This window comes from Trichogramma pretiosum, unplaced genomic scaffold, assembly GCF_000599845.2.
Source record: "Trichogramma pretiosum strain Unisexual culture from Peru unplaced genomic scaffold, Tpre_2.0 scaffold25, whole genome shotgun sequence".
Lineage (NCBI taxonomy): Eukaryota > Metazoa > Arthropoda > Insecta > Hymenoptera > Trichogrammatidae > Trichogramma > Trichogramma pretiosum.
Window position 1 is genome coordinate 1,191,200 of NW_019641621.1, and position 118,432 is coordinate 1,309,631.

The 118,432-nt window shown below is 39.9% G+C and overlaps 24 protein-coding genes across 34 annotated transcripts; 17 read left to right on the forward strand and 7 right to left on the reverse strand.

Moving 5' to 3' along the window:
* The first annotated feature begins 9,279 nt into the window (after nucleotides 1-9,279).
* Nucleotides 9,280-13,062, forward strand: LOC106654063. The gene is made up of 7 exons (XM_023458885.1): nucleotides 9,280-9,603; nucleotides 9,673-11,075; nucleotides 11,600-11,862; nucleotides 12,041-12,217; nucleotides 12,279-12,592; nucleotides 12,678-12,855; nucleotides 12,926-13,062. The coding sequence occupies exons 1-7, from the start codon at nucleotides 9,280-9,282 to the stop codon at nucleotides 13,060-13,062; spliced, it is 2,796 nt and encodes a 931-aa protein (XP_023314653.1).
* A 1,771-nt stretch (nucleotides 13,063-14,833) lies between these two features.
* LOC106654240 (protein DGCR14 homolog) lies at nucleotides 14,834-17,021 on the forward strand. The gene is made up of 2 exons (XM_014374018.2): nucleotides 14,834-16,333; nucleotides 16,407-17,021. Exons 1-2 carry the CDS (start codon nucleotides 15,153-15,155, stop codon nucleotides 16,678-16,680), a joined length of 1,455 nt encoding a protein of 484 aa, XP_014229504.1. The 5' UTR covers nucleotides 14,834-15,152; the 3' UTR covers nucleotides 16,681-17,021.
* Nucleotides 17,022-17,162: 141 nt separating this feature from the next.
* Nucleotides 17,163-20,341, forward strand: LOC106654239 (nucleolar and coiled-body phosphoprotein 1-like). Of its 2 annotated transcripts, none has more exons than XM_014374017.2 (4): nucleotides 17,163-17,783; nucleotides 17,858-18,243; nucleotides 18,419-18,820; nucleotides 19,371-20,341. In XM_014374017.2, the coding sequence occupies exons 1-4, from the start codon at nucleotides 17,359-17,361 to the stop codon at nucleotides 19,895-19,897; spliced, it is 1,740 nt and encodes a 579-aa protein (XP_014229503.1). In that variant the 5' UTR covers nucleotides 17,163-17,358; the 3' UTR covers nucleotides 19,898-20,341. The 2 variants fall into 2 exon arrangements, with proteins under 2 accessions (XP_014229503.1, XP_023314589.1); XM_023458821.1 differs by having other exon boundaries at nucleotides 18,460-18,820; nucleotides 19,371-19,804.
* Nucleotides 20,342-21,179: 838 nt separating this feature from the next.
* LOC106654134 (keratin-associated protein 5-1-like) lies at nucleotides 21,180-22,934 on the forward strand. Its single transcript, XM_014373856.2, has 2 exons — nucleotides 21,180-21,366; nucleotides 21,450-22,934. The coding sequence occupies exons 1-2, from the start codon at nucleotides 21,262-21,264 to the stop codon at nucleotides 22,803-22,805; spliced, it is 1,461 nt and encodes a 486-aa protein (XP_014229342.1). The 5' UTR covers nucleotides 21,180-21,261; the 3' UTR covers nucleotides 22,806-22,934.
* A 987-nt stretch (nucleotides 22,935-23,921) lies between these two features.
* LOC106654139 (transcription initiation factor IIA subunit 1-like) lies at nucleotides 23,922-25,185 on the forward strand. Its single transcript, XM_014373863.2, has 2 exons — nucleotides 23,922-24,264; nucleotides 24,351-25,185. The coding sequence occupies exons 1-2, from the start codon at nucleotides 23,956-23,958 to the stop codon at nucleotides 25,113-25,115; spliced, it is 1,074 nt and encodes a 357-aa protein (XP_014229349.2). The 5' UTR covers nucleotides 23,922-23,955; the 3' UTR covers nucleotides 25,116-25,185.
* Nucleotides 25,186-29,871: 4,686 nt separating this feature from the next.
* Nucleotides 29,872-31,201, forward strand: LOC106654089. The gene is made up of 2 exons (XM_014373787.1): nucleotides 29,872-30,250; nucleotides 30,531-31,201. The coding sequence occupies exons 1-2, from the start codon at nucleotides 29,987-29,989 to the stop codon at nucleotides 30,846-30,848; spliced, it is 582 nt and encodes a 193-aa protein (XP_014229273.1). The 5' UTR covers nucleotides 29,872-29,986; the 3' UTR covers nucleotides 30,849-31,201.
* Nucleotides 31,202-31,316: 115 nt separating this feature from the next.
* On the reverse strand, nucleotides 31,317-32,271 carry LOC106654090 (BRCA2 and CDKN1A-interacting protein-like). Its single transcript, XM_014373788.2, has 2 exons — nucleotides 32,056-32,271; nucleotides 31,317-31,903 (listed from the first exon to the last, which is right to left on the reverse strand). The coding sequence occupies exons 1-2, from the start codon at nucleotides 32,125-32,127 to the stop codon at nucleotides 31,526-31,528; spliced, it is 450 nt and encodes a 149-aa protein (XP_014229274.1). The 5' UTR covers nucleotides 32,128-32,271; the 3' UTR covers nucleotides 31,317-31,525.
* A 570-nt stretch (nucleotides 32,272-32,841) lies between these two features.
* On the forward strand, nucleotides 32,842-34,396 carry LOC106654091. Its single transcript, XM_014373789.2, has 2 exons — nucleotides 32,842-33,610; nucleotides 33,886-34,396. Exons 1-2 carry the CDS (start codon nucleotides 33,563-33,565, stop codon nucleotides 34,219-34,221), a joined length of 384 nt encoding a protein of 127 aa, XP_014229275.1. The 5' UTR covers nucleotides 32,842-33,562; the 3' UTR covers nucleotides 34,222-34,396.
* A 3,333-nt stretch (nucleotides 34,397-37,729) lies between these two features.
* LOC106654246 (ataxin-2 homolog) lies at nucleotides 37,730-47,900 on the forward strand. Of its 4 annotated transcripts, none has more exons than XM_014374028.2 (11): nucleotides 37,730-37,750; nucleotides 40,852-41,137; nucleotides 41,265-41,397; nucleotides 41,473-41,796; nucleotides 41,887-42,123; nucleotides 42,212-42,563; nucleotides 42,988-43,529; nucleotides 44,528-44,983; nucleotides 45,063-45,246; nucleotides 45,353-45,715; nucleotides 45,798-47,900. In XM_014374028.2, exons 2-11 carry the CDS (start codon nucleotides 41,100-41,102, stop codon nucleotides 45,986-45,988), a joined length of 2,820 nt encoding a protein of 939 aa, XP_014229514.1. In that variant the 5' UTR covers nucleotides 37,730-37,750; nucleotides 40,852-41,099; the 3' UTR covers nucleotides 45,989-47,900. The 4 variants fall into 4 exon arrangements, with proteins under 4 accessions (XP_014229514.1, XP_014229510.1, XP_014229511.1 ...); XM_014374024.2 differs by lacking the exon at nucleotides 37,730-37,750 and adding an exon at nucleotides 37,953-38,170; XM_014374025.2 differs by lacking the exon at nucleotides 37,730-37,750 and adding an exon at nucleotides 38,992-39,238.
* Nucleotides 47,901-48,455: 555 nt separating this feature from the next.
* Nucleotides 48,456-50,745, forward strand: LOC106654064 (probable ATP-dependent RNA helicase DDX55 homolog). The gene is made up of 6 exons (XM_014373751.2): nucleotides 48,456-48,654; nucleotides 48,746-48,853; nucleotides 48,919-49,191; nucleotides 49,273-49,631; nucleotides 49,705-49,902; nucleotides 49,982-50,745. The coding sequence occupies exons 1-6, from the start codon at nucleotides 48,562-48,564 to the stop codon at nucleotides 50,721-50,723; spliced, it is 1,773 nt and encodes a 590-aa protein (XP_014229237.1). The 5' UTR covers nucleotides 48,456-48,561; the 3' UTR covers nucleotides 50,724-50,745.
* An 894-nt stretch (nucleotides 50,746-51,639) lies between these two features.
* LOC106654229 (testin-like) lies at nucleotides 51,640-55,189 on the forward strand. Its single transcript, XM_014374000.2, has 5 exons — nucleotides 51,640-51,977; nucleotides 52,663-52,867; nucleotides 52,954-53,249; nucleotides 53,324-54,655; nucleotides 54,744-55,189. The coding sequence occupies exons 1-5, from the start codon at nucleotides 51,909-51,911 to the stop codon at nucleotides 55,110-55,112; spliced, it is 2,271 nt and encodes a 756-aa protein (XP_014229486.1). The 5' UTR covers nucleotides 51,640-51,908; the 3' UTR covers nucleotides 55,113-55,189.
* LOC106654231 (dentin sialophosphoprotein-like) lies at nucleotides 55,180-58,103 on the reverse strand. Its single transcript, XM_014374003.2, has 4 exons — nucleotides 57,995-58,103; nucleotides 56,129-57,647; nucleotides 55,789-56,059; nucleotides 55,180-55,706 (listed from the first exon to the last, which is right to left on the reverse strand). The coding sequence occupies exons 2-4, from the start codon at nucleotides 57,626-57,628 to the stop codon at nucleotides 55,651-55,653; spliced, it is 1,827 nt and encodes a 608-aa protein (XP_014229489.1). The 5' UTR covers nucleotides 57,629-57,647; nucleotides 57,995-58,103; the 3' UTR covers nucleotides 55,180-55,650.
* A 213-nt stretch (nucleotides 58,104-58,316) lies between these two features.
* Nucleotides 58,317-59,702, forward strand: LOC106654230 (coiled-coil domain-containing protein 94). Its single transcript, XM_014374001.2, has 2 exons — nucleotides 58,317-58,623; nucleotides 58,739-59,702. Exons 1-2 carry the CDS (start codon nucleotides 58,600-58,602, stop codon nucleotides 59,615-59,617), a joined length of 903 nt encoding a protein of 300 aa, XP_014229487.1. The 5' UTR covers nucleotides 58,317-58,599; the 3' UTR covers nucleotides 59,618-59,702.
* A 631-nt stretch (nucleotides 59,703-60,333) lies between these two features.
* On the reverse strand, nucleotides 60,334-63,487 carry LOC106654065 (paramyosin-like). The gene is made up of 6 exons (XM_023458886.1): nucleotides 63,451-63,487; nucleotides 62,663-63,353; nucleotides 61,925-62,604; nucleotides 61,691-61,839; nucleotides 61,503-61,624; nucleotides 60,334-60,955 (listed from the first exon to the last, which is right to left on the reverse strand). The coding sequence occupies exons 1-6, from the start codon at nucleotides 63,485-63,487 to the stop codon at nucleotides 60,334-60,336; spliced, it is 2,301 nt and encodes a 766-aa protein (XP_023314654.1).
* A 1,169-nt stretch (nucleotides 63,488-64,656) lies between these two features.
* LOC106654066 (spondin-1-like) lies at nucleotides 64,657-69,158 on the forward strand. The gene is made up of 14 exons (XM_014373754.2): nucleotides 64,657-64,819; nucleotides 64,904-65,156; nucleotides 65,238-65,412; nucleotides 65,495-65,659; nucleotides 65,790-65,913; nucleotides 65,989-66,119; nucleotides 66,525-66,717; nucleotides 67,445-67,601; nucleotides 67,676-67,883; nucleotides 67,965-68,060; nucleotides 68,137-68,323; nucleotides 68,396-68,575; nucleotides 68,751-68,842; nucleotides 68,917-69,158. Exons 1-14 carry the CDS (start codon nucleotides 64,714-64,716, stop codon nucleotides 68,998-69,000), a joined length of 2,151 nt encoding a protein of 716 aa, XP_014229240.2. The 5' UTR covers nucleotides 64,657-64,713; the 3' UTR covers nucleotides 69,001-69,158.
* Nucleotides 69,159-69,737: 579 nt separating this feature from the next.
* Nucleotides 69,738-79,721, forward strand: LOC106654218 (spondin-1-like). Of its 6 annotated transcripts, none has more exons than XM_014373987.2 (16): nucleotides 69,740-70,226; nucleotides 71,352-71,554; nucleotides 72,325-72,550; nucleotides 72,617-72,965; nucleotides 73,037-73,160; nucleotides 73,257-73,387; nucleotides 73,477-73,711; nucleotides 74,459-74,630; nucleotides 74,695-75,112; nucleotides 75,721-75,928; nucleotides 76,106-76,285; nucleotides 77,448-77,585; nucleotides 77,957-78,120; nucleotides 78,384-78,465; nucleotides 78,535-78,606; nucleotides 78,673-79,721. In XM_014373987.2, exons 1-16 carry the CDS (start codon nucleotides 70,093-70,095, stop codon nucleotides 78,843-78,845), a joined length of 3,009 nt encoding a protein of 1,002 aa, XP_014229473.1. In that variant the 5' UTR covers nucleotides 69,740-70,092; the 3' UTR covers nucleotides 78,846-79,721. The 6 variants fall into 6 exon arrangements, with proteins under 6 accessions (XP_023314573.1, XP_014229473.1, XP_014229474.1 ...); XM_014373988.2 differs by having other exon boundaries at nucleotides 73,477-73,666; XM_023458803.1 differs by having other exon boundaries at nucleotides 70,086-70,174; nucleotides 78,673-79,720.
* A 28-nt stretch (nucleotides 79,722-79,749) lies between these two features.
* Nucleotides 79,750-80,615, reverse strand: LOC106654219. Its single transcript, XM_014373989.2, has 2 exons — nucleotides 80,022-80,615; nucleotides 79,750-79,948 (listed from the first exon to the last, which is right to left on the reverse strand). Exons 1-2 carry the CDS (start codon nucleotides 80,595-80,597, stop codon nucleotides 79,769-79,771), a joined length of 756 nt encoding a protein of 251 aa, XP_014229475.1. The 5' UTR covers nucleotides 80,598-80,615; the 3' UTR covers nucleotides 79,750-79,768.
* Nucleotides 80,616-80,846: 231 nt separating this feature from the next.
* On the forward strand, nucleotides 80,847-83,253 carry LOC106654220 (translation factor GUF1 homolog, mitochondrial). The gene is made up of 7 exons (XM_014373991.2): nucleotides 80,847-80,935; nucleotides 81,021-81,833; nucleotides 81,912-82,151; nucleotides 82,208-82,473; nucleotides 82,536-82,750; nucleotides 82,832-83,044; nucleotides 83,113-83,253. The coding sequence occupies exons 1-7, from the start codon at nucleotides 80,859-80,861 to the stop codon at nucleotides 83,236-83,238; spliced, it is 1,950 nt and encodes a 649-aa protein (XP_014229477.1). The 5' UTR covers nucleotides 80,847-80,858; the 3' UTR covers nucleotides 83,239-83,253.
* A 2,918-nt stretch (nucleotides 83,254-86,171) lies between these two features.
* LOC106654251 lies at nucleotides 86,172-92,834 on the reverse strand. Of its 2 annotated transcripts, XM_014374034.2 has the most exons (10): nucleotides 91,812-92,833; nucleotides 91,399-91,459; nucleotides 91,045-91,316; nucleotides 90,777-90,978; nucleotides 90,038-90,200; nucleotides 89,737-89,814; nucleotides 89,494-89,651; nucleotides 89,296-89,418; nucleotides 87,629-87,773; nucleotides 86,172-87,506 (listed from the first exon to the last, which is right to left on the reverse strand). In XM_014374034.2, exons 1-10 carry the CDS (start codon nucleotides 91,919-91,921, stop codon nucleotides 87,145-87,147), a joined length of 1,674 nt encoding a protein of 557 aa, XP_014229520.1. In that variant the 5' UTR covers nucleotides 91,922-92,833; the 3' UTR covers nucleotides 86,172-87,144. The 2 variants fall into 2 exon arrangements, with proteins under 2 accessions (XP_014229520.1, XP_014229523.1); XM_014374037.2 differs by lacking the exon at nucleotides 89,737-89,814 and having other exon boundaries at nucleotides 91,812-92,834.
* A 675-nt stretch (nucleotides 92,835-93,509) lies between these two features.
* On the reverse strand, nucleotides 93,510-95,902 carry LOC106654067 (required for meiotic nuclear division protein 1 homolog). The gene is made up of 5 exons (XM_023458887.1): nucleotides 94,760-95,902; nucleotides 94,568-94,688; nucleotides 94,223-94,442; nucleotides 93,790-94,144; nucleotides 93,510-93,707 (listed from the first exon to the last, which is right to left on the reverse strand). The coding sequence occupies exons 1-5, from the start codon at nucleotides 95,051-95,053 to the stop codon at nucleotides 93,510-93,512; spliced, it is 1,188 nt and encodes a 395-aa protein (XP_023314655.1). The 5' UTR covers nucleotides 95,054-95,902.
* A 205-nt stretch (nucleotides 95,903-96,107) lies between these two features.
* LOC106654247 (low-density lipoprotein receptor-related protein 6) lies at nucleotides 96,108-104,061 on the forward strand. Its single transcript, XM_014374029.2, has 8 exons — nucleotides 96,108-97,126; nucleotides 97,569-97,771; nucleotides 97,860-99,703; nucleotides 99,789-100,609; nucleotides 100,686-101,349; nucleotides 101,428-101,876; nucleotides 101,954-102,481; nucleotides 102,546-104,061. The coding sequence occupies exons 1-8, from the start codon at nucleotides 97,042-97,044 to the stop codon at nucleotides 102,929-102,931; spliced, it is 4,980 nt and encodes a 1,659-aa protein (XP_014229515.1). The 5' UTR covers nucleotides 96,108-97,041; the 3' UTR covers nucleotides 102,932-104,061.
* A 689-nt stretch (nucleotides 104,062-104,750) lies between these two features.
* Nucleotides 104,751-106,025, reverse strand: LOC106654144 (probable 39S ribosomal protein L23, mitochondrial). Its single transcript, XM_014373869.2, has 3 exons — nucleotides 105,555-106,025; nucleotides 105,208-105,484; nucleotides 104,751-105,123 (listed from the first exon to the last, which is right to left on the reverse strand). Exons 1-3 carry the CDS (start codon nucleotides 105,566-105,568, stop codon nucleotides 104,956-104,958), a joined length of 459 nt encoding a protein of 152 aa, XP_014229355.1. The 5' UTR covers nucleotides 105,569-106,025; the 3' UTR covers nucleotides 104,751-104,955.
* Nucleotides 106,026-107,973: 1,948 nt separating this feature from the next.
* LOC106654136 lies at nucleotides 107,974-109,731 on the forward strand. The gene is made up of 2 exons (XM_023458830.1): nucleotides 107,974-108,657; nucleotides 108,721-109,731. The coding sequence occupies exons 1-2, from the start codon at nucleotides 107,999-108,001 to the stop codon at nucleotides 108,749-108,751; spliced, it is 690 nt and encodes a 229-aa protein (XP_023314598.1). The 5' UTR covers nucleotides 107,974-107,998; the 3' UTR covers nucleotides 108,752-109,731.
* A 3,773-nt stretch (nucleotides 109,732-113,504) lies between these two features.
* Nucleotides 113,505-118,122, forward strand: LOC106654068 (ankyrin repeat and BTB/POZ domain-containing protein 2). The gene is given in 6 exon segments (XM_023458888.1): nucleotides 113,505-114,082; nucleotides 114,379-114,583; nucleotides 114,694-117,150; nucleotides 117,228-117,545; nucleotides 117,622-117,804; nucleotides 117,892-118,122. Coding segments are annotated over 6 exon segments (3,972 nt in total).
* The last annotated feature ends 310 nt before the right edge of the window (nucleotides 118,123-118,432 follow it).

Genomic DNA, 118,432 nt, shown 5'->3' on the forward strand with positions numbered 1-118,432 from the left:
GGATTTTTTGTGCATCCTAGTGTACTGTGCTTTTAGGAGACTCTCGTTGCGTGCAGCAAGCAGTATATGGACGGACTACGGAGTAAGGCATTTTCGAGTTAACTAGTCAAATTAAAATAATATACGCGCCGCAGTTTTTTTTTTTTATAGAATCTGTGACATAATTTATTTACACGTGCCATTTGTTATACATATTTACACAATCGAAATTATTCATATACCTAACAACTCGATCGCACCAAAGTTAATTATTATTATTATTATTATTATCACACAAACTGATTGTACCAAATATCATGAAATACCATCGCATAAAGCAGCTGCAAAACCAAAGAAAAAAAAAATATAATCGAAGCCGTTTCTCAATTTTGTGCCTTATCCTTTTTTGTTCACTTAGTTTTTCGAGTAGATCAACTACTACTACTAGTAACATTTAAATGTGCATAACGTATAGTTATGTGTGTGTACGTATAAGCAAAAGATGTACCGAGTAATTTACGAGCATTACACATCGCGCCGATTGCGGCGTTTAGGGAGAGGCCCGCGAAACCTCGAGAGAGAGAGTAAGTAACAAAGTACCTTTTGTAGCTATGGGGAGCAAATGAATACGCAACGCGTCGTACGTGTGCGTTATCTATTTATGTTGTAAAAGTCGCGTTAAGTGCCAAACTCGGCGGCGGCGCAAAAAAACAAAAAAAAGAAGGAATACGACGACGAGCCTAAAGTACATATTATAGAGACCCAAGACGCGCTAACCTATTTCTTTTGGGTCGACGTCGTATATAGGAGAGAAGAGTAAAGTGCCTCGTCGGGAGGGCAATAAATCACCCGCTCCGAGACGGCCGCGCGCAGAATCGAGCGAGAGCGTAGAGTGTTTGTGTGCGTTTGTGTGTGGTGTAAGTCTGTGCAGCCTGACGCATGTACGAAATAATATACATATAATGACCAAGAGAGTGTGGCGACTGCAGCCTGTACGAATGTTAACGATATTATCATCGGAACGGCGGGGGGAGGGAAGCCTTTTGCCGATTCATAGAACGTAATAGCGCATGAGTTATTCGACTCGCGCGAGTTTGTAAAAAAAGTCGAGAGCTTGCGCGCCAAGATCTATGCGAGACGCGCAAAAAATTCGCCAGAACGGAGTGCGAAACGCACGGCTAAATTTGTATGAATAACGTTAATTTTTAACGGAAGAAAGGAAAGATTGATTATAATCGATTGCGAATCGACGAATTTTATCGAATTATTTTCGAGCAATAAATTATCTATATAGATCTAAGAAAATGCACTTCTTTTATTCCAATCCTTGATCATATACCAACTGCAGTCCACGAATTCGAAAGGCAATAATCATCTCGCGTTGGGCAGCAGACGCACTCGAGACGATCGAGAGTCAAGTGGGGATCGTTATCATTATCGCCTACGTCGCGCGTGTAGCTATACGGAGGACACGAGCTTTAATCGCAAAAAACGATCGTGACAACAACAACGACAAAAAGAAGAAGACCCACGCGCTCGAGGAATCGCTGCACGTGGCCGCACACACAGCTCGCAACTGCAACAGCTGTGATTGATGCGTTTGCTGCACGCGTGAAAACGACAACTTATGTATATCTTACTACTAGATGCTCTCGTGTGTGTGCCGTCGTTTTCTGTAAACATATTAGTGTCTCTATACTTAAAAACGCGCCGCGTCCCCTCCCCTTCTTTTCCTTCCTCTCCTATTACTCCGTATTTCGATGCTGTGTAGCATAACGATGATAATGTCGAAACCGTACTGCGTGCCTGCAGTGCTATGTAGTTCTAGTACTTGAGACGGGCGGCCGAGTGACGGATTTTTTCGGTTTTACGAATCGTTGTGTATAGTTTTTTGGGGAGCCCCTCCTGACCGCGATTCCGCAATAAAAATCAAGCGCGAAACCATTCGAATTGATATACGCCGAACACGTGTGTTATTCAAAAGTCGCGCAATTTATGTGACGAGTCGTAGTAGTAGTGATCTAGGCCGAGATGTTCGCGGTTAAAATGCATTACGCACACCCACGAGTACGTGTACGTGTACATAGACGTAATTGATATCGTAAAGCTCAACGTCCAAAACATTATACGGTACTCTGGGGAGCTATGATACACGAGTAATATTCCGAAGCACAGTAGTATCGCTCTCGTTGCGCGAGCCGAACATACGGGTTGCGCGCGTGTTCTTTATTTATTTTTTTTTTTACTCAAAAATTACGAGCAAAAGCAGCGATTAGAAGCTGGAGAAAAAAAACATCTAATTTATGGTAAACACTTCGGGCAAGTAAATCGTATAGTAAAGCGCGTAAGTACGCGAGCCGATCGAGTCTGCGTTTCATTATCGGTCGCGATCCTTTCGCATACTGAGAAAAAAAATTCATTGATTCAATGAAACGTTTAATTGAATACAATCTATGAAATAATTCATTCATCCAACAAAATATTTAATTGTTTTCATGAAACTTTGGTAAAAACAATTAAATATTTTGTTGGATGAAATAAAAAAAGATTATTTCAATGAAATTATTTCATAGATTGTATTCAATTAAACGTTTCATTGAATCAATGAATTTTTTTTCTCAGTGCACTACTTTTCGTTCGCATTTAAACGTATAATATATATAAAAACTATGTATACGAGTGCACACGTGTGTAATAACATCGAGACACTGACGCTACAGCTATAGTAGGGCGGACTGCAACGATCGACTCGCGGCGTGACGGCCGTTAATACGCTCGTAAAATCTACACACACGATTCTTTTCGCTGCTGCTGCTGCTGATGCGACGAGTATACAGAAATGCAACTTCTTTTTTTTTTTATTCGTTACGAAAACGATCGCACATGCAGCACAAGCCGCGCAGGAAGCTTTCTTCGAACGACAGCGGCAGCAGCAGCTTCCGATGCTAGAGAGATCGCGATATTTTACGATCGCGTATCTCCTAAAGCCTTTTGGCGCGCAAAAAAGAAAGGGCGTTCGAGACTTTATGTATGAAATTTGTCTTCGTGCGCGACATATCCTTTCGAGCCTGCTTATATATATGTAGGCGAATCTTCGTTGGCACGCAATTCTATGTATTAATCGTTTGGGAAGTGTTAAGTGTCCTCCCTTTCAATTTGCCGAGTGCACACCCCCGACGACGACGATCGGAAAGATTACCAATTGCCCGAGTTTTGTTTTCACACGCGCCCACTCGAGTATTTCCCGCGATCGAAACGCATAGTAAATCGCGTACTTTATTCGTTCAACCGTCTCGAACTTACACCGCGATCATATGCGCGCGAGTATATACACATACTCGCTCGCGCCTGGAAAGCTTCGACCGAACGTGTCTCGGAGTTTTACGAGCGGACCACCCATTGGCACTTTGAAGCGTATGCTTATTCTCTCGACGTTTCGACGACAGATCGCGACCGCTCGATTCTCGGCCTCGGAGCTTTTGTCCGATCTATAATCCGTGAACTTCACAGTTGTGTTGCTACTACGCGCCCTCCCCGTTTGATTCTACGATTGGTCGAAAGTGAGACTTATCTCCCGACAAATTATCCCGACAAAGCGTCGAGTGCTGGCTTTAATTTTTATCGAATTTATGTACCCTACCTTGGCCACAACGTAAAACCGAGTATGGCAAGATTACGAATAATCGGAGAGCTTATATATCGTGCGCGATCGAGGTTTACCTCTCTTTGATCAAAGTCATACAGAAGTGGGAGGAAAAAATATTTCATCGATTTCTTCATCGCAATTTAAGGTGCCGACGCAAGCTCGTTTCGGCTCTCAAGGTTTTCATACACACACACATTTACCAAGCGATGAAATTGGCAAAAGTAAGACGCGCTGGCATCAGCAACAAAAATGCATCTCGCTCGATTTAATCAGGTTCCAGCCACGCGGTTCACGCGGAGTATAATTATATACATACGCGCGCATCTTCGACGTTATTATTTCGTCGCGTGTCAAAATAAAAAAAAAATACGATAATATCGTAGCGCCACGCGAGCACAGTCCGCCGACGCCACGATAAATCTACCCAATTTTCCGGCGTTCGTCGTCGTCGTCGTCGTCGCAGATCAAAGCGACTCGACAAATGAGTCGCGCACATAGCTGCATTATATATGGGGCAAATTTCCTGAAGTGTCCTAGCGCTCTGCCGCATGTCATTTTTTGGCCGAATCACTCAATTTCTAACTCGCTGTAAAAGTATCAAAACGCCCCTCAAAAAAATAATTAACTAATGATTTTGATAGGAAATTTCCTCAGCTTTCTGATGGCGAGGTCTGATTTTCCGGAATTTTCCATTTTCCCCTCGGAAAATGCAAGTAAACATTCAAACTCGAATATCTCGAAAAACGCCACTTTTTTTGCGTTTTTTATTGTTTCAATCGAAAGATGAGGTCTTTTTACATCGGACATGGTAGTTTTCAGAGTGTATTTTTGATGAAAACTAAGGAAAATACGGGAGGTTTTAGTTAGCGCTCGGCCGCTCAGCGCGATTTCGAGCCTTGCGCGGCTCGCTGTAACATGTAACTCGCTCTTATGACATTATGATTTGGCTAGAAAAATTATTAAACATATAGTTTCGATAGGAAATTTTGTCAGCTTTCTCATGGCGCAGTCGGATTTTTCGATAATTCACATATTCATTAGAAAAAGTAGAAAATAGACCTTGAAGTCCATTTTTTTTGGTGAAAATGAAAATTATCGAAAGATCCGACTGCACCATGAGAAAGCTGACAAAATTTCCTATCGAAACTATATGTTTAATAATTTTTCCAGCCAAATCACAATGTCATAAGAGAGAGTTACAAGTTACAGCGAGCCGCGCAAGGCTCGAAATCGCGCTGAGCGGCCGAGCGCTAACTAAAACCTCTCGTATTTTCCTTAGTTTTCATCAAAAATACACTCTGAAAACTACCATGTCCGATGTAAAAAGACCTCATCTTTCGATTGAAACAATAAAAAACACAAAAAAAGTGGCGTTTTTCGAGATATTCGAGTTTGAATGTTTACTTGCATTTTCCGAGGGGAAAATGGAAAATTCCGGAAAATCAGACCTCGCCATCAGAAAGCTGAGGAAATTTCCTATCAAAATCATTAGTTAGTTATTTTTTTGAGGGGCGTTTTGATACTTTTACAGCGAGTTAGAAATTGAGTGATTCGGCCAAAAAATGCCGTGCGGCAGAGCGCTAGGACACTTCAGGAAATTTGCCCCATATATATGGGGCGCTTCTTGTGTCTCGAGCGCGTGAACGAGCGAGAAATGAAAAAGAAGAAGAAGAAGAAAATACACACGTGTATGAGCTGCACGAATTATAATGAGCGATGTTACGCGCCTCTGCTCCAAGAGAGGCATAATATATAATATGTAGTGCACGCAGCAGCCGATCTCTCTCGCAAATACGAGGCATCGACTAATTGGCCGCGCATACGTAATATATAGCCTCTGCAACGTTCGTTAGCGGCTTTCGACTCCGTTTGCTCGCGCGCCTATGTATCATCGCGCTACGATATCTTACCCCGCAGTCGAAATGATTGACATTTTTTTGAGCTAGTTTTTGGCCAACTAGAGAATCGGAAGAGTCAAGTTTTGTACTTTTTAAGCTCGTAATGCAAGTATCTGCTCAAGCATCAATCGAGTGATATTTCTCTAGATCGTCTGATGAGACATGGCTAATGTTAATTTTAGTTTTATAATATGTCATTATTGCGGAGGTAGATACAAATACGCGCGGAGCACGACTTTTAAATTTGTACATATTTTGTAGTAGTTCAGGCGCCCATGCTATCACTAGCCATACACAATAAATAATTGGTTTAGCCAGGTAGCAGAAACATATCAATATGGGTTGATAATTGAGCTGACGCAAGCAGTTGACTTATACAAGTAATTTGACTTTGCCACTTGCAGATTTATACATTCAAAGGTACTAGCCATCTAGCGGTAGAGGTTTAAAGTGGGATTATCGTACTCAAAGTCGCTGAAAACTGGTCTAAACGTTTCAGAACACTTGAATTGTCATTTTCGGGTAATTCAAAATGCAATTAATATTTATAACACGTTCGGAAAAGAGAATTCGCAAAAAAAATCCATCAATGGTCATGTATTTTATAACGTTTTGAACGATCATTTTTCTAGTTATTAGTCCATTAATAACGTCGAACATTTCTATATCAACGGCAATTACGGTATGCTCCGATCAAAAATCTCTCGTGGATCGACCGCTGAACTTTGGCTTCCGTCTAATTTAGCCCAAACGTACAAAAAAAGTCATCGATGAACAATTGACGCATATCTCACCTTTGCACCTATATTCGCTCTATATTTTCGACAAATTGACGTATACACGATCCGCCTGCCGCGGCACCAGCTTGAGACCTCAGTCTCTCGAATATAAATCGCTTGCCAATTCGTCGCGATCGCATATGTCGTCCCGCGCGATGTTTATAATAAATACAATTTGCCCAAAGCGCAGTTAATTTATTAAATAAGCTATATAGCTGGTAGAAATATTTCAAAAGAACGAGCGATCAAAGTCAAAACACACTTGAAATAATACGAAGGCAGCCCACTGCGTTATAATAAATTCGCCCGAGCGTATAGAGAGTCGAGAGCTTCTCTAAAGCAAACGTCGAAGTCTGTCGAGCTATATACTCGGGCTCGCGCTTACGACTTTCAACACTTCATCGCTCATAAAATCCGAGAGTACGGCAACGGCAACTCTCCGCCGAGGATTTCCTACTTTGCTTTTATGCTATTAAAGAGAGAGAGAGAAGAGTATGGCAAGTGCGAGCCAAAGACTATAAGGGAAGTAAAAAGAGGCATATTTCGAGAGAGAGCTTTTTAAAGGCTGAGCAAGTACACACGCGCTCGCCGTGAATCCGTCAGCGCTTCGCCGCCGCTCGTATATACGGCTATAACAGCAGCAGCTATATATAATGTACACGTGGAACTATATACACCGGCAATCTTTTGCATCTTCGCCCACTGATCGTTAATATAGCCCAGCAGCAGCTCTTGCTGGAGTCAATGTAGCGGATGTGTTTCAGATTTTCCGACCTGCACATTTTGCACCGAATCGCTATTGATATAAGATTATCGACCCGATGGTATACATTTCAAAACTATCGTACGATTGAATTTTGGGTTCGCAATTTTTGCATATAAAAATCAGACGAGTTTCGGAAATGTTTATAATAATGGCACGTCGGAAGCGTTGCAATGTTCGCTCGAGAGCTATCGTAAATAATTTATTTATTCAAGCGCTTCCAAGTAATATAAAGTGGCAAACGCTATACAAGCAACTCTAAAAACATCATCGTCGCGGGCAGCAGAGCATCGTTTTGGCATCTCACTCAGCTCGTGCGGTATAGAAAGAGAGAGAGGGAGAGAATACGTGCTTGCAGCTTTCAAAGATCCAAGAAAGAGAAAGATATCGCAGCTGCTCCGAAGTTGGTTCGACGCTGTATATTACCATATATAATGCGAAAAAAAAATCGCCGAAAATCAAAACCAATGCTTGCAAAATTTTCAAATTATCGTATCGAGCTCGCGGCTACGAAACCGGAAACATTATACTCGAATCGTATATCACGCGTGAAATTCCACGTCCAGTTTCCACGTCTCGAGCCGAGCTCCTTACCACCGTGGCCACACCACGTGAAGATCGCTCGATTTATCATAATATTCTAAACCGCCGCTAGTAGTTGACGAGCCGCAACCATCATCTGGCCAATTAATTATCGACTATTCTAAATTTGGGCTCTCGGTACTCGTTGCGTATTGAAAGACATTAATCAGTGGGACACCACCGAACGTCACTTACACGAGTATCGGATTCTTTTTCACGCGTAGTTACGAGCATCCTTTTCCAATGAAATTTGATTGATCGCGTGCTGATATATATCTGAAGTACCGCATTGTGACTCGTTTTTAGAGTTTGAGTTTTGAACCGGTCAAAAAAGTTTATATACGCGAGTACCATAGTTATCGCGAACTTACAATTTTCTCAATATGCATAAAGTTTCAATTGCGAGAATGCAATGTTGAGAAACGATCGTCCGAGTCGTCTCGCACTGGAAGCTTTATTAGCTCCACTATCCGGCTCGGAGATATATAATAATAATACATAAGTTATAATATAGCGAGGGTGCGAGAGGTATATACACTTATAAGATGCGCGTGTGATGCTGGCAATTCTGCTTTAATACGTTCTCAATGACAGATTTACAGATTCCAGGCTCTCTACTCTCTCTTTCTTCATGCGAAAATTTTTACGTACGCAACGTCTCGGTATACCACTTCGTCTCTCTTTGGATCTCTCGACTTTTTTTTCTGTTTATTTTTCACCTCGCACTTTTAATCACTCTGTCGTGGCCTCTTTTATTATTTACGCACTTTACGCGTCGTATAATACCTTTGGCTATTCGCTCGTGCATTTGAACTTGCAGCTCGACTCCTCTCGTGTTTTGCTCCTTTTTTTCGTATATACATCGAGACGCGCGTATTCGTCGTCGCATTTTGGGCCATTTGCGCTTCTTCTCCTTCTATTTTTTTTCTCTCTCTTCCTTTGACTAAGTTATGTTATGACGAGAGCTCCGGGCAGATCGCTCGTGCGCGTGTATATACTTGGCTCGTCAAATCGCACCTCCGACACTCGCTCGGGTTTACTAGATCTTTTCTTTTTTTCTTCTTTTTTTTTTTTTGTATCATCCGCCGCTTCACTCATCGACGCTGTTATCCCTTCGAAGAGTCTTTTTTTTCTGGTCATGCTCATCGCTCGACTCTTAGACTGTATAAATATATACATAATTGACGCGTGCCACGCGTCCGTATAGCAATTCGGCGCATCGGATTTCACGATCGCGTTCGGCTTGTCTAAGTACACTAGATCGAACGAGTCGTATAATGTATCGATTGGATGTGACATCGACCCATGATAGTCGCATTTTTATTGATTTTCGATCGCTATATAATAAACAACCCCATGTGAGAATATTCAGTATTGACCGACTGGTCCGATATCGGTTCAAACCTGGCGCCATACAACAATATGCCAGTATTCCCAACGTATTGTTCCCAAATCGGTATGAAAGTACGGGCCAATGTTGACTGACAATTACTCGACCAACATCGTTTACCAGTTTTTTATCGTCAAACTTCGGGTTTCTCGTTAACAAAACAACACGTGCATCCTATGACACTTATAAACATAACCCATTGTAGAATTTGTTAAAGTGATAGTTTCTCTTGAGTAAAAAAAATGTTCACAAGTTACTATCACGTAAAAAAATTTAGAGCTTTAAAAAGAAAAAAGTGCTCAAGTACAAATAGTTCGTTGTGTAGTGAAGAATCGAAGGAAGTAGTTGCGTGCAATAAGTTTAACGAGCCGTGTGTTTTTGAGCCACCACTACAACATGAACTGCCCGAAGAAATCTTGGATAATCAACATGAAAGTATAGAAGCACATGACGACCGAGTTGAAAGCTCCGAATCAGCAGGCTCAACAACTACATTTGATTCGTCAAGTAGCAGTCAAACTTCAAGTTTAAATGAAGAAGATGAGTCATCAAAAAGCAACAATGAGGTTAATTTTTTAGCTTTATTTATACATTTCTGATAGCAAATGAATGTAAATTTTTTTATTTATATACAGATGCACTTAGAAAATTATTCTGAAAATTCGACTCTCAAAGAAAAGCTTCAGATGTGGGCAATGAACAACATATTTACTTTGAGAAATTCAGTAATAACCGAATTGTTGCATTTACTTCACGATCAAGTCAAAGAAAAGTTACCTCTTCGAGCGGAAACATTATTAAAAACTAAAAAATGTTCAAACACAGTCATTATTGTACCGACAGCGAAAGGTAATAATGGATTATATACATACTTCGGTATTGAAAAAATTTTGTTACTAATGCTAGAGAATAGTGAATACGACGATGAAAAAATTGAGCTTCTAGTTAATATAGATGGTATGAGTCCTTACAAAAACTCTAGCAAACAATTTTGGCCGATTTTGATTCGAGTTTTGCACCGAGAATTTACATGTACTCCTGCTGCAGTAGCTTTATATTGTGGAGATTCAAAACCAAAATTTATGGAAGATTTATTAGATGATTTTGTTAACGAAGCTGCTCATCTTATTACAAACGGTTTGAAAACGCCTACGAAAAATTATATTTTCAATTTAAAAGGATTTTCTTGTGATACACCAGCGAGAGCTGCAATCAAGTATGTGAAAGGCCACGGAGGATTTTATGCTTGTGAGCGATGCGATACAAAAGGTAGAAGTGTAGACAAGAGGCGCATATACGATATCGTTGGTAAAAATGAGCGTTCAAAAGACTCGTTTTTGAATAAAAGTCAACCCGAGCATCATAAACCCGATGTTACTTCTCCTTTAGTAAGGATTCCTGGCTTCGACCCTGTAAGGCAGGTATTTTTGGAACCCATGCACTTGTTTCATTTGGGGGTTATGAAGTCAATTTTCGAAAAATTCGTTGATGGAAATAAAAGGACAAAACTAAATTCAAGGCAAAAGAAACATTTAGAAGAGATTTTGGCAGAAATAGAACTTGGGATGACTCAAGAGTTTCAGAGAAAAAAATTCAACTTAAAAGATTATGTTCACTGGAAAGCCACTCAATACGGCTTTCTTTTATGTTACACGTTGCCCATGTTGTTTGAAAGATTTATTTCCAAAGCCATGTATAAATTTTTACTGCTACTGTTTGTTGCCTGCCGAATTTTGTTCAACGAGCAGCTTGCTTTGACATACGCCGATTTTGCTGATACATTGCTCAAAGGTTTTTTTAAGATTATGCCGACGATGTTTGGTAAAAGCTCGCAGGTGATGAATTTTCACAATTTAAATCATGTGGCTGCTGATGTCAAGTATGTTGGTCTGCCTTTATCGTCGTTTTCAGCCTACGCTTTTGAAAACTGTTTAGGCCAGATAAGCAAGTTGATTAGGACTCCTAATAATCCCCTCAGCCAAGTTACTCGGAGATTATTTGAAATGCAACAATTGGGAAAAAAATTTATTGACAAGCGGTACGTTTTCAGTCGAATCTTAAAAAAAAACGTAGCTTCTTCCAAATATTTAACGAGTGAAGAGACAGATTGTGAGTTGCTGGAGTTTCGGTTCAAAGATAATATAATTCGCTGCATCAAACCAGATAATGTGGTCTTATTAAGCAATGGAAATTTGTTAGAAATAAAGGAGCTTTATTATGAAGAAAAAAAGCTCAAGATGAAAGCAAGTAAATTTTACACTGAAAACGCATTCGATTTCCCCATTGCATCTTCAGCTGTAGGAGTATATCTCGTGAAAAAAAGCTCAAAAAAAGAAAATATTTACTCGTGCGATGATATATTGAAAAAATGTATAAAACTAAATATTGATAACAAAACTTATATTTTTGAATTATTACATATGTAAAATTCAGTACACTGTTAATAATATATTCCGTCGGCTGTATAATTGATATACAGTTGATGAAATAAGTATATATTATTTCTGATTTGTTTGTTTCTACGATTTCTGTTTTGTTATTCATTTATGTTACATAACCCAGTTGTTCATTAACCGTCAAAGCGAAAATGTCACTGAAAGAAAATAGTAAGTTTGCTGTCGTAGTTTTCAAAAATTGGGAAAATCCCAATGGATTAAAATCTACCGAGCTAGTACCAGTTTCTTGGCTAAGCTATGAAGACTCGGGATGGTTTTGCGTTTATCCTGACGAAAAAGACTATCCAAAATTGGAAAAATGGATTCGAGAAGAAAAAAAACCAGGAGCGAAATGGGTTCGATATGAAGTAGATGTGCTTAAGGAAGCGAGTAAGTTATTTTCAAATTCATTATCAATCGCTTCATTAATCTATCGTTAAAAAAAGATTTAGAGCGCTTCACGCAACTCGTGATTTTTTCATTTCAATGCGATATTTGCTTTTTCAGTTATAACCTTAGACGATAATTTCGGGCGTTTAAAATCAATTCATGATTTATTGATTTTCAGAAAATCATGAGCAAGGAGTCAAACGATTAAGAAAATCCTTTGAAACCGCGAACATCAGTTCTACTGACAACGATGAAGATGGAGCAGAAAATGTTGTTGTGGATCCTCCTCAAATCATTATCGATGAGTCGTCACTTGCAGGGTTTTTTGCTGGCTTAGAAGCCGATGCAAATTCAGGTAAATTTATGTTCAATGATTATTCTAGAGCTTATTGTTTTTTAAATAAAATTTGTCATAGGTGCACCTGAATTTAAAAAAAATACGTCCTCGCGGGAAAGCTCATCATGTGAACCGCCTTCAAGCAAACGCATGCGTTTGGACCCAGAAATTTTCGCAACAAAAAAAGATATCGAGGAGATAGAAAAGGGGATCAAAAAGAACATTAAAAAAATGCAAGAAAGCATCTTGTACGATATAAAAGAGTTCATTAAGCTGCAAACTCTGAACGCTCCACAACTGCTTGATCTTCCGGCGATGCCATTTGATGATTTGGTACCATTTGTACAATTTGAAGACGAGTTGAAAAATAATCCGGCAAAAAGAGATGCATTGGTAAAGACAAACATTTTTTTAAAAACTAGTTTTCCTAATATACAATTCTCGGTGTAAATCACAATATTATATTTGTATTTTTTAGACGTTGCGATTGCAAAGAATCGCCAACGGAGAGACTGATTTTAAAATTGCCCTAAAAAAATGTTTGGAACTAATATTAGTAAAAAAAGTTCAACTATTGTACAGCGGATGTGGGAAACCGGTGCGAGGCGTCGCTAAAAAAAATTTCAGCATGACGCAAACTTACAAATGCATAAGCGGTAAAATTTAATTCAACTCAATTTTTTGTAATTGTTGCTGAATCGTTTAATTTTTTTAATATTTTTTCAGTGGTCATAGAAAATCATTATAGGATCGACCAGAGTATCGTGAAGTCGAAGACATCCAGGTGGTTTTCTGGAGCTCCTGACAGAGAAGGAGGCAGAACAGAGCGGAGCAGTGCGAACAATGCCGTTCGAGAAAGCTAAATGCATAATTTATATGTTCTTTCGTTAAAATGTTTATCTTAAACTGAAATATTGAATTTTGAAGTTTCGAAGTTATAAGTTTTATAAATAAAGCTATTTAAATATTAATAAATTTATTTATCTTTTATTGACTAAAAAAATAATATATTCTTGTACAAACATTTTAAAACTCGGGCTCTATTATTGTTGATGGATTGAAAAAATTATAGCTCAGCATTCTCCTACTCGGCTTGTCAGGAGCAAACAACGGTAAGCTGTATCGTACCAATATCAGTCCCCAAAGTAAGATCGCGATTATCAAACCAATATTGTTGGTACACCGGAACGTTACCGATTGCCAATATCGGCGCTTGAACGTTCAATACTGGTTTAACATTGGGCCGGCAGAACATTCTCACATGGGACGTCCACAAGCATTAGAGTCGAAGGTAAAATTGTCGAGGCAAAAAATCGGCAAACGCATATCGCATGGAGCTTTTGCCATGAAAAAGACGACTTCATTAGATTTTATTTTTAGAGCTAACGTCCTCCTAATTTTTTTATTTATAATAAGCAACGCGCACGTGTGCTCACGCGGATGATCGATATAAATACAAGAATATACGGGCAATTATGCTCGAGACCGAGGAATTTTTTTCCTCGCGTACGTAGGCGCAGACGCTCGTTCGTTCATTGTCTGTCTTCGCCCCGCGGCACAGACGCCATCGGAGAGAAAAAGAGAATTTTTTTCTTCTTTTGTAACTTTTTTCAAGTTGTAACGCGTGCGAGTCCACGCACACGAGAACGCGACGATTGACATCTTCCTCCATCCCTATATACACTTTTCCGTGTCGTTGCGTATTATCGAGTTGTTAAAAAACGATTTTTCATCCAGTTAATCGATCCGTAATGTATTAATCATTCGAGCGTCGAGTGGGCGCATCGTTCAATTTGTTTGTCATTTATCGGGCCCATTTGCATCTTTTCCCCGATGCATCGAAAGCTCGCGTGGAGCTTGCAAGAGACGACGACTCGCGAGTCCAATTGCAAATTGATTTTCTTTTGCCTTTACTTTTTTTCAATCTCACGAATGTAAAGATACGGAGAGGAGAGCCATGTTTTTGGCTCGGCGAGTCGAGTAAGCTCTTGTGCGCGAGTACGAGAGTTTCGAAATAAAAAAAAAAACCAACGAATGTACGGCTCTCTGCGCCGTTGTTTACGTATTCGCGATTTATGCAATGTGCAGACTGAAGCACTTCTGGCAAAAATCGTTTTCATAACTTTGCTGCCGATCGACCGATGCAAGTGTGTTTATTGGTCAACGGTATTATATGGGCGCAGCGTTATAAAGCTTGGAAATCCATTTATAACTTTTGATATTTTCGCTCGATTGTGCCGTATGAGCATCGAGAAATTAAAAAATCACCATTACACTTTGATCTCCGTGTTTTTTTTTTTTTTTTTTTTTTTTTTTTTTTAACAAAAATAGTTTCAAACAATTTTTCTTTTCAAAATAATGCTAGAAATCTTATGCTTGTTTCGCTTGAAAACCATTTGAGGCAGCTAAAATGAAATAAGGATAAAGCTCAATTGAAATCGGTTGAAAAAGAAACTTATTTTAGTTTAAACAACAATTTTTAATTTATTCAAACTTGGTCGATTTTACATGATATTTTTGTCTGTATGACATAGCACTATAAAATCAATCGAATGTTACAATTTATTAAAAAACATTATTTTACTCATTGTAACATTTACATTTTATATTCATTTTATTGATTTTATTGAAATGTTATGCCTTTGATTATCACATGACAGATGTTACTGCAGTCTGGTCTGCAACGCCACTCATTGAACAACCTGAAATTTAAATGACGCATGTCTTGCGCAGTACTCGATGCGCAATGTAGACTTTACCGAGCAGACGACAGTCCACGCATTACAAATTAACCCTTATGTTTTGGTTAGTTGCGAGTTGTGATTGATAATGCGTATTTCGTAGTGTTGCATATTCTTGATAAAAAAAACTTGATTCTCGTTTAAAACGATTGAAATCGTGTGTGTTGACATTCGCAGTTTAAAACAGAAAGATACAAACTTGAAGAATCATCATGTATTCGCCGTCGTTGAGCTCTGAACCAAGCTCGCCGAGCATGACACCTGGCTCTGCTGCACTTGAAAAAGTGAAAAATCTGAAAGATCTGTCAGTTTTTAAAACACCTATTGGTCGCGCAGTGAGAAAAAAGAAAGTGGTTTACGACGAAGACACTTATATCGAAAAAATAGGAGAAATTATTGAAAGAGACTTCTTTCCAGACCTGGAAAAACTCAGAGCTCAAAATGAATTTCTCGATGCAGAAGGACAAAATGATGTCAAAAAAATGAGAGAGCTCTTTGAAAAGTATAGCTTTGGAGGACCCAGAACTGAACGTTTACCCAGTCCTGCAACGTTCGATACTCCAGCTCATGGTGAAAATACTAGCGATACGCCTTGCTCGATTGCATCCAGACAGTCCAATGCGAGTAGTTGTAAATCTGAAAAGAAAGAAAAAAAGCTCAAATTGGATGAATTTTTGGCTGTAAGTACAAGCGAAGATAATGCAAGCTTTGAAGACATTCTTGCTGAAAATGAAAAAAAACACAGGTTAAATAATGCTTGGCTTTATAAAAATGAGGCTGCTCTTGCAATTGAAAATGGTAGTAGTCAAACCTTAGCCATAGAAAATGGTCCAAGTCAAAAATCAATTAAGCCAAACGTTGATACATGGGCCTACAAAAATAAAAATTACATTATGTACATACCAGATGGAGTTGAATTAACTCTAGAAGAGCAAGTTGAACTTGCTAAAAAAAAGCAAGAAATAGTTCACACAAGTACCAGACTAAAACATAATCCATTCAATGAACAACAAAATAAAGAAGCAATCAGTGAGATTGCTAAATGCCAGTCTAAAGCTAACGATGGAAAAATTGGAGTTGATGGAAAAGAAATAATTAGAACCGATACTCCTAGAGTTAACGGGTACTCTATATTAGGTACTCCGTTACCAAGTCCAATGCCTGATGGAATAACAGACAGTCCCATCATGACTTGGGGTCAAATCGAAGGTACTCCTTTCCGATTGGATGGTGGAGATACTCCTCTGTTACATGCGAGTCAAGGACCTTCTTTCAAAATAGCAGAACCACCAAAACGTGAAAAAATAGCCATGCGTTTGGCAGAGAAAGCTGGAGAAAGAAACAGAGATAAAAAATTGAAAGCTCTGGATGCTGCTAGAAAATCATTTGCAACGTAAATATCTTTGACTCATTGATGTATCGTTTTGTAAGCAAATATATTCATTAAATAATTTTTCTTTTTACAGACCGTCTCCGAGATCAACAATAGACAGACTGAATAGTATATCACCAGCTGCAAGAAGATTGGCAACTCAGAAGCTACGCGTACCTATAACTCCATCTCCACAAAGAACTCCCATGAAGTCTCCTCTAGTAAGGATCAGGACACCGAACACTCCTAGAGTGAACACTCCAGGATCGAATAGGCATGGAATTGGAGCAAAGATCCAAACACCTATTTTGACAGATAATTTGTTGAATTTACCACAGAGACAGCGAGCCGCTGATTTCTTTAAATAATAGTCGTCTGTATTACTAATTTTAAGTATGTAAATACTTTGTACATATTTGATCTCTGCGTACCGAGAGATATATTTTTTGTATCCTACGAAAACGATTCTATTGTCAAGCGAAAATAAAAGTTGTGAAAGGAAATACTTTCAAATGCCTAAAAAATGTATATTTTGCTGATTAGAATCATGTAAAAGTTTGACCCTATTAATATAAAGTGAAAACAGTTGTGTAAAATCCGATCGAGGACACGGGCGAGAAATTTGTATGTTAAACGAGTTGGCACGCATCCACGAATGAAATCGATGTTGCACCCGGTATACAAGTCAGCGAACGAATCTCATTACAATCGACGTCTAATCGAATCTCTAATCGGAGCCAACACATATTATAACGAAAAAATCATCGAGCGCGCTCGTGTAACAAACACAAAATAAACGAAAAAGCTCAATGAACCTCCTCGTCGAATGTTGATCTCTCGCGGGCAAAACATCGGCCGATCGACAGGCGGAAGTGTCGCGGGTGTTTGGCCCGTCGCATCCGCTCTCGGTTCTCTCTCGGCGATTACGCCTGCGCTCGGATAATCGACCGCCGCCGTCATTCTCGATCAGTGTGAAATGAAACATCGTGTGTCTCGTTGATTATCAATATAATACAATCGTGTAACAAAGTCGCAATCGTTTTCTAATGAGGGCCTCCACGATTCGCAATCTCTCGCTGCTCTGTTGCCTCGTCGTCTTCGTTTGCGGCACATCGTCGGAAAAAGTATGCAACTGCGAGCACTGTCGGTGCGCGGCCAACGCGGCCACCAGTAGTGCCGGTGCTAGTGCAGGTGTGGGTGGTGGTGCGGTGGTCCAAGTGTCAAATTTACCACCGCCTGCAGCGACGAAGGTCGCTTACGTCGCCGACGAGGTGCTCAGCAGCTTTCCCACGTGCAAAGACTGCGGAGAGTATCATCATCATCAGCAGCATCATCATCAGCCGCGGCCGAGAAGTAACAATGATCATTCGAGTGCTCAGATTTATCGCCAAGAGGCTGCTCGTCGAGTCTCGGAGCCGTGCAGATGCCAGCTCAAGGTTGGCAATGGCAACGAGCTGCGCACGACCATCAGGTAAACGCAAAGCCTTTTGTATCCCCGAGCTTCGTCGACCTTATTTTGCTGACTCTGTGCGACTTTTTTCTCAGGCTCGAGCCCGCTCAACAACAAGAGGCCGTGACGAAGATCGTTCTACCCAAGAGCAGCTCGCCGAAATCCGAGCAGATCTCGAGCGTCTCGGTCGTTCCGTCCAACGTCGCTCGAATGGCCAAGAAGAAGGAGCTACTGAAGAAAGAATCGGAGACGACGTTGAAGCCGGTCGTGATCGATTTCGAGCAGTTGCAAAAATTGTTGACGAGCGGATCGTTGACCAACAACAACAACGCAGCCAGTGACAAAGACAAGCGAATGCCGACTCCCATAATATTGTACGTGGTCGCGGCGCCCAATGCCATTACGCTCGAAAAGTCCAAGCCGATCGAAGCTGCCAAGGGAATGAGCGAACCGATCTCGGAACCGGCGACGACTACGAAAGGTACCATTGATTTTTAGTTATCGCGCATGATGTACACCGTAACGATTACCGAATTTTCTCGCATATAATCCATTATTTTTAAAACGATCTGCACTCGGGAAGTAATATTTTATTATCAATTCAAATGAATCTCGGTATATGTGTAACATGAATTCTGGTATAAATCATTGAAAAGCGAGAGCGAATAATGACTCGGAGCCATTGCGCATGACGCAGCTCGCCGGCCGGACCAGCACCCAAGGGTTCGCAAAGAAATTCCGTCGATCGCCAAATCTGCGACAGCGCCGCTTGGACGAGTCCACCCGGGCGTCAAGCACAGCCGTGCCAACAGCCATAAAGGCATCAAAAATCTCCTTAAAAACAACAACAACCACAACAACAACAACATCGGCTCCGCCGCAGCGATCGCCACCACGACCTCTCGGCCAGTGGCTGCGCGGACTAAGGCAGTTGGCGGAATCGTCAACAACGGTGCCGAGCGAGTCAAGCAGCAGCGACGTCGTCACGGAAAGGAGCAAAAGATGGATCAAGAATCCGACAAACGGCCACGCGGCGCCCGTACGACCACCACCTCCAGGTAAATACAAAGAGAAAAATTTTTTTTTAACGAAGCTTCGTTTCATTCGAGTTTGCATACGCCGCCGTGACATACACACACGCCGCGGTCATAATAATTAACGTTGTGTGTATAAATATCGCGGCTTTGTGTATTTTTAAATCGAGCCGCGCGACAACGACGATACACCGTACGTCGCGCATTTTATTTATAAAACATATAAGCGCGCGAGTTTCGAGGAAATAAAAATGCGCGCGCGCGACTCGAATTAGTGCTGTAACAGCTAAAAATCGGCGCGCGGGAAAATTCCGCGCGCTTAATAATGCACGATATTAAAAAAATGAAAAGAAAAAAAGACCGGGAAAATTGCAGAGCGAGGATGATACAAATTGCAATATTTCTGCGATCGACAAATGTAATTCATGCATATGACAATGATAGCGAGCTACTTTTTTGCAAAGTAAGCTAGAGTAGTAGCTAGCAACTACTCATTTGCGAGATGGAACGCGTAGTTTTTTTTTCTCGGAAAACGTTGCACGACGATTAATACTACGACTCGTTTATATTGCAGCCCGATCGCCAGCCGCAAGCAAAAAAGTCCCCAAAAAGACCTTCCGGCGTATCAACGGCTCGGAGCAGCAACCAAGGCAGCAGCAGCAGCAGCCGTTAGAAGGCCCCGACACCCGACTGACTCTATCGTCCTTGGAAAAGAGCTTTACAGCGGCGGCGGTGGCCAAGAAAAAGAAAACGGCGAGTCTGAAGAAGAGACTGTCCCCGCAGCTGGCACAGAAGTCCGCGAAGCAAGAGGAACCAGTAGCAGCAGCACCGAAAAGCCCGTCAAAGCCAGCCTCCTCGAGCGCATCAAAGCTCGCGTCAGACGACAGCAGCACGAGCGACTCCCTTGACACTTCAGATCTGCAGCAGAGACGCTACAAGCTCGTGCGCCGTCATCTGTCGAGCCGTGGCCAGAACAACGACTACTGGATCATGAGGATACCCAAGCGCAACGAGTCCACCTTCGCCACGGTCATCGCCGACGCGGCCAATTTCGTCGCCAAGCTCTTCTCCAACGGCCGAAGGTCCTACGACCGTGACTGAGAGCTGATCGGGCTCTCGACGATGAAATACTCCCAACCCCTAGATATTTTTCTATGAATGTTATTTTTTGTACTCGAATAGAATATAGCCACGATGCGCAATGAAATAAACAGCTACTTTGAAATATAAAACGATCGATTTGCAATTCAAATACCTTGCCGAACGATATACGCACCGTCTGAATCATCGCGCTCGTTTGCATGTATATTTACAGCGACACTTTCTGTTAAATTCGATCTATTTTCTGTACAATAGTTTTTATTACGATCTATTTTTTAAATAAATATTTTTACAAATCTCGTTATAAAGAATTGAGATCACTTTTTTTCATACTTATAAATCTATCCTAACGATGTTTCGATCGAGTAAATGTTCAAAAATTAAGTTCACAGAGCGAAAATTATGACCACATTTATGACTTCTTAATCTATACGCAACTGAGTTGAATGTTAACTATTTATTAGGCTGCTCTTGAAATGAACTAATTATTAAAAATTATCAGAATGAAAATTAAAGCAATCAAATTAGTATATTATGTAACAAATGCGTGAAGAAAATGGCCCCTGGAAAAAGACTCCTGGTGAGTCATCCTACTCACGCACTAGTTGCATACCATATTTTTTAATATTTCGCGTGTAAAATGTGGTTTTGTATCACTGAAAGATTAGCAAAACCCCATTTTACGCACGGAGTGTTAAAAAATACTTGATGTTTGAGATTAGTCCGATGTACGAGTGGATAGATAAAATATGTAACAACGAGGCGAAAAAAAATAAAGCTAAATACTCTCATTTTAATCATTTAAACGATCAAACCATTTCAATAATAAATCAAGTAAAAAATGATCCACGAGCTTACAAGTCGATCGACGATCGAAGTCAAACACACGCACGAATGCCGCCGCACTTACCTGCACCATGACTCGCGTATCGGCCACGATCGATCCCGCGGGCTAACTAACTAATTCGAGCGTCGAACGGCGCATTTTCCAACACCCCGAAAATGTGGAAGTGTCGCTCTCGTGTTGTTTACCTATTAATCCACGGAACATCGAGGAAACGACATGGAATGCCGACGACGTGTAAACATCGCGCGGCGCATCGACGATGAGTAAGACGACGAGAGCACGAAAAAATCTCACGCGCGGCGAGCCTTGGCAAGGAGGGGCTGGTGATCGTGACCGGAGCCATGGATTCGATTCAGGAAAGTTTGGCCTTCCTCGAGACTTTATCAAAAACGGAAGTGGCCCGAAAAATCGAGTATAAAAAGCCGGCGACTTTTCCGAATTGCCACGAAGCGAGAGGTGGCCAGCGATCTAGACAGTATAGTAAAAAGTAATACTTGCACGGTAACAAAGCACAAAGATGACGTTTTCCCTGAAAACCGCCCTTACTTTGGCTCTGGTCGGCGCGATCGTCTGCTCGAGCGGCGATGCCCACTGCATCAAGACCCACGTCGGCCAAGTACTGGTAAGTGATCTCCTTTGCGCGAAATAATTTCAAATACAAAATTATCAAAAGGTAATGACTCAAAATTTTGCTCTCTCCCACAGTTGCCTGTAGGCACCCAGCCGGGATGCAGCAGCGTCGGCACGCAGACTTGCGCCAGCACCTGCAACGTCGGCACCCAGACAGGCGTGAGCAGCTGCTCGGTAGGCACCCAGACGGGCACCACCTGCTCCCAAGGCACCCAGACCACGGGCCAGGTCAAGCGGCTCGTCTGCGTCGAGGAAACCGCCCAGATCGGTGGCGGTGACTGCGGTGGCAACTCAGGCTGCGGAGGCAACGGTGGCTCCTCGTGCCAGGACACCTGCGTCCAGGAGACCATCTGCCAGTCCAACTGCAACAACAACAACGGTGGATCGAGCTGCAACACCGGCTGCAGCGTCGACTGCAACTCCAACTGCAACGGCAACTCTGGCTGCTCGCCTATGCCCATCGTGGTTCCCCAGGTCGTGCCTGCTCCCTGCGCTGTGCCCCAGGTCTGCCAAGGTGGCTGCTCGGGAGGCTGCTCAAGCAGCTGCAACGGAGGATCCTCCTCGTGCTCGGGAAGCTCGGTCAGCTGCGTCCAGCCTGCCGTAGTGGGCTGCAGCTCGATCATCTCTCAGGGCTCGTGCGGTAGCGTGTCGCAAGGCTGCAACACCGGATGCGGTGGCTCGTCGTGCGGTGGTGTCGTGCCGTCGGTCATCTCCAAGCCCTGCGTCCAGGTCATCCAGCAGGGTGGATGCAGCGGTGCTAGCAGCTCCGGCTGCGGCTCCAGCTGCAACACTGGATGCAGCACTGGATGCAGCACTGGATGCGGTGGTGTCGTGCCATCGGTCATCTCCAAGCCATGCGTCCAGGTCATCCAACAGGGTGGATGCAGCGGTGGTAGCAGCTCCAGCTGCAACTCTGGATGCAACACCGGATGCGGTGGATCGTCCTCGGGATGCATCATCAACCAAGGCTCGTCGTGCGGTGGCATCGTGCCCTCGGTCATCAGCAAGCCATGCGTCCAGCTCGTCCAGCAGGGTGGATGCAGCGGTGCCAGCAGCTCCGGATGCGGCTCCAGCTGCAACTCCGGTTGCAACTCCGGATGCGGTTCCGGCTGCGGTGGCTCGGTCCCGAGCATCCTCGTTGCCAAACAATGCGCCAAGAAGATCGACGCCTCCACCCAGACCTGCAGCCAGAGCTGCAACCAAGGCTGCGGCGGCATCGTGCCCTCGGTCATCGGCAAGCCCTGCATCCAGGTCATCCAGCAAGGCGGAGTCGGCTGCGGAGGAGGATGCGGCAGCGGCTGCGGCGGCCACCAGCACAAGGTCCTCGGCGGCAAGAAGTGCACCCTGGCCGTGCCCGTCAAGCTGCAGGCCTCGCACCGTCTCGGCGGACGCTGCGCTCGCAAGTGCCACCCGTGCTGCAGACACTGCTGAAAAAAAGCTGCTCTCGAGCACACACCTTCTAGGAACACAATTGTAAATTAGTCATCGCTCTTTCACGGGGCGAAACAAAATGTAGTTTAATACGTTAATTAATAAATTAAATAATTCAATTCATCAAAATTATCATTCTATTCATTGGCTCAAAATCCTTCCTTTCGATTTGAAACGCTCGATGCAATTATTTCGTTCGGGAAAAAGTATTCGATTCGTTTGCTCTTTCAAGATAATTTTCATTAGTAAATTGACTCGAATTTAACATAATTATTAAATGTGAGTAGCATTTTGTTACCAGTGCATAAAAAATTGGTAGAAATGCTACAAAAGTAAAAATACATAAGCAAATATTTAGAGTTTTATTAAATTAATGAAATGTTATGAAATGGATTTGCTCAAAAATTTAATTTCAGTTGCAAATGATGCAACAACAATTCAGTTTAGAATAATGACCTAATTTCATTTTATCGGGTCATATATAAGTATCAAAGTCATTAACTACGAAAATAATAAAAAACAAATGATCAATATAAATTATATTTCAAGATTTCATTGAAAATAATGAGATGCGAGCTTCTATCATGCTTTTATAATATGGCACAGTTCATTATCATTTTATTATATGATAAAGTTTTTAAAAAACAAAAAAACTATTTAAAAAATTGCATAAGAGATTATGATTTTTAACTCGAATAAAATATACTCTCGTTTGGTAATACTGTGAACGATACAAGCTGATGACTAAATGGAGATTCATCAATTAGAGCGATCAAAAAATACATTTTTATAAATTACTTCGCATTTTTTTTCGATCGCTTTTTACAAATTATGAAAAACTCTCGGTCGATAAGAATTGTCGTGATTTTGATAAAGCTGCACGAGTAAACTTACAAGATTTTCCTGAAAAGTAATAATACACGAGCGAACGAGGAAATTAGCATCGGTGTTTATTTCGTGCGAGCGTCTGTTTTTCAAAACAAAATTCGGCTTCTTTGCCAAAATGAAAATACGCTCGTCATTCATGGAACATCGTTTTGGGTACGAGAGCCGACGATGTTGATCGTAAAATGCACGTATCGGACGTAAACCAAACTACGTTGACTATAAAAAGTATCCCCGGCCGAGTTCGACTTTTATCAGTCGCGGAATGACTCGCCACAGTTCGACGATGGTCCTGTCTCGGACTGCGACTTTTATTGCTTTGCTCGTATTTTTAATCAACTCGGCGCTATGTCAGAGTTCGTCGAACGATACTTTAGAAATAACCACGACAAGACCCTCGAGCAGTCTCGAGCTAGAAACTACGATTAGTCCGATCGACGATCAAATTATAGAAATAACTACGCTAGAACCCTCGAGTACTCTCGAACGAGAAACTACAATCAGTCCCATCGAGGATCGAACTAATAACTCTACGAGCGAAGCCGCAGCTATTTTGCCATGCGGATCAGATACGGTAAATACAAAACTTATACTTGCACATTGTTAAAAAATTACCTAATCGAAACGAAACTTGATTCGATTTATATAATTATTCCACAGAGCAATAATAACGGCACCGTAAAGAGTAAGCGCGAAACGTACGAGGCCAACTTTAGTCTCAAAGCCATTCAGAGAGCTCTGGAGGACGCTTTTCCCGGCAACGACGAGAAACAGCTGGAATCGATGAGCCGATGCATCTACAACGCGACGGTCGAGGTGGAAAAGTTTTTGAGCGATCTGCTGGCCTCCGTCAAAGGCGATAATAACAGCAACAAAAACAAGAGCGACACATCCGAGGATAATAAAAAACCAGCCGTGAATCAGCAGCTGGACGCCATACAGAAAGCCTCGCTGTCCATTCAGTCCGTGTTCAACAGTCCCGACATTCAGAAGGAGCTCACGGGTCTGCTCAAGTCCCTGGTGAACATCGAAAAGTTCAACAAGGACGTGAGCGACATAATCGACAAGCTGAAGGACATACTGGACGACGTGTCGAAGAAGTTGCGCGAGAATAACAGCCCGAACACGTCGAAAGTCGAGGAACCCGTGGACGAGGCCGAGGCTCGACCCATCGATTCGGACGACGACGACGACGGCGAGCCGATCGTGGAAGACGAGGACGTCTTGGAACCGGCCAAAGTGTCGAGGGACGCGCCGAAATTCAACTGCTCGTCGCCGCTGCAGTACGCCATCAAAGTGCTGAGCATGGACCAGGACACGGACGAGTGCGGCGCGAAAACTGCGGACCCGGCGCGGCAGTGCCCGTGCGTGACTCTGCTGGTCGAGCCCTCGGGATCCTCGAGCCAAGCCCAGTCCAAGTGCTAGATATTATTCTTTTTGTAAGACTGAACAATACGCACATCGAAATAAAGAGTTTTTATTTACGTAAGAAAAATGTTGTTGTTTATTTACATCGATTAGTATACATATAATAGTTGAAGTACGACCCACTTCGATTTAACGCGATGATTACAACTTTTTTTTTTCCTTTAATTTTGCTGACACGTTGGAAACGAGCCGTTGCATTACTCATCCAAAAAAATGCACCGACGCGCGGTACATTAACCCAGAGCAACGCAGAGGAATTTGCTGGTGCAAGTGAAAATTTATTAATTTCAGGCGCGCGCGCGCCTCGATCGTCAAAAAGTTGGATCGTATTTTATTTAGTATAAAAACAAGGCCATCAAAACAGTCTGTCCCCGTGCACCAGCTGCGTTCCTCGAGGCCTCCAACGACAAAATATTCAATAAGGTAAACGGATTGCTTGTATACGACGATCGTAACGACGATATTATAATGATAAATTCGAAATTGGGCAGATGAAGTTTTCACGATCGCTACCTCTGCTGGCCCTCCTGCTGCTCCTAGTCGGAGAATCGAAGTGTCAACTCGAGTCGGAGGAGTCAGCGAGAGACTACGAGGCCGGACAGGAGTTGGAGGACGGCGGCGGCGACGACGACGACTCGGGCTCGATCGAGATGCCGGTGCGCGTGCAGCGCGAGACGCTGGCCCAGCATCGGCCGATCATCGAGCTGGTCCTCGGCGTGCTCGACACGGTCCACTCGTCCAGCCAGTCCGAGCTCAAGAGGATCCAGGCGCGTCACGCCAAGTGGTCCGAGGTCGCGACTACCACCACGACGTCTCCGACAAGGCGACGATGAATCATTTGTAAAATATAGTATTAAGTAATTTTTTTGAATAAAAACGATTGCGTCGAGAGAATCGGTTGCGTTTGCGAATAATTATTTCAATTTAAAATTTAAACAGGGAGCATTAAAAATGACAAAGACGGTTTAATTGCGAGCGAATTGAAAGAAAAAACACACTCCGTTCGCTGCTTTAACGGTAGAACTACTTTTTTTGTCTCGTGTATTCTTCGACTTTTAACGATCCTTGTCACGAACCGGCAATTATAAACATTTCCGCAGACTCCATTGTATCAATTAGAAAAAAAATTCAACGATGCATAATGGGATGGAGAGCAAAAAGAATGTATTTGTATTCGCGTTTATTTACGATTTCTTGGATTTGTTTTGGCTATGATTTGCACAATTTTCGTCGCTTATCTCAATTTTATGCAATCAAAAACTTCTTTCTTTTCCTTTTTTTTCTCTTCGACCAATAAAAATTTGAGATGCAAGAATTTCACTCGGCAATATATGGAACGCATATATATTGCTAAACGATCATCTGCTAAAAAATCTCTCTCTATTTGGAAACTCGGACTTTTATCGTGGCAGAGGTTTCGTCTTGGCCATCATCATCATCATCGTCGTCATCGCATCATCTTCGGCTTCATTACACCAGCGGGATATTCGAGTTTTTGTACGAAACTGAAACTAGATTTCTAGTTTGTCGAGATTTGCTCGGAGGGGAATTAATGATGATTACGTCGAATGTATAATGAGTCGGAGCAATGTGTGCGTGTATTGGCCACACAACACACACACATACTCACATAGAAAGAGAAACAAACGCACACATGTGTGTGCGAAGGCACATAGAGCATGTGTGTATGTGCGAGGCGGAGTGTTTGGCCTTCGACCCCGAAGCCAACGTATCACCACTTCTGTGATTTTACAATCGAGTATAGTAACGCTTCGCGACTCGAAATCCAAGTTTGCTCAGTTGCTCGCGATCTATCAAAGTAGACGGATAGTTTTCAGGAGAGTCTCCGATCGATATATAACCAATCCAGCAATAATGGCTCGTTACCTCTTCGTAGCTCTGTGCATCGCCTTCGTCGTCGCGTGCTTGGCTCAGGTAAAAAAAAACAGACGACTTTTCTCAAATTATTCATGAACTTTGAATTATTTCTTTTTTTTTTTTTTTTCATTTCGTGTATTTTGTTTTTGCCGAGTTTTAATGAATGACGATCGATGGGAACACGGTATACGTATGTAGACTCGCATGAGTCATGCACATCGGTCGAACAATAGAAACAGTTCGGCGTAATATTGTTTTCGTTGCGCAGACCTACTGTACAATTTTATCGCGATGACTGATTTTCATCGAGGATTTAAAACATTTTTTCAAGTAAATCTTTAGTTCGACACTGCGCGATGTCGTTTTCTTTTTAATAAAAAGAAAGAATCATTCTCTAAAATAAAGTTTATTACTTCATCGATCCAAAATATTTTACGATGAAAGTTGAAATTTATTAGTTATCTATAACTTGCGTGAATTCTCCACAGGCATACGCTGCACCAGCCCCACAAGAAGTCACCACGCCAAACTCCATCGAGGAGGCACTGAAAACCGCTGGCGACAGCATCTCCAAAGCCTTCAACGACGCCAAGCCCAAATTCGACGAGATCTTGTCGAAAGGATCGGAATTCTTCGACTCCGTTGGAAAGAAGATCTCCGAGGAGGCATCCAAGATCATCCCAAAATCCGCTCCAGCCGCTCCATCCGCTTAAACGACGATGCAATGATTGAAAATGCTTCTTAGCTAGACGTTTCATTGTTTTTTTTATGTTGACAATAGAAAGATTGTTCTTTAGGCATTTTAATTTTTTCAAAATGTTTTTTGTTATGATTTATAAAAAAAAATAGTATATTCAACAAATATGCTGTTATTATTGTTTGAATAAAATATTAATTTAAAAACAAATTGTTTAATACTGATTTATAAAAATTCAAATCCACCGAATCCTGCTCAAATTGATAAAAGAAAAAGAACCTTGAAGATCGGCACATTCCTTGTCTATAGCTAGTGAAAAAAGGCAAAAACGATACACTATTTTTATTTTTTTCTGTTAATTTATATGTTTACATAATTATGAAACCAAACTGACTCTTTTATCTAATCCTTGACGAAAATAATCATACGTCGTTCATAGAAAAGAAGGCACCTTTATTTGACGTACTGTTTGCCAAGGCTGACTCAAAATCTCAGAAGACTGCGTGCAGAATCGAGCTTTCATTGACTCGTTGTACTGTATATAGGCGAGCAGCACAGCGCCATTACGAATCAACTGATAAAAAGCCACTTAAATTTGTCTTCGCATGCGTATACTATACCGATAACAGAATGAGTTCCTTTCGTTATTATGCATACCACATGCACACATATATTATACATGGGCGAAAATTCACTTCCATTAACGATTTTTATCATCGAGTTGCATAATGCTGTATTTTTGGACTCTTGTAGCTTCGTATCGAAAATAAAATAAGACGGTCTTGCTTTCGTGCCTCGTAGCTTCATCGATCGAGTGCAGTTTCAAGAGCTGCGTTTTCATGGAAATTTCTCCCCGCAGCTTCAAACCTATAAATAATGAATGAACGAAAGAATAGTCAATGTATACTACGATTATAAAAGTCGAAGCCGATTAGCGCAATCGAGAGATATTGCACATTTGTAAAAAGATGAAGAGATAGAATTTATCAATTAAAAATGATGAGTCTCAATATTTAAAATTTTGCAAATGATTTATTTAAAAATTATTCTAAATAATCAGATCCACTTGGCCAACTAAAAAATGTTTTTCAAGGATGCCTTGCGTGCAGTGTATGCATGTGTGTGTGTGTGCGACTCTTATAAGCAAACAAGTTAAGTGATTGTTACGTTGGGAGTATAATGCCTGTAATGAGTACTTAACGCGGAGCGTATCATTTTCATCAAGGAATAAAAATGTCTATATTTTTCAAGAGCAGTCGGATACTTTGTGTAAAATAATTGCAGCCCGTAACCGCGAGACTGGGAAACTTAAATTTTTCCTGCTCGAATCATCTTCCAATCGCGAGCATCCTTTATTTTCGAACAAAGCATAGTGCGTCTGTAAATATCAGCCGATAGACTCGAAATATAAAAAGCAGAATCGATTTTTCGGCTTGGTAAGAACTTCTCGGAAAATTTAGGGTGACATACATAAGCCTGTGAATCTCGCGTATATACGAGTCAAAAACCAAATTTTAATCGATGAACATATGTCCCATCCACGAATCTCGACAAAGAGCGAGACAAAAAGACCCTTGAGAATATCATACCGATCGCTGTGCTATAATATACACGGGGTTTTTTTCAGCTCTCGTTAGGCCGACGAATGACACGCACTAATTTTCGAAAGCTCCGCTCGCGTATATAATATAATTCCTCGCTCGCTGTGTGCGTGTGTACGTCTGTTTTGTAAAAATAAACTATCGCGAGTGATTCACGACGATTCGGCCATTATCATGCAAAAAAAGAGCCCCCCGTCGGAAAAACGCCTACTCAGCAAAAAGCCAGGCATCTTCTCTCTCGCGCCTATTTACTTTCTCGTATCGCGGGGCACAATAGGCAATAGAGTCAGTGTACGCTCGACAACGAATACGTCGCGAATAATATATTTCGCGAAAATTAAATGTCTCTCCGTCTATACTGTCCGTTTGCGGTTATAGCTATGTATATAGGGGAGCAGTGTCTCATGATTTATATTCCAAAGAGCTCGGCGCACACGTGCCCATGCTTGACCGCTGCCAAGACGACAGCATTATTATATGTGTATATAGATAAATGGCAGCTTGCCAGTGTTCGTCTGTGTCTGTGTGAGACTCGATGATAAGCCGCAGTTCCTATAAAGGCTCCTGCGAGCCGACGCGTCCGTGTCAGTTTCAAATCTGCCGCTTAGAGAGTCGCGTGTCTCGTGCCTACTACCACTAACTGTGTTGTTTTTTTTATCACACACCCCCGCTATACCAATAATAATATCATCATGAAGTACTTGGCGATTTTGGCCGTGTGCCTGGTGGTAAGCTGCTGGGCAGCGCCCGAGGGCGACAAGGAGGTGGCCGTGCAGCAGCCGCTCCAGCTCGCCGAGATCATCAGCAACGCCCAGAAGAACATCAACGAGCTCGCCACCCAGATCAAGACCCAGCTCAATCTGCCCGACCAGGAGACGGTCGTCAACACCCTCAAGACCCAGAGCAGCGACTTCGTCAACAAGGTTCAGGGCTACATCAGCACCGTCTCCGAGGAGGTCAGTACAACAATTCTTCTCTTTAATGCGTCGTAATTTTTCTTCTTGCGCTGTTTTTGTTTTTTTTTGTCGGTCGTAAATAGGTTTTCCTTGATCGTAAAAAAGAACGGAGCGCGTTGTATAATCGAATCGTGTGTTCGCCGACACCTTTTTGTCTAACTCTCGAGCTCTCGGCTCCCGAGAGCTTCCGGTAATTTAGCTCAATTGTATTCATTAAAATTAATATCTTACGTCGCGCGCGACTCGACTTTGTTACTAATTTTGCGCGTAACAACAACAGGTCAAGAGCAAGACGCCCGAGCTCGAGAAGCTGTGGACGGACGTGCGCGGCAAGCTGAGCAAGGTCGTCGAGGACATCAACGCCAACGTACCCAACGCCAAGGAGTCGGCCGACCAGCTGCAGAAGCAGTTCCAGGAGGGCGTCGAGACCCTCGTCAAGGAGTCCAACACCATCGCCGAGGCGTTCAAGGCCAACAGCGGCCAGGTGCGCGAGGACATCGCCTCGTTCACCAAGAAGGCCGTCGACATCGCCGTCGAGGCCACGCACAGCCTCAACGAGCAGCTCAAGAGCGCCGCCACAGCCGCCAAAAAAGACTAAATCTAATAATACTATATATAACTCGATTATAAACTCAACGAGTTCCATACGAAATAGCATCGAGATACCAAAACAATGTGATATTATTCGAATCTTCTTTTTGTTGTAAAACTCATAATTACATATGATATTTCCCATCGAGTCCATTTATGATTGTTTGTTTCGTCGGAATATTCTGCCTTATATTATTACGAACGTGTATTATTATTCGCATTTTGTAATCTTACATCGAGCTCCCGAGGCGTCGATCCGACAATGCGTGCAATTCGCAGCGCTCGGGCCGAACGATCCGAGGAGAGGAGAGAATCTCTGATAATAAAATATCAAGCATTGATACGTTTTTAAAAAAAAAATAATTGACAAAAAAAATCTGGAGAGACTTATCTTATTTACCAATTCCCATCTACATCGTGAGCAGAGAGAAGAAACATCTCAAAGATGAAAAGCAAGTTCGTGTGCTGTATACGATTCAAATTTTATTGTTTTTTTTTTACTCATTCGTCGTAACTGTAAAAAGTAACGTAATAATTGCAACGACGAAGCAACGCAAATAAAAAATGAATCATAAATAAGAGACTTCGATTAAGCAGTAATTTCAATAAATGGTTTTTGGTGAATAATTTTTATTATTACAAAAAAATCCGTACAAAAATTCTAAAAACTACATAGACGATCGATCAATAGTACTCGCACTCGTCCGAGCAGTCGCACAATTCCGCCGGTATGACGAATGACTCGGTATGGCGATGATGCTTGGGCCGTCTCAGCAGATCCTTGATGACGGGCACCCACTTGTAGACGAGATCCGACACCTTGACGAAGCCCCGAAACGCTTTTTTGGCCACTTTGCCGACCCGACGACACCTGTCGACTTCGCACTCGAGGCTGTCCACGTCCTCCTCCTCCTCCTCCTCGTCGTCGTCGTCGTCGTCGTCGTCTTCTTTCTCGTCTTCCTCTTCGTGCTCGATGATTATGGGTCTCGATCTGTGCGACAAGTGGCGAGGAGCTCTGGGACCTCTTCTGGCAGCGGCACGAGTATTCGTCGTTGTTTTTGCCTATGGGCGACGAAATGTTTGTTATTAATATTTTTTTGCAGCGAGAATATATCGACGCCTCTTACGAAAAGTAGGAAGTTTACATTTAACTTAACACGTAAACTACCTACTTTTCGTAAGAGGCGTCGATATAGTACGAGTTGCGCGCTTACCTGCGCTCGTTGGGCGAGTAAAAAGACCAAAGCGAGTCCCAAAAGCAAGACCGGCGTCGCTCGCAACTTCATCCTTTTTTGCGGCTGCGTTTCTTCCACTGCGTCTCGGCCGAGGATAACAACAAAAAAAAGGCCATCGATAGCGGCGCAGCTAAGGCATTGTGTGTGCGAACATTTGTCAAAATATATAACACGCCATTGCGGCGCGCGCAAACATTATCGTCTACAATGATTAATTTCGCACGTACGGAGAGAGAGCCATTTCCGCTTTTGCCAGCGAGCTCGATCCGCGTCTTACGAGTAGCGTATCAATTATATTCTTCCGCATTCTTATATATTATATACGCATCAAACTTATGTGAGGGCAAATGATGCATTTACGGAACGTTCATGCATTTACGGAAAATTACTTTTCGAGTTTTTCATTTCCATTTTCGCGGTGATTTTCGAGCATTCGATTCTGCGTATACGTACACGAGAGGACTGTTCGAATTCTCGCATGTGCTAACTTTATACAATAACGTAAAACCTACGAAAAGTCCTCGATTCCGCGTAAGACGCATCCGTACATTGACGTATATCGAGAGCTAAAAACATAAAACGTGCATGTATATTGGATAATCGATTATCGAGAATTGGAATTTCTATACGTGCACACAATATACAGACGACGGCGATCGTTAAAGTTTTATTTTTCTTCTTCTTCATTTTTATCATATGCACACGCATATAAAATTGGCGGAGATTGATTATTTCGTAATTTCTCAATATTAACCGACGTCTGATTTAATTTTGCGCTTATTACTCAAGACAGCGCGAGAGACGCTAACTGGATCATCAACAAGTGTCACGCGCATGTGTCATATTATAAAATGTCTCGGGCTGGCGTTCACGCGAACCGTCGCGCAAAAGAAAGAGAGAGATGTGTAATCGATATACAAGGGACCAAGTCAGCGGTTTTTCAGTCGCGCGCAGCTCTTTTATTATATTGAGTGCTAATTTCGCTCACTTATAATGCTGATGACACCGATGACCTAATAAAATTTTACGTCTCAAACATCATTGCGCTAATAAAATCAAGTCCGAGAGATCGGCTTGAATCGTTCCTCGAGATACTCGAGTTGAATATCATAGTCGATTGTTCCTTACCGTTGCACTGCCATTTCGATCTTTCAAGGAGCTTCGAAAAAATTAATAACGAATATAAAGTGCAAAAATGTCATTCGATCGATAACGCAAGATGTAGGACGCGACATTTTTCGGCGACAGCTCGAATTACTGATGACGGCTCGTTTTGACTTATTGCGCTCGATATATAAAGCCGGCAAAAATCGGCATTAATTTCGCATTGTCGGACTCGTCGAACTCGCATTGATACATATAGTCAACTTTAGCCATGCTCAGGATCGATTGATTCACGAGTTTTCTTCTCTCGACAAAAATCGCGCATTATCTCTCGCTCGATTCTTTTTTTTTTCGACGCATCTCTCATTAGAAGCGATTGGCAATGGCGTTTTCCGTAATCGCAACGTTTTTTACGATAGTATTAATATCAGTAAGTAAACATGATTATAAGCACGCTCCGCGTGTATATTCTAAGCGTTCGTTTGTGACCTTTGTGTATCGATATACAGCCTTTATGCGGCAGCGTTAAATATTCAATTTGAGATGTTTTTAACAAATCGATATATACCGGTTGCATAATGTCGCGTCTCGATAGACTCGAATCGAGTTTTTGCATTATTATATACGGAAAGAGCAGGTCCAAAAAATTAAAACGAACTAATGGAAAGTTTCCTTTGTTGTTGTTGTTGTCGTTGTATCGTAAAGGTAGGCTGCGGTCTGGCAGCGCCCGAGGACTCGGCGACGAAATTCACCAAGGACGATCGCGACCTGCTGAGGCGAATCTCCCGAATGATCGAGGACACGTCGTCGTCTGCGTCGTCGAGCAATTCCATCCTGGGCATACCGCTGACGCGCGAGCAATGGGAGATGGAGCGCACCGAGAGGATAAACCGCGGCTTCGAGAAGATGATACAGTTGGTCAGTGTGCTGGGTCAAGTCGATAGCTTTATCACTGACCGAACAAAGAGCCTCGTGCGGAAGCTCAACGCTGTTTACGATGTCGACGAGCGAGAAAGATCGAGAAGGAACAGTCTGCATTGAGCATTCTCGCATATGAAACAAGACGAATTGTATAAAATATTTTCAGACTATTGTAATTTCCGATGATTATGTATTTGTTTGTTTGTCTTATATGAGATAGCGTAAGAAAATTTTCCCGTATGAATTGCAAATTTTATCGTGCATAGTAGCGTGTATTAAGATTTGTAACAATAATATAATATACAGTATTATTTGAGAATAAAATGACTTTTTTCAATTGAAACATTTTTTTCATTTTCAAACACATGAAAGTAGCTTAGCTTAATAATACCCGTTCGAATTAACTCTGGAGATTAAGTTGTTTCAAGCACAATAAGCACTGCTATGTGATTTACAAACTTAAATTTAATAACTATTACATCCTGAGGAAATCACTTTGACTTGGCGCTTTATCATTTTATCCTTGATTCATAATTTTTAGCGATGATACTCATTGTCGTTTTTTGTTAACAATCCGTAGAGATTATTTTATTTTTACATAATCTTGGATATTTGATATTATCATATTTTCTGTACAAATGATGTCCCCAAATATTGTTGGTAATTTTGCCAGTTGTTGAGAAATTGATCTGTCTAATTTAATTAATTAAACGCAACTCATGATCAATATAATTGTAAATTACAATTTACTACTTTTACTTGAACGTAGTATAATTTATTTTATTTCAGAAAATTCAAGCAGAGATCTCCATCTATTGGGTATGACATTTAACAAGACGCAACTTGAAAGAAGAAACCTCGTATATCAACTCACGATATATCGGCATACCCTCTGTTTTTATCATTCAACTTTCTTTTGATATTATGGTTTCGATTTAGATTTGACCAAAACTGCATTACTATTGAAATAATACGTTCCAAATAAGTACCTTCATTAAATCATAACACTCTCAGTCTTACATTTATTATGTATATGGGTAAAAGGGTTCGGTAAGCATAAGTGCAAGATTTATTTTTTGTTATTCTTTTTACGGTTTATATACTTTTATAAAACATTTTCTTCTTGTAAAAATGCACAATTTCATAGAAATACTTCATGCGGGTGTTTTTAAGATTGACCATTTTCTAATTTCAATAATTAAGCTTTTAATTCTAGAAAATGTCTGTACATTAATAATATTGTAAATATTATTTACATCAATTTATCTAAAAATGTTACACATCTTTTTCTAAGTTAGATCATTTTCATTCTTCGTTGCTAATTCAATTTTATTTGCTGCATCGATAACATGCGGATTTTCATTATCAACTTGGTTCTCATTCATGTTAGTACCATGAATTGGTTTAAATTTTGAATTGTCCTTAAAAAGTGTTAGCCATTTATTAGATAATTAAATAATTAAATGTAAAAAACTTCGACAGCTAGAGAAAATATTTAAAGGGATGCTGTCATTCGTATGTCACCTGGTTCCTGTCGTCAGATCCTCGATGTTCATGAACTGATACGCGGTAATGGGGAAATCTCGCACAACATTTGATTTGCAATGTTATTGTTGAGAAAATAAACCATTCGAAATGTGTACTTTCAAATGATGTTGAAGCCATATAGATATAATGCCCAACCGAAAGGTGTGAAGCCACTTTTACATCGGATATGTAGTGCATCATTCAAGCGCCGTTCACTAAACGTAATCGGTATTTTCATTTAGCATGAGTGCGAAAGTGACAGACGTATATTATGACAGTCACACAGACGATTGTTCTGCGAATTTTTACACTTGTTCGTTCGAACAAATAACAAACAATAATATATTTTTAAGAGTGAAAATTCATTAAAAATATGCATCGAGTACCTGGCACGATTTCGATCATCTTTATGCAAAATTAGAGATAAGTACCGATTGGCAGTGAAGACGAATTGTCGCCTGATAAGTGCCTGCGCTGTACTGCGAAAAATAATGATCCATGTGTATAATGTCGAAGAAGAACTGTTGTTGAAAGTTTATTAAAGCTCCTGGAAGAGAGATCAATACCAATTAACCAACCTCATAAATGATTTTTAATCGAAAGTTTGTACTTTTTAAAAAGAAAGTATCGCTTTGATACTTTAAATACTTTTAATGATTCGAGAAATTATCAGTTCGGTCTTATCCATCATCACGTATTCTTATATCATTAATTTGTGATTCATTTTATCTCGAGTTATTTCGATCGTATAAATTATTTGTATGAAAAAATATTCAAATAATCATTGATACAACAAAAGAATCATTCACTTCCAAACAAATGTTTTACAAAATCTATTTCAATTTCAAAGAACAATAGATTTTGTAGCGCGTCAAAAATGTTGGAAGAGTTTCCTCTTGTTGAATGCGACCGGAAAACGATTCGTATGATTCATCAAAGAGTCATCCACCCTACCAAGTTTTAACAATTTCCACTTGGAAAGTAAATATCATTTTGAAATTTTTCATTAAGATTTATCAACGTAAATGTACGAAATGTTCAAATAAATAAAAAGCTTTCCGATCTTATATTCGATTGCAGGCAGGTGTACGAGTTGCTACTGGGCGATATTCAAATTAATATGAAATTAATTCGAAAGAAATGGTATCGTTCGTACATCCGATTTCGATGAATAATATTCGTGCGTCTCATTAACGCCCAAAATGAGTCACGCCAGTGCTCGACCACCTCGTTGCTTGCGTCGAGTCTTCTCTCCAGCCTGCGAGTATCAAAAATTAACTCTCGACGAGTTTAGCGATGCACAAGTAAGTGTTATTTATACGCTTCGATTTGTCGCCGATGCGGAGCCAATGTAGCGGAACTCGTGGTATATACATAGATACACGCAGCATAACTCGACGACGATTTTTTTCCTGTTTTGCAGGCGCGCGCGCGGATGCAATTGCTTAACGGCATTTATCGGCTGTGTGGACTCGCGCGCACGCACGCATATATATAATATATATAGGTATGCAGTCAAGCGAAATTATCAAAGAATGCAGCATAAAGTAGCTGGAATAAGGGTGCGTTTGTATCGGTATGCGCGGCGCATAGTGCGACTGTCGCGTTTTTTCATCGCGCGATCAAGAAGAATTTTTGGACGAACAAAAAATGATTGTCCGTTCTCCGTTGATTTGTAAAAATGACTTTTTAAAAATAATGGACTGTATCTGACAAAACCCCTTTGTTCTCTTTGACGATCTTTTAATGGATATCTCGAGCTCGAAGGGGACCATACATCAGCTTGCAGTTTAACTCGCAGCTGTGGCGCGCGCAAATGATTGCAAAAGCCACTTCAAGTTCACAGCCATCGGTGTTTTTACTTTTTGCCCGCCGCGACGATACACACACTGCTATACAACACATCTCGGGCAGTTTTACGCACTGTCGTCGTTCGTCGGTCACAGAATATTCCATAGAAAATACAGTTGCGCAGAAGGTAGGTGCGCGCCGCTCGTATTCGTATATATATACAGCACTGCACTGCAGAGAGACACGAGCGCCAATTGCCAGTCGTGTATAGCTATATATGACGTATTGAAGCAGGCTCCGCTGCCATTGCCAAATAAGTGCGAAAGAGAAGGTAAGCTATATACAAAACAGAGAGAAACGAGCGAGAGTCTCTGCGCGCCTACGAGGAGGCAGCGCTGTACCTATATACTGTGTGTAATAGTGTATACACACACACACGTATGTGCGTATGTATATGCGCGAGAGAAAGAGAGAGAGAGAACAAGACAGAAAGACTGTGGCATTTGGCAAGCGCTAGGAAGCATTATAGTAAAGGCCAAAGTACAGTAGTCCGCGCAAGTCGACGACTCACGGGTAGTAAGTGTAAGGGATCGAGCTGTCCTCGTCTCTTATGTGTACTCCCGCCTCTCTATCTCTCCGAGTGAATAGCCCCCCAGCTCATCGTGTGTACCAGTGATACGCGTGTGTGTCTATACGTGCGTTGGTGCGTTGTTGTTGTTGATAAACGTCCACGTAAACAAAAATACAAGAGGTATATAACAATAATAGTACCTATACAAAATAAGATATCGAGTTCGCGTCGTCGCTCGCTGGCTCGCTCGGATGCTCGTCGTCGATTCCGATTCCTGCCTTCAACTGCGTGTGCGTATATCGATACGAATAAATAAATAAATATTTCCAAGTGCGCCGAGGCAACGACGCCACGTTGTTGTATCTGTGTGTTTGTGTGTGTGTGTGTGGGGGGTAATCCGTAACAACAATACCAAGGGTTCGCGCGCACCACTACATACGTCCGCAGAGTTGTATTGCCATGCTCAGTAGCCGCTGCTGCTATACCACCACTTGGTGTTTAGCAGAGAGAATATATAATAAGCTAAGTCAACGTTGCGGGACGCTATAATAATACGCGCGTATATAGTTAGCGTTGGCAACGCGCGCTCGTCTCGATCGTCTGCGTTTACACTTATGTGTGTGTGTATGCGTGTGGTATTTATACATATATCGAGACTGTTGTTTAGCTGTATATGTATATATAGCAAGAGAGCAATAGCGATAGAGAGCAGCGCATGCACATAGATTGGGAAAGTGCATCGATCCTCATCGTCGTCGTCGTACGTAGTACAATATAATATAGGTATATATAACGCGCGGAGCGAGCGCGCTGCAGTGCGTCCATCTATGTAAGCGCGAGTCCAGACTCCGTCGTCGTGTGTGCGTGTGTGTGTGTCTGTGTGTGTCGTGCGAGCGAACCGCAGCAGCAGCAGCAGCAGTCACTTCACATCGCGCACACGTTCGTTTCTCTCTCCGCATGAGCATTTGTGGTATATGTACGCATTGCTACTATACTCGTATTACAATCCGTCGTGTGACACGTCTGTTCTCTCTCTTTCTCTTTCTCGTCGCGCGCTCCGTGTATATGAAAAGCCATTATATATACATGTCCATTGGCCGAGTCGCGATTCGCATTGGTAGTGCGTTGTATGTGTGTACACCACGTCTCTCCATTTGGGACTCCTCGTCGTAGCGAGTGCAGTATTTAAGAGAGGAGAGGAGAGGAGAAGAAACGAGCGAGCGAAATTTCCGAAACGATCGAGAGCAGGTGAGCTGCGTCGTCTTTATGATACATACGACAATTTTCACGCGTATACGAACGCGCCTCTCTCTCTCTCTCTCTCTCTCTGATTATGTTGGCAGCAGCACGTAATATAAGCTGCTATCTGTATACTATAGGGGTCCCGAGCAACGGCAGCAGCAGCCTGTTCTCGACTTCTCCATCTCGTTCTCTTTTCTCGCGCTTCTTTTGCCTTTTATAATGTGCATAACGCATGTGCGCGCAATTTTCGCGGCTCCTTTTGGCTGCTCTTTTGCCCTACGTTTATGTACACCACGATATTAGCGACTATAGCGTAGTGTAGTATACACAAGCGCTCGTTCGGTCGTTTTCGAGTGTTTATTTCGCCACGGCTACATGGCCTCGCGCGCGCGCGAGGCTCCCTCGCTTTCGCGCGACATCGTGCCCCTTTTACTCTCTATCGCTTGTCTCGCCTTTATATACGCATGTCGAGAAGCAGCAGCAGGCCCGCATCGTCCTCGTCGTCGTGTCCCCCTACTCTATCGTCTCCGTAGAGAAATACGACTCCTCGACGTGTGCATGATTTTGATGTACGATCATAACAATGATGATACGATGAAAGGAGCTTCCTTCAAAGTCGACGAACTTTGATTTTGCGAAAAATCTAACCTCGTTCGCGTGCTCCGCCGATGTGCCAAGCACCGCGGAAAAGTTGGCCGACTAATCGCGAAATAATCTCGCGAACGCGCATTCCGACACACATTCGCGCGTATAACAGCTCTATAACGGCAATGTCCTGTTGACCGTCCTGTGTGTGTGTGTGTGTGTGTGAGTACGCTACTGCTGCTGGTGCATTCACCGCCGCGCGCTGTAACGTGCATACGTGCGAGAGAGAGAGAGACAGCGATGAAAGTGCCGAGCGTTGTGTTGTATACACACGCACGCACGCAATTTTTGTAACGCGAGCGTAGAAAGGTCGTTTCGAGAGAGGCACAGGCCAAGAGACTGCCTGCGCTGCTGAGTCGCGCTATGCGCGATAGCCAGCGTTACGTCATGCGCGCGCGACCAAGCGAGCTCTCTTATTAACGACACACGAACGGACGAAATCCTCGAATATACTCGTGGCTGTGTCTCTCACAGCAGCAGCAGCAGCAGCAGCACATCAATTGAGCATCTCCAATCGTACGCCGATCGTCGCCTGCACCAGAAAACGCCTATATTATATTGTGTAGCACTCGGCGCCTTGTAATTACGATATATAATACGATATACACACATAGCACGCGCGTATACCGGATATCGGAGCTACGGATATATACCGCTTCTGCTGTCCATTAGAGCTTGTTATTCACCTTTCTCTATTTCTCTCCGTTCTCGTTTTGAAACCTCGAGAGCCGCTTTAGATGCTATAGTACGTCCGTTCGTATCGAGGATTCTTTTTTAATCAGGTAAGCGACTCGCCCCTCGCTCGTGCCTGACTCTTTCCTACGAAATATCGCCGTCGACGTCATCGTCGTCGTTGCTTTCTCGTCGACGTGTGGCATTTAAAAATTAAATAGCTCTTCGCGCACGAAAGCCCCCCAAGGCTTCGATCTCGTAATCACCTGCTCATGTGTGTGTGTTTGAATTTATTATTTCAGATCCAAGCCGATCTCTGTGCCTCGGTTATAGCGATTAACCTCGAGACAACTGATTTGGTTGAATAATCCAAGAAGCACTAGATTTCACTAACAGAAGGAGTTCAGGCCTTCAAAGGACACTTTATTATCTCTAGAGAGTCACTGTAAAAGTCGTCAAAATTCCGGTCCCTACTAGGAAACCAGAAAGCCCCCAACAGACAGGCGGCAGGAATCCACCTTTTGGTGACGACACCTTCTACGACAACAGAATGAACAATAAAAGAAAGAACCGTTCCAATCCACCAAGGTAAACCTTTTTTTTCGCTAATCAACTTTTGCATTGTTTTGCATTGCATTGTTTTGGTTTTATTTTCTATCAAATTTGGTGATACCGTTTCATCGTTTCATTGTAATCATTTATACTCCGTTCTCAGTGATATGAATACTCACAAATTCAGATCCCCGCGGGCCCGGGGTCCTCAAGAGCGCAATGTAACTACTGATGGGGTATACAATAATGCCCATTTTATGCATATTATTACAAGCAATGTTGGAAATCTTGTTCAGGTAAATTATCCTATATCTTGATTCTTATCTTATTTGAAAAAATGATGTAATATTTAATATTCTGATATTCTACAGATTCAAACTCAAAATGGATCTATGTATGAGGGAGTTTTCAGAACTTTTTCTAGTCAATTTGAAGTTGTTTTAGAAATGGCTCATAAAATAGATAATACAGGCAAAATGGCTGTAGACAGCGTTGTAGAAAAGTTAATTTTTAAACCAAATGATATTATCACAATTTCTGCGCATAATGTTGATCTAGAATATGCTACAAGAGACACATTCCAAACAGACACAGCTATTAGTAAATTCAATGGTGTAGTAAAAGAGAGAGAACTCGAACCTTGGGATGAAGTAAGTTCATCAAATGGAGCAAATTTAGAACTGGATCGTAGTGCTGTAAGTATAACTTATGAACGCAAAAAGTTAATCCATTTTAGTTTCTTTTAAAAGTACAATTATTTAACTAAATATTTTCTTCTGCATTAGAATGGTTGGGATGTCAATGAAATGTTCCGAAAAAATGAGCAAACTTTTGGTATTCAAACTACATTTGAGCCAAATTTGAGCCAGTACACAGTTACTTTGCAGCGCAAAGACACAAAAGACTGGAAAGAACAAGAAAAGAAAGCAGCTGAAATTGCAAGTGAAATTGAATCACAACCTGATCACAGAGCTCGATTAGAATTAGAAAACGGCGATGAAGAAGAACGATTCGCTGCAGTTGTAAGTAACCTTTTTTCTAGGATAAGTATTAAATATTAATTATGAAATTATACATTATCTGATTTACTTTTATTTTTTATCTTTGTAGTCTCGACCCGGTAACAGCGAAGGCAAATATGTCCCACCAGCAAGAAGGAAAAATGGGAATGCTGGCAAGCTAATGAGAACTACCCCGCCACCACAGTCCCCTAGTTCAGCTTCTGGTAAAAGTTTTAATCAGGGACCGCCACCGTCATCTGCTTCGGCTCCTAACACTACTACTCAGACGAGCAACATTCCAACTAGCAGCATACAGACACATCCTCCAGTAACACAACAACACAATGTTCCAATGACCATAGGTGGAATGCCAAGTGGTGTACCTAGCGTTGTGGTTTCTTATAATCCACCACCTTTTGTTCCGCCTCCAAGCTCACAGCCTTCTCCAACAAGTGTCTCTGGTAAGTAACTATCAAATCAGTATCTCAGTAAGTGGGTCATTAAATTTCAATTAGTTTCTATTAGAATTAATATCTCAATTATAAGAATCAATTAGAAAAGATTATGAAAATGAAAGCATTTTCAATTACCATCATATATTAGTAATTTACAACAGCTCCTTTCCATGTTCGTGGTATGTCTTAAATTAGTCTCGGTGTTCTACAAAAAGCTTGTAAAACTGAATTTTTTTTATTTTAATATAATCATACTTGAACCTGAATAAAAAATTTATATATGCGATATTGCAATTGATGGTAAATTATGATGTTGCGCGCACAAATTATTTTTTAAATTAACTATTTAATTTAGAACTTTTGATTGTAAACTATAAAAGTTTTTATATTCAATTCAAACTATTACTAACCAATAATTTTTATTTTTTAGCTATGTCACAAGGACAGCCACCATCTCAAGTAGCATCAAATATACCTCAAGCACCATTCTCTGGTGCGCAGCCTTCTCAGGCTCCAATGGTTAAAATGGGTCTAGAAAAACGTGAACGCCCAGGAAGGCAACAAGGCTATCAATCTGACAAAGCTCCCCCTGCTCCATTCCCAGGAGCACATGCCGGCCCCCCTCATTCCCAACCCTCTCCACATGCTCCAATGCAACCTGCCACACAACAACCTCAGCCAGCTCCAACTACCACCACACATTCAGTGACTCAACCACAACAGTCTCAGCAACACGTGACTGACGGAGCATCTACACAACAAATGATGTCTCATCCAAAAGAGCCACAGCTATCCCATAGAAAACCTAATGCATCGAGAAATCGTGATGATCAACATGCTGAATTAAGACAGTTTGCCCAAGACTTCAAATTAGGCGAGTCTCAATCCAATCAAGAGCCACAACAAGCTCCTCCAAACCATAGTAGGAAGCAACATCCTCAAGAAGCGCATATTTCACAAGGCCCACCGATGGTAAGATATTTATTATTTTTTCTTGCTTTGCTAAAGGATGAGTACCTAATGTTTTTGGGTCTTGACAAACTGCTTTACTTTTAAGTTTTTTTAATATTGATTTGGACGTTCATTATAATGATATAATTATAGATTTACTTTTTTTAAAAGTTCTGCAACTTCTTAATAGCAATTTTGTATATAATTTTTTTAGCTACTAAGATCTTGCAATATTAAAGGGGCTCCTTCTTTTGCATGAGCACTAACTTTCTCTTTTAAGTACTTATTTTTCATTTAATTTTTTTTTTTTTTTTCTATTTCTTATAAATTCTAGTCTCCAGAAGAATAATCCAAAATCAGTTTAAGAAAGCTACAAAAGTGAAAAAATTATATGCAAATATACATCTAGTATAATCAATTTGACATAAACTTCAGAATTGAAATATCTATTAAATCTGAATTATGAAATCAACCATTGGCTAGATTATATTTTAAATCAAAAACAAAAGTGCTTTAAAATTTATTCAGTTATTATTTTGACTTCTATAGGATTTAAGATTAAAGTATTGCATAAATGGTTAAGAAAATAGTTTTACTTTCTTTAAATATTTTTTTATGCTCAAGTTCAGCAAATTAATTTTTGAATTAAAATATAGTTAATTACAATAACTTTAAAATGAGTTATCAGGTCCAAAGATTTATTAAATAATTATTATTGTTTGATCATTTTGTTGAAAAACTATATTTATTCATGATCAAACAATTTTGTGATGTAAATGTGTTAACACAATAAAATTTTATAAATAACTTAAGTTTCTTTTCTTTTGAATGTTTGTGATCTGTCCAATTCATAATTATAACTAACCATCTCATTTCTTCATGTTTATTTCTTATTTACATGAAGAATCGATCATAAAAACTATTCAAATTTTATTTAGCTTCCATTAATTTTTCAAAATGTGTGTCTCGTCTTGTATCAATTTCATAACTTCATTTTCAAAATATAAAATTTTTTACAGGGCCCTGCTCATCATCCATCAGCACATTCACATAATTCTCCCCCACAAGTGGTACAGCAATCACCTCCACCACAACCGCCACAACAATCACAACAGCAGCAGCAACAACAATCTCACCAACAACCACAGCCTCTTCGACAACAGTCACCACCGCATCAGGTTCCTGTTCAAGAAGAGTTGGTTGTTCCGAATAAAGCACCATCGACTCCGGCGCCTACGCAGCCTGTAAGTCCTCCTCAACCACAGCAACAAATGCAACAACCGTCACAACAGATACAGGCGTCACCGCCTAGCTCTCAAGCTACTCAAAATCAACCACCACCCCAGGTTGCAGTGCCTGTTTCTAAATCACCTGCAGACCAATCAAGTGTTGATCAAGTGGCAAATTCCCTCAAAAAATCCACACTCAATCCAAATGCTAAGGAGTTTAACCCTAATGCCAAACCGTTTACACCCGTGAGTATTTATTTTTTTCAACGTATTGAAATTTATTGTTTTAAAAGTACAATGATTAACGACAATATTCTCATTGTAGCGATCGCCGAGTACTCCAAATCCAAGCAGGCCACACACTCCTCAAACGCCCCAGTATGTGTCTGCTACAATGGCTTCTGCAGTTACAGTTATGCCAACTTTCATTATGCAAAGTCAACCCCCTACAGCATTCACACAGCAACCTGCTCAACAGGTCACGAGGTACCGAAACAAACAAATATTCGGTAAGTCAACAATATTTTCTCTAAATATGATAATCTTTGAGATATCATAACACTAATGAACAATTTTAACTTTCTTCAACTAATTAATTTATATTTTATTTAACAGTGCCTATGATGCCGCACCGAGCTCCAGATGTAGCATCACAAATGCAAGTGGCAGCAGCTACGGGTCAACCGCTGCTGGCTCCTGCACCACTGCATCCACCATTCCAAATACCATACTCGGGTCAACCAACTTATGGAGCCCAGATGGTTAGAATGGTGCCAGGCCCTCCACACGCGCATCCAGGGCCTCACTTGACTGCCACCCCTTATCATCATCCTCAAGAATCCCCCGGACCACAAACACAGAGTATTCACTACATGAGTCCTCATCATCCACATGCGCATGTAGGTCAGCAGCAGCAAAGCCAAACACCTACACAAGCAAATCCTAATCAACCGCATTCGCAATCTTACAATCAACCCGGTAAATAAATGTTCACTTGCAATTTTATATTTTAATCAGATACAACAATTTGGACATATTCTTATGGAATTTAATTTTTCAGGCGGCACGCCGCAGCCAACGTATGCGCAGGCCCCTCCACAAGGACATGGAGCTCCTGCGGGCTATCCGATTATGTGCCCCATAATGCCTCCTCATATGAGCATACCACCACAACACGTTCAATACATACCGTCTCCCCAGCCACCACCTGGACAGCAGAACCTCCCCGTCATAATGCCTCATAATCAGTAGTCCCACGCCCGTTTGGGCAGACAGCAACAGCATCTTCGAGACAGTCGTCGACAAGGATACTCTTAGTAGAATTTTCGAACGACACTCATGAAACTAACTAGCTCCTTCTGAGAGCTTAATCGTTGATGCGATGAACTCATAAATGCTTGATGCCTAAAAAGTGTGACCATTGTCAACTTACATATTTAGAAAATACCCTATATTAGGATCCGCATTAAATCAGGCCGGTAACATTTTTCACTTATACTTTCTATAATTGCGTCTTATTCTAACTGTTTAGAGCTTCTTTATCGATAGCAATTGGTAACATCAATTCTTCCTCATTGTTAATTCAACCGTTTGCTTCTTGGGCGCAAAATTTAAAAAGTCGGTGAAGCTTAAAAAGCTTGAAATAATCACATTTGCGACTTTACTGTGGAAAGATTAAACATAAAGTGATCGTTAAAATGTTGCTGTGTTCCAAACAAGGGTGATCAAGACTCTTCAGAGTGACTTTTTATTGTGACTAGGAAATAAACAATTGATAAACTAATTCAACTCCGCAGTTTGTAAAACTGCATCGTATGAAGTTGATATTGAGAAATCAATTTTTCTCGTTTCCTTCGCATTTTATTCTGCAAATATATATGGGTAAAAAAGCAGAATAATATCAAAATAGGCAATGTATGAAGATGATTGATATGAAACACATGCGAGCCTTGTTCTCGATTTAAGGAGTAACTGCATATGCCAAAGTGAAGAAAAAGTTCAAGGCGCTCAGAACCGCGAGGATAAACTGTAAGCTTGACGATTTTAAACGAAGTTTAAACGAGTTGATTCAAATGCCTTTTAGAAAACAATATAGAATGTAAAATTTCAAAAAAGTCGTTTTTCCAAGAAGTTTGGGGGTACGAAGAAAATTGAAAAGTACTATTTGTTTTAATGTTAACGACATTGACTAGACGGAATTCAAGGCATGCATGCTTTATTCTTCAAAGCAAAGAACATTAACGTAAGCAAATGAACATTCACGCATCGAAATAAATGCGATTACCAAGATGTTAATGTAAGCGTATATTGCGTTAGAGCAACGGGAACGATTGCTCTGCGATTGTTATAAATAATTTTTTGTTGCGAAAAATACAAATGCAAATACAAATGCAAGTGGTAACGAAGGACTATTGATGGCGGATTTTTCTATCAAACGTAAAAAATAGTAAAATATACGAACGATGATGATATCGCTATTTCAAGTTATTCGCAGAATGACACCATTGAGGATACGAAGCTTGCGCGCAGCGATAGTATCAAATCTGTAACTATGTTATTCTACGAAGTTGAATGTCAATATAAATGCTTGGAATGAGTGATGCTTTTATATATCGCGCGTAAAAAAAAAATTTATGAAGGAAAGTGAGTTTTTCCTTAGATACAGAGGATTTCGATTCTGAATTTTTATAAATGATTAAAACTAACATAAATAAATAAATATATAAATATATATATAATATATACATCCGAAAATATTTGTTTATTAAGTTCGTGAATGAAAAAAAAATTCATTCATTTTTCTCTTAAACCATGCTAAAATGATTGATCGAAATGTATTCATAGAAAATTTCCGGTTATTCTTTCACTTTTTATGTTATCACGAATTTTGTTAAAAATTGATATTTACAATAATTTGGGTATAACCTATTGTTTCATAAAAAATTCAAAAATTGTTCTTGTATGAGTGCAATTACCAAAACTATGTGAAATATGTGGATGAAGAAATCAATCTTGTACGGCCTTACACCTAGTCGTGTGTATAGAATAAGTGAGGGAATGAAGATTTGATAAGTCACAGCATGGTACTGTTCAACTGAAATTTTTTTATCATCAAACAAAAGAAAATTTAAAAAACCATCAAATAAATTCACTAAGAACCAAATTTCAAGAACTTTTTATTTTTGTACATCTTCCAACATCTCCATACCTATGATCACAAATAAAATGAATTAATTAACAAAAAATAGGAACTAATCAGTCTTTATAAACACAAATAATTTAGCTGATAGTTCTACATAAAAAAGTATAAATTTGCTTTGTACTACATTTCTCTGGAAAATTCATTTATAGATTTTTAGTAATACGTATGAATTATTCAGTCAATCGTAAAGGCAGTCTTGTAATTAAACAAATGGATACTGAAAACATAAAGATTATTTCAAGGTGCCATTCATTCCGTGCCGGTAAAAATTCTCCTCATTTTTACTAAAATTTAACGCAAATAATCGCTTGTTTCTACACTTAATTTTTTACCTATTTTGATCATGTATAAACTCGATTTGATAGGTAAATACTAAGACAAAGTTTGAAATGAATTTAGAAGTTTTCTCTGTGAATGAACGCCGCGCGCATCGCACACAGAGCTGAATTATGAATGTGTTGGTGAAGCACATGGACTGATTGAAAAGTCGTACGCTCGCGGCACAACTGCCATGTCATAACCTACTAAGCAATTGTCATTTTAAATCGCACGTGACACTAGTCGTGAATAGATTGTTTACTAAGCTTTAGATTTTAATAATAAAAGAAATATCAAAATCAAGATGCAACGTTGGAAAGAACTGAGTGTCAAACTCAGTGATCCTGTCTTGAAGACATTGAAGAAATTGAAGTTTCACACAATGACTCCAGTACAGGTATTTTAACATCAAACCGCCTATTTTTTTACAGTTTAAAAAGTTAAAATTTTTTCATTTCTTATAAAAAAAATATTGCTATTACTTTTAGGCTGCATCTATTCCCTTACTTCTTACTGGTCATGATGTTGCTGCAGAAGCTGTCACTGGCAGTGGTAAAACATTAGCTTTTTTAATACCGTTGTTGGAACTCATGCTGGTATGTTATCAAGTTACATTACTTTTTATTTAACAGTATGTGAATTAAACTTACTTTAATTTTAGAAAAGACCAGAAGAATGGAAAGAGTTTGAAGTTGGGGCTATTGTTATTTCTCCAACTAGAGAACTTGCCATTCAAATTAGCCAAATACTTGCCCAATTTTTAGAAGAAATACCTTCTCTTAAACAAGTTTTATTACTTGGAGGAACAACAGTGCAAGAAGATATAAGTCGATTGCTCGATGGTACAAATATTATTGTTGCTACTCCTGGAAGATTATTTGATATTTTATCAAGTCATCAAGAAGTCAAATTACAACAAGCTGCAAAATCTTTGGTAAGTTCTAAATTCACTGCAATCTAAATTCAAAAATTTTATGAATTATCAGAGTAGCAAGAACATTTTTATTTATTTTAGGAATTGTTGGTGTTGGATGAAGCTGATCGTTTATTAGATATGGGATTTTCAGATCAACTTGATACAATTATACGTGCTCTTCCTCGTTTACGTAGAACTGGTCTCTTCTCTGCTACTCAAACAAAAGAATTGGAACAACTTATCAGAGCTGGTTTAAGAAACCCATCGTTTGTTTCCATAAAAGAAAATGAAAAATTTTCAACGCCATCTAATTTAACTAATTTTTATTCTATTGTTGAGCCTGATCAAAAACTTGCTTTAACAGTTAACTTCATAAAAACTAAAGGAACAAATTTGAAGTACATGATTTTCTTCTCAACTTGTGCATGTGTAGATTACTTTGGTCAAGTAATGAAGACGTAAGTAAAAACTTTTTAAAAATGTCATAAATCATAAGGAATAAAAATGTTCACGTCGAATTTTATTTTACAGAATGTTCTCTTCAATAAAAGTATTGGCATTACATGGGAAAATGAAACACAAAAGACACAAGATTTTTGAAGAATTTCAAACGCTTGAAAGTGGTCTTCTCATTTGTACAGATGTTATGGCAAGAGGAATTGACATACCAAGAGTTGATTGGGTCATTCAATATGATCCACCCTCAACAGCAAGTAGTTTTGTTCACAGGTTAATATTTATAGTTTACATTGTTCATTATTTTCAATTTTATTATGTAACTCTAAAATGTGAATTTGTTTTTATGTAGATGTGGAAGAACAGCTAGGATTGGAAATGAAGGTAGTTCACTTTTATTGGTTTCAGAGAGCGAAGATGCTTACATTGAATTTATAAAAAGAAACCAAAAAGTAGAACTAAATCTTTTAGATATTAGTGTCGATGATGAAAGTGTCAAACAATGTTTGAAAACTATGAGAGAAATGCAAACAACAGACAGGCTTATATTTGACAAAGCCAATAAAGCAGTCGTCTCATATATTCAAGCATATCAAAAACACGAGTGTTATTTAATTTTGAAATTGAAAGATTTAAATCTTGGTAAATTGTTCTTGGGATACGGATTATTAAAAGTACCACGTATGCCAGAAACGAAGAACCGCGATCTGTCCGATTTCGAAGAGGTCGAGATCGATTTGAACGCAATACCGTACAAAAATAAGGAAAGAGAAAAGGTGCGACTGCAAAAGCTGAAAACATACGAAAAGTCGGGCGTTTGGCCTGGAAAGGAGAAAAAGCACATGAAGCCGACGGAAGCTTGGTCGGAGGCGAAGAAGAACAAGGTCGAGAAAAAGGATAGGAAAAAGTTACGCAAGGATAAGCAAAAGCGACGCGAAGCCAATAATCCAGACATCGGCAAGAAAAGAAAACGAAAGATCAAGTTCACGGAGGACGAAATTCAAGAACTGGCCGATCAATACGCGTTGGTGAAAAAGTTGAAAAAGAAGAAGATAACCGATGAAGAATTCGAAGAAGCTATGGGAATGAAATAATGCATCTCTGTTGTAAATTATCGAACCATAATTTTTATATCTTCGAATTTGTAAATATGTAAATATCGATCGATAAAAATAAAAAAAGGTTTTATTTAAGCGTTTCGTAAATAATTTCTCATCTCTCCGAGTGCAAAAAATATATAAAAATAAAAATCTTAGGATCGCGGGACGTGGAAAAATTGGCGATCAAGCGCGAGGTGCTCGAAACGCCAAGTCAAAGGTATAAAAAAAATACCTTCGCGGAATCGAGAAGAAGAAAAAAGGAAGCGAAAGAAAGCAGCGCGTCATCGTCGCTTTTATACCTCAGCGTATAGGGCCAAAAATTCTCGGGGCAAGTTAAATAGACAATAGAGCCGGCCCATACATATCGAAGCATCTGTCGGTCGTTTCTCGCCTTTAGCATAACAGGCAGTGATCGTATTATATACATGTGTGTCTCCGCACGGACGCGGGGAAAAAAAATCAGCATATAATATGCGCGTGCCATTGGCTCGCGAGCTCAGCTGCTGCTGCTGCCGCCGATACGAGTTAGTATATATGAGAGAGAGAGAGAGAGACGCCTCGCATGCACACACAAAGCCGTTCACCCTGAAAATACAGTATAATCGGCCCCAAGCGACGAGTAGTCTCTTTCTTTATAAAAGGCTCGTGTGTGCACGCGCGTGTACATACAACAACGCATACGTAGTATATATGTTTTCGTTACAAATACATGGGCGGGCGCCGCGCGACTCTGCGTTATATATGTGTACGCATGTGTGCGGTGCCAAAGCAGCTCACACACACATTGTTCCGCTCATATAAGCTCCGAATTCGTGCGTAAAGATGTGTGTTATGTTTGTACAATACGACGACGATGATTCAGAGAGTCGATATACATAGCGTTTAGTCAGTCCTGCTGGAGTCGCGCGCGTGGCCGAACGTCGCGCGCTGAGTAGTCACTGCTGCTCGCGCACTAGGCCGATATGCCGAGTCTGTCGCTGCTGCCGTTGCGGCGGATCGCACGCATAAGATAACGATTGATCGCGATCGATGTAACAAGTGTCGAGTGTCGAGTGTCGGCGATATAAAATAATTGTAAAAAAAAAAGAACGAAATTAACGACGATATCCGTGTGTGCATATTTGGTGCGTACGAGAAGTAGGACCGCAACGACTGTACAACGATATTATTATCAACGTCATGTCGTGCGATCAAGCGCAGGAAGATAAACCCAAATGGTTGCTCGAGTTGGAGAATCGCAAGCGAAAGGTATGTGTCATGTCATCATTCGATGTATACACAAGTCTCACGTGTGCTCGATGATGCGCGGCTACGCCTTAATTTATTTCACACATACGCACACATCCTTGTTATAGCTCCTTTCTCGACCTATATATAGGTACCCTACGCACGGTCTCCCTGTCTCTCTCTCTCTCGTTCTCTTCTTTCTTTATGTTTTTTTTTTCGACTCCGATATGTGCGCTTCTTCGAATAAGAACTTTTACTCGGAGTGCGCGACGACCGATGCTTTCCCTTTTTTCTGCGTTGTACTTACTTATATTATATCGATACGAATGCTGCGTATACGTTTCTCCGTGTAAATGATTATTTTTATTTCGTTGACGTTCCGAGGAAATTCATCGTCTGTCAGCATTTTGTTTGGACTGACGCGCGATGTTATTATGTGTCGACCGGTAGAAGTAATTCGCGTAAAATCCTATGCTCCTACTCCACTGCTCCCGCGTGAAAAAAACAACCAATTGTTGATTCATGCGAGCGTCTAAACTATTTCTAGTCAAATAAACGACTCTATTGCTTCGAGTCGATGAATCAACCAATCGTCTGGGTAAAAATCGGTATCGTTCGCTCTCGCGCCATTTGAATCGACTCGGCGTTTTTGTTCAATCATTCCCGATCGATATCCTCGTTCAACGATCTTCGAATCGATTTTCAGCCGAAATTGGCCCACGAGACCGGAGCGGGCGCCCCGTGCCTGATCTGCGAGGATGCCTGTCCGGGCTTGGAGCTGCACTTCTGGCGGAAGATCTGCAAAATATGCAAGTGCAGAGGCGACGATCACGTCATCGACGACGAAGACTTTCCCCAGTTCGAGCTGCTCTTCGGGCCCAATACGAAAAATCGCAAGAATCGATCGTTCGGTAAGTTTCCTCTTTTTTTTTTTTTTGACAAGTCAAAGAGCTCATATACCTATCGTTTACAATAAACTGGACTCGTCCGAATTTAGCGCTGAAAATCAACCAGAAGCTGCAACCTCACAGTCCTCCGACGAATTTCGAATGGATTCCGCCGAACACGACGGAGGAGCTGGCCGCGGACTACATGAAGTCGCTGCCCGCGGACAAGTGGCCGATCGCGAGCTCGGCCGGCGCCGCCGTCAGACGGCAGCAGCTGAAGAAGCAGCTGCCGCTGCACGACATCGATCACAAGGCCTGCGACGCGCTGAGCGAGCAGGAGAGGAAGGAGTTCGACAAGTACCTGGACAACTTGAAGAATTGCGCCGGCCAAGGCAGAGTCTTGAAGGTATAATATCGTGTACCGTTATGTCACCTTTTATTATGTTTTAATGGCCATTTATATGACGTTTTTCCGTGCAGTTCTCGATCATCAAGCCGTTCGATAAATCGCTCATGACACCGGCCAATGCCACGGACGTGCAGCGCAACAGTCCACAGCACAGCCAGTCCCTGTCCAACAACAACGGAGCTGGCTTGAGTCTACGCACCCCCAGCAGTTTCATTCCCAAAGTGCCATACTCTACGTCGGCAGCAAAGTCCAATTTGCTGCCGAATTACGCGCCGAGCGAGGAGAATCGGCCGATCACTCCGATCAAGGACGCGATGCGAACGACGACGCATCCGCCAGCTAGTCACGAGCAGAGCCCGATGGGATACTACCATCAGCATCATGGCGGCGACGGCGATCGTCTTCAGCAGCAACTCGATGACGTGCCGAGAGCCGCTCACGGCAGATCTGTTCACGCTTACGGCGGGGCTGCGAGCCCGAGCCACTTGGAGCACGTTCGCAATCGAGCGATGATGGCCGATCAAGACTCGGCCAGAACCGGAGCGGCTCATCATCATTATCATCAGCATCATCATCATCCAACAACGACCCTACCTAATTCCGATTACGTTCAAGCCCAAATCGATAGAATCGCCGCGGCGCAATCCGGAAACAAGCTGGAAAATTCGAGCGGACTCGCGGCGCGAGGAATTCGATCGGAAACTCATCCGCTCGATCGTGCCTCGCCGCAACCGAGCAAACAAAATTCGAGCGCGGACGCTTACGGAAATTATCCAGGCAGCTTCGAAGATTACGCTCAACGTTACGAAGGCGGCTCGAACGACAACAACGGCGATAACGTTCGAGGCCCGGTGATACACGGAGCGCTGCAACACTCGAGCGTTTACCCGTCCGTGTCGATCAGTTCCGAGGAAGCGAGACTCGATCCCGAACGCATCTCCGGCCTGTCCAATAGAGCGGAAAATAACAGAACGACGAACGCGTACCATCCGGACTACTTGCAAGCTCGGATAAGCTCGTCTCTGCCGGTGCACAGCAGCACGATACAGTCCGAGCTCTTGAACAATCCCGTCTTTCCCGAGGAGACCGTCGGCGGTGGTGCTACCTTCGTGCAACAGAATCCCGACAACATCAAGCAGCTGCAGGAGGGCATGGAAGCCATGACGATGAACACGAGCGAGGCCCGGCACTGCTACAAGTGCAAGGCCGGCATCGTCTCCGGGGCCGTCGTCGTCACGGCCGACAAGATCAAGAACGCCGTCTGGCACCCCGAGTGCTTCACCTGCACGGCTTGCAGCGAGCTCCTCGTCGATCTCATCTACTTCACGCACAAGGGCAATCTCTACTGCGCCCGTGATCTCGCCGAACTCTTGGAAATTCCGCGATGCTTCGCTTGCGACGAGGTAAGGAAAACGATGCCCTAAGATGATATTGTAGTCGGCTTCTGTAACGATGTTTTTGATTTTTTTGTTTTTTTTTTTTGCTCGACAGCTCATCTTCGTTCGGGAATACACCGTAGCCGAGGGTCACAACTATCACGTGAAGCACTTCTGCTGCTGGGACTGCGATATTCCGCTGGCTGGCCTTCAGTACGTCTCGGAGAACGACAGGCCGCTGTGCTTGCCCTGCTATCAGAGCAATTACGCGAAGATGTGCGCCGCCTGCAGGACCGTCATCGCCGCCGATCAGAAGGGAATCGCCATCAAGAATTTGAATTTCCACGCGACCGAGACGTGCTTCTGCTGCGCTACCTGCCGCAAGTCTCTGCTGGAGGGACAGCTGGCTGTGAAAGACGACAAGATACTGTGCAGCAAGGAGTGCATAGCCGAGTACTTGCACCGCAAGGCGATGGGTCGATAAATCACAAAATTGTTATTCATAATTTGTTTGAAAAATTATTTTTGTACATTTTAATAAGATACTTTAATGTTTTATAATTTTTTTTGTTTATTATAACAAATACTTTCAACGAATATCAAATTTTGTCATTCGGCTTTGCATAAACCTCGTTTAAACCCTTCAAAAATATTACTTATGCATAATGAAAAATATTTTCCAATCATCATTTCAATAACTAAAGAATTTCCAATAGTTCAATAGATCAATTTTACATTTCAATAGTTTTTACACTATTTTAACGAAATAAGTACAACAGAGAATAAAAACACATTTAAAGCTTATGAATCAGTTACAAAAACATTACTCTAAAAGAAAAGAAAAAACACCATGGACTAACTCAATTGTGGAAAGCAGTGTTTTTCCTTTTCTTGTATTAGGAGCATAAACTTTTTTGTACTTTTAACATTTTAGATAACTATCTTTTTTAAATTTTGATTGCAGTCTTAAAGTCATAATATTAATCATTGTCTACACCTTTTTTGAATTTTGATTGTGAGGTTTATTTTGTGTCTTGATGTAGCTCTTCTGTTCTCCTGCTTCTTCTTGTCATTCGTCCTGTAAATAATCAAAAATGAATATTTGTAAAAAATCGCTAACAAAAAACTTAATTGCCTGTATGATTCAAGTTTATGCATACCTTCAGATACGTTTGAGCTTTTATCTGGTTCTTCAATTGCTACATTTTCAAGTTCTTTAACTTTTAATTCTTGATTCTTCTTTTTTAATTGTATACATTTTTCTGCTGTAATTCGTCCTTGGATTCCTTTTCCTTCTAAATATGTTTGCAAACGTTTTGCTCTATCAGCATCAGTTTTACAATCTCTGCATATAATTTTATAATTATATAATTTAATCCCAGCTAATCTTATGAGTTTTTTCAATTTCTCAATTTTTTTGATATAATATTCCTATAAAAAATTACATTAATCAAACATACATGTCAAGTAAAAAAAATATTTAAAGAATTTAACACTTACATCAGCTTTTTCAATTTTATCACTTTCAGTATCACTACCTGATAAGTCACTTACTAAAAGTTCATTATTATCATTGCTCTCTTGAATATCCATTTTATCATTTTTGTGACTTGCATCTTTTTCATCTTTTGCAGTTTTTTCTTCAACTTGTTCTTGATGTTTTACTTCTTTTTTTAAAATAATTTTTTTAGCAGATTTGGGGGGTCTTCCTCTTCTTTTTTTAAGTGGTGGCTCTGGTGTTCCAAGAGGTTCTTCGGGGCTCAGTGATTTTTGAGGACTGGAAGATGTTTCAGTGAGAGATGATTGTTTTGGAGGAGATGACAATTCAACTGTAGGCGATTTTTGGCTGGATGACTTTGCACCTTCAGGTGATTTTTTTGAATTGGGTGATTTTTGAGTGCTAGGTGAAGTTTCAACGCTAGAAATATTTTTTGGACTAACAGATTTTTGAGAATCTTTTTCTTCTTGCAACTTTTTATTTGAGTCTTCAGAATTATTTTCAGATGTTTCATTATTATCATCTTCAGCTATTTTCTCTTTTGGCTCTTGTTTTTCATCTTCAGATGATGTACAATCTACTTCACCTTCAACTGGCATTTCATAAAAGATAACAGTATTTTTCCTAGGTTTAATATCATTATCTTTTTTATTGCTTTCAATGGATTCATTGTCACTTGCACATTCAACTATTAATTCAATACCATTTATAATTTGTTTATTAGGTATTGATTTTATTTTAATGGAATTTTGTGCACTATCTTCTTTTGGTTCATTATCAGTGATCATTGGATCAGTTCCTATTTCTTTGGAACTATTTTTGAGATTATCCTCATTTTTTTGTGCATCTTCTTGAATATCATCACCATCATTCTTTTTAGTTTGATCATCACTGATAGCTGTTTCAAGTGCAGTTGGCTCAGAATTATTTGTTTCATCAACTTCCATTGCTACATTTTGATCTTGAATACTCTTTTCATTATCATTTGTCTCAGAACTTTCCTCTTTCTTTTCACCTTCATCAACATTATTTTCACCTTGATCGTTAATCACTTTTGCACAATCATTGGGATTTTCAACTTCTTTCTCAATTTTTTTCTCGTTCGATTCTGACGTAGAACCTTCATTGCTCACCTCATTACTGCCTGAGTTTAAATCAGTAATGCTATCAGTCTTTTCTACAATTTCTTTTTTTTCATTGCTATCTGAATCGTTTTTATCTGTTTGAGAAATTTCTTCCAACTCCATAGTATTTTTTTCACATTTTTTTGACTTATCACATTCAGATTTAGTCATATCAGTATCAACATCATTTGAATTATCAGAAGAAGCTGAAGGTAGCTTATCATCATCATTCACAATTTGCTCTACTCTAGCTTTTTTAGGTGAAATAGTAGAGACTTCATCAACTATTTCTTCTCTGATTCTCTTCAGAGGATTCGTATCCACGTTATTAGTATCTTCTTTAGCACTACTGCTATCTTGGTTATCAGGCTCAACCATTTTTGATTCGAAGTGAAGACTGGATAAAAAATACGAATAGATGAGTAATTGAAATAAATAGATTCTAATTACATAAATGAAAGTAATAATGACATTTAGTTTTACAATAATAACAAGAAATTATATGTTTTTATTACCTATGATAAACAAAAACAATAAAAAAGCGCGGGAAATTGTGCTTGCTATGTCAAAAATATTGCACGCCTACTTACAGTCTTGTTTAATTCTTCACCTTTTGGTGGTTTTAGAATTAGAATCGATTGTTTATTGAAACTATTATTCTCGAAATATTGATTCAACATTCAAATTAACGGGGTAGATAAAATAAATAATGTATGAGATGTAAAATGAAGATTATTTACTCACCTTAACAAGCAGGTATATTTATGTTACGTCGAATGTTTTTTGGTTATGTTATTTTTACGGTACTGAATTGAAAAAAAATGTGCGCACTTTGGTTATGATATGCGTGCAGCAGTCAGCGTGGTGGCGTGTGTGATACTGTCATCTTACGACGCATTACAGTTAAAGAATATATAAGAGTCGTATGCGTATGCACTTGTTATTGCGCCAGTCAAGTCGGTAAAGTGACAATTTCATGACAATTTGAAAACTCCCCATTATAAAAATTTTTGTTGTATCTATGAGAATTAAAATATGATTACTACTCTAATATTGTGTTTGTAATTATATTTTTGATTTACTAAATTCCAAAAAAAATTGTACAATAAATATTGTAAATTACATGTTTAGACGAACTTGAATTTCGTGCTCACTGCTTTTCTATAATGTAATTCTGCATGTCGGCAGAGATCGTGCCGATTATTCTATTCTATTCACTATAGAGCTCGCCAGTTACCCGCCTCAGTCAGTCGTGTTTGTTTGACAATAAGCTTCTGTCAATAAGGTTACAATAACCAGTATAAGTTTATTACTTTTAGTATTACAAGTTAAATAACTCATCCAAAAAAATGTCTGAACGAAAAGTATTAAACGTAAGTATTCGATTGAGCGTTACAATTCTTCCATTAAAATTTTACTTGAAAAATTCAATTAAATAAGAGACCACTTATTCAATTAAAACTAACACACATAATTCTTCTTTTTTAGAAATATTACCCTCCGGATTTTGATCCTGCCAAAATACCTCGTATGAAGTTGGAGAAAAACCGACAATATACAGTTAGACTGATGGCTCCATTCAATATGAGATGTGCTACATGTGGAGAGTACATTTATAAGGGTAAAAAGTTCAATGCTCGCAAAGAAGATGTAGAAGGTGATACATATTTGGGCATCAGAATATATAGGTTTTACATTAAATGCACAAGATGCTTACAAGAAATTTCCTTCAAAACGGATCCAAAAAATACTGACTATGAGATTGAAGCTGGCGCAACAAGAAACTTCATGGCCCTCAAACTTGCTGAAGAGCAAGCCAAAAAGGAAGAAGATGAAGAGAAAGAAGACGATGCCACGAATCCTATGAAACTCTTGGAAAAAAGAACGCAGCAATCCAAACAAGAACTGGAGCTGCTAGAATCTTTAGAAGAATTGAAAGATTTGAATAAACGTCAACAACAAGTAAATTATGACCAAATGTTAGAAAAGTACAACCCAATTCCAGAACAAATGAGGACGTTGAAAGAACAAGAGGAACACGATGAAAAGTTAGTTCAAGCCATGCTTAGAAAAAGGAAAATGGGTGGTAAAGTTGTTGAAGAAGAAACAATAGAGATAGAAGAAAGTAACTTGGAACCTGCTCCTAAGGTTGCAAAAAGTGTGAGTCTAGTTGATGAGTCGAAACCACCTGTAAACCTTGAAGAAAAGCGACAAAAGTTTGGTATTAAATTAAAATCAAAGTCAAAAGAGACTGAGACTAAGACAGATAATAGCGCTTCATCTTCGTGTAGCAAGCCTCCATTACCAAGTGGCCTTTCATTATTAGGTGAATATTCAGCCAGCAGTGAAGACGACGATGAAAGTTAGCTCTTATGTAAATGAATTAAATAATGTAAATAAAATGAATAGTTCTACAAGTTATAAGAAAAATAAGTTTATTCAGTACGTCCATTCTTGTTACTGTTACATTTGCAGTTATTTCAGTTAATGAAGCTGAAGCCTCTGTCCCTAGAAAAAAAGTAAAACTCAGTACTTGATAGAGAAAACAAAAAGAGAATAATAAAATATTTTTCATCCATATAAAAAACGTTTTTGTAAAAAATCATCTTGCAATTGAAATAATTGAACCGTTGATAAGTTTTGAAATGGTTTTATTGAAAAATTCGATGAAAGTTATGAATTTTCACAAAGTCTATTTCGGGGTTGATGGGATACAATAACATGAGTTATTTGGAATTTTCGGATAGAAAAAGGAGATTTTAATGAAAAAAAATTGTACAATTTATAGAATCGTTGTATTTTTGTATCCGTTTTTTTCCTGAATAGCTCAATAAATGCAAATTGTTTGTCATATAAATATCTGGAAAAAAAAAGTCGAGATCATATTAATAGAAATATTTTTTGATAAAATTTTACTGTGAAAGCGCCGGAGCGGGAAATTTGATCGATACACGACGCCGTAGATGTTGGTTGTAATTCGGATTAATTAATCATCGAATGACTCGACTAAAATATACGGGGTTACAAAAACGATTTTTATCACAAGATCGGTCGTACAGGCAGAGAGCAAGTATCAGAGCAAGTCAGGCCAAAACGATGAAGTACAAATTAGCCATGAAAAAGATGGATGAGGATAGTAAGACTGACCGGTGCTGCTGCTGTCCTTGCTTGAGCGCGAGCTCGAGCTTGGCGATGCGCGCCTCGAGTCGAGTGCGCTGAGCTTGCGAGAACTCCTCGTGCTTCTCGAGCTGCTTGACGAGCTTCTCGAGCTTGGCCACTTGAAGCTCTTTGGTCTCGAGAGTGGCGCGTAGCTGCTCTATCTGCTCGCACGAGTCCTGATGATTGATTTGACTCGCGTTGATTTGGTGGTGGAAATTGTGCGACGAGTTGCCACCGAGAACGGCGGCCGCCGACTCGCTGGCGCCGCTCGGATGCAGCAGCTGCTGGAGCTCGCGGCGCACCTTGAGATCGCGCAGATGGCGCTTCTGGTGCTCGAGCTGCATCTGCAGCTGGGTGCACTGGCGCTCGAGCTCCTGGTTGCGCGCCTCGAGCTCGGCCCGCTCGACGCACGCGTCGCTCAGCTGCTGCTGGAGCTGCATCAGCTGCGCCTCGTACTGGGCCTTGTTGTTGCTGCTGTCCTTGAGCTTGCTCTGCAGCCGGCCGAGCTCGGCCAGCCTCTTCTCCAGCTGCTCGACTCGCGTCTGCCTGTGTCCCCCAAAATAATTACCCAGATATATTTACGAAATATTTGTACGAAGAATTTCTACGCGGTGGAAAGAAAAAAGTTTTCACGCAACGCCGATCGAGTGCTTATTTCGAGCAAATTACGTTACGTTATCGTGCCGTCGTGTGGCTTCTCGCGTCGAGGCTTATTTCGATGGCGTCGTCGTGAATATGCACGCGATCTCCGAGAATATGTACGTCGCAGCGAGAAAAAAATGTATATAAAAACGTCTATGGAGTAAACGAGCGCAAAGATGGAAGACTATTAACGCTGAAAGCTCCCATTATGCCTTATATACACTTACGAGCAGCAGTAGCAGCTAGCTGCGATTCTTGGAGCTGATGCGACGCGCTACGCGAGATCCCATTTTCTCCATCTTAGTCACGTTTTGCTCTTATCGATATTTCGAATCAATTCTTACTTTCCAGCTTCTCGCTCGCGCGCCCCTTTCGCATTTGCCATTCTCGCGATAATAATAATAAAGGAATTATCGATCTCTCGCGTATAATAAATATATAATATACTCACGCTCGTTTGTAATTCTTCTGCAGCTGGTGGAACTGACCGCTGACGCTGTGCAGCTCGTTGGAGCGCTTCAGCAGCTCGGCGGTCAGTCGCTCCTTCGACGAATCGCCGCCGCTCTTCTCGTCCTTTAGAGCAGATTTTTCCATATTACGAATCGATCTATTTTTTTTTTTCGTAAGCTCTTTACTCACGTGAACCTCCTTGACCGAGGATATGATCTCCTGACGTTCGTTTTGCAACTTCTCAATCAGCTGGTCCTTCTCGATGAGACTGCGCTGGACCTCCTTGAGCTCGTTGAACAGCTGGATCTCGTAGTCCGAGTGCTGCCTCTCGTCCAATCCTATCTCGCATCGCTCGTGTCATTATTAATTTCAAACGAAACAGCGGCTAGCTCTATATACCAGGTATGGCGATGGGCTCTTTGCGTATGTCGTTGGAGTCGAGGAGCTGCTTGCACTTGTCCTCCAGCTGGTTGTATCGCTTCTTCAGCTCGTCGAAATTCTTGTCGATCTCCTGCCTCGACGTCTTCTCGGTGGCTATCTGGGCCTCGAGCTGCTCCACCTGCTTCTTGTACTCGGAGATGATGGTCTTGGCCTCGGTCTCCTTGAACTCAAAGTCCTCCTTGAGCTTGGCCAGCCTCTGCTCGACTGCCTCCTTCTGCTTGTCGACCCTGCCCAGAGCCAGCTCGCGGCTCTTCTCCAGCTTGGACAGCTCCTTCACCTTGTTCTTCATGCTGTTCTGGCGCTCCTGCAGCTGGAGCTCGAGCTGGCGCAGCTGCTCCTTGGTCTTCTCGAGCTTCTCCTCGCTCTTGCTGGCGCTGGCCTCCTGCTCGCGCAGCCGGCCCCGCAGCTTCAGGCCCTTCTCCTTCTCCTGGCGCAGCTCGCGGGTCAGCTGCTCGATCTCCTCGGCCGAGGCCTGGGCCCGGTACTTGTAGTCGTCGCGCTCCTTCCTCAGGCTGGCCTGCTCCGCGAGCAGCGCCTCCAGCTGGCCCAGCAGCTCCGAGAGCTTCACCTGCTGCTCGGCCCTGATCCGCTCCAGCTGCTCGCCGTACGCGTTGCTGTCGGTCTGGTACACCTCCAGCTGGTTCGATATCTCCTCGGCGAAGCTAAATTTCCAATCCGTTAGCCAGCTGTTCTTTGTTTCGTTTTTCCGTCTTGGCTTGCCTGAGGGCGTCCTGGCTCGGCGACTTCATGTTGGCCAGCCAAAAGTAGATCTCGGCTCGCTTGTCCAGTACCTCGTTGCAAAAGGCCAGAGCCGCCTCGGTGACGTTGCTCGCGATCGCCTTGAGCTGGCCCGTGAGCTGATCATTGGACCTGGCATGAGGTGGCAGCTGCTCGTCCTGGGCCCTGGCTCGAGCTACTTCGAGCTCGTTCGACTCCGAACGCCCACCGGTAGCGGAGGGGTTCCAGGGCAGCGGCGGCGGCAGCAGGTCCTCGAGCTTGCCCGGGTCCTTGGCGCCGCACGCCAGTATCTTGTCGCGCAGCTGCAGCAGCTCCTCGAACACGGCGAACCAGGACTTCTTCTTGTCGTCGATGTCGCGCTTGATGGTGATGTAGCGCTTCTTCTTCGTGTTGAACTGGTTCTCGAGGACCCGCTTCTGATTGCCGTGGCCCATGTTGTAACCGAGCGACGGCAGTTGGCTCTTGTTGGCGGCGGCGCCCTTGGCCAGGCTCGACGACGATTTCGACTCTCTCTTATCGTCCGCCGCCGTCGTCTCGGCCGAGTTTACGTTGGCGTCGCTCCAACCTCCTCCTCCTCCTCCTCCTCCATCTGCTGCTGCCGCATCCCCGTCTGCATTAGCCCCTTGATTTAACGCCGTGGACCCTCTGGGTATCATACTTTTTCCTACTGTCTCTGCAATCGCGCATGAATTTAGCTGCCTCGGACCGACTCCGCGCGAGCTTTCGCGAGTCCTTGGCCACGTATATAACGTAACAAGTGTTTTCCTTACTTTTGACTTCACCGTTCAATTTTTTGTTCCCTGACATGGAGCACGAGCGCGATATTTACAACACCACACGACGACCGGAGCGACAATTCCAAATGCGCCGCCGACGCCTACGCGGACATCGTAATACGTATGCCCAAAATTCGAGTACTAGACACCGCTACGTACGCCGACCAATCCCATCATTCGAGCAATGCAATCGTCGCTTGTGCTTTTTTGCCGATGTTTAACGCATGTAGCTGATGCTTCCCTCGTTGATGCAAGTGGCTCAACAACTTTTAATTATAACCTCGTAGTACTCGATCCAGGCGGACCACGGCAAAACATGTGAAGTTATCGGTAGATTCTTAGCAGGTTACTTCATTTCGCATTGTGCCTGCTTTCATCGATCCGATTTATCCGACTGGTTTCTTGCGCATCCTCGAATAATATTTTGGCCGTTTAGGCGCATCGTCCCGTAACATTTCCTATATAGCCAACTTGTAAACCGAACGATAACTTATACTCGTCGAGCTTTCGGTTTTATCTTTTACCTATATAGACCTGCGATTTATTCGTATGCAACGCGATCGACATATTTAACGTAGGCACACGTTTCGATGCGCTAAAAATAGTCGAGATTTTTCGATAGAAAACTTTACGCGCGGCAAGTCGTGTAGTAACCGCGCGCACTGGAGGCTGGAGCTGAGAAAATTGACCGACATTCGAGCTTTAAGCGTGCACGGATGTGTATCGAAAAGCAAAAAATGTCTAAAGCCTCCCGCGCGTGAATTCTAAAATTAGCCATGGTATTATTCGTGGTAGGGGGTAACGTAACGCTGTCCATTGTCGGGACTTTTCAGTCAGTCTTCCGCACACTACCGTAAAGCGTTTCGTATTTTCTCTTTCGAAAGCATCGATCGATTTTGCCTACTTTTCATCTTTGACATTTTGTGCTGACCGAAAATTGCTCCTTCTATTCTAATAATAATTGTGCAATCATCGAATGATGAGATTTATCATGTACAAAATTGGTAAAATAGCGTAGTTTTAAAAAGTCACAAAAGCCATCGATGTTTTGACAATCGACGAGGCTCAAATTTTGAGCTTTGAATAAATGCCCTACGTTCTTGGAGGCTCCCGATCTCATCGTTGACTTTACGATCGAACAAAATGGACATCAGAAAATATTTTTCCATCGTTGCGTTCCTAAGATTGTTGTCGTTTCAATCGTTGTCGGGCTTGTTTGCAAACGTCGAGGCGAGCGACAACTGCAAAGTATCTTGGATGGAGACGGGGCAGGAAGTGGTCGATTCTCTATACACCATTCAACTATCCATTTCCAAATCGAGCGGAGCTCTGCGTACTTATTTTCCCAACGCCCGCTACAACGGTGAGTAATAATTCCCCAGCTATATCGATGCGAATTTCAAGAATCATCGTTATAAAGTTCTAATCCGCATTCTCTGTACCATAGTGACCATAAGATCGAAACTGAAGAGTCACACGTTCACGCAATTTTACTTCGGCGTGTGGAGCCTCGGCGACGAGGAAGCCAACAGCAACAGCAACGCCGGCAGCCTGGAGCTGAGCGAGAGGGAGCTGTCCAAGTTCCACAACGGGCCGTACTGCATCAATCGCGTGGTCGACGGGCCCGTCTCGCTGGCCAAGCAGAGCCTCAGCATCGGCTGGCAGAGCCCGAAGAGTCACGAGCACTGCGTCGAATTCAGGTAATTTCTATATATAACGACGACATTATTCGTTCCTCGATTATTATTTTATGACAATTATCCGACCACGTATCAGAGTAGGGCAGCGATCAAAGAGACGGAGCTCAGATATCACACGGCCAATTTGACGGTCTGTCCCGATTCGAAGGTCATCCTCGACGATCCGGGCAAGCCACTGGCCAGCTGTTGCGCCTGCGACCAAGCCAAGTACAAGCTGGCCTTTGAGGGCCTCTGGTCGCGATACACTCATCCGAAGGTTTCGACTCGTTTCTACTCCCGTTACTTTTTTTACATAATCCACACGGATATTTTTTAATCGATTAATACATACTTCGCAGTATTTTCCACGCCGGGAATGGCTCGCCGTTTTTCCAACTGTCATTGGTATCTCGCACAGTCAAGATTATGCGTTTTGGCGGCCTTACCAAAAGGCCACCGAAGGCTTAAAAAGCTTCGTTGAAACTGGTCACACGCATGAATTGGAAACCGAACTCAAGTCTCATGTACAGAAATATTTCATTTATTAACTATATTGTAGTGTAGTTGACTTTGAGTCATTACATAATCGTTGACTAACTTGTTCGTTTTATCTTCATTGATATTAACTAATTTATTTATTTTATCCATCAATAGTCTGCAAAAATCAATACTCTGATAAAGTTCCGGGGTACTAATTATCAAAACAAAAGTCGAACTTCTTATTCGTTACTCAGAGTCAATCAGAAGCAACACGTTTTATCAGTTGTTGCTAAAATAGGTAAGGAATATTTTTAAGTGCTAATTTCATTACTATAATTTTCAATGAAATGTGAGGACATGTTCGTTCGATTAGATCCCTCACCGGACTGGTTCGTTGGCGTCTCGGCCTTGGAGTTGTGCCGCTCTGACTGCAGTTGGATCGAAAGCAAAAGTTTAAATCTCTATGCTTATGACGCTGGAGTGCAAAATGGATTGTGGTATGAAGTGAGTGTTTCTATTGTCGTTTTTTCAATCAATATTTTTCTGTGTAAACATCGTGTCATGATAAATTGGTGGTTCTTGGCAAATTTTTTCTTACGAAAATTCTCAGTCTTACTTTGCAAATTATTTTGAGGATCAATGGCCCTTTACAATAAATATTTTTTAGAGTTTAAATTTTCCAAAATTTTTTCAGCTAGTCAGTACACCAATTTTGCCATAATTTTCTAGCCACACGAGTAACTAATTTTAAAATTGGAAAGCTTATAGATTGGATTTTTGCTTGCATCAATCCGACTTTTTAGGAAGGTTAAAAAACTAAAAAAAGTTGACAAAAAAAATTTGTCAAGCTCCACTACGTTGATAAATTTAATTTGTAAATATAATCACCAAATTTGTCACGTAAAAAAGGACATAGGAGAAGAAACTGAGCCACAGGGTAATATCGAGAACATAAATTCATCATGGCCCGTAAAAACAAATGGCAAACAATCTCCTTTTTACGATGAAACCAATAATGCCCACGAGATACGGCCATTGGCAAGGATTCACTTGACTCGTTTAAGAGGCTCGGAGAAAAGTTGTCTTTCAAGCAGTCACATAGGTAAGCTCAATGATTTACTCTTGTCGCAATCTTTAGCTCTAAAAATCTCATTTATCAACGGAATCATTCTTTTTGCCTGCAAAAAGGGTCAAAAAGTGCAAATTCGTTGGTCCACAAACGCGATAAGAGCATAATAATTTAGTACCTATTTTCTCCGTAACAGCGAATTTCTCAGCGAAGATTATCCTTATCTTTGGCGCTTCGAATGCTCGGTGAAGCGGCAAAAAACATTCGATCGCGATAATGGCATAATAGCGGCTTCTTAGACTTTCGCAAAACGAAATTACCAGCGCGCTTCGCTAAGGTAATTATCGAGATAACATCTTCGATGTGGAGTTATCAAAGTAACTGTTAAATCGATACAGCCCAGGACTGCTTGACGGACTCCGATAATAATTATTCTTCCGAGCAGTCAGTTTCTGCAAGTGGGTGGTGCGAGGGGAATAGACGGTTAAACGATATTATTCATTGCCATGAACAGCTCAATGGAGCTCATCAATTTCCATTTATCTCAATCGCTCGTGATATTTATTCAAATATTTATCTCGAAGTTTTTTTCCGATGAAAATCTAAATGTTAACCTCGTGGTAGTTAATAACTACTTTACATTTTTTTAAATTAATTCAAAAAATCCTAATCAATGCTAAAATATAATTACTTGCTTGCATAATACAGTTGCAAAAATATAGTTGACATAATTTCTTCTCCTTATTTATTAAATGCGAAGACGACTGTACCGAAGCCTGGAGCAAATGGAGCGAGTGCTCGGTCGACTGCGGTGCCGGAACAATGAAAAGGCGTCGATTAATCAAACAATCGAAAATCGGACTCTGCGACGTTCCACTAGAGGAATCAAAAGTTTGCGAAGGAGAAAAACCAAAATGGTAACGAACTTCAATAAAATATGACAGAATTCAAGGTCGATAAATAATGCGAAGAATAATTTAATAATCATTAGCCTGAGGGAGTTGTCGAGGGATGATTGCGCAGTGACCGACTGGGGTGAATGGTCAAAATGCACGAAGAGCTGCGGTCAAGAGACTATCATTCGATCTCGTTCGTTCAAGTGGCGCGATAATGCCCAACAGTGCCAGGAGAAATTCGGTAAGATAGAATTGGTCGAAAAAGCGGACTGCGGTAATCCGCCTTGCCCCGAAGACAATTACGTGAGTCGATAATTATTCGCTTTCGAAGAACGATGAACCGATTGCGATGTTTCTTGAACTCTTTGTTTTTTTTGTCCACAGCTTTGCGTCGATGATCGATACAGCAGCTGGACCGAGTGGAGCCCCTGCAGGCGAGTTCGAGATAAGGCGATCAGATTCCGTCACCGAACCATCAAGGTGAATCGAAGAAATCAATAATGCAGATACAAATGTTAATCCTCCTATATTAGCAATTTCTATTAAATTTGCTCAGGAAAATTTAAGAAGGGCGCATCTGGATGTCTTGGACGGCGACTCGGATTACGGTTACAGCGCGTGTTTGTTCGAAAAAGATATTTGTCAAGATTTTCCCACGGCCCTCCATGCAGAAGAAACGCACGACAATTTTAATAATGACTTAAATTCATCGTACCTATACTCATCTCGCAGCTCTAGACCAAGTATTTGAAATTATATCACATATTTTACTGGAAACTTTGAAAAATTTTCAATTGATTTAAACCTTTATGCAGGTCTTTGTTTCTTGCCGCCCGACAGTGGACAATGTCCGGGCGGTCGAAACGACAACTCGCACAAATACTACTACGATCATGAACTTGCCAAGTGTCTGCCGTTCAAGTACACCGGCTGTGGTGGCAATGACAATCGTTTTAATGACAACAAAGCTTGTGCTCACAAATGCATCATTCACGGTATTCGCATTTTTTAAAGGATTTATTATTTAAAAAACAAAATTTTGATCCAATCTTAACAGAATTTTCAAAAGTATTCCTTTTGTAGTTTTTTCGCGCGATGAAGCTCTCACGCCTAATGATCAAAAATCATTACAAAGATAACAGTAAATAATTTAATTTTTAAATGTTTTAGGGAAAAAAATTGATTGCGTCATGTCCGAATGGAGCAACTGGTCCGATTGCAAAAGCTGCATTGGTTTTAGGAGCAGAGAAAAAACCGTTCTGGTCAGATTGCGCTTTAAAAGTACACAAATTATATTTCGATGGTTTTGTGTAATTAAATGAAATTTTTATTCCAGGTTCACCCAGAAAATGGTGGCAGAATGTGTCCTCTCACCAAAGTACACAGAGAGTCTTGTAAAAATATTCTCAAAAATTGCTGAAAGTCAAAACATTTGAAAACGTTCGAGCATACGCGCGAATGAACCAAACGTTAAAATGTTAAAAATGAAGTATCGAATGTCAAGGGACTGGAACAAAACATTCGTAAGCGAAGCTCTCGTGCTTTGCCGGTATCTGTATAAGTAGCCGTGAGAGCTCTTTGGGCTTGCGAAAATCTTGAAAAATGTTCATCAACTGTAATCAAACTAATTATTCACTTAAATTTATTAAATAAACAATAATTTCACATCGTATAATATTTTGATAATCTTTTTTCTTTATGAATCTTGCGAACCTCAATTATTAGCAAATGCTTGAGGGGTACGGATGAAAATAATAAATGGATAAAATAAAAATGTACAAAAAAAATCAACCAACTGGAATTTGTTAATTGTAATATCAGAAAAAATAGAAAAATATTTATCGCGTGCCGTATATCGAGATTGTTCGATACGACACGCTTGATTGAAATAGTCTTGACTCGTGCTTAGCATACGTCGCTTTTCTTTCAGTGATGCTGAAAGCTCGAGAATTGATAATGAAAGGTCGTGTTGTTTTTTTTTATTACCATTCGCAAGAGCTGTACGCAAAGTGCATCATGGTATTCGCATAGAGTATATATACGTAGCACGATATTAGTTTAAGCGGCGCTTGCGCGCGTACACACGGACAATTCTAGTTTTTGCGTGCAAGCGTGCTGCTGCAGCCGTGTCGTCGTCGCAGGCACATTGTGCCTCGGCCGCGCGACGCTCAGTCAAGCTATCGAGCTCAAGCCGGTGGTTGCTATACAGCTTCATCCCTCTCTCTCGCTCTCTGCCTCTCTGCCTCTCTGCCCTTTGTTAGGTCGATGCATTGCTAGGTCTGCATCGACAAATATATTTTGTCCACTCGCCGTGAGATTAATCGATAGTTTTATGCACACTATCCGACAATACTAACATTTTTATCGCCCTCGCCTTTGAACGTACGTAATTTCGGATCGGAATAGGTTTCGGCGAGGAAAAACGAAATCGCGCCAAGTAAAGCTCGGTATGAAGTAATTTTTTTTTTTTTTTTTACCACGATCAAAATGAAAGGCAACGAGTACAGTAAGAATGCTTACGCGTCTTCGTGCAGCTTCGGAGAAACACCTCATCATCGCAAGCTTCAAGTTTGAAAAAATTCCGAGCAAGTTTTGTAAGTCCAAGTTTGTAGCTTATATTCTTCTAGAAGCTATTCATACTTTCAGGTATGGATTTTGAAAACAATTTATGTATATCTATAACTATGTCATGTATATGTAGTATATTCATATCGGCTAACCATCGCTTGCCGCAATTATCTGCTGTGAACAATCTTCGATCTACCAACACTTAACCATCTGCAACAGATCGACCTTATAATAATTTGTACAAAGCTTATTCATCACTGCCGTATCTAATTATTGTCTTTTTATTTTGATATTCGATTTAAAAAAAAAGGCCTTCTTTTGTTTTTCCCTACCAAAACTGTGAATCATCTCCAAGTGAGAAGATTTTCTGACTTGAAGATGCAAATCAAATTGTCACGGATTATTGGATTGGCCTTGATCGGATTATATGTTGCTGCAAAGCTTCGATCAAATAAGAAAGGGGAAAAAAGAAACATTTTTATCTCATTTCTTTATTCTTACTTTCAAAAAAAGTATTATTCGTAATTTATTAACAGACTGCAATAAACAATCGTAAATTTGTATTCGATTCGAGAAAATCCATCGGAAGAAACAGTTTTTATCAAAAAATTCAACTGCTGCAGTTATGAAGGATATGCGCGTCATACGCTTTTGAACGACAATTACAAACATTTACGAAACTGCAGTTTATATTAATCCGACCTGCAAAGTGTAGATGAATGTCAACAGCCGTTTATAAACGCAGACATGATCTCGCGTCATGTAAATATGAGAACATAAACTAAATGTAGGATCAGATAAAAATTTCAGCACGTCGATGACAAACTTTAAGTACGCAAATGAGGCGAAAAGAATAGTAAAATTGAACCTGTACACAGCCATAAAGTTGCACTCAAAGTTATTTATTAAAAAGCATTGTTTCGTTCTAGAATAAACTAAAAAGTAAATAAAAAAGTTCATTACATAATTCAAAAAATTTATTTCGCTAAGAAAAGATCTCATGTTCGTTCCTAACCAGAACATGTTCCAGTGATGTTTAATTGTCGAAACTGAAATTTTTTTATTGATATGAGTCAAATTTTGTAACGCAATAATCCATACATTACGTACTTAAATAAGAACTGAAATATTGACTAGTAGAAAATTTTTATTTTTCATTTGGGCAAAAATATCGAGCTCATTAAATTTTTAATTTTCACGCAGAGAAATGATTCCGAAGTATTTGATTCTTCGAGTGGTATTGCTGTGGTGCTTGGTGAACATCACACAAGTCCGGGCTCATTGCGAACAGAAATGGGACGATATTAAAGGTCCACACGAAGTAGCTGAAACTTATCGCATTCACCTAATGAAAATCAACTTAACGGATGAATATAGAAGTTTTATGCCTTCAACCAAGTACCAAAGTAAGTTTATGTTAATCGTATTTTTCACCTAATTAATGAATTTCGCGAGTCTATAACTCACTTGTTTGTTTTCGCGAGAAATGCAGAGCCATCAGAAGCCATATTGTGTCATGGGGGGAGACTATAGTCGGAATAGCTTTGAATTTTTAATTTAACTGAAAATTGTGGACCTCAGAACACGTTTGAAAACTCTGTCAACTCAGAGTCACTCGACAAAAAAATTATTGTAATTTTTTTGGTACAATGGCATGGCACAAAATAAAATGCTCCACTTCATTAATGAAATGTATAATTTCGCGAAACAAATAAAAAATCTACCCTAAGCAGTAGGGTTTTCGTTATGCTACAAGAAAATTTGAAATCCTCGACTGCTGCACGACGTAAATCTGTCTGCTCCAAGGAAGTTCCAAATTTTTTTGAAGCGAAATTTGTTTACGCCTGCTGACTATGAGTAATTGTCACACTCTATTGTTATGTGCAAGCGCACGCTGAAAAATAATATAAAATAATCGTCAAACAACGTACGTATTGGGCTGAATTCCAATTGCCACCCTCAAGAATGTGAGCCGAACTATACAAATTTTCTATTCGTCTTTTATGACAACTTGAATGCCAAATGTTTAATTGGCATTTTTCATCTCGAATACATTTTCACTCGTGTACGAACATCTGGATATGTTAACATATGGATATGTCACGATTAAAAATATAAAAATATGTCACTGGAAAGCGACAGATTCTTCTAATGGTACTCGTACGTTGATCAACAGTTTTCGTGAAAGACGATTACGGCGAGACTTTCACACGTTTCTTCTTGACCGTGGAGAACGAGGACAAAATATTACCCGCCGGTACTTTGGAACTTTACGACGAGCAAGTGTCAAGATTTTCGCAGGACTGTCCGGACTCGATAATTCAAGTGTCTCAAGTAGCCAAGGACAACGTGTCGGCGTATTGGACGAGTCCCGGCGAAGGCAACGGATGCGTCATATTCCGGTAAGATGAGATATTTGCCAAACTGTAATACAAATCGGCAGGCACTCGCACGATTACTCGCTTCAGAGTCTCGATAATGGAAACGCCATCCAAGTGGTACATGGACGGCACGTTGGAGCAGAAATTCTGTCAGGATCCGAAGGCGAAGATCGACGAGCCGGGACCGGTGCTGGCCGAGTGTTGCGCCTGCGACGAGGCCAAGTACGAGCTGGCCTTCGAGGGCCTCTGGTCGCGATACACCCATCCGCGCAGCTTCCCCACCAAGCCCTGGAACGCGCGCTTCTCCGACGTCATCGGGGCCTCGCACACCAACGCCTACCGTTTCTGGCAGCTCGACGTGCCGGCCAGCGACGGCATGAAACTCGTGGCCGAGAACGGCAACACGCGTCTTCTCGAGTCCGAGCTCAAGAATCAGGTTATCGACTATAACGGATTCATTAATAGCTATCTATTATATTCGTGCTAATTACTGCGCTTTTGTTATAGAGCGAGCACATCAGGACAATCATTAAAGCTCGAGGAATCAACTTTCCAAACATCACTAGCAAGACATTTGCTGTCTTCCGAGTCGATCAACAGCATCATCTTGTGTCGGTTGTTTCAATGATCGGTAAGAATTGAACGACTTGCGACTAGACTCGTGACGACACACGTACTCATTCAATTGCGAAAGAAGGTAAACTAATTAAACAAATATTTCATTCAGATCCATCCCCAGATTGGTTTTTGGGAGTTTCCGGACTGGAGCTGTGTTTGGATAACTGTTCCTGGGTCGATCAGAAACAACTGAATCTTTACCCAATCGATGCCGGCACCGATAACGGTCTATCTTACGAGGTTCGCATTCGTACCATCATTTTTAACGTAGCATACCTCGAAATGATTTTACAATCGATAAGAGTTTCGAGGACTATCGATCGTTTCAGGCATCGGACTCGCCAACGGAACCGCGAGACGTTATCAGACGCATAACGAATACTTGGCCGGCGGACGAGCGCTCGCCCTTTTACGACGAGTCGGCCATCGACATGAAGCCCATGGGCCGGCTATATCTCAAGCGTCAACGCATTTACGAAAAGCACTGCGATCGTCTCGACGTGACCGAGAGCAGCGAAGGTGATACCGAAGCCGATGCTAATAGTGAAACCGTTGACAATCGTAGCAAGTATCCTTCCCACTTTTATTTGCTCTTACTTTTTTAGTTGCAGTCGTTAACGAAGGCGTGTATACAGAGCTTTTTTAAACCAATGCTTCCAACCTCCGTAGTTTCTTATGAGATTATCTTCGAAAGCGTTGCTCTTTTGCTCCAGTCTAATCAGAATTAAAAAAAAAGCTTCAAGTATGACAAAAAAATTGAATATTCCTACTTTAGAAATATTGTAACTTCCTGACACAGAATTTTTTTTGGCCACGAGTGTATTCAAATTAGCCAACGCTTGAGCATAAATTAAGATTGCTTGCATAGTGATTGTGAAGAGTCGGTAAAAAAGGCTTGAATAGCAGCGAGATGATTTTTTTTTCACGTAATTGCTTATAATTTGAATAATTATAAGCTGCATCTGGTTTTACAATATAATTTTGACTCGAGTTAATAATATTAAAAAAATAAAAAATGAGCAATAACTTATTTTTCAATGCGAAATCGCGTTCGCATTAAGACAGCCAAAAATTAATGATTTATTAATGATGTCGATGATTGATGATATTAATAAATTTTATAATTGCTAAAGAAATGGAAAAGCCTTTTTGAACAAATCGCAATGTTGTTGTAACAAAATGTCAAGATGCAATTAAAAGGGACTCGAGTAGTACGAGCTTGATCGTAGTGAAAGCTGTGTTAGATAATAATTTTGTGTATAAGGATAACGCGAGAAAAATAATTGATTAAAAAAATTGACAAATGAACAGAAGCTTGCCGTGTCGGCGAGTGGGGCGAGTGGACAAACTGTTCGGTAACGTGCGGCGTTGGCAGCCGACTGCGTCAGCGTTACTTCAAAAATGAACGATCGGCCATGAAGCACCAGTGCAACGTAAAACTGACCGACCGGGTGGCCTGCTGGAATCCCGACAGCTTAGATTGGTAAGAAAAGAGATGGAGGAACGAAGGCGATTTGCAATAAGCCCGAATGTGTTTTTGCGCGCAGTCCCGAGGAGGAGCCGGATCCGGAATCCTGCGCATTGACTCAGTGGAGCGACTGGACGCCCTGCACCAAGAGCTGCGGTCGCGAACCCAAGGCACGCGATCGCAACTATCGATTGAAAAAGAAGCGCAAGGAGTGCCGCTACAAGTACCCGCACATCAAGCTGCAGGAGACGGTCGACTGCGGCAATCCGGCCTGCGAGACGGACGGCGAGGCGAGCCAAGGAGGCGAAGAAGAGGGCCAAGAAGGAGGAGCCGCCGCCGGCGACGAGCAAACGGTGAGGACCCAAGACGAGTCCGACGAGGCAGGCTCGGATTCCGACGACAATGTGGCCGATGCCACGACTATCGACAAGTACGGGAGCGAGAACAATTGGCGGGTCAGATTCGGTGAGGCGCAACGGCCGCATCGGCCTCTCAAGGTAGCATCCAAAAGACTAGACTTCACGTTTCTCGATACGTGAATACATGTAGCGGCCATTCTCATTGTCGAAGTAAATCGTTCAGCTATTTTTCACCGATCCTTTTAGTAGCGTCGACTAAAAATCCCTATACAAACCGAGGTGGCAATCGACTGAACCATTTTTCGACTTCATTTTCTCTCGCTTTTCAATACATCGTTCTCCTCGAAACTTGATAAAAGCCGAACGAATAACAAAAAGAGCTTTCATCGATTCACATCACACATAATTGACGACTGAAACTTTTGACATTTCAATATTGATCAAGTAATTTTTAGACAATCTAATCATCTCGAATAAGAAAATTTGTTCATTGAATATTCGAATAATTCATTTCACGCGAATTTCTTTGCACACTCGAAAAGTTCTCGCTCCATTTGCTTGTAATCACTTAGATAGCCAGCCTAGATTACGTCTGGCCACTTCAAATTAATACATTTGAGTAACTACATCTATTGGTGCATTTGCGCTAAATTCATGCATAAAACTCATTAATTAAATTTTTTTTCTGTGATCAATAAATGAATAAATTAATTAATTAATAAATTTGTTGCTGTACGCAAGAGAAGTGCGTTGATGAACAATACTCGTCGTGGTCATTCTGGTCGCCGTGCTCGGTCAGCTGTGGTCGTGGAACTAGAAGCCGCTCGAGACAGCTCTTACCAACCCGTTGGCGAACCTCCGAAACGGAAAAATTACTTTACGAATGCCAGTACCAGACGACAACTTGTATCGCTGCTACGGAGTCCTGCGAGCTCGATAAAGAACAACAGAAAGGTTTACATTTGCGTTACATTTTTTTCTCACTGAACACTTTACTAACATTATAGTATTCATTCTTTTTGGCCATTTTTCGAGTGTTTAAATCCGTTCAATTAACTGCTTGCATACGTATGCAAGGAAACATAATGTGGACGTAATATATAACACATTTTTTTTTACTCATGTGTGTAGTCATATGTTCTGAGCCAAAAGAAGCGGGTCACTGTGACGATGGCCACAACGACAATTCATTGAGATACTATTATGACAAAACAAAATTAAAATGCGTCGTTTTTCACTACACCGGCTGCAATGGCAACATGAACAATTTCAGAACTCTGCAGGAATGTCAAACTGCATGCAATCAATCACGTAAGCCACTGTGTCTTTACTACAATGCTTTATCGTCTTCGTGTAATTTTTCATATCATATATCATGTACAAATTTATTGAGCTTGTCAAAACTGTTAAATTTAGTTCGTGCAATGCATATTATAGTGCCATACTTCATCGATGCTCGAAAAATTTTATACGATCATTGCTTACCATCCAAATCACATTGGAACTGGAATTATTTCCTTAATACATATAACTCATCTTGATAAAGAAAAAACATAGCGCTTGAGTTTTTTGGATTATTGCAAATCTTTCAACGAAAATTACAAATACACCTAAAATTTTAAATGATGTGCTAATATTCATAAGCAAGTATTCAAAATCCTTGTAAAAAATGTTCATGCAAAACCTAAATTCATTTTATGCCATTAAATATTAAATATGTAGAGACGTTATTTTTAAATTGAATTCAATCCCTTATACAGCTTTCGTCCCCTATCACTATTTATTGATTCAGTAATGTCTTTCGACTGATAATAGTTGTTTCATTGAAATAAATATACATTATCACTGTATTACCAAACAGTGTCTCTAGGTATGTGTATCGCGATTTCCTCTACAAAACCTAGATAATATCCGAGAGCTTATTATTTAATAGAACCCTTAGCCATATACATCAAATTTTAATTGAACTGAAGTTCGCGAGATTAAAACATTCAATTATTGTGAAATGAATTGAGTTAAGTTCAGATTTTGTAATTACTAATTTTTAACTCATGTGAATTTTTACATTGCTTTTCATGCAAACGTTCATTTTTCATTGCTGTGCCAATAATACGCTAGAGAACTAAACACCAACATTTCATTACCGTCGCATCATTTTTGAATTTGATAAATATGCTTTTTGCTGAAAAAAATTCTAATTTGCCCACGTTTGCAAAACCAAAAGATATTCTTGCTTTTTTCTTTGATGGTGCTTTTAATGATTTTGCATCAAAATGTCAACTTTGCGATCTACGTTTAATTAAATGTGGTGAGAACCTGCCGTAGTTTAACATAAACGGGGATTTTTCATGAGTTTTTTTCAGTACAGACATTGCGCGTAAACGAATGATATAAAGTCTTGTCTGTAACTAATTAATTATTTTGTGCTGTCACCGCTTGCCTATTATTAACTACTAACAACTATGCAAAGCAGCATTGGATAAATGGAAAATACACAATTACAAAGTACAACTGAGCAGTATTGTCACTTATAGTGCAATTAAGAATAATCAGGGAATGGGCGCTTCAGTCACCAACGTCGCCCCTCGTAATGGCGACATTAAAATATGCGGTGCGACTTTTTTCCACTTTTTCTTATACATATCATAATATATATAGGTGTATATGTAATGTAAATATATTTATATTTATAAATACGTTTTTTATATTCGGCTCGCTTTATATACCTCATTTATTTCCCGCATCTTTGAATCTAAAATTTATATCGCGAATAATATGGTACATAATAATATGCCATTCAATTATAGAAATCAAGTTTAATTGTTACTCATACCGATGTTTAAAAGTATTTTATTGAGGGTTATATACATCTATATACTAGATAAAGTTTAACAAATGATAAATGCTTTAAAATTTATAAGGATTTACGGTTTCGTCATATAATTTCTAAAAAAAATTAATCATTACAAATTCGGCAAACAGAAGAAAGTAAAGAAAGTACCAATAAGAAGAGAAAAAAACAGCAGCGTGGAGAAACTAAAAGCAGCAACTACGGAATGGGAGTTGACTGTCAAATTTCTGAGTGGAGCAACTGGTCTCCATGCTACAGTTGCAAAGGCTACAGGACCATGAGTCGAGACATATTGGTGAGAAACTCAATTTGAAAATTATTCATTTGAATTTTTCTTACACAAAGATTTATTGAAAATAAATTTAAAAGTTTAATCATTGAACATTATTATATGGTCCCATAAATTTCAATAATACGTGATCAGTTTTATAGTTTCAATCTATATTATGATTTACAATTACTTTTACCTGGTGTTTAAACATTACGAGGCTAATTGTTTAATCAAAATGGACGGAAATTATTATTGATTTAATTAACGGGACTATCGATTTTTCATAGGTTCATCCACGTAATGGAGGGAAGCTTTGCCCCACCAAATTAATCAGAAGACAAAAATGTCACAAAGTCATGCCTGAATGTGGTAAGAATCCAATAAAAACATAGAACTCTTGAAGTGTATCATAAATTAAACTAAATCGTTACTTTTAAGATACAAAAAATGAGCGGGCGCTCGATAATCGATCAAATGTAGAGCTTTCGAATCTTACTCGCAAATCTGAAGGTAAGTTTAATTCTGTGACGAAAATTCTCAACATTCAGATAACATTCACAAATGCTATTCTTTCAGTCTCTATCAACTGCCAAGTGAGTCCTTGGGGACCATGGTCTAGTTGCACCGCAAGCTGCGGTTTTTCTCAACGTCGACGAATACGAAATATCCTCGTAGCTCCTCGAGGTCCATTTGGACAACTGTGTCCACCACTTGCTGAAATTGAAACTTGCGTCGTACCAGTTTGCTAAAAAAATTTCATTTATCAAACTTTTTTTTCATACGGATCAACGCACACACTCAATCTACTCCCATGTATCTTCAGGATTGTTAGTCAGACGTTTCTTTGTGTCATTTTTGATATTTTAATTGCACAAAATGAACTTGGGAAGACAGTGCCATGATTTTGTTCGTAAAATACCGTTTTCACGTGAAAAATGTACATTATGTTTGGCACACAATTTATTTTATACTTCCATATGCTGATTATATTGCGAGTGAAATAACTACCTGGTTGAAAAAAATTACGGCGGGATTTCTAAATGGATTATCCATTTCGATTTCATGTGGATTCGGTATGGAAAGTGCATACTGCATAGATTCCACGTAGAATCAGGGTGGAATTTTTGTAAAAAGCTACTACGATTTTATGATCATCTCTTAAAAACTAAATTCCACGCTCGTATCCGTTTTCACAGAATAATCGACACTTTTCACGCAGAATCCCCGCAGAATCTGCGTGGTTAATCAGCGTAGAAATCCACGACATCTTTTCAACTGGGTATGAGTCTATAGTTAAATTAACAAATTGTATTGTATTATATGGTATTGATAAAAATTATTTATTTGACTCTATTTTTACAGAAATATTGTAAAATAAATTTTTTTTATGTTGATAAATTGTAACTTTGTTTAAAGAAAAATATAAGTTAAATGTGTATTGTGTAACGAGACTAATCAGTTAAATGATAATAATCATGATTATTGACATAAGTAAATAGAATATTTTTTAATATCATTGAGAAACAAATCAAGCAAAAAGTAAACTTATCAAAGATGTCAAACGTTACTAATAAAAATGACTAATAATCTTAAGTTATTATTTTAATATATATAATGAAAAAAATGTATTGGTAATAAAATTAAAAATTTCTATAATACATAAAAGCTTTATTTAAACCTTAACAGTTGTAGCATTATCAGTTTCTAAATTATCTCCTTTTTCAATTTTTTCAACATCTGTACTGACATTTTTTGGGATAAGAAACAATTTTATGGTATTCTGTTTCTTAACACGATTTTTTATAACTGATATTTCATCTAATTCTTTTCCAATGATTTCTACTGTTTCTTCCTATAAAAATGTATAGAAATTTAATAATAATTTTGTTATATAAATATAAAATAATGAAGGGTATAAAACTTACCGCCTTTGTGGGGTTGCCATCATGAGATATGTAAACATTAACATCATGCTTCTTTTTAAGCAATTTTTTCATTTGTTTTAACTTGACGTGTAAATCATGCTCATAGATTTTAGAAGACATTAAAAATAATTTAGCTTCCTTGGATTCATCTTTATTTTTTTTCTTCTCTTGTTTATTTTTTAAATCAGCCTCAAAGAATTCCATAGTACTCATAAGTTTATAAATAGGTTTTTGAGTTTTTGTATCATAATCAATAATTTTAATCAATTTAAGGCCTCTACGAAGGGCCAATTTTTCAGCGTGTTCCATAGTCACAGAATTAACTTCATTTTCTGGTGTTATTAGCATTATTTCTGGACTAGTAAGACCTTTTTTAACTTTTGGCCTTAAAGGAGCATTTCTTTCTGGCACTTTGTTTGAATCTTCGGATTCCTTGTGAAAACATCTTCTTGCTAGTAAAGTAGAACTAACAATTTTACAAGTCTGATTGGTAACACAAATTTCACTTAAAGGGTCAATGGGCACACTTAAAATTTTTCGAAATGCAATAGTTCGGATTAACCCACTCAATGTCATTTTTGTTCTTTAACTACTATGTTATGTTATGACTTTAAAAGTTATAAGCTTCTGCTACGGATCAGCTGTTTTTTTAAGGTTAAAGCCCAGACATAAGTAAAGCATGTATCGAAAAAATTCTAAAATACTACTATGAAATATTATGAATTTATTCGAATTTCAAATGAATTCTAATTGTCACTTTAAAGATTATTGTAAATGTAATTATTCATGATGCTAAACGCATTTATTTATTGAGATAATTATAAAAACTTTTGCAATATGAAGTCCAGAATTATTTTGAGACAATTATTATCTCATAAACTAAATCAAATCAATAAATCTGTCTATAAACGAAGGTAAAAATAATTTTTTTTAATGATTTTAAAAACTGACCATAAAAATCACGTTAAAGCTTATATTATCATTGAAATTTTCCTCAAGTTTGTGCCCAAATTTCATATCACACCATTACTGCACCAATGAAAAGGAAGTGAAAGAGTATGAAACTCCAATTGATAGGATTCGAAATTTTAGTATCATTGCACACGTTGACCATGGAAAGAGTACTCTGGCTGATAGGCTACTGGAGATGACAGGTGCTATAAAGGTCAATTCTGGAATGCAGGTCCTAGATAAATTACAAATCGAAAAAGAAAGGGGGATTACTGTAAAAGCACAAACTGTTACTTTGAAATATTTTTACGATGGAGAAGAATATTTATTAAATTTAATTGATACACCAGGTCATGTCGATTTTGCATCTGAAGTTTATCGCTCCTTAAGTTCCTGTCAAGGAGTGATTTTATTAGTTGATGCCAATGATGGTGTTCAAGCCCAAACAGTGGCAAACTTTTATCTAGCTTTCGGTAGAGATCTGACTATAATACCTGTCATTAATAAAATTGATTTAAAAAATGCTAATCCTGAGCGAGTAGTCAATCAAATAAATTCGCTTTTTGATATAGAAAAAAGAGATATCATTAAAATTTCAGCAAAAAATGGAACAAACATTGATCAAGTTTTAGAAGCTGTTGTTGAAAGAATTCCTGAACCAACAGTTGACAGAAATAAACCATTGAAAGCATTCATTTTTGATAGTTGGTACGATCGATACAGGGGTGCTATTGTTATGGTATATGTAAAAGAGGGAGTTTTATCTACTGGAGACCAAATTATTTCTTGCTGTACAAACAAAACATATGAAGTGAGGAGTTTGTTTTTTTTAAGACCAGATGAAGAAAAAGTTACAAAGATGCAAGTAACATTTCCATTTTTTATGATCAATGCAAATTTTAAAGATTTTTTTATTTAATAAAAAAAATTATCTAACAGATTTGCTGGACAAATTGGATGTGTTATTTGTGGTATGAAAACATCTGGAGAAGCTCAAATAGGAGATACATTGTATTCGAAAGGTTCTCCAGTAGAAGCACTTCCTGAATTCAAAAGAGCTAAACCAATGGTTTTTGCTGGTGTCTATCCCATGGATCAATCACAATATATTTCATTAAAAGCAGCCATTGAAAAATTAACTTTGAATGATAGTGCTGTATCAGTAACAAGAGAATCAAGGTAATTAATTTTCACAAAAATTTAAATGATGACCTATTAACAATTCATCTTTTTAGCATTGCTCTTGGCCAAGGCTGGCGGCTAGGATTTCTTGGGTTACTTCATATGGAGGTATTCAGTCAAAGATTAGATCAAGAATATGATGCACAAGCAGTTCTTACTGTACCAGGTGTCACCTATAAAGCAAAAATTTTTGGTAGTAAAAATATTGCTAAATACAGAGGAGATGAAGTTATATTTAGTAATCCAAGTGATTTTCCAAATCCTGTGATTACTCAAGAAATATTTGAACCAATGGTCTTAGGTACCATAATAACACCTGGTAAGTCTTATAAATCACTAGTAAAAATATCAAAAAATGACAATTAATTATTGATAATCTAGACAAGTACCTGGGTGATGTGTTATCTTTATGCATTGAAAGAAGAGGAAAAGAGAAATCCACAAAAAATATAGACAATGAAAGAATAATGCTGCAGTTTATTTTACCTTTAAATGAAATAATTATAGATTTTCATGATACCTTAAAGTCAATTTCTTCAGGATATGCAAGCTTTGATTACGAAGATTATGGATATGAAAGTTCAAACATAGTTAAGGTATTTTATCAACAGGAATTTATGTCAATGTAATAATTAAAGTTGTAAAGATTCATTCTTTTCACTCAAATTTTATTTTAGATGGATGTATTATTAAATGGAACATTGGTAGAAGAGCTGAGTACAATTTTGCATTGCACCAAAGCTACTGAAAAGGGAAAACAAATGTGTAAAAAGTTATTAGACATAATACCTCGTCAGCAGTTTCTTATTGTGATTCAAGCATGTGTAGGTGCAAAAATTTTAGCCAGAGAAAACTTAAAACCCTATAGAAAAGACGTCACTCAGAAATTAGTAAGTTATAAACCTATTCATTTTCAAATAACAATTTATAATAATTTTAAATTAATGTATAATTTTAGTATGGCGGTGATATTACACGCAGACAAAAATTATTAGCAAGACAAGCTGAAGGTAAAAAAAAAATGAGAATGATAGGTAATATTGCATTACCTCGTGAAACATTTATAAAAGTAATGAAGAAGTAATAAAATTTAATAATTTTGTAAATATTTTTTTCATAAAAAAGTCTGTTATAAATAAGGTAATCTGTTACAAATATTTTGTTTTTATTCATGCCACACCGTCCATAAGCTCGTTTGCCCTTTGTTTTTTGTGAAGCTATCAATGCTTGACGCAATCCAAATCCAATCAACTTATCGCATCAACTTTAATAAGCTTATTTCAATGCCTCATGATCTATCAAAAATTTTTAAAGTATTTTCACAATTCCTAAAATACTAAATTTAATATATATTTATGTAAATATTAAGAAATATGCATACAAAATCAATTCTGTTTTCACTTTTTCAATATGTATTTTTATTTTTATTCGTGATTCATTACATTTTATTACACTTTTTAATTATTCGGGATGTACACTTATTTTATCGGCAATTGAATGATTAAGATCCAAATACATATTAAAATAACTATTCTAAAAATAAATGTTTTTAAAAAATTTAATTGAAAGTTTATTGGAATTAAAAATGTTACTCATAAAATTAGCATTGCAGTTATGGTTAAACAATCGTGTAATAATCATATCAGTTAATCATTTTAAAATTAGCTTATAAAAATCGCATAATCAATAAAAACAAGACGAACGGTTTTCGATCGAACGTAAATAGTAAATATTTTTGTAATTTTACTGTAAAAAACTTTTTCTATACTTATTATTATTATCAATATCATTATAAATATTATTATAATTATTATCATGTTATAATTATCATTATCATTATAATTTTCAATAAGTCTTTCGTATGCGAGTAATTGATATTACTCTCTTTTTATAGTTTCAAATATAAAACATAATACTTCACAACGTCCATAGACATTTTTATTAGAAAATGATTCACAAAAATATCGTGAAAAATGATTTCGTAAAATGGTAAAAGTCTAAAATGTAAGAAGTAGGTACAATGTAATAATACTTGTAAAAAAATAATAGCCATAATTCAAAAATAAAAAAATTATACGTTTTTGATATTAAATATTAGATTTCAACGATTATTTTATTCAAGGAAATTATTCTTTCGTGGAACACAATTGCAATAATATACTTTTTTAGTTAAATTAATTTAAAATTATTTAACTTTCAATAGACATGATTTGATATAATTTAATTACTCTCTACTTCAATAGTCAAATTATTTTTATACTAATTATCGGTTTAGTGATTGTATTTATACACGCTTAAAAATAATTACTAAAATTGCAGTGAAATTTTGAAAGGGTTTTGGGAATGCGATATATCTTATGAAATTAAAAAATCTAAAAAGTATAAACCATCAAAAAACATATACTTTTTGGTCAACTTTCAGTTTTTTTAGCATAAGCTGGAATTGGCAATTGCTATTTTTATGACTTTATACGTTTTTTTTCAAAACATAATAATAAAACGTAGCTCATTACTGAAATAATGAAATTCAAATAAAATCTGATTTCAAAGCATCGATTTGTCTTCAAATAGTGTAACATATTATAATTTTGAGGTATTTTTAAAAAATTTCTATCATCGAGAAATTGTTTCCATGAAAAATATGTTTATCAATGTTACGTCTTAAGAAAGTCTAATTAAATAGTAAGAAACATGGTTTCTTAGAAAAAATAGCAATAAAAATTTTTTTAAATAGATCTGATTATATGTTTATGAATTTTATTTGATGATAAAAACAATATATTGTAAAGTGCACGACAATAAAACGTGAATGCATATTTTTGGAATGGTGTACAGTGTATAACAACATATTATAAATAATCATATGTTTATGTGTTTTTAAAAAGTTAAAAGTATAGAATGTTTTAGGTAGATTTAGTGGAATGGATTCATTAGTACGAACTAAGATTTGCACTAAAAATGACCATACATATAAGCGAACAATTGAATCTTGTTAGCAACAACTAGGTGTCACCACCTAGTGGCAGGCCGAGCGCGCGTTGAACAGAGGGAATTCGGCGTGGATGAGGCGAATTCCATGGCGCACGAGTCGACTCTCTCTATCATGCGTGCGCCGCGCCTGCCTCACTCTTGTACGAGCCGGCAACGAGTTAATACGCAGCCATTGCAGCTCAACTGATTAGATTTTTCACTCTTAATAATTTCTTCTCTTCATTTACTTCAATCTGAAGTGTTTTATTTTGTTGTTTTGTTCAGAGTGCGCAGTGCACCAAAAGTGTTCATTAGTTTAACAATAAAAAGAAAGTTTATTCTCCTGTGCCTAAAATTGCAAGTGTCTAGTGCTGTGCACAAATTTATTTTGACCACTGCCCATCAACACACAATATTACGACAAATCTCGACATCAGTAAAGATTAATTGTAATAATATAACTAATTTACTAACTTTTCCCTTTAGAAGTACTTTCGACTGTTTTTCGTGAACGAGAGAAACAGTGAAATAATTTTTTATATCTTTGATCTACAATTTTAATTTTAACTAATATAAATTTTTCGACACGATGTTTGTTACTAGTTCACACTCACGCTGTATGTTATAAACGAATAATTCGTAAATTTCCATTTATAATAAATATTTTCTCTTTCAGGTTTTCGGCAGTACGTCCGAATATAAATATTTCATACTATTCCTATCGTTTTGAGATCCTATTTGTATGTTAAATTATACATATTGTATCAGTTGTTCTGCATCCAATCGTAAACGTTGAAAATATTTTTATTAGACCCCACAAAAATTGGCATTTATCTACTACTCTTCAATTTACATAAATAAGATTCAGGAAAATTACTATCCATACTCAGTGCTAAAATGTTCTAATCTTTCAAAGAAAAAAAGTTCAAAATTGTTGTTGACTTGCTAATTAGATCGATTATACCTATTTTTTTTCAAGACTCAAGTTTCAGTCGATTGCATACTTCAATAACATTACATTTATTTAGGTATCATATTTTTAAGTAATTTTAAGATAGTTTTCTGTTTTATTTTTTTCGAAATTGAATGACTTTGTACAAAACTTTCAGCACATTTTTCTTAAATCTCTTCTTTTGTGGTAAAAATAAACTTAAAATTTCCAATTATGCAGAATTTTCAATTACGTTATGAAAATACCGATAAATATTTTTAATGACCAAGATAAAAGATATGCATTTACCTGCTGCATAGGACATAATTTTTTACTAGGTCACCGGAAAATTTCTGGTAACAGTTTCGGTTTTATTGTGGAATCTATTCACAAGCCCTCATACTTGTATTAATTTATGTTATTATGATAATAAAGAGATCGCTCTGGAATTGTTTGGAATGCCAAAATCAGATTTCAATCAATAATGAATTTTAGTTTATAACGCTCGTTGGGCGATTGAAGATGTTGGATTAATTATTTTTTAAATTTGAGGAAATAAGACAATTCAAATTCGTACCTATACGCACATAAATCAAATATAATTAGCTGGGAATAGTAGAAATACCGAACACTCCAAATATTTCTAGAGGTCCAGGATATATACACGAAGGGCTTAAAATAAAGGATAAAGTTCATATAAAAATTTTCACGTATAAAAAATTATGTTGAAATGACTTGTATAATAATATACAAACTTGATTCGTTAGAAAATTTGGCTTCATAGTTCAACTCACTTATGTAACACCTAACAAACTGGCTGTAAGTGTGCTCGTGTACCCTCTAAATAATCATTCTACTTAAATATTTAGGTGAATTATGTTAATGCCTTTTAATATCATTATAAAAAGTGAGAGTGAAAAAATTGCTTCTAAATTCATACTCACGATTAATAAAAAAAAGTAAATTCATTTCACAGGTGCAAGAGAATCAATGATAATAGATGAGTTGAAAATTGAAAAAAAGAGGAGTACAAGAGCATCAGTCTCAATATTAGAAGAAATTTAGTGTCGATCGAAATTAAGAGCCGTTTTAAATACGAGGCTTATACGTAAGAGTGACATGGAACGTCTGTACGTCCATCTCGGTGCAATCCTGCGGTCCAATATTGTTAGTCTGCTGATTTAGTTGTTCTGGCGACGCTTCTGCTTCGTTTTTGTGAATTTTTTCGGCAGGTTGGTGATCTTGTACGCTGACTCTGGAAACCGACTTGTTTGCTTTGACTGTCTCGAGCGAACGCGATTTCGCGCTGTCCGAGCTGTTTCTGGTTGACTTGGCCCCATTTTCTTTATTGCGCCGGGAGCTGCTGCGTTGCAGTCTTGATTTTTCGCGCGACGAATTGCGACGAACGCTTTGACGCTTTACCGACTCGGCGCTTGCACTCAGTCCCGATGCTGTTAAAAGTAAAACCACTCGATTAAATTTCACAATTAAATTCACAAAGTTTTTCTAACCACATTAAATTATTAGCAGCATTACAATATTACAATATTTTATAAAATATTTAACGGCTTACCGATATTGCCAGAAGAGGACCGATTGGAACCTCGTAATACATGAAGTGCAGAAGAATCGCTGTCAGTCACAGAAATTCTTTCCCCGACAGGAGTTAAAAACCACTCTGATCTTGTCCGCATGCGAGCAGTTTGCCTCTCGTGAACCTGCGATATCCAAACCCACTCTACTATTATCACAATAACCTTTTGTTATATTTTCAGTTTGCTAAAATTACTTTGTTATTATCCTTTTTTTTCTGTAACCCACTGATGTACACACTTTTTTTATCTTCGTGTAAATAAGAAAACTAGCCAACTAATTTGCATACTATTCAATTTGAAATAAAAATAAATGGGTGCATTTTTCGTGTCAATTATTGTTATATTATCTGAACTGTGATACATACGTATACTTTACAAATATACAAATAAATATTCTACTATTTTGATCAATAAAGGCCATAACACGGTTCATTATTACACATGATTAATTATAATTAAAACACAAGTAATTTCATCAATGTTTTTTGAACAGCGAATAAATAAGTATAAAAGCCTCACATAACTGGTTATAACGCTAATTGATTACTTTAAATTAATTTTCAAATACTACATAAAAGTATACAAACAAAATAGAAAAACCGTTCAACAAACACGAATTGAAAACAAATATACAAAAGTATCGTTAAAATATTTATAAATAACAACAGCAATTTCATAGCTGCTTGCTCAATCTTAATCGGTTAAAAATCGCTCATGATAGCAATAAAAAGTTTAAAAGAAGCTATCAAATATATGTAATATTCAAATAAATTAAGATACATTAAATTCTCTAAAACAGAGTAATGTGGTAGTTACTAAAGTGATCGAAAAACGAACGCAAGTAAATCATAATAAATTTAGTAAGATTAAAATAAGTTATAACAAAACTGGTACAATTTTCATTGTAAATTACAACTAAAATCAAATATTCAGTTGTTCTCTAAAGACTACAAAATTATTATAATAAAAACGCAAAGAATTTTATAAAAAGTATTGAACAGTCTATTTTAATCTTTTAACTCATGATTAACTTTGTTTAAACAATAGATCTAAACAAATTACCATTGATTTAAATTTTGTCAAGAACATGATCAGTTATCAAATACTTTGTTAATTAGAAAATTATAAGAGAATTTAAAGCAGATTTTAAGAGTCAATAAAATACCTTTTCATCCACTCATTTAATACTGTGTTTATATCTCAGTGCAAAGTGATATGAGTTTTTAAGAGTGCATAATTGTAAAATTAAAGATACATAATGAGTAAGACTGTGTCTTTAAAAAATGGTGCAAAGTTATACACACACCTTTTTTATGAAATGCATGAAGAACACAAGTAAAAACGAAATAGAAAAGTGTTGTCAATATTCAAAATACTATGTTAAATTGAATTTAATTACAAATGTTAATCTTATTTGTTTATAGTGAATTCATCATTTTTACAAGATGGTACTTAAAATGTCCATATTTCAAAATTTCCAAAGATTCTTACTGAAATATACTACTAGAAGCATATTCTGGGTTGCAAAATCATCAGAAAGTGCTTTGTAATATATTACAATTACAAGCCACTCAAGCACTTGTGTGATAAGTGAGATTATTTAAATAGTGCATCAATAGTTTGCTTAAGCTTCGCTCACGCCTACCTGAGGCAAATAGCTGAGGCTCTTTGTACTTTCTGCATAACGATTTACCGCCCGAAGTTCATCCAGTGTCATTTCAGCGTGACGGGAGTGATGACTGCCATTGCTCGAGGATCTACTTGAAGCCTATAAATTCATCAATATTAAAAATATTGCAATTATGTAATTTTTTTCATAATTTTAAAAAGTATTCGCTCTTACTTGAAAGAAACCATTTTCTTCTAAACTGACTGAAAGGCGTGTATAACTTTCTAGGAGAGTATTTTCTGGAATCATTCCAAGAGATGATGTAAGCTCTAATGCTTCAGGTACATGAATCAATGCTGGTGTGGATTGCGATTCTTCCTGATGTGACATCGCTGGAAAATGGTAATGTTTAACAATGAAATTAAATTTTTTTATAAACACCTGCGCGAAAATTTTCCCTAAACAATGCCAACTTACATTCTAGATTAAACTTCAGGCCCCATCTCTCACATTCATATTGCAACCAAGTTTTCTCTGCCTCTAGAGACAATTGTCCTGTACGATATATGAAGCATAGTATGAAAAATTTTAACTAGGTTGCAATTACGTTTAAAAAATGAATACCAATTATTACAGAGCATTTTCAATTTATATATAATAAAAAGAATATGTAAAAATCAGGGGCCCACTTATGAATATATATGTACACACACACATAAAAGAGCATGTTTACATTTATATATTCTTGAAACATTTATAATTAATGAAAGATACTTACGAGATACTAAAGTATCTGGAGGGTATCTGAAACTGAATATCCAATCTTCTTCAACTTTCAAAATTCTACCAGTAATTCGTGCGTAGAATTCATAATTTTCTCTTCCAAACAAATTAGATACCCCGAAATTGTCTATCATGAATTTCATTACTCTTGTGGCTACCTAGAAAAAAATTAAACATTCGATAATCAATATCATAGTTTATTGAAATTAAACATATACTATTCAATTTTATTTCAATTATAATAATTTATAATTTTGTTATGTTTTCTTAATCTTTCAAAATGACTTTAACTTAGTATATAAATGGTAGTATGATTAACTTACGGAAACTTCTGCCTGATGATGATTGAAAGCAAAAGATAAAAGTATGTTATCTTACTACAGTGTAATGGATTCATTCAAAAAGTGTATTGTGAATGATTCATTCAATTATATTTGATGTCATTCATACAAATGAATAAAATGAAATTTAAATTTAAATTATTTTTTCAAGCTCATTGATTATTCAATACAAAAAAGTTTCATGCCATGAGCAGTGCTAATTACTTCATTATTAATTTTAATATCATAATGAATTAAATAATTTTATAGCTTAAAGAAAAAGTTTTTAAAAGTAAATTGTGCAAATGATATCAACATTCTACCAGTACTGATGTATAACATTAGTTGTGATATTTTAAGTTAGAAAAAAATGATTAACATAAGATACAATTTGATAATAAAAGATTAGCATACCTTAAATCTTAAAACATCTTCCATCTTGGCAGTTTTACCATCACTGACACAGCTTTGAAAAAATGATGGGGCAACAGAAACTCCAAGAGCTTCACTAGTCATTCCAGTTCTTGCTCTTTCACTATTAACGGCCACTACTCTGAAAGTTCCAAATAATAATACTAACAGTCGTTGAGTATACAGAGGGAGAGAGGTAATTAATCTGTAAAATGAAACAATATGAAATAATGTGTGTATGTATAAATTAATCAAAAATTGAAAATCTTACTTATGAATCTGATCTCTTTGATGTTCTATACTTTCTAGTTGAATAACGCTAAACAATTGCTGCTCTCCTTCTTTTCCAAAAATTCCTCCTGGTATTTTCCTTAAAAACTTTTTTAGAACACTAGCTATTGTATAAACACTAAAATTATCCATATTGACTAATCTTCCAGTTTGAAGAAAATGAATTAGTTTTTTCATATTTCCTTGGTGACCTGGAGCTCTAAAAACATCTTTACGAAGTGGTGCTTCTTTATTGAGTTTCAATATAAGAACCTGAATAAATAGATGATAAGATATTGAAAATGCTGTTATTTCAGTAGCAAAGAAGAAGTTGAGAAAAGGTAAAAAAGTTTACCAATAATGGTCCAGGAATATCATTTTTGCACACTTCATCAAGTGGTACACCAAATTTGACTCTGAAAATGAGATGGATTAAAAATGTTTATTTTTTTGACAATTAGTTGATGAATGTAAGTAAAAGTGGCTTTGTGCCTAAATGTCAATACTGAGAAATAATAGTAAGAGAAACTGATTATTTAATTTAATACAAAATAACAAGTAGCACATGAATCTAATTTTCAATCAGTTTCTAAGAGACAATAAGAGAAAATAAGTGAGTAGATTGTTAGAGTTTGATTTATCCTATCAACAACAATTGACTTGGTTGGAAAAGAATGCAGCGACGATCACAAGCATCGAAGCGTAAGCAACGTAAGAAAAAGACAATCGTAAGTAGGTAGCGTAAAAAAGTAGAAAAACAATACGAACTTCTCGAGTCGTCTGGGATAAGGCGAGACGGAGGAAGGATGACCACAGCTGGTGACAACATTGCCAAGGGTCGCGGCACGCTTGTGCATCCTTTCAGTCCAGCTACTCATGATTACGACTTATCTGGGGCTTTTCCTGGAGCGATACGACGATCCACTGGCTTTATGCTCAGAGGCATGTGTGAATCGTAGAGTCTCTCCGCAGGCCCTTAGCGATTCTCGAGGTTGATAACGAGCTGGATGCTGCCGCTGGACGCGAAGACGTTCATCCTCCTCGAGTTTCTACAAATGCAAGTATTTCGAATGAAAAATAATTGCCAGCGGTAATGATGGGAGTGCCTCTGTCATTCTGTCTCTGGTGAATAATAGGTGAGTGTTGGCGCCGTGTGACGATGTGTGTGCGTGCGTGTTTAATAGACGCTAGTAGCCGCGGCTGGTCGCTCGCTGCTCTGCCTCTCAAAGCACAGCACAGTACACAGTACACACACTCTTGATGCCTCGCATACTATACACTGTAGTATATGTATAACGCACGCTAACACACATTCGTAATTGCGCGCATACATTCACACTGACACGATCGTCGCTTGCATGTGTATATTACTCGTGTAGATTGTAGCACAGCACAGGCACAACGACTAACACTATATCCTATTCTATCTATACTATATATTGTATACGTGCATATGAACTGCGATAAATGTATACATGTATAGTCGTTTATGACAACCTGTCGAGCACGCGCGTAGATCGCGACCAACAGTCAGACTGCGAGAAGTTGTTGGACACACAATTTGCCTGTTGTATACTTATATGCCTGAATAACAACTACAAGTATTAAACATGTTGGCCTATACCCACTCTCTGTAGCTACACAATCCACGATGAAGCTTTCCTCGCTGCAATCCACGCGCTAATGACAATCGCGCCTTATTACTTTCATACATGTTTGAATTGGCAGGCCTTTATAAAATGCGACGACATAAAGCAATATCCTGCACCTATGCACAATCTACCTAAGTATACGTTTTATGATTATGTCTTTTTTGCGATGTACCTCGATTTTTTGTGCTCTCTGACTATCTTCTACGTACGGGTACGAGCTTTTTGCCGAACTCTTTTCTCTTGGAGCTTCGTTGTATAACTGGAGCCAGTGCATGCCGCCACTGACAATTATTCAACAACTTTCATGAGGAATGGTAGCAATTTTCATGGAAAATACAAAGCGCAACGATAGACATTTTGCCGTATTCGATTCAAATTTTTTAAACGATTTCAGTTTGAAGAGAAATTACGCTAAATATGAACATCAACAATTTATAAATTTTTATCACAAGTGTATGTCAAGTTTTACAAAGAATAATCAAAAGTACATAACATTTATATGCGTACACTACTATCTTATTAAAATTACTTTTAACAAGAACAAACATCAAATTTGACGTATATATCCTACTGCATGATTAATATATTCAATCAAGGGTAATGTTCAAGTCAGTTGAGTATTGTTTGAAAAATCATTGGTAAAAATAAGATTCTTATATCCCAAAGTTACTCCAGGTACTACAGTTGTTCTTAAAAATAATCATTTTTATTTAGATTTAATATATAAACAAAACTATCTATGTTTATAATACAACAATTACAAAAAAATTGTAGTAATAGTAACAGTTTGAATAAAAATTTAATTATAGCAGTATTAATGACTATTTTCATGAATCTCTGTATTATTTTCTTTTGTTAAGTAACGATCAATGTAGTGCAAAGTTTCAAAGCCAACTTCAACCATGATCAGAAGAATAATCATCCATTCTAATCGTACATGATGCCTGTCACTTAAATGAGAAGAAAGTAATTCGACTAGTTCAACACAATGGTTGAGTTTTTCATTCATCACCTGTAGAGAAGCAAAAATAAATTTTCAAATTTTGGTTATTAAATTAATTTAGAAAAATCATTTACAATAATGTGTCAAGTACCCTAGTTCTTTTTGCAATACTGTAATATCCACATATCTGCTGATATAAAGTCTCTAGATCATCACGTTCCCAATAAAAATCTGGTGTATCCAGGAGATCAGAGCTGAGATTTATGAAGTGTCTCAGAGCAAACAATTCACCTTGCTTTCTTAATACAGCTGGTCTAGTCATACGTATTTTACGTCCAGCTTTTAAATCATTAGTTATAAATTCAATAGATTCTATATATTGCTCTAAAGATGCTTCCCATATTCCCAATTTGACAGATTGAGAAATAGCATTTGAAAATGTATATTTATCTAAGCTTGCATCATGTGACAATAGAATATTACCATCTCGAATATGACTTTGTTTTCTGTAAGAATATGTAATGTATGTTACCAGTTTGTGTGCAAAATTCAACCTCCCATAATATATACCCAAAAATTATTACCCATGATCTGCATAAGTGTAAAGCATAGTTTCGCTTTCATCTTGAACCATTTTTGATGAATAACTACTTTCTTCATACTGTTTGAGAAACTGAAGTACATTACTACACTCTAATTCAGAAACATTCCACATCACAGTTGTACCTTCACGGAAAAAATAAATTTCTCGAGGTTCACTACCCACTTCATACTTTGCCACTGCTTGAATTGCATCAGGGAATGCTACAATAATGTAAGAAAATATTGTTTTAATTTACAATGATATGCAAGTAATGAATGTAAAATAAGTCTCATAATTTGATTTAAAATAGTCAAGATTTATGTACCTATCTAAAAATAATGCTTACAATTACGATTTGCAGGAGTTTGAATTTCCACAGGATAGTACAAGTCTTGTTTAAGTAAACCTTCCATCAAATTTTCCAAGTCATATTCATCTGCAGTTGCTAAAGCTTTAACACTCCAGTACTGTAACATTAACATAATTATTTAATGTTTACTATTCAATATTTACTCAATACTTGTTTATGAATTCTTACTCCAGGCACAGGTCTATCTTCATCTTCAAGAATTTTCTTTTTTCTCATTGGCCTCTTTTTCATTTGGAGAGTATTTATATTATTTACATTTTCATTAGTGCCATTTAAAAAAGAATTTTTTGAATAAAGTTTTGGTTCACTATGGAGAAAAAGCCCTTGCTGAAATTGTTTTTTTGGTACATTATGAATTTGACGAAATATTTCAACATTCGTTGAAATTTTGATTGTAAGGTTTATAGACCTATAACAACTCGTTTTAGGAACTATGAGGCATTTCAGTGCTATTGCAAACATTTTGAGACGTTTGATTTTCAACTTGATCTAAATTGCAGTCATGTTTTCAACAGAGGATTTTAAAAACCTACGTCTTGCTTCAATTAATTTCGTTCGTTTTAAGTACAATTGAACAGACAATTTAACCAATGATGAATTCTTTGATATTGAATTGCCCGAATGATAAGTGAGTAAATTTTGAATCTGATCTTAATGTGAAAAAACAAAGTTAGGGTGTGCCTACAGTAGGTGCATAGTGTAAAGTTCGATAGCGAACGACAAAGTTTTGCAACTTTTTCTACCAACAGTTTGAAAAGTGCATGTATTATGCATCATTTTTGTTCAGACAAGTTTATTAATTTTTCAATTTTGTTTGTAAAGAATTTAAAATGTAACATTAGAACTTGCTTGTTTTGTTATGTAATTTAATGTAAAATAAAGTATTCATCACTATAATTTTAATCTAGGATAACTATTTGAATTTCAAATTTTTCGAGTCAATAAAATTTAAGCTCGAAAATGTTGGAAAATTCGTCCATCCATAAGCAATTTATTGAAAATCGAGAGCGCCGAGTGGAATATTTATGTTGTATCGCGATGGTTACATTTTTTCACGCGGTGCATAGTTGCATAGACGCGTGAATAACGATTAAAGAAAAAAAAGGAAAACTAATCGAAGGAGGGCTGCAGGTCGGCGGCCAACGAACTCGAACGATCGAACACCGAACATGTGCATTTGTACACACACACTGCTCACTTGGCTAGTTAGCGCACGCCGCTGACGGTAAATATATATATATAGGATATATATATATAGCAGTTCTGCAAGTAGCAGCGAGCGCGTTATAATATTTAGCTGCCGCCGCCGCAATCTCCGGCAATCCACGCGTCACGCCAACGAGCGGCAGCTTATAGCTGCTGCAGCCCAGCCCCAGGCTCCTCTCCTGCACTGCCCCGGCGCCCCCGCTTCGCCGCTCGACTCCGTTCTGCGCAGCATCGTTTCTTCTTCCCACTTTCCACCGTCGTCGTCGGTCCCAAACTCCATATACGAGCTATAGCCGTATACTCTTCTTATGTGTGCTCTTATGTGTATACAGGTGTAGCGAAGTTAATGGCGTTAAGTGCGTGTAGGTGCTGCACATGATATGCACAGTGATTTTGGTTGCAGTCTTTTGTTTCTTGTCATCGAATTGCGTTGGTCAAATCAGATCCGAGACGATGCGAACAAGTGTCATCGCTCGGACGATCGTGTGCAAGAATTAAAGAAGTAAATCAAGTGGAGTGCGTACACGCAGGACAGTGATCAAAAACCAATGCTCCGTCGTTGTCGCTAGCTATGCCACATCGAGTGTTCGTGGTCAATATCATCTCGTGCGTTCGGACAGATTCTTGGTGAATAGCCATTGTCCACATGCAGGACGTATCGATAATACAAGAAGCTGCTCTATACTTGTGTGTTGTGCGCGAGTGTATATAAAGTATAACTTGGACGAGAAGGGGGAGGGAGGCGGTGTGTATACCTCGTTGTGATTTCTGAAGGACTCGGCCTGCAGTCCCTATAACATATACCTACAAGACGTGCACCTCGCGACTCGTATACGCGTCTGTGTGTGCGCGTGTGTGTGTATATGTAGGCGCATAAAGTGCATATACTTACGAGTACCTTATACAGCAGCGTAAGTCGCAGAGCCATGCAAGTATGAGGCTGCCCTGCGGCTTGACCGCCGCTCGACCGAGAGAAAGAAAAGAAGAGGTTGTGCGCCGCTGATCGTGTCAAGTGCCTGGCTATATACTCCGAATTAACATCGTCTCTCGCGTTAAAAAAAGTTACGAATCACGCGTGTCTGAATCGCACGGATTATTTGGAGGTTCGGACCAAGCATCATGCCTTGTCGGTGTCGGGAATGCCGCTCATACGAATGCAACGAGTCCAGCAACGCCAAGAGCGCGAGAAGCAACGAAAACAGGCGGCGATTTGACAATACGTCATAGTTTCGAGTGCCATAACAATGACAAGATTTCGACAAATGATGGGTCCGGTACCGAAGCTCCTGGCGTTCGTCGTGCTTGCCTTGCTGGTCTCCTACAGCCATGGTGAGGCCCATTATATATTTAATCACGCGCTTTCTACGTAATTCGTACCCGATCCATATCGTTATTTTGCTTGCCATCCTTGAGTTCGTCCTTAGGGCACGTCCAACGTTGCTTTTTTATTTGCCAAACTTTTTGACCGCTTAAACATTAATTCATAATTATATCTACAAATGATATTCTGATTATTTAAAAATATTGACTGCTCGGATGAATCGCGGTTTTCGTGACACTTAAAAACTACCGAAGCTCGAGTTTAGTCTTTCACAGCTGACTCGTTTCATTATAATTATACTCAAAAATATAAATCATTATGTTACATTATTAAACGTGTATCGATACATACAGCTGAGCTTTGAAGCTTTTAAAATCGTTGGCAATAAAAGATCGCTCATTGAAACTTTTATTCTTTGCAAGAAATTGACGTCAATTTGAATTTTCACAGGCTCGCCGACGCTACTTTTCGCCACCAACAAAGATATACGAGTGGCCAATGTCACCAGATCCAACAAGCTCGCAACGACCTTGGTCAAAGACTTGCCGGACGGAGTGACGTTAGATTTTTATTACGAGCGGGGCTTGGTTTGCTGGTCCGACAGTGCCCTCGAAATGATACAATGCGTACACACGAATGGCACCCACACGCAGGTACGCACGGAAACAACTATTAATTTACCTCGCATTATCACGAAGGCCCATTAATTCGAGTAAAAATGTAAAAATGCACTACTTTCAGGACCCTATAACCGTGGTGAACTCGAGCATGATATCGCCCGACGGTCTGGCCTGCGATTGGTACACGGGCAAGCTGTACTGGACGGACGGCGAGAAGAATCGCATCGAGGTGACGAGCATCGACGGGCGCCACCGCAAGGTGCTCTTCTGGACGGAGATCTATCAGCCTCGCGCCATAGCACTGGCGCCGCAGCGCAGCATATTCTTCTGGACGGATTGGGGCGACGTGCCGAAGATCGAGCGAGCCGACATGGACGGCGAGCCGAGCTCCCGTCGCGTCCTCGTGTCCAACGACATATTCTGGCCGAACGGCCTCACCGTCGATTACGACAACGAGCTGGTCTACTGGACGGACGGCCGATACAAGTTCATCGCCGTCATGGATTACGAGGGCCTGAATCGTCGCAAGATCCTCGAGAGCGGCCTCGAGTACCCGTTCGCAGTGAGCTACTTCGAGCAGCGGCTCTACTGGACCGACTGGCGCACTTGGTGCATACACAGTCTGGATCTGCGCGCGCCTAATCAAGCCGTCGGTCAGATGTCCGTGTCTCATCGCGAGACGCAACAGCAGCAGCAGCAGCAACAACAACAACAGGTACAGCAGAAGCCCCGAGAGCTGCTTCACGGCGAATACATACCGGGCGACATCGAGGTGTGGGACGCGCGACGCCAGCCACCGGCCCCTCCCGGCAAGAATCCCTGCGCCAAGAACAACGGCAACTGCTCGCACCTCTGCTTGCTGAGCACCAACAAGGCCGGCTACAGCTGCGCCTGCCCGACCGGCGTGACCCTCCTCGACGGCTTCAATTGCGCCGACGGGCCCCAGCAGCTGCTGCTCATCGTCCAGCGCTACGAGATATCTACCATATCGCTCGACACGCCCGACTACACCAACTTCGTGCTGCCGCTGCAGGGCATCAAGTACGCCATCGCCATCGACTTCGATCCGGTCGACGAGATGCTCTACTGGACCGACGAGGTGGCCCGAGTCATCAGGCGCGCCCGACTGGACAGCACGGGTCAGCAGGACGTGGTGGCGGCCGAGGTCAAGAGCGCCGACGGCATCGCCGTCGACTGGATCGCGCGCAACCTCTACTGGACCGACACGGGCACCGACCGCATCGAGGTGGCGCGCCTCGACGGCTCCTGCCGCAAGGTGCTCGTGCACGAGGACCTCGGCGAGCCGCGCGCCATCGCCCTCGCCCTCGAGCTCGGCCGCATGTTCTGGACCGACTGGGACGACAAGCGGCCCAAGATCGAGCGAGCCAATCTCGACGGCAGCGAGCGCTCCGTCATCATTTCCAAGGACATTGCCTGGCCCAACGGCATCGCCCTCGACCTGGAGCGTCACAAGGTTTACTGGTGCGACGCCAAGACCGACAAGATCGAGGTCTGCAACATGGACGGCAGCGAGCGCCGCGAGGTCATAACCGACAACCTGCCTCATCTCTTTGGCTTCAGCCTGCTCGGCGATTATCTGTACTGGACCGACTGGCAGCGTCGCAGCATCGATCGCGCGCACAAGCTCACCGGCGCCGATCGCGAAATCATCGTCGAGCAGTTTCCCAATGTCATGGGCCTCAAGGCTATTCAACGGGGCCGACCCAACGGCACCAATCCTTGCGCTTTCAATAACGGCGGCTGCAATCATCTTTGCCTCAATCGACCGCAAAACAAATACGTCTGCGCCTGCCAGATCGGTTACGAACTTACTGCCGATCAACGCAACTGTATCGTGCCCGAGAGCTTTTTGCTTTTCACGCGCAAGGACAAAATCGGTCGCACGAGTATAGAAAATTCGAATAACGACAACATTATACCGATTACTGGTATCAAAGACGCCAGGTTTGTGCTCTTTTCACCTCGTACGTTACATCTTTCAACTCCTGACACAGACCTTTAATACAAAGATATTTTTTTTCATTTACAGTGCCCTAGATTTTGAAATATCGAATAATCATATCTACTGGACAGATGTCAAATTGAAAACCATAACCCGAGCCTTTATGAATGGATCGGAAGTAGAAAAAGTCGTGGATCTTGGTTTAGAAACACCGGATGGTTTGGCCATCGATTGGATAGCCCATAATCTTTACTGGAGTGATACCGGTACTCGAAGAATCGAGGTTATTCATTTGGAGAGCTTCAGCAGGAGAGCTTTAATTTGGCAAGATCTAATTGAGCCAAGATGCCTTGCGCTCGATCCCGAGCGAGGCTTTATGTACTGGACCGAATGGGCCAATACTGGTGGAATTGAACGCGCCTGGCTAGATGGAACTCATCGACAAGTCATCGTGACGGACATTGGTCGCACTAATGGCTTGACCATCGACCATTCTGCACGGCGTTTATATTGGGCCGATCTATTCACACCGGCCATAGATAGTTATGATCTCGTAACTAATAAGCGTAAAAAGATTATCACTTTAGACATAGGCTACCCATTTAGCATAACTCAGTACAAGGATAATATTTATTGGACCGATTGGAATACCGGTGATATTGAACGAGCCGATAAAACAACCGGCGCAAATAGGACAAAAATCCATGACAAATTAGAATCTGTAACTGATCTCTTAGTAGTACATAAATCCCGTCAACCCGGTTGGAATACTTGCGCTGTCAATAACGGTGATTGTAGTCATCTTTGTATTGCTCTCCCAGGTAACAGCACCGATGCACTTTCAAGAAGACACAGGTGTGCTTGTCCGACCCACTACGTTTTAGCCGCCGATAATAAAACTTGTATCGGTACGATTTTAATCATTTTTTATGATCAACTGTTATTAAAAATCATTAACTATAAAGCATAATTTTTAATTTACAGCTCCCAAAAACTTTATGGTATACAGCTTCCGTAATGTTATGGGTCGTTTTTTGCCCGATACAACCGACTGCCCCGACATTAGTCTACGTGTTCAAGGTTTGAAAAATATACGAGCAATTGAGTTCGACCCGATTACTCAGTACATTTATTGGATTCGTACCGGGGACGGTCGAAGTTCTTCCATTAGAAAAGCTTTGGAAAATCGCACACACGCTACGGTCGTAATACCCGGCGGCCTTGGTCATCCTTTCGATCTCGCGCTGGATCCTCTTGGACGCTTACTGTTTTGGTCGTGCGCAATGAACGACGCTATTAATGTGACCAGGCTCGATTCTGATTCTAGTGTCGGTGTTGTTGTAAAAGGCAATGGAGAAAAACCAAGAAATATTGCTGTACATCCGGAAAAAAGGCTTCTTTTTTGGACAGACATTGGCGAAATGCGTGTATTTCGAGCTTCGATGAACGGCAATGACAGAATCGTCATTGCTTCCGACTTGGAAAATCCTTCCAGTTTAACCGTCGACACAAATGCCAATTTAGTGTATTGGGCTCATGGGCGTCAAATAGAATTTTCAGATTTAGATGGATCAAATCGACGTATTCTTCTAAATAATCTGCCAGGTCCTGCACTGCACTTATCAGTTCTCTTTAATTATCTTTACTGGTAAGTCACCGTTTTTAATTAAAGCACTAATGTAAAGTTTGGAAATTGATTAACCACACTTCGTACTCATATGTCTAGGTTTGAACGCGATGGTCAAACGATTGAGCGAATAGATAAAACAACAGGTTCCGGACGTAAAATCGTGATGAACAATCGAGCTCTAACGGATATGATATCAGTGAAGATGCCGAGTAATTCGGATATGGAAACTAATATTTGCAGTCCTTTACACGAGTATGGGGGTTGTTCGCACATATGTATTGGAACAGGACCGACTGGCAGTCCGTTGTGCTCGTGCCCGCAGTCGCTTATACTATCCGATGATGGCAAAAATTGCAGACTAGCACCAACGTGCGGTACAGACCAATTTACGTGTTTGACGAGCAAATCCACAGACTCGAAAGATTGTATTCCTGAGACCTGGAAATGTGACGGACAGAGAGATTGTGCCGACGGCAGCGATGAACTCGGGTGCCCACCTTGTAACCGTGATGTACATTTCGAGTGTCACAATGGACAATGCATAGGTAAGTCTCGTGGGTTTCAGTTTTTAAAATTTTCAATATATTTATGTGCATTCAATCTATATTTCCTTCTCTTTCAGATAATTCGTTAGTGTGCGACGGTCGATCTCAATGCAGCCAAGGCGAAGATGAGCTGAATTGTTGTCGATTGGGACAATTTCGATGCGTCTCAACCGGTATGTGTATTAGTGCAATAGCTATGTGTGATGGCTGGGACAATTGTGCAGACGGGAGCGATGAATCAACTCCAGCCTGCGCTTCTGTAAACAATGGTCATCGTCAGGCTGCAGAACCGATCTTGGAATCGGGTAAAAGCAGTTACGTCATTGCTGTTATTGTTGTCGTCATAGTCACGGTTTTATCCGCACTGGGGGTATATTACTGTCGACGAAAAATGGGTGGTAATGAAGAACTGCCAGATATTTTGCATGACTCTGCTGGTGATCCGCTATCGCCTAAGAATGGCCGCCTATCGGCTAAGCCAATGCTCAGTCAAAAAAATGGTCGTAAAGATTTAAAACCTGGTATGTCTGTGCGTATGTCTACGCTTAACGCCAGCAGCATAAGCTCAAGCTATGATCGCAGTCACATTACTGGTTTTTCATATTGTAAGTAGTACTTACCTTAATAAATAAAAATCAAATTAATATATTAATAATGATTATCATTTAGGTCCATCTAGTTCAACTCAAGGGAGCTCTGCCGGAGGTTACCCGCAAGAAACGTTGAACCCACCACCGAGTCCAGCGACCACAGCGAACTCAACGCGATGTTCGAGTAGCAATGCATCGCGTTACCGTCCCTATCGAAATTATCGAAGTATTAATCAACCACCACCACCCACACCTTGTAGTACTGATATATGCGATGAATCAGATAGCAATTACCCGCCAATGCCACGATCAAGGTACGGTAATCCAAGAGAGCCTTTTCCACCACCTCCAACCCCGAGATCGGTATACCAGAGTGACGCTGCTATTAGCTGTCCTCCGTCACCGAGTTCACGTTCATCGACATATTTTAGTCCACTACCACCTCCTCCATCACCTGTACCTTAGTTCCGTTGTAAACATGTTGAACGATTAACCTTTAACTTAGTACATTGCACAAGAATCCTATGCATTTAACGTACACACTGGTCGGAACATGATTTCTATTTTTGAAACATGATTATTCCCTTTGAGGTAAACAATACTGAATAATAATAACGGAGTTACAATTTTAATTGTAATATTCCCGATGACTGAACTCTTTTTTAAAGTATATATATTTGCACGTATTTATTTACGTGTCTAAAGTGCGTGTGTGTGAGTGTCTCTTGATATGAAAAAGTTTACCGTTAAAATAGTGCAAATATTTTAATTTATAAAATAATTTTGCCTCTCATCTTTCTCTTAATAGGGGTTTAAAATACCGTTGTGCCTAAAAATAAGCATGCATCTTAAATAAAATGTAAAGACTATTTATACAAAGTAAATTTAAGCATGTGTGCAATGAATGGTAGTAATTACTTAAAATAAATAAAATTTATATAATCTTTTGGATACTATACATAATGCTATAATTGTATTTTTATAAAAAAAAGTAATTCATATGAATTTGAGAACATTTTATAGCAAGATCGATTAAAATTAGAATTATTTTTTTTTTTTTTTGATAAAGTAGTTTCAAAAGTTCGAACATTTAAAAAGCAATTTCATGTAAAATATTTTTAACTTTTTGATAGATAGATTGGATTTATTGAGTACATATTGATATTACAGAATTATTCAAAAAAGTATATATGTATAAAACAACCTATTGAATCATAATTATTATTATTATTGTCATGTCAAATTATATTTGTAACGATATAGGGCAAAACGGGGTTTGTTGGCATGAGAGAAAAGTTGGCAAAATGGAATATTTCTCCTCTTCAATGACTTTATAGAGAATGATACTATGAGTAGTCCTAACATCAAAATATCTAGTATTTGTACGCATTATTTCGGTTCAAACCATTGATAAGGAGAAATATCCATTTTGCCAACTTACCTTGGATGCCAACACATCCTGCTCTCCCTTACATTGACCCACTTCATTTAGGCAATCAAATTAATTACATAAAATTAGTAGATAAAAATGATTTAGAAATAAGATTGCGCAAGGGAGAACATGTGCCTTTAAAAAAATTACTCAAATTACTTCTTATTGTAATTTTGGAATTTTTTTACGACTGTACAAATTTTATATGAAATCGTTATTTCATAAGAAATTTTTTAGTATAAAATAAAATTCAAAAACTGTTATTATAATTTATACTTTGGATTTCATGATATAAATACTTTCTTTTTAAAATTTCAATTGTTAAATCGTTGAATGAAGTAAAATTTTACTATTCAAATTTTTATTATGTAGTTATGCAAAAAATAACTGTTCCTGTGATGAACATGAAACACACTGTGCCATAAATTTAATTAATGATAGTTAAATGGCGCATCTTTAAAAATCTATTTTTAATATATTTTCATTTGATTTTGTTCATGATTTGTATGCAAAAGTTACATACATATGCTATTATTGTATAAAAAGCAAACATTAATATCTTGTGTCAAATGCAAATTTGTATCTGAAATGAGTATTGCACATTCATTGATTTAGAACGATGAAAATTCTATTGAAAGACTGTTGATAGCATTAGGATTAATATTTTCACAATTTTTTAAACAAATGTACAAAAATGTACATTATAGATCTAAGACATTTGAATACAACAAATAAAAATCTTTTATATTGAATCATATCAATTGTAAGTTTTATTTTTTGTCATTTTTCAGTCAGACAATTTTAATAAAAAGGAAATCAAACAGAATGAAACAGCAATAATATTTTTTAAACATTTTATCATTTTTTTATGCAATCCTTTATGTTTACAATAAAATTAACTAAGCGATAAAAGCATTTCATCCAAATATCATAACATACTTTGATTTGATATTTGAAATTTTTTCTTATCAAAATATCCTTGTAACTAATAAGTAGATAAATTGACTTATTCTTATTCACATTCAACAATAATCTATCTGACTGTATTTAAAAACATTTAAATGGTGAACCAAGGTGAGTATCCAGGTGTTGTTTTGTTAAGTTTGTCCATTTCATTTTTATGTTCGCTTGTTGCTTCTTTGTAAGATTTATCATCTTTTTCTTTCTCTTTCAGACGATTTTCATTATCAAATAATTGTGGATATTCAAATTTTTCATACCTCGGCTAGAAGTAAATTTTCATTAATAAGTTTTTATTGAAAGAAAAACCCATTTTTAAAAAAAGTATTAATTATGAAAATGATCTTACCAAGGTTACATATGCATGTTTCACATCGTCTCTTTTGACAACGTAACCCAATTCATTTCTTTCACACTTTCCTGAAGCTATTCTTGTATTTACTTTGACAACTGGAACTTTGTAAATTTTTTCTATGTAATTCTTGACATCCTCTTTAGTCATTTCCATAGAACAATGAAACTCAACAACATTGGGTTTATGTTTCAATTCGGGTTTGACAAGTTTTAGCCAGAAATTAGGTAAAAACACTCTCAACTGTGGATTTCCTTTTTGATAAATGGGATACCTGTAAAGAAAACAAACACAATTGCTTTAGTACGACAACAAAAAGCATAAAAACCAAAAACTAAAATTACCATCGAGTAGACATGATGACAGAGGGAAGTAATTATTGATGACAGCTTAATAAAATAACAAAAAGTCAGAGCAGAAGATGTAACCTCTATCGCTTTTTTGCTTCAGAGCAAATTCATGCGGTGGCCGCGCCGCCGGTGACTGTTTTACCACTCGAGTATACCTTGCATAATGTATAATCTTCGTCTATCTTATTTTTCTGTTTTGATTATTAAAAATGGCAAAATGGGATAATAAAGAAGAGAGCACGCACAGCGCACTGAAAGTTGGGCTGGTATTGAACATTTTAAGCGACTGTATTTCTATGAGTGTATAGAACTATGGCCCAAGACAATTAAAACTGTTTTTAACAATTGACGAGGTCAATTGGGAGATCGCAGAAGAACGAGTTAAATTTCTCGGCCAGCTCGACCCTTTAATAAACAATTGCGAGAGCCAACATTTATATCTCCGAAAGAGTAGACTTGTCAAGTATAAAAATCAATTTCAGCTGGAAAATCAAGTTTTTTTAATTTATCTTCAATTAATATCAATACGATTTTGAAAAATGAATTTTTGGGCCTATTGGATTATATTAACCATACAAAACTTCATGATTATAGGTCAGTAGAACCCAAAAAAATTTCAGGACATTTAATCTTCCGCATCTCGTATGGTCTCCTTTGAGTAATAATTTTGATTGGTAGAAAAATATAGTATACAATTTAAATCATTGAACTCACGAGTTATGTTTAAAATTGTCTTACTACTCAAAAGTCCTCGAAATGAAAATTTTAATTGTCGCCTGCATCTTGTCGCCTGGAACAAATACGATGACTTTTTACCCTCATTTTCTCGAAAAAGTAATTTTTTGACTTCAATATAATGCCAAAAACTCAAAAATCATTTTTATCAAAATATCTCGACGTCATTACCTCATAATTTATGTAATTGAATAGTGGGAAAAATTCGAAAATTATCGGTCGAGTACATTTTCGGCTGCAGGGTTCACCGCAATCATTTTTTTCAGCTGTGTGAGAAAATTTGCTGTAGTTAGCTTATTTTCGCTATTTTGAGCTGAAAATTTAACCAAAAGTTCTTCAAATGATTATTTATAATGTATATAATTTATAGATAAATCCATTTTACTATGTGCTAAAAAATAATATTAAAATGAAGCTCGGAAACCGTCGAAAAAACCCTACCACCTCCTTAAACTAAAGCCATTGACTTTCTTAAATAAAAAATATTATCTGTAGCATACAAAATCATCTATCAAGAAAAATTTCAAGATTATTTTCTCGTATTTGTGTTATTCGACTGTTGTGTTTGTACTCTAATATTTGTGAGAGCGCGAAAACACGATGTTGACGTGAGTCTGATTTTATATTTGTATAATAATTAGAATTAATAGAACTGTGATTGTTTTCGGATCTCACAAATCAAATTGTGAAACATTAATTAATCCATTATAAATAAAATATTAATAATATTCATCAAACATCAAACAGTTTTAAATGTATTATTTCATCGGTATCGAAGCATTCAGCATATAGAAAAAATGCCGCCAAATCTAATAGATCAAAAATATTTTCTTACAAGATCGAATGCTCAGGTTATCATTAATCTGGTAAATTATTTAAATGATAACGAAATTGAAGAAGAACAATTACAGGATAAAAAAGTTTTGAGGACTATAATCAGTGAAGGGGTGAGAAGATCGGTGAACCAACCACCTTCGTTAACATACTTCGACACGTTTAAAAGTACAATTCTTACTTTTACAATAGATTATTTAAAAGTTGTGAATTTATATCGCATCAATAACGCCGTACTTCTCGTGGGATGTGTTGAGTATCTTTTGTTTCCAAACTTAGAACACGAAGAACTTAGAAAAATATATCGTTGTGGCTACCTAAAAGCGAAAAAGATATATAATTTACTGTGTAGTTTTCCAGAACAAACTGAACAAAACGATAATATAGTTATAGCAGCTAGACAATTTCTTGAATGCCCAATGTTTATAAAAAAAAGTGAATTGTTAAAAACAATTTGACATTATTTGAGAGGACTTGAGATAGACTCTGACGAACTGCAATTTATACGACCAAAATCTATTGCAGTAATGTGAGTACATTTTTTAAAAGTGACTTATATAATTTCTTACTCAAATAGTATATTTTGCACCTAGGGAGTGAAAAACTGGAAAGTCTCAGAGCACGTGTAATTTATCATCCGAGGCGAAGCCGAGGCTGATAATCACATGCTCTGAGAGTTTCTTTTTTCGCTACATAGATGCAAATACAATTTTTTGTGAATCCCCCGGTCTAAAGTAACATTTTCATTTCGCTCAGATACAGAGGGAGTAAAATGTTACTTTAGGTTGGGGTGACACAAAAAACAATTTATAATTTTCAGAAAAGAAAAGGCAGCTAACGTCATTATTGCTCAACTACCAGTAGATCGTATGGGTCTCATCGAGAATATTCTACTCACGTCTGCTCCTGAATTAAGCGTATCGAAATCAGTAAACCATAAATCTATTATAAAAAGAAAAAGTCCACATTTTATAACTCGAGAATATCTTAATGTTAAATGTAATGTAGTGGTCATCATTCATTTGCAAGAATATTTAATTTCTGAGGAAATTGAAGAAGAAAATTTAGATGATGATAATCTTCTAAAGGATATCATTCGTAAGGGGATGAAAAAATATGTGAATACATATCTTAGACCAACAGAACTCACCGCATTCAAACGTACACTTCTTAATTATACACTGGATTATTGGAAGACAATACATTTATATCGGATGAATATTGGGGTATTGGTGGTTGTGTGTGTCGAGGTATTATTACACGCGAACGAAAATAACGAAAACTATCTCATGATATACCGTTGTAATCAATCAAGAGCAATCAAAGAATATAACAAATTGTGTGATTTACCAATCAATCAGAAACCATCAGCCGATATAGCTAGATCAGCGAAATGTTTTTTTTATAGCGGAATGTTTTTAAAGGAAAATGGATGTTTAAAAGCAGTACGATCTTACTTGAAAGCAATATCTGATTATATTGATAATGATGAGTTATCTTATGTAAGAGACACTTCAATTAAATTTATGTAAGTAAATACTTTCAAATTTTCAATAAAATTGTTCATTCTAAAGTTACATTCAATTTTCAGACATGATCATGCAGCTAAAAATCCAGTTTAACTCCTACATTGATCCGATCGATGATCATTAACTTAACCCAAGAACGATTGGTAGATTCATCTGCCGACACTAGATGGGCCTTTGGTAAAAGTCTGATTCATCAGTCGTATCAAAAACTCTTAGTCCAAAACTCTTCAGAACCAGATAGTATTAGCTAGAATGCCCAATTTTCTAATGCATAACACTAATGCCTCGAATTGAAAACCTCATTTGACGCGAGGATGCTTTATAAATGCAGTGACATTAGCTGTCACCCAAATTACCAAAAAATATTTTGTCAATGCAATATATCAAATCTTTTAATATTAATTAAAAAAGTGTACTCATTCTACGTTGCTGGAGGTGTCCAGAGTTCATTACTGTTATTCCGTAAATTTGGCAACCAATATTTGAACATTTTCATATGTATTTTAGATACCTGATTTTTTAGCAAAAATACAAAATGCATAAAAAAGGCAGTGTTGTCCTGTTGGAGTAAAAGGAAAAAAGTTATAATTTTTCCTATTTTTTACTGCAATAAGTTAATCATCGATCGACGCGAGGGACAAGTACGGACGGACCCCACTGCAGTATGCCGTAGCGAGATTATTACCGAACACCGTCGATGTACTACTGGATCACGGCGCCGAATTGTCTAACTTCGTTTTCCCATCCGAGAGTCTCCTTGACGCGAGCATTAAATTTAAAAGCGGCATAAATATAAAAATAACGTCTGGCATTTTGGCTATCGTCGAGCGCCTCGAGACCAGAGGATACGAGCTTAGCCGATCGGACGCCCTGATCGTCATGAAACTGTTTGCCAAGTACAAATTGTTCGTCAAGTCGGCGGATCTTGAAGTTCTTAATTGGCAGGACCACGAGGAGGTCACGAGCTTCGCGAAAGAGACGATGATAAGTCCGAGTCTTTCGCTCTACGACCTGCTCCAGTTGCGACCTAAGGAGGTAGTGAAACGAATCACCTGCAAGGAATTCTTCGAGTTCGCCCGTAGCAAGAAAAAATTGTCGATGCTCCGGGAAAAAGGATTTGAGGCGTGCGTCGTCGCGCATCTGTGCGAGAAATTATCCAGAAGATTTTTTCAGAGCTGGACGTTGTATCCCTTCTGGGATCTGATACATAAGTGGCTGCCGCTTGAGTGCTGTTACATGATCCTCAAAAATCTAACGAACGAAGACTTGTATCACATTTTCGTGGCGGCTAGCGAGCAAAGCTCGTGATGGACATAAGCTTAATTGGTGTATGTTTTAATTCTGTTGTTAAATATTGTACTTTTATCATAAAATTCAAATAAAGAAACTAAAAAAAACGAATTCAATTTATTAATTCATGCTTCCTATTGTTAGATCCTCCCATATAGCCTTTTACCATTGTATATTTTTCAATAGGTCACATTTTAAAGCAGTTAGGGGGAGGCCTTCAAGTATACCTACGTATCTCATAGCATTTTCGTGATAATATGTCCGTCTTTTGTACTTAACCCTATTGAAAATACATACGTATTTTTGATACATATCGAAAGTACGTATCGATTTCGAACAACCTAAAATATACACCAATTCACTGCTTTTTGTTATTTTTTTTTATATAAACCACAGTTTAATGTCAATCTACATTTTCCACATAAAATTTACATCTATGAGCCCTAAAAAATGTGGAAAAGTTGCAGAATAGGCCTTTGCATCTTAACCCATTAACGACCAAAATTCTTGATTTTTTTGTTGGTTTTCACAGTGATTTTTTTTGTAGTTTTAACCTTTAAAAAAATTTCGCACAGACCTATTTCGATGTGAAATTTAATGCTCTTTCCAAAACTAAAAATTTTGATTGTTTTGATAGTAAAAAAGTTACTATAAAAGTTACTACCTATAGTTAAAATTGTGCAAGTATCACTATATGTCTAGGAACGTTTCCGTCGGGTTTGAGTAAAAAATCAATATCAAGCTTTCTTTTCAGACGAAATGTGATTATCGCGATGATGCTAATTTTATTAGTATTAAAAGTTTCCTATCCTTTTAATACTCGACGATTGCCTTTTTCAAAATGTAGCGCAAATGCCTATAATGACATTTGCCCATTATACTCATAGGCATGCTGCAAGTGCCTCACACTAGCAAATAGAGCGTAGATTTTTCAACACCAGCACACTGCACGAATTTATGGCAAAATTTCCCATTACGGTGTATAGGTGAAAATTCGCCATGTACGAGCTTCGGAACGTGCGACTCTTCGCACTTGGAGGTACAATATCAGGTATGCGCTTTCAACCTGAAACGAAGGCAGAGAAAAATTTCGTCTCATGCTTATACAAACGGATCTATATATTTTCACATTATAAAGTATGTGAGTCACGTATACTATTCGCATTCGCGGGAATTCAACGGCTCGTGTGAAACTTTATCAGACAAACATCTCGCGCAGCTATATATATGATTCAGTTCATTACTAATTACCTCATCACGTTCAACTTGAAAATTTGTCTATTCGGTTTTCTACGTCGTTTCGAGTATCAAGTCGAAATTGTCGCGGCTTGTTTTTACCTCCAAGTTCTATAATTGCGCCTTAAACTATTTATCTTGAAACATTGGTAGGATAGTTGCGAGTGTACTATTCATGCTTGGTCTTGCAAAACGACGGTCGAGGAATTTTTAATTGGTCGCAAGGGCTTCAATTGGTTTAATTTCGATCTTACACTTGAAATTTTTATCCTAGATCGTGAACAATAGTGAGACTTTTGCATCAAGAGTCAGGTTAAAAATAGTACGAAGAAAGTAACTGAATGAAATTGGTGGAACCTTATCATATAGATCTAATTCTCACTGGTAACTATAGACAAAATATATTTGCTTCTTTCCGGCTTTTCCGATGTATAAAGCGTTGAAAGAGGCAAGCTGGCTTGCACCAAGCAGCGTGCGATTGAAAATATTATCAGCTTCTTCGAGCTTTTAGTAAAATTAAAGCGACTGGATAAAAATGGTTTATGTACTTGCAAGTGGCCCGATGGATCTTATTTAAGATAGCATTAAGGTATCGAACTAATATAATTAAATAAAAAAATGTATAAATCGCACTTGTGACCGAGAGCCAGGTGAAAATATTTCGATAATCAATCATCGCGGATAAGTTGAACGCGGCACGAGCTGTATGTAGCGTGCGGCCGAGCGTACAAAGAAAAGGAAAATTTTGACATATTCTTCGGAAGAGGAGTTGAATAGAAAAAGTCGAGAATCGGCTGTAAGACGCAAGAGAAAGGAAAAGCTATTAATCGCATTAATCGCACGCTTGCACTTGTTCTATTGAAAAATAGCATACATGCGTGCGCGGCTGCGCGCTATAACGCGACAAGAGTCGCACGCGCGCGCTCCAAAGTCTCTTCCCATCTAGGCATTATTATCTCGATCGTGCGCGTTCTCACAATAGATTGTTTACAACAACCTTAGCCGCGATCAAAGTATTTTTTCCATGCACTTTCATGACAACACACGCACGAGACACTGAAGTATATTCAATGTATACACAGTCTACCGAAATAGAGCTACAGCTACTCCTGTTTCTTATCTCTTAAATAACTTTCTTCTCTATTTTATCTCGCGCTATAGTCAGCGTGGTTGCTTTGACAAATCCGTGTATTTTTTTTAAACCTGCCCAACATCGAAAGTTGTATATGAAATTAAAATTTACTCGCATACAACAAGTGAAACTGTTGATCGAAATTCAAAAAGTTCAAAAAGCCAAATTAAATGGTGAACAGTGATTGGTACTTTTTATGCCTTTTTAGACACTGTCCGATATTTTAGAAAATGAATTTCTCGGTATATGCGAGACTTTGAACATTTCATCTTGGTAAATTTCTTTCTATTCTTTTTTTGCACATTTTTAAAAAATCTCAAGCTCGAAGACTTTGCAAGTTATAAAAATGAGCAAACAAAGGAATAGGAAATTTTACGGTAAAGCAAATTGCGAAGAGTCAGTTATAAGAGCGCGTCACGCATGACGATATAGGGTCTCCTCGACTTTATCGGTTCGTAAACAGCACACCCGCAGTTAACTCGAGAAAAAACGCGCAACTCCGAGTCTCGTCGACGCAGCAACAACAACCAAAAAGAACCGGACTAAACCGTTCTTGGTCAAGTGGTCAACGAAACTCGCAGCCATGGGTGATTTTCATTTGCAAGGGTATTATCAAGACGCGCGTAAAACGAAGTCCGAATCGAAAAATGAAACGAAATTGAAAAACGTCGTAAAGTAACAATCGAATCGTAAATAATTGCTCGTTCGTATAAGGACGGTCGATATGCAAGACGAATAAGTAAGATATGATACAATAAGATAATTTCTGGGTACGTTCGCTACGTACGGCAATTATATATGACTGCACCTTTTGAAAGGTAGCTGCGCGCGTTAGCAGTGGTAAAATTCACGCAAAAACACGAACGTGCTGGAGCGTGGCTCTTATACGCACAGAAGGGGTTCCATGAATGAATACGTCGGAGGAGGAAGTGGGGAGGAGGAGGAAGTCGGCCTCGAGAGAGCTACGGAGCGCGCAGCAGGTGAAGCAGCGTCCTGGCTGCAGTAAATTGCGAGCGAGCGCCTCGAGTGCGCGGCCCCAAAACAAACGCGCGTCTCGTTTTCTAAATTCGATGCGAGTGCGCGATCATTTTTTCGCGTCAAAGACGACGATGCCCGTCTACGTCGATCGGTATACTACACACACGCGCGGGGGCAGATCGAATCGGTGCAGTGCGATTAGCGAGTAAGATGCGTTTGACGCTTCGGGAGAGCAAAGGACAATCGCGAGTCAAGTCGAGCGAAGGAGAGTCCAGAGGCGGCAGAAGATCCTGCTGCGACCTGCTGAACGCACCCGAGACGATGACGCAGGAGGAGATCAGCACGTGCACCGGCCTCGGCATCAGCAATTGCGGCTGCGACGCGGCGACGCACTTCGTGCCGGCCCGTCGGCGGCTGCCCTTCGCCAGTCCCGAGCCCAGCAAGGAGTGGCAGGAGGCCGAGCTCGACGACGAGCTGTTGACACCTCGCCAACGACAGCACAAGACGGTCGTCTACTTTGGCGATTCGGCCAGGCGATCGAAGCCGTCTTACAAGCCGGCCGCCAGCAACGACGATTCTCCCGATAGCCAAGCGATTGACAACAACAACAAGGGCGAGCGCAGAGTTCCTCGAGGTACGGACGCGGCGGCGGCTTCGATCGTCCTCGGGCTCGAGCCCTCGAGGAAGCAAGTGATGCGCATCCTCGGCCATCACGCCAACGTCGTCGCGCCTCCTCGTCCAGCCAACGAGGCCGATTGGAGTTTCGTACAGCACTGGAGAGTCAAAGGGTATGTTATTTAATTTAAAAAAATTAATTTAAACTTTATAATAGTCGCGATAATTAGCGCGCAACTCGTCGAGCCGATTTCGATCGAGTTTCAATTAGGAGCCTTAAATCGATCGAGTATCGAAAATGTTTCCTTTTCGACTCTAGCCGAGCGAATATTTTACATTTAAAGACGGAAAAATGAAAAAAGCCAATAAGCGTTTGCAATTGTCGCGATCACTAAAGCCACGATAAAATTGAATAACATATAACGAGCGATAAAAAAAGAGCCGAAACAATCCGTACGTGCAATCACAGGACGAACGAGGGCAGCGGAGCCTCGCCGACGAGTAAGGGTTCGTCCGAGCCGTCGTCGCAGCAGCATCGTCGGCTCGTCGCACCGAAGACAGCAGCAGAGGGAAGCGCAGGGATGCAGCAGCAGCAGCAGCGATGCGGCACCGAACGGGCCACACCCATCTCCATCGGAGCATCCGCTCGACAGGAGCATCTTCGAGCATCCCAGGTAGTCACCTCCGACCCCACGACTACTCCCCCTTACCTCTCGTTACGGCTAATTGAAATAATAATAACTTATACGAGGCTATTGTTGTTGTTGTTGTTGTTGTTGGCTAGCGGCCAGCAGCGAGGGGCAGCTTCGGGACGCGCAACAGCAGCTCGTCCGACGAGAACCGATCCTCGGGCCACGCCAGCATGTCCGATCCCGGCGACCGAACCAGCAGCAGTCAGGGTCGGCCTCCTCCTTCTCTGTCCTCGTCCTCGACTCCGTCCGTGAGCAACTCGTCGTTGCTCGTCCCGCTGACGCAGGACGCAGCATCCTCGGGACCGTCGCGTCCTCAACGACCGCCTTGGAAAGGCTCCGGCCTCGAAGACGTTCGACTGGCCGTGCAACGACTGAGCCTCGTCCCCTCCTCCTCCAGCTCCAACCGCAGCTCCTCCTCCTCCTCCTCCTCCTCATGCTGCTCGCCCTACTCGTCTTCGCTTCGTCCCCATTCAGCCAAGGAGCCAGCACGACTGGCCCGCCATACCTCGGCCGAGACGCTGCTCAGCGTAGCCGCCGACGACGAGTTCGTCTGGCTCGAGGCCAGGTCTCGGCTGGTCGAGCTGCTCCGGCCACCCTGGGACCAGCGGGACGTGCTGCGGCTGCTGCGCCACGGCTCCCGCACGGCCCCCGACTCGGAGCCGCTGCTGAGCCGGCTGGCCCCGGACGCCCTGCCGAGGCTCTCCTACCTGGCGCAGCGAGGCCTGGTGCGGCTCGGCCGGGAGGCGCGCCGACTCTCCCAGCCGCTGGGCCTCTGCGGCCGACAGCAGATCCTGGGCGCGCTGCGCATCGTCCTCTGCCCGCGGCTGGCCGACTCGTGCGCCAAGGCGTGCCTGCGAGCCGCCGCCATGTTCGCCGCGACGCCCCCGAGCTCGGAGCAGCTGCGCCAGCCTCGGGGCCTCAGGGCGGGCCTCCAGCTGAGGGTGGGCCGCTTCGCCGCCTGGATGCTCGGGGCCCGGCTCGGCCGCATGGTCCTCGATCAGGCGGCCCTCTACCTCACCGCCGCCCTGGAGAACCTCCTGGAGGAGTTGCTGCTGCTGGCCAAGGACGCGACGACGACGACGAGCGAACGCCTGACCGCCTCGGGGCTGGATCGGTTGCTGGCCTCGAGGCCCGAGTTCGCCGGCCTGCTGCAGCCCTGGTCCCACCTGGGCCCGGGCCCCAAGCCCCCACGGGCCGACTGCTGCGAGCCGGAAGCGCTCCAGGCCACTTGCGTCGGCTCCGTGCGACAGCTTCGACATCTGCTGGCTCGGCTGGAGCCGCTCTATCCGCTGCCGCTGACCTCCGAGGCTCTGCGGGCCCTTCACTATCACATGCACTGCTCTCAGTTGGACTCGGTGGGAGAGGCGGACGTGGAGCTGGAGCACGAGCGAGCCTACGAGACGTTGCCGGGCCTCGGCGAGTGGCTCAGGGTCGCCAGCGGCCACGCCGAGCAGCGCAACTCTCGCTTCGTCGACGCCGACGACATCGGCCAGGCGGCCCGACTGCTCCTGGCCGGCGTCGACCATCCCGTGCGCGGCCTGGCCGAGTCGAGCTCCTCCTGCCTCGACTACCGCGACGACGAGCCCGAGTCGGCCGAGCGCGTGCTGCGCCGGCTGAGCCTCGAGGCGGCCTTCAAACTGCTGACCAGTGGCCGGCCGAAGCTCGTCTCGCTGGCGTCGGGTCTGTTGCCGAGCCCGGCCGGCCTCGACGCGCTCAACGAGCGAGGACTGACGGCCCTCATGCTGGCCTGCCTCGAGGCCGACGAGCAGGCGGTGCGGGCCCTGCTGGAGGCCGGCGCCGATCCCAACGTCGAGACTCCCCCGGGCGGCGAGACGCAGCACTGGACGGCGCTGACCTACGCGGCGCTCAAGGGCCACTGCGCCATCGCCAAGATGCTGCTGGACCGAGGCGCCTCGGTCGAGGGTGGCGCCCGGCCCGGCGAGGACGAGTCCACCGTGACGCCCCTCCAGGCCGCGGCTGCCTCCGGCGAGGCCCGCCTCGTGTCTCTGCTGCTGGCCCACGGGGCTCAGCCCTTCCTCGCGACTACTCTGCAGCAGCAGGACAGCTTCGGCTACTGCAGCACCAATTGCAGCAGCAGCGCCGTGTCGGTGGCAGCGGCGCACGGCCAGCGCGACGTCCTGCGCCAACTCTTGTCGCACCCGCTCAACTTCTCGACGAGGCGCAACGAGAGGCAGGTGCTGTCCCTCGAGGAGATCCTGGCCGAGGACGAGCAGCAGCAGCAACAGCAGCAACAGAGCGAAGAGTCGCCGATGCGCTTCAGCAAGGCCCAGCTCAAGGTCCTCCAGGAGGCCATGTACCAGAGCGCCGAGAACGAGCACCTCGACGTCACCATGGATCTGCGCTCGCTCGGGGTCGCCTGGAGCCTCCACTGCTGGATGCAGAGCCTCGCCACGGCCCACGAGGCCCGGCTCGACGCCCTCGTCGATCGGCTGCTGCGCGACTTTATGCGCGTCTTCCTCGACGACTGCTCCAATTGCCTCGTCGACGACTGCCTGCCTCTGCTCTGCGACATTTTCCGCTTCAGCGAGGTATAATGATATTACCGAGCCTTTTGCGTACGATTACGACTTGGACTTATCGCGTTACGATCGATTGATAATTTCAGAAGGAATCGACGATTCTCTTGCTGGCCGACATATTTTGCGCCTGCTACGGCTGGGAGCCGATCGAGCCCGTTCAAGCGGCCGGCAACGCCACGTTCCCGAGCGACTCCAGAATCGACGCCAAGTTCGTCAACAATCCCGAGCTGAGCGACGTGCAGTTTCGCGTCGAGGGCCGACTCTTTTACGGACACAAGATTCTCCTGGTCACGTCCTCGCCGCGATTTCGTCGCTTGTTCGACTCGACGACGTCCAACGATCGAGCCACTGCGACGACGACGCCTATCGTACAAATCAATGACATTCGTTATCACATCTTTCAGGTAACTCGTAATCGATCATCGGACGATTTGCTCTCTCCTTAGCTTCCGCGTCTACTTTTCTTTTCTCTTTCCCCAGCTGGTCATGGAATTTTTGTACCACGGTCGAATCACCGGACGCCAAGTTAATCACAACGATCTCATGGAATTAATGGCCGCGGCCAATTTCTTTCAACTCGACGGACTGCTGCGCTTTTGCGAAATCGAAACTACCAAGATACTCGATTTGGATAACGTCGTTTCCATTTACGTACACGCCGAGGTAGATCAATCTAACGATGCCACCCTTCATTTTTTTTTTCAATTTCAATTTACCTCGTTTAAACGCCCATTATTTTTCGTTTTTTAGATCTATAATGCCGCACGATTGCTCGAGTACTGTCAAGGTTTTTTACTTCAAAATTTTGTCACTCTATTAACCCGCAATGAATCGGTTAAAAGATTACTGTTTTCGAAAAAATTGCCCAACCATGACGTACTCTCCGGGCTTTTGGCGACGTTGCAACGCAGAGTGAGGGCAAAAAGGCCATAGTTACTCGACAGCATCGAAATATCATCGAACATTGTAAAAAAATCATAATAAAAGTTTCAGTTTCAACAAAAAGACCAATTTAATTACAATTTTTTACAAAGTTTATAATAGTTACCTATTAACTTTATTTATAGATCATACTAGAAGGAGAAAATGAAATCTTTTCAAAATTATGTTCCTATCTGTATTACTAAAGAAGACTTACAACAATCAGCTTAATACTTGAAAAATAAATTTATTGATCAATTTAATTGTTATTTTCATTCCGGCACCAAAATTTCATGTGTATAGATTAAGTGAAGTTCAAAATTAACTTTTCAAAATTAATATAAAACGTGAATTTCTTATTCTTCGTCTT

Excerpts from the sequence above, each read along its gene's own strand:
- LOC106654063 (XM_023458885.1), top strand. The coding sequence starts at position 9,280 with ATGTTCACAAGTTACTATCACGTAAAAAAATTTAGAGCTTTAAAAAGA. Across the intron at positions 12,593-12,677 it reads CGGCAAAAAGAGATGCATTG|ACGTTGCGATTGCAAAGAAT; the intron begins GTAAAGACAAAC and ends TGTATTTTTTAG. Across the intron at positions 12,856-12,925 it reads AACTTACAAATGCATAAGCG|TGGTCATAGAAAATCATTAT; the intron begins GTAAAATTTAAT and ends ATATTTTTTCAG.
- LOC106654240 (XM_014374018.2), top strand. The coding sequence starts at position 15,153 with ATGTATTCGCCGTCGTTGAGCTCTGAACCAAGCTCGCCGAGCATGACA. Across the intron at positions 16,334-16,406 it reads GCTAGAAAATCATTTGCAAC|ACCGTCTCCGAGATCAACAA; the intron begins GTAAATATCTTT and ends TTCTTTTTACAG.
- LOC106654239 (XM_014374017.2), top strand. The coding sequence starts at position 17,359 with ATGAGGGCCTCCACGATTCGCAATCTCTCGCTGCTCTGTTGCCTCGTC. Across the intron at positions 17,784-17,857 it reads GAGCTGCGCACGACCATCAG|GCTCGAGCCCGCTCAACAAC; the intron begins GTAAACGCAAAG and ends CTTTTTTCTCAG. Across the intron at positions 18,821-19,370 it reads CGTACGACCACCACCTCCAG|CCCGATCGCCAGCCGCAAGC; the intron begins GTAAATACAAAG and ends TTTATATTGCAG.
- LOC106654134 (XM_014373856.2), top strand. The coding sequence starts at position 21,262 with ATGACGTTTTCCCTGAAAACCGCCCTTACTTTGGCTCTGGTCGGCGCG. Across the intron at positions 21,367-21,449 it reads CCCACGTCGGCCAAGTACTG|TTGCCTGTAGGCACCCAGCC; the intron begins GTAAGTGATCTC and ends TCTCTCCCACAG.
- LOC106654139 (XM_014373863.2), top strand. The coding sequence starts at position 23,956 with ATGACTCGCCACAGTTCGACGATGGTCCTGTCTCGGACTGCGACTTTT. Across the intron at positions 24,265-24,350 it reads TGCCATGCGGATCAGATACG|AGCAATAATAACGGCACCGT; the intron begins GTAAATACAAAA and ends ATTATTCCACAG.
- LOC106654089 (XM_014373787.1), top strand. The coding sequence starts at position 29,987 with ATGAAGTACTTGGCGATTTTGGCCGTGTGCCTGGTGGTAAGCTGCTGG. Across the intron at positions 30,251-30,530 it reads TCAGCACCGTCTCCGAGGAG|GTCAAGAGCAAGACGCCCGA; the intron begins GTCAGTACAACA and ends TAACAACAACAG.
- LOC106654090 (XM_014373788.2), bottom strand. The coding sequence starts at position 32,127 with ATGAAGTTGCGAGCGACGCCGGTCTTGCTTTTGGGACTCGCTTTGGTC. Across the intron at positions 31,904-32,055 it reads TACTCGCCCAACGAGCGCAG|GCAAAAACAACGACGAATAC; the intron begins GTAAGCGCGCAA and ends CGTCGCCCATAG.
- LOC106654091 (XM_014373789.2), top strand. The coding sequence starts at position 33,563 with ATGGCGTTTTCCGTAATCGCAACGTTTTTTACGATAGTATTAATATCA. Across the intron at positions 33,611-33,885 it reads TTACGATAGTATTAATATCA|GTAGGCTGCGGTCTGGCAGC; the intron begins GTAAGTAAACAT and ends TGTATCGTAAAG.
- LOC106654246 (XM_014374028.2), top strand. The coding sequence starts at position 41,100 with ATGAACAATAAAAGAAAGAACCGTTCCAATCCACCAAG. Across the intron at positions 42,124-42,211 it reads AAGAACGATTCGCTGCAGTT|TCTCGACCCGGTAACAGCGA; the intron begins GTAAGTAACCTT and ends TTATCTTTGTAG. Across the intron at positions 45,247-45,352 it reads CCGAAACAAACAAATATTCG|TGCCTATGATGCCGCACCGA; the intron begins GTAAGTCAACAA and ends TTTATTTAACAG.
- LOC106654064 (XM_014373751.2), top strand. The coding sequence starts at position 48,562 with ATGCAACGTTGGAAAGAACTGAGTGTCAAACTCAGTGATCCTGTCTTG. Across the intron at positions 49,192-49,272 it reads AACAAGCTGCAAAATCTTTG|GAATTGTTGGTGTTGGATGA; the intron begins GTAAGTTCTAAA and ends TATTTATTTTAG. Across the intron at positions 49,632-49,704 it reads TTTGGTCAAGTAATGAAGAC|AATGTTCTCTTCAATAAAAG; the intron begins GTAAGTAAAAAC and ends TTTATTTTACAG.
- LOC106654229 (XM_014374000.2), top strand. The coding sequence starts at position 51,909 with ATGTCGTGCGATCAAGCGCAGGAAGATAAACCCAAATGGTTGCTCGAG. Across the intron at positions 51,978-52,662 it reads TGGAGAATCGCAAGCGAAAG|CCGAAATTGGCCCACGAGAC; the intron begins GTATGTGTCATG and ends ATCGATTTTCAG. Across the intron at positions 52,868-52,953 it reads TCGCAAGAATCGATCGTTCG|CGCTGAAAATCAACCAGAAG; the intron begins GTAAGTTTCCTC and ends GTCCGAATTTAG.
- LOC106654231 (XM_014374003.2), bottom strand. The coding sequence starts at position 57,628 with ATGGTTGAGCCTGATAACCAAGATAGCAGTAGTGCTAAAGAAGATACT. Across the intron at positions 56,060-56,128 it reads ATAAAATTGAAAAAGCTGAT|GAATATTATATCAAAAAAAT; the intron begins GTAAGTGTTAAA and ends AATTTTTTATAG. Across the intron at positions 55,707-55,788 it reads AAGCTCAAACGTATCTGAAG|GACGAATGACAAGAAGAAGC; the intron begins GTATGCATAAAC and ends GATTATTTACAG.
- LOC106654230 (XM_014374001.2), top strand. The coding sequence starts at position 58,600 with ATGTCTGAACGAAAAGTATTAAAC. Across the intron at positions 58,624-58,738 it reads CTGAACGAAAAGTATTAAAC|AAATATTACCCTCCGGATTT; the intron begins GTAAGTATTCGA and ends CTTCTTTTTTAG.
- LOC106654065 (XM_023458886.1), bottom strand. The coding sequence starts at position 63,487 with ATGTCAGGGAACAAAAAATTGAACGGTGAAGTCAAAA. Across the intron at positions 63,354-63,450 it reads ATTGAACGGTGAAGTCAAAA|AGACAGTAGGAAAAAGTATG; the intron begins GTAAGGAAAACA and ends GCGCGATTGCAG. Across the intron at positions 61,625-61,690 it reads CCTCGGTCAAGGAGGTTCAC|GACGAGAAGAGCGGCGGCGA; the intron begins GTGAGTAAAGAG and ends TCTGCTCTAAAG.
- LOC106654066 (XM_014373754.2), top strand. The coding sequence starts at position 64,714 with ATGGAGACGGGGCAGGAAGTGGTCGATTCTCTATACACCATTCAACTA. Across the intron at positions 65,914-65,988 it reads ATCAGTTGTTGCTAAAATAG|ATCCCTCACCGGACTGGTTC; the intron begins GTAAGGAATATT and ends TCGTTCGATTAG. Across the intron at positions 68,843-68,916 it reads GCAGAGAAAAAACCGTTCTG|GTTCACCCAGAAAATGGTGG; the intron begins GTCAGATTGCGC and ends TTTTTATTCCAG.
- LOC106654218 (XM_014373987.2), top strand. The coding sequence starts at position 70,093 with ATGCTTACGCGTCTTCGTGCAGCTTCGGAGAAACACCTCATCATCGCA. Across the intron at positions 72,966-73,036 it reads AGTCCGAGCTCAAGAATCAG|AGCGAGCACATCAGGACAAT; the intron begins GTTATCGACTAT and ends CTTTTGTTATAG. Across the intron at positions 73,712-74,458 it reads TGAAACCGTTGACAATCGTA|AAGCTTGCCGTGTCGGCGAG; the intron begins GCAAGTATCCTT and ends ACAAATGAACAG.
- LOC106654219 (XM_014373989.2), bottom strand. The coding sequence starts at position 80,597 with ATGACATTGAGTGGGTTAATCCGAACTATTGCATTTCGAAAAATTTTA. Across the intron at positions 79,949-80,021 it reads ATGGCAACCCCACAAAGGCG|GAAGAAACAGTAGAAATCAT; the intron begins GTAAGTTTTATA and ends ACATTTTTATAG.
- LOC106654220 (XM_014373991.2), top strand. The coding sequence starts at position 80,859 with ATGAAGTCCAGAATTATTTTGAGACAATTATTATCTCATAAACTAAAT. Across the intron at positions 81,834-81,911 it reads GAAGAAAAAGTTACAAAGAT|ATTTGCTGGACAAATTGGAT; the intron begins GCAAGTAACATT and ends ATTATCTAACAG. Across the intron at positions 83,045-83,112 it reads AAGACGTCACTCAGAAATTA|TATGGCGGTGATATTACACG; the intron begins GTAAGTTATAAA and ends GTATAATTTTAG.
- LOC106654251 (XM_014374034.2), bottom strand. The coding sequence starts at position 91,921 with ATGAGTAGCTGGACTGAAAGGATGCACAAGCGTGCCGCGACCCTTGGC. Across the intron at positions 89,652-89,736 it reads CCTGAAGTTTAATCTAGAAT|CGATGTCACATCAGGAAGAA; the intron begins GTAAGTTGGCAT and ends ACCATTTTCCAG. Across the intron at positions 87,774-89,295 it reads GCCTCAGCTATTTGCCTCAG|GTTCACGAGAGGCAAACTGC; the intron begins GTAGGCGTGAGC and ends TGGATATCGCAG.
- LOC106654067 (XM_023458887.1), bottom strand. The coding sequence starts at position 95,053 with ATGTTTGCAATAGCACTGAAATGCCTCATAGTTCCTAAAACGAGTTGT. Across the intron at positions 94,443-94,567 it reads AACTCCTGCAAATCGTAATT|CATTCCCTGATGCAATTCAA; the intron begins GTAAGCATTATT and ends ACATTATTGTAG. Across the intron at positions 93,708-93,789 it reads GTATTGCAAAAAGAACTAGG|GTGATGAATGAAAAACTCAA; the intron begins GTACTTGACACA and ends GCTTCTCTACAG.
- LOC106654247 (XM_014374029.2), top strand. The coding sequence starts at position 97,042 with ATGACAAGATTTCGACAAATGATGGGTCCGGTACCGAAGCTCCTGGCG. Across the intron at positions 97,127-97,568 it reads GCTGGTCTCCTACAGCCATG|GCTCGCCGACGCTACTTTTC; the intron begins GTGAGGCCCATT and ends GAATTTTCACAG. Across the intron at positions 100,610-100,685 it reads CGATAATAAAACTTGTATCG|CTCCCAAAAACTTTATGGTA; the intron begins GTACGATTTTAA and ends TTTAATTTACAG.
- LOC106654144 (XM_014373869.2), bottom strand. Across the intron at positions 105,124-105,207 it reads AACATGCATATGTAACCTTG|CCGAGGTATGAAAAATTTGA; the intron begins GTAAGATCATTT and ends ATTTACTTCTAG.
- LOC106654136 (XM_023458830.1), top strand. The coding sequence starts at position 107,999 with ATGGGTCTCATCGAGAATATTCTACTCACGTCTGCTCCTGAATTAAGC. Across the intron at positions 108,658-108,720 it reads GACACTTCAATTAAATTTAT|ACATGATCATGCAGCTAAAA; the intron begins GTAAGTAAATAC and ends TTCAATTTTCAG.